This window comes from Peromyscus maniculatus, chromosome 9 (genome assembly GCF_049852395.1).
Source record: "Peromyscus maniculatus bairdii isolate BWxNUB_F1_BW_parent chromosome 9, HU_Pman_BW_mat_3.1, whole genome shotgun sequence".
Taxonomy (NCBI): Eukaryota; Metazoa; Chordata; class Mammalia; order Rodentia; family Cricetidae; genus Peromyscus; species Peromyscus maniculatus.
Genome location: NC_134860.1, coordinates 65,203,461 through 65,347,174, shown reverse-complemented (window position 1 = coordinate 65,347,174; position 143,714 = coordinate 65,203,461). Strand labels below are relative to the sequence as shown.

At 43.5% G+C, this 143,714-nt stretch overlaps 2 protein-coding genes across 4 annotated transcripts; both read left to right on the top strand.

Annotated features, from left to right (window-relative positions):
- The first annotated feature begins 47,197 nt into the window (after window positions 1-47,197).
- Window positions 47,198-111,321, top strand: Ppp2r2a (protein phosphatase 2 regulatory subunit Balpha). The gene is made up of 10 exons (XM_076545249.1): window positions 47,198-47,548; window positions 49,339-49,413; window positions 80,738-80,835; window positions 94,572-94,737; window positions 100,142-100,254; window positions 100,960-101,137; window positions 101,733-101,897; window positions 102,940-103,109; window positions 106,312-106,403; window positions 109,373-111,321. The coding sequence occupies exons 1-10, from the start codon at window positions 47,542-47,544 to the stop codon at window positions 109,650-109,652; spliced, it is 1,344 nt and encodes a 447-aa protein (XP_076401364.1). The 5' UTR covers window positions 47,198-47,541; the 3' UTR covers window positions 109,653-111,321.
- An 8,114-nt stretch (window positions 111,322-119,435) lies between these two features.
- Window positions 119,436-143,645, top strand: Bnip3l (BCL2 interacting protein 3 like). Of its 3 annotated transcripts, none has more exons than XM_006994156.4 (6): window positions 119,436-119,651; window positions 128,783-128,966; window positions 134,488-134,560; window positions 139,281-139,384; window positions 139,504-139,653; window positions 141,056-143,645. In XM_006994156.4, exons 1-6 carry the CDS (start codon window positions 119,555-119,557, stop codon window positions 141,102-141,104), a joined length of 657 nt encoding a protein of 218 aa, XP_006994218.1. In that variant the 5' UTR covers window positions 119,436-119,554; the 3' UTR covers window positions 141,105-143,645. The 3 variants fall into 3 exon arrangements, with proteins under 3 accessions (XP_006994218.1, XP_076401362.1, XP_076401363.1); XM_076545247.1 differs by lacking the exon at window positions 141,056-143,645 and adding an exon at window positions 139,880-140,019; XM_076545248.1 differs by lacking the exon at window positions 119,436-119,651 and adding an exon at window positions 127,954-128,082.
- The last annotated feature ends 69 nt before the right edge of the window (window positions 143,646-143,714 follow it).

Below are 143,714 nucleotides of genomic sequence, written 5' to 3'. Positions count from 1 at the left end.
TGTAAACGCACAAGCACATGAATGGGCATGCATGTGGAACCCACAGGTTGATGTTGAATATTGACTATTGAGATGTCTTCTTCCATCATTCTCCACCTCATACAATGAGACAGGGTCTTGAACTCACTTATCAATTTGGCTAGTCAGACTAGCCAGTTGGCACTGGGGATGATCCCCTGTCTTTGTCCCCATGCACTGGGATTACAGATGGGCCACCCATGGTGTTATATGGGTGCTGGAGATCTGAACCCATTTTCAAGATGGCACAGCAAGAGTTTACCTGCTGAGCCAGATTCCCTCAGCTTCTATACTGCTTTTCTAGTCATGCTGACGCCATACCTAACAGGAGCAGTGTAGGGGAGAAGGTGTGTTTCGGTTCATGGTTTCAGTACATTTAGGCAGAGAAGGCTTGGCAGCATGCATGTGAGGCAGCTGGCCTGTCTCAGTTTCTACTGCTATAATAAAATGTCAGGACTAGAAGCAATGTTGGGAGGTGAGGGTTTGTTTGGCTGACACTTCCATGTCACCAAAGAAATCAGGGCAAACGTTCAAGGCAAGACCAGGCAGCGGTGGTGCACGCCTTTAATCACAGCACTTGGGAGGCAGAGGCAGGCAGATCTTTGTGAGTTGGAGGCCAGCCCGGTCTGCAGAGTGAGTTCTAGGACAGTCATGGCTACTCGGAGAAACACGGTTCAGAAAAACCAAAAAAGAAAGAGGAAGAAAAAAAGAAGGAAAGGGAGGGAGGAAAAAACTCAAAGCAAGAACTGATGCAGGGGCTGTGGAGGAATGCTGCTTACTGGCTTGCTCTCCGTGGCTTGCTCAACCTGCTTTCTTATAGCACCCAGGACCACCTGCTGGAGTTGTGTGTGGAACAAAGCCCATTGAGCTGGGCTCTCCCATATCTATCACTAATCAAGAAAACGTCCCATCACAGCCCTGCCCATAAGCAATCTGATGGAGGCATTTTCTCAACTGAGGTCCCTCCAGATGACTTCAACTTGTGCTGACAGAAAAACAAAAAAACAGTGCAGGAGAGATGGCTCAGTGGTTAAAGAGCACTGTCTGCTCTTCCAGAAGTTCAGAAGAGCTGGGTTCGATTCTCAACACTCACAACAGGGACTTAACCAGTTCCAGGGGCCCCTCTACCCTCTTCTAGCTTCCACAGACACAGGGCATACATGTGGTGTGCAGATATTTATGCAGGTAAAACAGAAGTAAATAAGTAAAAAGGGGGCGTGGCCAACCACAGCAGCTAATCAGGAAGCAGAGAACAGGGTTTGGCAACAGTCTTTAAAGCTCAACGTTAGCGGCCCAGCTCCACCGGCTACCACCACAGTCTCCAAACACACCAGCCCCAGCTGGAAAAGCAGTGTCGTCAGGCCCTTCCAGATGTGACTGCAGCTGGCACTTTCATTTTCATCTTAAGTCTTATTCCAACTCAGACTAGGTACTGTAGTTTGGCCCAGCCTCTCTCCAAGGAATTTCTATTTGGCTTCTACATATGGTACACCCTTTTCCAGGCTGGAAATCTTCTTCCTCTACCATAATCTCCAGGCTACACCCCAGTGGTCCCCAGGACTTAGTTTCCCTAGTACATCTTCAAAAGGTCCCCAATAAGACAGAGTGACTCCTGCATGCTTGTGAAAATTTATTGTTGTGCTGGGTGGTGGTGGCGCACGCCTTTAATCCCAGCACTCGGGAAGCAGAGGCAGGCGGATCTCTGTGAGTTCGAGGCCAGCCTGGTCTACAGAGTGAGTTCCAGGACAGGCTCCAAAGCTACACAGAGAAACTCTGTCCCAACCCACCCCCCCGAAAAAAAAGAAAGAAAAAGAAAAGAAAATTTATTGTTATGATGTATTTGAGTAGCACCAAAGAAACACATTCTTAGCTGGGTGGTGTTGGCACATGCCTTTAATCCCAGCACTTGGGAGGCAGAGGCAGGTGGATCTCTGTGAGTTCGAGGCTAGCCTGGTCTACAGAGCGAATTTCAGGACAACCAGGGCTGTTATACAGAAAAAAAAGTAAGAAAGAAAGAAAGAGAGAGAGAGAGAAACACATTCTTTCATTTGGTGAGAAGGTCTTCACGATTTCTGCCTTGTTTCCAACACTTGCTACTGCTTTTGAGTGGGAAAGGATTGCCCAAGTTCACTTGATGCCACACTGCTCAGTCCTTCAGAGTGGTCCTGGAGAGGACGTATTCTTTCAGAGTCTGAGAGCTGACAGAGGTGATCTCCACAAGGGCGTAGTCCCCAGGCTGATCTCTGAGCTGGTTAGTGACATCCTTCACCTCTGTATCAGGGAGATCATGTCAAGATTCTCTCGTTCCAATCACACAGGGATCATTTAGAGATTGCTTTGGTCATGGTGTCTCTTCACAGCAGTAGAAAACCACAAGACAGATGGGTAAGGCCCTTGCACTGGGGTCTCCTGTTCAGTGAAAGCCACAGTGCAAGGGCCCCAACTCCAGCCATTCTCCACAGAAGTCATTCCCAAACTCCTTTTGAAATAAATGCACATTCTGGTTTTAAAAATAAAACGTTTGTGGTCCCTTCTTAATTCGGTCTCGTACAAGCTAATAATAAAATGAGTTGGCATTCCTTGGGTATATATCAACTGACGGCAGAGGGAGCCAAGCCAAGAATGGGTTCTGTGGCGGGGAGGAATCCGCATGCGATTAAAATAGGCCCTGTGTAGTAGTGAAGAACTGAATTTTACTAAAACGCTGGACCATTGGGAACTAGCTGAATAAACTGTGCAGGTGGGACAGGGAACAGCAACATTAAATTCACAAACATGCATCAAATAGGGTGGTGAGAGCCTGTAATTCTAGCCGGTGGGGGAAGCAGGAGGATCAAGAGTTCAGTCATTCTCTGCTACATAGTATCTTCCAGGCCCGCCTGCTCTAAATGAGACCTTGTTTCAAACAATCAAAAGAGCTAGCGAGCTAGAGAGATGGCTCCATCGTTAAGAGAGCTTGCTCTTCTTGCAGGGGACCAGAGTTCCCAGCACCCATGTTGGGTAGTTCACAACTGGCTGTGACTCCAAATCCATGGGACCTGAGGCCCTTTTCTATCCACTGAAGGTATTAGCACAGAGGTAATATACATACACCAACACATGTGCATACATGTGCAGAAAATGTTTTTAATTTTTTAAAAAGAAGAATAATTTGTATACTTTCTTTTAAAATCAGGGGGCTGAGCTGGGCAGTGGTGGCACACGCCTTTGATCCCAGCACTTGGGAGGCAGAGGCAGGCAGATCTCTGAGTTCAAGGGCAGCATGGTCTACAGAGACAGGTCAGCTAGGGCTACACAGAGAAACCCTGTCTTGAAAAAAACCAAACCAAACCAAACTAAAACAAGCAAAAACAAGGGGGCCGGAGAGATGGCTCAGTGCTAAAGAGTACCTGTTGCACGTTCAGAGGAACTGGGTTCAATTCCCAACACCCACGTGGTATCTCACAACAACCTGCAATTCTATTCATCCAGTGGATCTGACACAGTTGTCTTACTTCTGTAGGCACCAGGCACACATCTGGTACGTATACATACACATAACAAAGAAACAAATCTTAGGGAGATTTTTTTTCTTAAAATAAATATATAAGGCATAAAGACAGAACAAAACAAAAAAGTCTAAATATGGGAAGACATACTTGAAACAGTTCTAAAAATAAAGCTGTAACACAATTATAACAAGCATGTTATATAGAATATAATGCTGCACAATTTTGTTTTTTTTTCTTTTTCCGTATATGTATGCATGCTTGTATGTATGCATGCACATGTATTTGCTGTGTGCGGAGGCCAGAGGACAAAGCCAGGTATCACTTTTAAGAACACCATCCTAAGCCGGGCGGTGGTGGTGCACGCCTTTAATCCCAGCACTTGGGAGGCAGAGGTAGGCGGATCTCTGTGAGTTCAAGGCCAGCCTGGTCTCCAAAGCGAGTGCCAGGAAAGGCGCAAAGCTACATAGAGAAACCCTGTCTCGAAAAATAAAAAAAAAAAAGAACACCATCCTTTGAGACAGCATCGCTCAGTGGCCCAGAGCCCACCAACTGTGCTAGACTAACTGTCCAATGAGCCCTAGGGATCCTCTGTCTCCAGTTCTCCAGCACTGGGGTTACAAAACATGCCACCATGCCCGGAGTCTTCACGCAGGTTCTAGAAATTGAATTCAGATCCTCACACTATAAGGTAAAAATGTTACTGACTGAGTCATCTCAACAGCCCCTACACAATCCTAACCACCAGAAAAGGCCATGTCATAAGGTCATTTTAATGATTGGTGTCCATAGCAACACTTAAGATGTTTTCCTCAAATGTGTTTTCACTTCTGTTGTAAAAATCTACAACAAATAATTAGTCTATATTATTCGCCAAGCATGTATCATAAACTGAACAAGCTTAGCTCCTGTGGTTCCTGAAGAACTGATTTCTGTTTTGTTAGATAATAAGATACACTACATCTGTTAATTTAAAAAACACATATGTAGAGGCTGGCAAGATAACGCTGAGTAAGAATGCTTGATGCAGCTAGGCGGTGGTGGCGCACGCCTTTAGTACCAGCACTCGGGAGGCAGAGCCAGTCAAATCTCTGTGAGTTCAAGGACAGCCTGGCCTACAGAGTGAGATCCAGGACAGGCACCAAAACTACACACAGAAACCCTGTTTCGGAAAAAAAAAGAATGCTTGACACTAAGACTGATTACCCAAGTTCAAGCCCAGGACCCACACAGTAAAAAGAGAAGTTATTGGTGAAATTATTAAGGCAACTCCACGTAGTTAAAAGGGAGGTTTATTTTGTGGGGTAACTTACAAGTGAAGGGATAGGTTACAGAGTCTGGGAAAGGTGTAGCGCAGTCTAGCGGTGTTCTCTAGAGAACTCTGCTTGATCTGCCTCTAGCGTCCAGGGTCCAGGAACCAAGAGAGCCAGCACATGCTGATCTCGGGTCTTTAGGGGTCCTCTCTTGGCTCTACCTTGTAGGCGTGACAGTTACTGAAGCCTCAAAGGGGGTGGTACTTCCAGATCAAAGCTGGAACGGCTACCCACTACAAGAAGTGACTTCCACAAGTTGGCTTTACACCTCCACACACATGCACACAGAACCGTAAGCACACAGATAAATAAATAACACATATGTAGGTCCTGCCCCAAGTGAGGAGCTATGGACAATGGATGGCTTCTTGGGAAGAGTCAGTTTTCTTCCTTTTTTCCTCCTCCTCCTCTTCTCCTTCTTTTTGTTCGTTTCTTGAGACAGGGTTTCTCTGTGTAGCCCTGGCTGTCCTGAAACTCGTTTATTAGACCAGGCTGGCCTACAATTCACACAGATCCACCTGCCTCTGCTTCGACCTCCTGAGTGCTGGAATTAAAGGCCTTGTGCCACCATGCCTGGGTTTTTAAACTCTGTAATACAGCATCTGGGACTTTTTTGTTTTTGGTTTTTCGAGACAACGTTTCTTTCTGTAGGCCTTGCTGTCCTGGAATTCACTCTGTAGACCAGGCCGGCCTTGCCCAGAGAGTCAATTTAAGGATGTGGTCCTAGGGGTTGGGGATTTAGTTCAGTGGTAGAGCGCTTGCCTAGCAAGCACAAGGCCCTGGGTTCGGTCCTCAGCTCTGAAAAAAAAAAAAAAAGGATGTGGTCCTGATAGGTTGATAATTGAAGGGCTGTAAGAGAAATTTAAAAGAAGAAGGAGGAGGAGGAGGAGGAAGAGAAGGAGGAGGAGGAGGAGGAGGAGGAGGAGGAGGAGGAAAAGAAAACTTGTTGGGAAGAGATGGGAGATGGGGTGGATGGTGGAAGAGTCAGTAATGAATATAATCAAAATATTGTATGAAAGTGTTAAAGAATGAATAAAAATGTTATTAAAAACTATGTATACATCTCTAAGGCGAGATACGGTGGCACACGCCTCAGCTCAGGAGGCTGAGGTAGGAGAATTAGGAGTTTAAGGCTGTCCTAGCCACTTAACAAGTTACAGGTTAGCTTGCACTGTTTCCAAAAGAGAGAGAGAAAAGGAGAGAAAGAAAGGACAAAGACACAGATAAAAAAAAAAAAAAAATACACAGGTAAGCCGGGTAGTGGTGGCACACGCCTTTACTACCAGAACTTGGGAGACAGAGGCAGGAGGCGCCCCTTGAGTTCAAGGCCAGCCTGGTTTACATAGTGCATTCCATTCCAGCCATGGCCTGTCTCTTTGCAAAAGTGAAGGCCTAAGACAGTCTGTTTCCTCCGAGGAATGCATTTCTGCTAAGATGCATTCCAGTCTGCAGGGCCAGCTGCCATTTTCTTACCTCCGTTTAACCCTCACTAGAGGATGCCCTGGCGACCACCAGCTCTCCTGCACTGCTTAATCTACACTCCCACAGGGCTGGCTCGGCTTGGCTTGGCTTTAGCTATGTGTACGCGCACCGTGTTCAGATCCCCTTGACTGCTACGGGCAGCTGTCAAGTCCTAGACACGGGTGCTGAGAACCCAGCTCAGGTCCTCTCCCCTGTAACAGCTCCTAACCGCTGAGCTATCGCCCCAGCCCTAGGGCTTGTTTGATAATACCTCCCTTTGAGGAACAATATAGGCGGGATCATGAGCCCTGTTTCTCACAGCTCAGAGGGAAACAAAGGAGCAGAGAAAGAACCTTCTGAAGGTCACAGGATGAGCCAGCTGGAAGGAAACACTAGAACTGCGCCCGCTCCTTTCCAAGAAAGGCCTCGTGAGTAAACCAGCGCCTTCCCACCTGCCCCGTACCCTCTGCAGCGGGGGAGGGGGGAGAGCGGGGGAGGGGCACCATTTTTTGCCACCCGTGCCCTCTGCGGCTTGCTCCAGTCACACATCATTTCATTCGCTGAGCCCCACAGCAGATTCGCCAAAGTCCACGGGGTCTCCCAGGCAGCCAGCTTCCTTTCCAACAAGTCATCATCTGTGACCATCAAGACAGTAAATGACCAAAAAGTCATGTTCCAAAAGGCTCAGATTAGCAGTGAAGGTTGGTTGAAAGGGCTGAAGCAGGGTCCAGGTATTTAGAAATGTGTGTATTTTCTGTGATGTGGGTAAGATTGAAGGAGACCCTCCCCCAACAGTGGGGGCTTCTTCCTGGACCCCGGGTTAGGCACAAACCACATCCAAACACCTGTTTTCACCGAGAGATCCTTTATTAAGCAGGAAAGAAAAGTTAAAGTGGCTGCTTTCCGACTCAGGCAGAAAAACAGCAGCGAATGACCTTGCAGGTGTGATCTTTAAGAGGAGGAAAAGCGGAGGTCTGTGTGAGAACGGGCTAGGATGCGGTGGTGAAGGAGATAGGGGACAAGGGAGAAGAGGAAGGGGACAAGGGAAAGGGGGCAGGGGTATTTGTCCCAGAAGGACAAAGGACTGCCCTGGACATAGGGGAGACAGACATGGCACATAGGAAAACGGTGGTTTATAAAGGTAAAGGGGGAAATCCCATGTTAGGATGAGGTGTTTAATTTTAATTGGACATGTTAATTAGGTGAACCAAAGGGGGCTTTTGACAGCTGGACCTTGGTGGTCATCCTCAGGAGGAGGAAGTGGCCAAATAAGGGAATGGACTTGGTGGCTCGCTTTAGGAATGTAGTCTAACGGTTTCTAGCAAGGCCGAGGGAATGGGGGAGAGCAAGGCCTGCCAGAGCCACATGCTCGAGAGGACCAGTGTCCCTTCAGAGAGTGCAGGCACATGTGTGCCACAGCATGCGTATGAAAGTCAGACAATGACCTGCAGGAGTCAGTTCTCTCCCTCCACCATGTGGGTCCCTGGAATCGAACTCAGGTCATCAGGCTTGGAGACAAATGTCTTTAAGCCTAGCACTCAGGAGGATTCAAGTACATCCTTGGTTGCATAAGGAGTTGGAAGCCAGCCTAAATTAGAGACTTCTTGCTTAAAAACAAGCAAACAAACAAAAAAGCCATCTTCTCTGGTTTTTCGAGACAGGGTTTCTCTGTGTAGTTTTGGTGCCTGTCCTGGATCTCACTCTGTAGATCAGGCTGGCTTCGAACTCATGGAGATCCGCCTGGCTCTGCCTTCCTAGTGCTGGGATTAAAGGTGTGCGCCACTGCTGCCTGGCCAAAAGAGCCATCTTTACAGGAGGGTAAAACAAAATTCTTGTCTGAGAGTCATGGTGCACATCTTTAGTCGCAGCACTCAGGAGGCAGAGGCAGGTGGATTTCTATGTGCTTGAGGCCAGGCTGGTCCACATAAATAAAAATGTCTCAAAAAATAAAGTCCTCTCTCTGCTCTCTGTCTTCTCTCTGCTTTGCTCTGCTCTGCTTCCTCCCCACACCCCACCATCTTCCTCTCTCTCCAGGCCTGGCTCTTCTCTTTCCCCTCCTACCTTTCCCTCCTAATAAAGCTCTGAAAAAAAAATAAAAAAATAAAAAATAAATAAATAAAAGTCTTGATAGGTAGAATAGAGATAGCCATGCACAGACCTGGTTTTAACTCCTAACATTCTGTCATTCAAGAAGTCACTCACTCTCTCCAGGACTCAGTTTTCTCATCTGTAAACTGAGATAATAATTTTAAGAAGCCTAAACCAGAGCTGGGCATTGGCGGTGCATGCATTTAATGTCAGCACTCAGGAGGCAGAGGCAGGTGAATCTCTGTTGAGTTGAGGGCAGCCTGGTCTACAGAGTGAGTTCAGGACAGCCAGTGCTACACAGAGAAACCCTGTCTCAAAAACAACAACAACAACCAACAACAATTAGAGGAGGAGGAGAAGGAGGAGGGGGAAAGAAAGAAGCCTAAACCAGGCATACTGGTACATATCTTTAATCCCAGGACTCAGGATGCAGAGGCAGATGGACCTCAGTGAGATCCAGGCCAGCCAGAGCTACAAGATAAGACCTTGTCTCAAAAGAAAAATTCTTGATCACCCAGATTTGCCATGAGGATCAGGTGAGACACACATTTTCGGCTCTGTGTCTAGCACTGAACATTAATGAGGGCCACAGGAAGAGACAGCCACTATGTGCACCTGAAAGGACTCTGTCCGTGGTTTCTACAGGTAGATCAACCCCACTCTGGTCTACGGTTACACACAGGAGGGTCTACAGAAGTGACACTTTGGAACTGGTTTTAATCGTAGTCTGGAAGCACCCTCAGACCAGCTGAAGGGGTGCACCTCTGGAACATCTCCACCAAGACAGGCTTTTCGAGCCCACATACTTGTGGTCAGTGTTGGCTCGGGGCTCTCTCCTTCAATTCCCACACTGGTGTTTGCTCTCCTGCATCCTTTAGTAGCAGGTGTGTTTAGAGAGCCATAAACTCAGCCATGACAGATGGGGAACATGTTTGGTTTCCTCATCCTGATTAGAGGAACTTTCCCTGGAAGGATCTGCCAGCATGCTGTTAGGTACACCTCAGATACTTGAACGGGAAGCTCTGCGTGGGAATGATCTTAACTATTTAAGTCTGAACAGCTGACAATGCCCCTCTTCACCTCCCTGAGTCCATTTTTTGTGGGGCGCTTCGTTTTGTTCACATTCTGTTGTTGTTTCTAGGGTTCTTGTTTTGCTTCTGAGATGCCCGCACTGTGTAACTCTAGCAAACCTGGAACTCACTGTGCTGGTCACTCTGTAGAACCACCTGGCTTTGAACTCACAGAGATCCACCACCTGCTTTTGCTTCCGGGGTGCTGGGATTAAAGGAATGAGCTACCACAATCATTGTTTTGTCGGCTTTGTGAGACCAGGTCTTGCTTTGGTTAACTCTGGCCGGTCTGGTACTCACATATAACTAGACTGACGTCATACTTAACAGCTGTCCATCAGCCTCCTGAATACTGGGTCCCAAGCAACTTGGCCACACCAAGCACAGTTGTTTGGCGTTTGGGCTGTTTGTTTCTGCACCTGTGACATGGGCATCAGCCTTCCTCGTCTGTTGGCATCACACCAAGACCGGCTTCAGGTTTGGAGAAGACACACGCGGGCCAGGCTTTGTAAACTAAGACTAGGCAAGCATCTGGGGTGGGGTGAATGCACCAGAGACACCGGAATCCCAAACAGAGCCGTGAGACTGACGTGCTTTGTCTCAAGTCGACTTTGAACTCACTGTGTAGCGAGGATGACCTGGCCCTCCTGCCTCCACCTCTGGAGTGCTGGGATTACAAGCATGCATCACCACCCACAATTCTACAGCGCCGGGGATGGGCCAGGCTCTCGAGCATGTCAGGCCGTGCTGAGCTACATCTCCAGCACCACCAACACTCCCTTCTCCATTTGTCCAGTGCTCTGCTTGAGCCTCACACTGCACTAAGAGGTTAATAATCTTCACAGCTCACTATAAGGGAAGACAGTCTTGATCTTCAGATAAACTGAGAGTCTAAGAACTGTTGGTTATTTATTTATTTTTAATAATTTATTTTTTATTCTATGTGTGTTGGTGTTTTGCCTCCATGTACGTCTGTGTGAGGGTGTCAGATCTTGGAGTCACAGGCAGTTGTGAGCTGCCAGGTGGTTGCTGGGAATTGAACCCAGGTCCCCTGGAAGAGCAGCCAGTGCTCTTAACCTCTGAGCCATCTATCTCTCCAGCCCCTGAGAGTTTAAGAATTTAAGTTACTTGTTCAAGGCCACAGAGCTCACTAAGGACAGACTCGAGATTTAGACTTAGGGGCGCTGGACTAACGAACACTGCCACCCATTTTCCTGAAATGTATATATAGTTGAGCAAATCTGACCCCTTCCTTCTCCCCCCCCCCCCACTATCGCTCCCACTGTCCCAAACTTCAAGGCTTCGTGAGATCATCAGTCCTCCCTCAAGAAACCCTGACTAGAATCTCGGAATGTAGCTCGGTTGACAGAGTACTTGCCTGGCGTGCGCGAGGCCCTAGATTCCATTCCTGGCTCTCTGTAATTAGAGGTCTAGTGGTCCATACCTATAATTCCAGCCCTCGAGGTAGACACAGGAGGAGAGGACTTCAAGCTCATCCTTGGCTACACGTCCAAGTTCTCCAGCATGGACTACATAAGGAAGGAAGGAAAAGGAAAAAGAATCCCTAGCTTCCTGCTGCCCTTCAAGGCTGTTGAGAATGTGTGTGCGCTCAGAAAACATAGCTGGTGAGGCCAGCCGGGTGGCTCAGCAGGCGAAGGTGCTCTCTTCCAAGCCTGACGACGTGAGACCCACAGGATCTTCTCTCTCAAGTTGTCCCCTCGCCCCCCCCCACACACACTAAATAAGTAAATAGATGACAAATGTAATAAAAAGAGAGGCTTAGCTGGCATCCCAGACAGATGTCACAGCCCCCTTTTGCTTTTCATAACAAATTCCTTCCTGCAAACCATAGGGATGACTCTTTAAAGTGTAGTCTTTGGGGCCAGAGAGATGGCTCAGTGGTAAAGAGCACTTGTAGAGGCCCCAGGTTCAGTTCCCAGCCACACATGTTGGTTTGCAAGTATCCATCACTCCAGATGCCCTCTTCTGACTTCTGAGGGCACCACACATGCATTTAGTGCATGTGTACACATGCCAGCCCACCCTCATACGTGAAATGAATAAGTCTATTTTTGAAAAAAAAAAAAAAAAGCAAGTGTAGTCTTTATATTTTCCACTTTGGTGACTAACTGAAGGGTGGCATTCTGCCGTTTCCTGTGTATTCCTGGAGCCTAGTCCTGGAACAGAGCCAGCCCCCAGTGCTTGTCTGTTTCAAGAATGAACTGATTAATACATAATGAGTGAAAAGCAAAAAAAAAAAAAAAAAAAAAAAAAAAAAAAGCTACAAGACGTATCAGCCAACCAGGCTGGCTCCTCCCTTCTTATACCCACAAACATTGATGGGACCGGTCAAGCCAAGCAGCATTTCAGTATGGAGCTCTTGGGTAGACTCACAGAGTGCTGCTGGCCTTCTGTGTGGGAGTCTCTTTGGGACAAGAGCCTTGAGCAGAGATGTCTTGTCTCAAAATGATATAATAATCAGAATTTTATCACAGGATTGCCCTGGGAAAGGCAAACAGTGAAGGGATATGAAGGCTCATAAGAAACTGCAAACTGATACACAAATGCCAAGGGCTGTTGTCTTATTGTTGTTATTATGTGCAAGGCCCATAAGAAGGATTTAAAGACAAATAACCAGTCCATCAGCACAAGACAATGGCAGCCAAGTGACGTACTCAGGAACTTGTGGTCTGGGCTGGAGAGATGGCTCAGAGGTTAGGAGTGCTGGTTGCTCTTCCAGGGGTCCTAGGTTCAGTTCCCAGCACCCACACAGCAGCTCACAATCTGATGCCCTCTTCTGGTCTGCAGGTATATGTGCAGACAAAATGCCTGTGTACATTAAAAAAAAAAAAGAACAACAACCTGTGGTCACAGTGTTGGAGAACTAGGAGATAGAGGGAGAAAGATCAGAAGTTTAAGGTCATCCTCAGCTTTATATAAAGCTCAAGGTCAGCATGAGATGTGTGAGGCTAGACTGTCTTTTTAAAAAGTATTTGAGTTCTCTTAAGTTCTCTCTGCAAACTCTAATATGATGTGGTCCCTCTTGCCTGGGTTGGTCTGTCTAGAAAGGCCTTTCATACCACTCTAACCATGTCACAGTGAACACCTGGCTTTCCACTTCAAGGAGCATACATTTATCTTTTTAAGTCAAGCTCGTGGACCCTGGATTGACCTTGACTTCCCTAGGTAGTCAAGGATGACCTCTAACCCCTATCATCCTGCCTCCACCTCCCAAGTGCTAGGACTACAAGTGTGTGCCACCGCACCCAGGAAGGCGCTGACATTGTTGCCAGTAGATGTCTCTAATGGCCAGGTCACATTTAGCCCCTAGAACAGTGGCATTTCCTGGATGCACCTGCCACGAAGTCCCCATGGACTGTCACTTGGAGCACAGTAATCCCTTCTGTCTGGAGTTCCCAAAGTGTACCGGAGTACCTTTCTGCAAACATGGTACTGTTCTTCTAGACTTGTGCTGTGAGTCAGAATCAGCTCCAACAAGGGTTCTTGGAGGACAAAAGTCAACAGGAGAAACTTCACCCTAAACTCTTGTAGTTAGCCAGTTTCCTCTGTTCACTTGCAGATTCTGGCTGACTTTTATTCTATGCACATGTTTCCACCCACAGCTCTCTTCCCATACTTTATTAATGCGCTGACACCAGATTGCAGGGAGCCCCCCACCTCCACATTCTTTATTGCCTCTACCTCCTAATGCTCTATTGTTAGTTAACTGCTCATGAAGTCAATGTGATTGGTTCACTGTCTTGCAAAACCTTTGACCCCCACCCCCAAGCTAAGTGTTCAGGTTTCTTACTTATCATTACTGTTGTTTCCTTTTTAACTCTGTGTGTGTGTGTGTGTGTGTGTGTGTGTGTGTGTGTGTGTGTGTGTGTTTGGGGAGGTCACGTAGACAAAATTTAATTATATAATCCAGGCTGGTCTCAACATGTCTCTGCCCCCCAAATGTTAGAATTACAAATATGGATCACTGCCTGTCTGAGCTACTTTTCAATTGCTGCGATAAGACACCACGGCCAAGGCAACTCATAGATAAAAAGAGTTTATTTGAGCTTAACAGTTTCAGAGGGTGAGTCCATGCCCATCATGGTGGTGCAAGTGTGTGTTGATCATGGCAGAAGGCAGACATGGTGCTGGAGCAGTATCTGAGAGCTTACATCGTGAGATACAACCACAGGGTAGAGAGAGAAAAAAGAGTTAACTGTGATTGGCATGGGCCAATCAACCTCAAAGCCTGCTGCAGTGGCACACCTCTTCCAACAAGGTCTAATCCTTCCCAAAGAGTTCCACCAACAGGGGACCAAGTATTCAAATATAAGAGCCTATGGGGCCCATTCTCATTCAAACCGTCACACTACCCCTACCTTTAATTATTTAATTTTTCACATTATATATTCTGCGTGTGTATGTGTGGGGGTGTATGCTGCCCATAGCACAAATGTGGAAGTCAGAGGACAACTTGTGGGAGTCAATTCTTTTCTATCAAGTGGATTCTGGGGCTAGGACTCAGTTTTCAGGCTTGGCAGCAACCATCTCTACCCACTGGACTATCTCATCAAACATTTTGTTTATTTGTTTGAGTCAGGGGCTCATGTGTCCTAGGGAAGCTGCCTAGTCAGGGTAGATCGTGAGCCTTCGATCCACCTGCTTCCACCTCCAAAATTCTGGGATGACAGTTTCTGCAGTGCTGGGGATGTAACCCAGGGCTTGGAGCATGCTAGGCAGGCACGATACCCACTGAGCTACATATCCTCACCCTGATTTTATTTCTATTTTTTTTATTTATTTATTTTTGAGGCAGGGTTTCTCTGTGTTGACCTGGCTGTCCTGGAACTCCCTCTGAAGACCAGGCTGAGGTTTTTATCTTTGAAATCTTGAGAGTTTCCCTCACCTCTTACTGTGTCCCTTGGTCCTCTTGAAACTTCAGTTTGGGACCAAAAAGGTTTTTCAACTGTGCACTCAGGTGAACTTGAGATGAGGAACAGGGAACTGCTGCCTAGCTGGGAGGGAAAGGAAGTCCCCTCTCCTGGAGTCCACATCCACAAAGGATTTGATTGCATCATGAGCAAACCAGATAAAATCTCACCTCTAAAACATATACACTCAGTGTATTTACAAATACCTGTCTAGAACTGTTACGCTTTCCTGAGCTGCTGCTGTAGATGTTAAGATAAACAAGCGGCTATGTGAGAGAGAGGTCAAGGCATGAATAGTAAATGTAAGTATAAAAGGGTCCCTCAGAGTAAAGAGAGCTACCCGGCTTCACGTACTGGCCTCTAATCCCAACACTCCGGAAGCTGAGGCGTAAGGCCCAAGGATCCAGATTTGCAGGCCAGAACAGGCTGTGCAGCAAGACCTTGTCTCAAAACGTAAAGAAACAGAGGCCGGGATGAAGCTCAGTTGGCAGAGTGCTTGTATACCAGGTGTAAAGCCTTGGGTTCCATCTCCCTCCCCCAGGAAACCTGATACAGTGGTACTTGTCTGTAATCCCAGCACTCTGGAGACAGAAGGAGAAGGATGAAGCGTTTAAGGCCATCCTTAAGTACTGAATTTGAAGCCAGCCTGGGCTACATGAGACCCTATCTCAAAGAAGAAGAGGAGGAGGAAAAAGATAAAACAAGCCGGTGGTGGTGGTGGTGGCGGCGCACGCCGGTAGGATTTGCTGAAGGAGGCGGAGGCAGGAGGATCACGAGTTCGAGGCCATCCTGGGCTACACATTTTATTAAAATTAAAAAAAAATATAAAAAAAGATAAAACAAATGGGAAATGATGATCCCAGCACTCAGAAGACAGAGGTGGGCGGATCTCTGTGAGTTTGAGGCCAGCATGGTCTATAGAGCGAGTTCCAGGACAACCAGAGCTGTAACACAAAGAAAATCTGTCTTGAAAAACCAAATAAATAAATAGATAGATAGATAGATAGATAGATAGATAGATAGATAGATAGATAGATAGACAGATGAATAAATAAATAATAAATTAGTGAATGAATGAATAAAGCCAGCCAAATTTCTGTGCTACAGGTGCAATCCAGAGGCCTGAACATGCTAAGCAAGCACTCCATCACTTATCCATTCCCCTAGCCTCTGTAAATTGAGAGTTTCATTTTTGTTTTAGTTTTTTTTTTTATTTAGAGATAAGGTCCTACTATGTTGGCCTGGCTGGCCTGAAATTCTCCAGGTAAACTAGACTGCCCTTGAACTCATGGGCAATCTTCCTGCCTCTGCCTCTCAGGTGCTGGGAATTAGAGGGTGCCCCGTCATGCTCAGCTATTATTTATTTATTTATTTGTTTGCTTTTGTTTTTTCGAGACAGGGTTTCTCTGTGTAGCTTTGTGCCTTTCCTGGAATTCACTCTGTAGACCAGGCTGGCCTGGAACTCACAGAGATCCACCTGCCTCTGCCTCCCGAGTGCTGGGACTAAAGGCGTGCACCACCATTGCCCGGCCTCAGCTATAATTTTTAACTAGTAACATTACTATTATATAAATACTAAAGACAAAAATAACATTTAAAACTAGCATATACGCTTACAGAAATAGCCACTTCGGACATCTGAAAGTAAGATTAGACATCAAATACATAAACAAGTTTGTCCTAATCAAAACAGACTGATAACAGTGCTTCATAAGCTATCCAGCGTGCTTTCTTTTTCTGTATATTTTATCTTTACATTTACTTATTTAGTGTGTGTGTGTGCAAATACTTGTGTGTAAGTGTGGGCATGTGTGGAGCCCAGAGGACAACTTTTAGGACTCCATTCACATCTTGCACTATATGGCTTCCCAGATTGAACTGTATATTTTATTTTTACATTTACTTATTTAGTGTGCGTGTGTGCAAATACTTGTGTGTAAGTGTGGGCATGTATGGAGGCCAGAGGACAACTTTTAGGACTCCATTCACATCTTGCACTATATGGCTTCCCAGATTGAACTGTATATTTTATTTTTACATTTACTTATTTAGTGTGTGTGTGTGCAAATACTTGTGTGTAAGTGTGGGCATGTATGGAGGCCAGAGGACAACTTTTAGGACTCCATTCACATCTTGCACTATATGGCTTCCCAGATTGAACTCAGGTTGTCAGGCTTGGTAGCAAGCAGTTCTACCCACTGGGCCACCTTGTCAGCACAACACAATAACTTTTTCAGTTTTTATTTATTTACTTATTTATTTATTTATTTGAGACAAAGTCTCACTATGTAGATCTGGATGGCCTGGAACTCTCTATGCAGACCAGCCTGGCCTTGAACTCAACAGAGATTCTGCCTTCCAAGAGCTGGCATTAAAATTGTACACCATCACCACAAAAATACTTATTCAGGGGGCTGGAGAGATAGCTCAGTGGTTAAAGGCACTGACTGCTCTTCCAAAGGACCCAGGTTCAATTCCCAGCACCCATATGGCAGCTCACAACTGTCAGTAACTCCAGTTGCAGGGGATTGGACACCATCGTGTAGACATACATGCAAGCAAAACACCGATGTACACAAAATAAAAATAAATAAATCATTTAAAAATGTTATTATATATTCAGAAACATATAATAACTCTATAGTTATCTCCCCTTCATCAGTCTTTGTTCTCAGTGTAATGTCTGTGTACTTGTAAGTACCAAGTATCTTAAACTCTGCCCTACTTCTCTGTCAACGGGAAAGAAAATCTGCTCAAATTAGGACTCCATGGCATCTAAATTTTACTCCTGGCTCCTTGGATCTTTCTTCGAGTTTGTAAGAAGCACATACCCTTTCTGGGCATGAAAACAACAGCCCTATTCTGATGCTGTAATTTTCCCACCAAACCCACCCCTTGGGGAATACCCTCCTCCCATCAAACTTGACCACAGCAGGCTGTCTCTTGGAAGGCAGCTAGGGAAACAAGGAGTTCCGGGGACCCAGGCACTCCACGGGACAGTCACGCCTATCAGAGAAGGAAAAGCCTGTCGCAGGTTGCCTTTGGGGTTTAAGTTTTGCCCTTTAAGCAGAAAAGGATCAAAAGTCTGTGTGGACTCGTGCATGCCACAGCATGCATGTAGAGGTCAGAGGAAAGTTTGCGGGAGTCTTCTTGGGGATTGACCTGTGGTCATCCGGCTCTGCAGCAGGTGCCTTCACCTGCTGAACACTCCCCACCCCACCCCATCCCCCCACTCCCCAGCCTCAGCCCCGGGTTTTATCTTGGTTTGGTTTTTTTCCAGTGTGTTTTTTTTTTTTTTTGTCCTCCTCACCAAGATATTCTTAATGTCACAGGTACCTGACGCTGTGACAGGCAGTCATCTGTAGACTAATTCAAGGCGATGAGTAATCTCTGACTCCCTCCGATGTTTCCCTCCCCAGCCTCTGGCTCTTAAATGCTACCCTGAGAAAACAAAGCCTTATTTCTCTGGGAAAGAAAACTTCTTAGGGCTGTTCTCTTGGAATTTATCCCTATCCAGATCATGCTGACATAGAAGTGATAACGGTTAAATTTAGAAAGTTCCTTCTCAAACCAAAGAATACTCAAGCTGAGAGGAAAAACAGAGCTCATGCTGGCCTGCTCCTTCGTCTCACAGCAAAGGAAATAGAAGCCTGGCGAGGTCAACCGGGCTGTCCAAGGCCACATGGGAAAACACGCTGCTTTCTTCACAACTGGCTAGTGAGTGTCTACGATGTGTCCAGCACGTCCTGCACCAGGGTGTCAGCAAGAAAGGGCTCCAGCCAGAACGTGAGCCAGGCTTGAATTCAAGCCCTGGACTGTCCACTGTCCTTCCCACTCCATACAAGTGTGTAAGAGTCTCTCTCTCTCTCTCTCTCTCTCTCTCTCTGTTCAGGACCTCTGGCCTAGTCTCCTCAGAGAATTAACATTCAGACTGAGAAAAATGAGAGAATTCTCTGGAAAGAGCCTTATTTATCCTTGGTTCCCTCTGGAGGGAGTGGAAGGACATTTGGGGGAAAGCCAAGGACGTGACTGTGTCCTTACTCCCAGCGATGATGCCCCTGCCCTGTGCCTGTGGAACATGGATCTTTAACTATGCGGACGGTCCCCCTGTAATCATGTACCAACTGGAGAATCAAGAAGATGCCAGGGGCCTGGACACTGTGACCATAGAACAATACCACAAAATCCCAGAAAGACTTGGCCAGCCCACTCAAGGATCCTGCTAAGATTTTTTTGTTGTTGTTGCTGCAGGAGAGAGCCTAAGGAAAGAAGTCATTGCATTCATGCAGTCAGGCTTGGTGCCAAGTGCCTTTACCTCATGAGCAACCTCCCCAGCCTCTATTTGGGGGCTTTTAAAACATGGTCTCATGCAGCCAAGGCTGGCCTCAAACTCACTATGCCGCTAAAAACAGCCTTGAACTCCTGATCCTCCTGCGTCTGCCTCCTGACTGCTGTGATTAGCAGCATGCCCCACCATTCCCAGCTTCTGTGTTTATTTTAGCTTCATGAACTCACAGGAACACTGTGAAGTCAAATGACATGAGTCACAAAAACCTTCCTGAAGGAGAAAGACCAGAATGCCAGCCTTGACAGGGGAAACAAAAACCTCAAAAACATGTAGCTCTGCCAGCTGGGAGTGACTACACATGCCTGTCATCCCAACCAGCACTCGGGGTGTTGAGGCTCGAGGGTCAGAAGTTCAAGTCCAGCTTCTACTGAATCATGAGTTTGAGGCCAGCCTAAGTGACACAAACCCCCACCTTAAAAGGAGGTGTGTGGGGGGGAGACAAATGGTAAGGAGACGGAGTTTTTTTTTTTTTGTAATATTTTTCCAAAATTTCCAGTTAATATATATGGGAAATGAGCCTCTATGATCCCCACCAAGGGGCCTCAAATTACATACAGTATGTAGAGCTCTGCCTCCAGAGGCCGAAAGGAAAAGCACTGAAGATCTTGTGGGAGCAGCTTGTCTCAGAGTAGAGCAATAAGGCAGTGACTAAGAACAGTACCTTGCCTCAAAATCAGGATGTCACAGTGTCAAAGGTCAACCTGAGAGAACCTGTTCTTTCCTCCCACTATATGGTTCCTCGGGACTGAGCTCAGGTGGTGAGGCAAGGTGGCAAAGCGTGGTTACCTGCTGAGCCATCCCACCAGCCCCTGGGCTGGCATATTGCCACCGACGAGGGTTTTAAAGCACCCACGTTCATGTCCAGATCTTGGCTCCCGTGTAAATAAAATCCTCCTGGTTCCTTTACCCTGTGATAGCCCTCCATTCTGGTCTTGCAGTGGTGAGGCAAGAACCTCAAAGAAGGGCCGACCATCTCAAACCCAAGGGTGGTCCATCCACACTCGAACTCGTCAGCACCGAGTAGGTGAGACAGAAGGGTGGAGAATGAGACCAGCCTGCGCTGCACAGCGACAGCCAGTTCAAAGGCAGCCTGGGTCACACACCAACATCCAAATAAATGAAAAATAAAAACAAGACTTTCACAAAGATGGCTCGGTGGGTGGGTCAAGACACCTGTTGCCAAGGTGACAACCCGAGCCTGAGGCCTAGGACCCGCAAGCACCGAGGAAGGAGAGAACTGACTCCCGCGAGTAGTCCTCTGACCTCCACAGCCCTCCCACATCCCCATCTGCACAGGCACAAAGAAATAAATACAATGTAACAAAAGATTGAAATAACAGCCACAAAAACAAGGGCTGCTGCTGTGTGTCAGTGGTAAAACAAAACAAAACAAAACAAAACACCTTGCCTATTGTGTATGAAACCCTGAGTTCAATGCCTAGCATGAAAAGAAAAGAAAAGAAAAAGAAAAAACAAAAAAGAAAATTTAAAAGCCAACTAGAGCCTTGAACTAAATTTGTTGAAATCTTGTTTGGCGTGTAGTTTGACTTTTTGTTTTTGTTTTTGTTTTTCGAGACAGGGTTTCTCTGTGTAGCTTTGCGCCTTTTTCTGGAACTCACTTGGTAGCCCAGGCTGGCCTCGAACTCAAAGAGATCTGCCTGCCTCTGCCTCCCAAGTGCTGGGATTAAAGGCGTGCACCGCCACCTGGCCCCGCCCCTTTTTTTCTTTTCTTTTCTTTTTTTTTTTTTTTGAGACAAGGTTTCCCTGTGCAGCCTGGCTGTCCTGGAACACTGTGTAGAGCAGGCTGGCCTTGAACTCACAAAAGTCCTCCTGCCTCTACCTCCCAAGTGCTGGGATTAAGGGTGTGCACCACCCCCCACCCAGTTTCAAAATAATTTTATGCCCATATTATTAATCTTTACCATGACAAAGTAATCATGAGCTTTTTATAACTAATGTGTCAATAGGGCATTGGGATTTTTTTTTTTAAAATAAAAGACAAGTTTTTTTTTTAAACTTTTAAAATACTGTTGTGAAAAATTCCGGACATAGCAGAATATTATAATGGGCCTTCATTTCCCACCAAAACATTATTTTAACTAGTTTAAGCTAAAGCTGATATACACTGAAATGCACAAATTTTATTTTCTTTTTCTATCTCTGGTTTTTTGTTGTTATTGTTTTGTTTTGTTTCAGTACTTGGGACTCATTCAAGTTAGGTAAGCATTCTACAACTGAGCTACATACATCCCAATTGACCTTTTTTGGGAGAGGGCATGTCGAGACAGTGTTGCTCTGTGCAGCCCTGGTGGTCCTGGAACTTGCTCTGTAGACCAGATTGGCCTCAAACTCACTCACAGAGATCTGCCTGCTTCTGCTTCCTGGGTGTTTTTGTTGCCTTTTTTCTTTCTTCTTTAATGCTTCTAAATTTCTAAATTCCCATCTTTGCAGCAGAAGGTTATTGATTTCTTCTTCCCTGATCTGCATCATGCTCCCCTGGATTCACGGCTTGGCCAAGAGAACAGATGTGAGATCAATGTCTGAGTGCTGTGTTGCTGCTGGCCCACAAAGTACATCCTTGCATGCCACTGTCCAGGCCAGCTCTATTCCACTCCCAGACAGCCCTGAAGCCTCCACCCACATGTTCACTACCAGCTGGTTCATAGGGCCATCCTCCATGCCTTTAATATTACTTCATATAGTCCTACTAAGTGCCAGGAGCTGCCCACACTTGGCCTCTCCTCAGAGAGATCTGAATTTAAAAGACTCGTACTTCCCTTCTTAAGCTGGAAAAGAAAAATGTAAGCTTGCCTCCCATCTCGTGGCAGGAGATGAATCAGCACAAAAGGAAATTGTCCTTGCACAAGCTCTCCTGATCCCCTGGGCTGGGTGTGTTCGGTATCGGGTGAGCGATGGGAAGGGAGTTGGTATCTTTTCTGGAACTGCTCGGAGAGGTGAACAATGCCAATGCCGCGCATGCTGACTGGCCTGTGAGGTTAGAACTGTTGACACACACCTTGCCAATTAGAATTGTCACGACTTGTGGGGAAAGCTCGGCAGCTTCCAGATCAGGAACAGGGCAAATAAGGAAACGGCCCATGTCTAGGCGGTGTCAAATGCACAAGGTCAGAGGAGTGTCTAAGTACGACACTCAAAATGCACTTGAGGGACATACCGGCTCCCGGAAAAGCTGGAACAGAGATCTCACCAGAGGTGGCTTTCAGGGAAGACCTTTGACTATCCCAGAAGCCCTGGCAGTACCAGGGTGTACCTGGGGGCCCAGAGAACCAACCGTGGCAGGTCCCTGACAACCAGGCCAAGCCCACTGAAGTCATCTCAGCTCTAGCCTGGGTGCTGTTCTTAGATAGCAGGATCCTAATCTCTGCAGACCCTCTGTCTTCTCATCTCCGACAGGGAAGCACTGGACACCATGGGCTCTTCCCCTTCTAAGTCCAGCAGATGAATCACAGACCCCCGTTCTCCTTTTCTTCCATTACTTTCCTGAGACCACAGAGAAGAAAGCTGGTGGATAAATCAGTACTCTAAAATAGCCACCCCCTGGGAATTATGTAGGGGTGTGTGTGTGTGTGTGTGTGTGTGTGTGTGTGTGTGTGTGTGTGTGTTTGTGTGTGTGTGTGAGAGAGAGAGAGAGAGAGAGAGAGAGAGAGAGAGAGAGAGAGGTCTGTGTATTCGTGAACGTGCATGAGTGTGTTGCTGTTAGATGAGGCAAGAACTCTGTCTTTGGTGGGTAGAGAGAGGAAAACATTCAGCCTGCTCTTGATGTGTCTCAGCTTTGCAGGGAAAGGAAAAAAAAAAAAAAAAAAAAAAAACCCATCCAACCAAGAGAGAGGGGTGAGATTTTGGATAAGAAGGCAGTGGGGGAGGAGCGGAGGAGCCGAGCTCTCAGCACTGAATTAAAAAAGGATGAGGGTGCAGTTAAAAGGGAGGCTGAGAAGGAGCCAAGAAATAAAAATATGCTGGGGATTTTAAACTGGGTGTAGCCACAGCTGGGTAAATCCTACTCTTCCACTCAGACTGGCTTTTCACACTGGCCTGCCCTTCCCCTCCCCCCAGCCAGGCCCATTCTAAATTCTTTCCAGGCTCCCATCCTTTCCACCCCCTCTTCCTCTGAAGAGAAATTATATAGGAACCGGGGAGGAAGTGACACGTTCCTGCTTGAATGGAGCCAGCCAATGCAGCAGCCACTTGTCCCTTCCTCGGCAATCTTGCTGCAGGAGCTGGGATCCCTGTGTAAGATTCTCCCCTGCCTGAGCTCTGGTGTCCAGCATGCCTTGGCAAGCTCCACGTGAGGCTTAGGGCGTGCTGCATGGCTCCAGTTCCCCTCAAGTGCACCTTCCAGTCAGCAGTCAGTCATCCAATTCAGAGTATATATCATAGAGCTGGAGTCAGTCTGTTAGTCTGGCTTCTTTTGCTCTATGTGTGTGCACTTCGTGTGTGTGTGTGTGTGTGTGTGTGTGTGTGTGTGTGTGTGTGTGTTTAGTTTAAATTATCTGGGAGTGGGGTCTCAGAGGCCAAAAGAGGGTGTCAGATCTCCGGGAGCTGGAGTTTTGGAGTTACAGGCAGGTGTGAGCCATCTGATGTGGGTTCTGGGAGCGGAACTCTGGTCTTTGCAAAGCAACACACACTCATAACTGCTGAGCCATTGCTTCAGCCCCTTCGGTTTTTTAATAAAGACGCCAAGAGCCAGGAAATGCCAGGGTCGGCTAGAAAACAATGGGAACAACTTGATTAATTAATTTATTTATTATTGTCTTGTTTTTGTTTTTCGAGACAGGGTTTCTCTGTGTAACAGCCCTGGCTGTCCTGGAACTCACTTGGTAGACCAGGCTGACCTTGAACTCACAGAGATCCTCTTGCCTCTGCCTCCTGAGTGTTGGGATTAAAGGTGCGTGTCACCACCACTCCCCCCCAACACACTTGCTTTATTTATTTTTAATATTTATTATTTTTAATTTTACATGTGTGGGTGCTTTGCCTACATGTATGTTTGTGTTGCACATGCATGCCTGGTGTCTGCGGAGGTCAGAAGAGAGCAGTGGATCCCCTGGAACTGGAGTCGAGGGGGTCTTGGCTGCCATGTGGGTCCTGTGCAAGAACAACAAGTTCTCTCTCCCCACCCCCTTTACCTAATTTTAATGCTGTGTGTTGTATGTCCTTCCATGACATCAAATGCTGACATTTTTCCAGTCTGACTCTTCCTCCGTAGCCTTCAGAATCACTAGATGCAATGCTAACAAGATGATAAAACTTAGTGAAATAAAGATTAAGGTTCCGTGCACATGATCAGCACTGAGCAAGCCTTCAGTCCTCTGTTTTTCTATCCTCTAGCCTGCATATGGTGGTGTTTGGATTGTGATTATGTTTCTATCATTTTTTCACTAGAATAGAAACCTTTTTTTTTTTTTTTTTTTTAGGTTTATTGTGATTATTTTAGTTGTTTGTTTGTTTGCTTGTTTTTGAGACAGTGTCTCGCTCTGTAGCCCAGCCTTGCCTGGAACTCACTGTGTGGCCCAAGCTGGCCTCAAAGTTATGTCAATTCCTCTGCCTTAGCCTCCAGAGGGCTGGGGTTACAGATGGGAGACGGCATGTCTTACTAGAGGGTGGTAGGGGTGGTGGTGGTGGTGGTGGTGGTGCTGCTGCTGCTGCTGCTGCTGCTGCTTCTGTTTCATCCTTTTCCTCTTCTTTTGAGACAGGCTTTCACTGTGTAGCCCTGGCTGTCCTGGAACTCACTATGTAGATCAGGCTGGCCTCGAACTCACAGAGATCCTTCTGCCACAGCCTCCTGAGTGCTAAGATTAAAGGGTTGAGCCATCACACCTGGAACTAGAAGCTTCTTGAAGGTAGATCCAATGCCTCCTTTCTATTTATATCTCCAGAATGTAGCTTCCTGATGTCTATTGAATTACTTGGACCAGTTACTGAACTAGTAAATGTTGGTCTCTTTTGGCCAATGATGGACTTAGTCCCTACAGGCAAAATACTGGGGGCCCAGGAGGCAGCTCAGTAGGTAAAAGGCTAACTTTGCAAGCATGAGCATCTGAGTTCAGGTCCCAGCACCCAAGTGAAAGCTGGATATGACTCAGATATAGTCTCATGCTCTTTTAATCCCAACATTTAGGACACAGAGGTAGACAGAGGCAGGCAGATCTCTGTGAGTTTCAGGCCAGCCCGGTCAACCCATTGAGTTTCAGGCCAGTACTGGGCAGCTGAGACACAAGGATGCCCAGGGTTCATTGGCCAAACAATCTAAACCAATCAGTGAGCTCCAGGTTCAACAGCGTGGGAGCATCACTGAATGTATTAGTCTCCAGACAGAGCTGCACATCCTGTCTCAAAACCAAACAATAGAAACAAACAGAATAAGAAACAATGGAGCTACGGAAATAGCTCAGCTTATAAAGGCTCTTTCTACCAAGCCTAACAACCAGGGTTCCATTCCCAGAACCCACATGGTGGAAGGAAGGAACTGATTCCTGCAAGATGTCCTCTGACCTCCACAAGAGTGACAATACAACATACACACATGCTTATGTTGCACACACACAGACACACAAAAAAATAAATATAATTTTAAAGAATTAAAATATGCTGGACAGTAGAAGTGCAAGCCTTTGCTCCTAGCACTCAGGAGGCAGAGGCAGAGGCAGAGGCAAGCAGATCTCTGAGTTCAATGCCAGCCTGATCTACAGAGCAAGTTCTAGGACAGCCAGGGCTACACAGAGAAACCCTGTCTTGGAAAAGAGAAAGGGGGGGAGGAATTAAAACTTTAGAAATAATAAGCCCAATTATATACTTAGTAGAGTTAGTTAGTGGGGAGGACCGGGTAGTTTAATTTTCTTTCTTTCATTTTGTTTTTCTAAGACAAGATTTCACTGTGTAGCCCTGGCTATTCCAGAACTAGCTATGTAGACCAGGCTGGCTTTGAACTCACAGAGATCTTCTTGCCTCTGCCTCCGGAGTGCTGGGATTAAAGGCATGTGCCGCCACGCCCGGACTTGTTGGGTCTTTATACTAGCGTGTTCAGCTATCTTTTGTTCTCTCTCTCTCTCTCTCTCTCTCTCTCTCTCTCTCTCCCTCCCTCCCTCCCTCCCTCCCTCTCTCTCTCTTCTCTTTCTCTCTCCCCTCTTTTGGTCTTACATTTACTCATTTGCATATGTGTGAACGTCAGACAATAGCGACAGCTTTAAACAATCCGTCCTCTACTTCCATGATGTGAGTCCCAAGGATTGAACTCGCGTCCTCGTGTCTGGCAGCAAGTGCCCTAACCATTTAAGCCATCTTGCTGCTCTCTCTCTCTCTCTCTCTCTCTCTCTCTCTCTCTCTCACACACACACACACACACACACACACACACAAAGTGTAGCCCAGTCTGGCCTTGAACTTGCTGCAAAGCTCAAGATGCCCTTGAATGTCTGGTCCTTCTGCCTTTACCTCTCAGTGCTGGGATGTACAGACCCGAGCCACCACAGTTTGGGCTGTGCTAGGTCTCGTGTGTGCTAAGCAAGCATTCTACCAACTGAGCTAGATCCAGACTGTTTCAGCCTGTGGTGTTTCACAGCACGGCTATGTAAATAGACTGATAGCCTCGGCGTGCATGTGTCTGAGGCCTTCAGAAACAGGTCCAAGCCCTCTGAGACAGTGAGGTGCTCCATGTCTGTCATCCCTTGTGCTTTATTCACGTCACCATGTGACTTCTGGTGCCAGTGCAGCCAGACGAAATCAATAACGTGACTGAAAGGTCTCCCAGGATATTGTGCTGGGTGGCTGTAAAGGGTGCATGTAGTGGGTAGAGCTATTCCTTAATAACTTCACCAATAGGTGCATCCTTCCACACTACTCCAACAGGGTCCCGGAGAGAGGACTCTAGTGAGTCACTGGCAAAGCAAATGGGGCCCTTCAGCTGGAGAAGGTTCTGGATTTAACCACCAAGTGTTGAAATGCAAAGCTACAGCGGACCCATTTATCTGTTTTTAGGAACTTGCGTAACTGATGGCAGTAAGAGTTATTGTGAATTTGGTCAGAGATTCTATTTCTCTGGAAAGGCCAGATATTTACCACAAAGGACAAAGTCCTTAGAGATCCAGAGCTTCGCAACAAGCTGGGCACAGTAGTTCACACAGACCCAACACTCCCAAGGCAGAAGCAGGAAGAGTATTACCAGTTTGAGGCCCTGCCTGATCTACACAGAGAGTTCCAGTGTATCCAGTGATGCACGCGTGGAGACTCTTATTTCAAACCCTCCGGAAACAAAGACCAGCCAAAGGAGTGAGGCTCATGCTTAGCATGGCGTTTACTGATGCGCTAATGAGGGCAAGAAGAACATACTGTCCCGCAGCCTTTTCAGACTTCTACAGAGAGACTCAGTAGGGTCACAAAGGCATGGACGAATCTTCTAGGTAAGCCAGGGTTTGAAGGGTTTGAAGTGATAATAGTGATACAAATTATTTGATAGTCAGTGATCCTTTCTCTCATCTTGGTGAACTTAACCAGGGAGCTGGAATGATAACCAGGGAGTGACTAATGGCCACCAAGAGAGGCGACTTCTGGTTACTCATCCAGTCAGAGTGGTAACGTGTGACGTGTTTATGACTAGTTCATGATCCACCATGGGTCTTGCCCTTACTTCCTCCAAGGAGCCAGCTCCTGTCCCAGTCCTGCTTTTCTTCAGAAGTATGTCTAGGGGGATGAGAAGACGGCTCAGTGGGTAAAGGCACTTGCAGACAAGCCTCACGACCTGCCTGAGTTCAATCCCCGGGACACACATGATGGAAGGAGAAAAAAATTGTTGTCCTTGGACCTCCACATGCTCACAGTGACATGCGTGCAGCTACACTAACACACAATTAATTAATTAATTAAATGTAATAAAAAAAACCCCACACCATTTCTAGAGATGTGGGAATGAGGGGTTCCAGGAGGAGTTTTTTGGTGGGGAGTAAGAGTGGATACAACTGAAATACATTGTATACATGTGTGATGTCCTCAGAAGATAAAGAAAAATTAAATATTATATTTAAGAGTTTCTTCCATGGGTGTTTTAAGAGAGAATGTGTGTTCTCAGCAGCAATTTTTAGTGAGCTGAACCCTTCTGTGAGCGAAAGAACCAAAGCTTGTGGCACTGCCTGACTCCAGTCCCCTCTACCATGTAACGGCCATGCTGTCACATTCAGTTATTTTTGTCCTGAATTTCCCACCCGCGGATAATTGGAAGGAAGATGAAAACTGATACTCAATGCCGTCGTCTTCGAGACATTCACTATTCCTTGGCCAGCCTGCCCCCTCTTTTCAGAGTGCTTAGTAGAAGATGAACCCTGGCATCAGAATGTCTGGGTTTGGATCTTACTCTGATGCTCATTAGAGGAGAGAATTTGCTTGTAACATAAAGGTAACAGGCTGGGTGGCGGCGGCACACACCTTTAATCCCAGCACTCAGGTGGCAGAGCCAGGTGGATCTCTGTGAGTTCGAGGCCAGACTGGTCTACAGAGTGAGATCCAGAACAGGCACCAAAACTACAAGGAGAAACCCTGTCTCGAAAAACAAAAACAAACAAAAAAAACAAAAAAACCCATAGAGGTAACAGTGCATCTACCCAAGGGTTATTGAGAGAGAGGCATGAATGAGTTAATTCAGACGTGGACCACATGACGATTAAAACAGCTGCTAAGTTTCTATCACCTAGTGACAGTGGGGCCTTGACAATATTTGGGCACAACTCCTTACTCATCCAGGAGTTGTGCACTCTTATAATCCCAGCACTCAGGAGGCTGAGGCAGGAGGATCACCAGCAGTATGAAACCAGACTAGGCTACATAGTGAGTTCTATGCGAGCCTGCACTACAGAGTGAGACCCCGTCCCAAACAATGAACACAATACCTTCCTCTCTTGTTTGTAGTGATGCTGGTGCAAGACTACTTCCTTGTGCCAATTGTACAGCTCGGGCCAGCAATATGGCTCAGAGTTTAAAAAAAAAAAAATTGCTGTACATGCCTGATGACCTGAGTTTGATTCCTGGAACCTCCGTACATGTGTTGTGACACGGATGTGTCTGTATTCACACACACACACACACACACACACACACACACACACACTAATAAATAAAAATAAACTTTATGCATCATAGCACATAGTTACACATAGTATGTAATATTTGATAAGGTTTATAAAGGACTATGTAACTGGTCTATTCCTTTGTTATATTTTATCTCCGTTTTAAAATGTACTCCTATTGTTAAACAAATAAAGACAGGGCCTGGAGAGGTGGCTCAGAGGTTAAGAGCACTTGTTGCTCTTGCAGAAGACCGGAGTTCAATTCCCAGCACCCACATGGCACTCACAACCAGCTGTAACCACAGTTCTAGAGGATCAAACAGGCACACACATGGGGCACACACATATATGCAGGCAAAACAGCCACACACATAAAGTAGAATAAGTATTTTTAAAGTGAATTATTTTTTAATTTAAATGACAGTAAAACAGTATGGCCTTATCCACCTTTCATGTTTACTACATCACTGTGCATGCACGTGTGTGTGTGTGTGTGTGTGTGTGTGTGTGTGTGTGTGTGTGTGTTACTGGGGATGGAAACTAGATCTTCACACATGCTAATTTCTACCACTGAGCTATATTATCAGTCCCTTTTCATATTTTTCACTTTAAGATCAGGTCTCGCTCACTTGCCAAGGTCAGCCTTGAACCTACTCTATTAGCCTTAGGCTTTGAACATAAGATCCTCCTTGTCAGCACCCAGGTGGCTGGGATTACAGGCCTACACCGCCATACCTTGAGGCTGAATCTCTTGATTGCACCCAATCAATTGGTTGATCAGTATCATCGAGGCTTGTCTAAGTGCATTCTGCTATATTGATTGGAGCACAGAAGCACCTCACACTGCCCTTCTCAGAAAGCTCCCCATTATTAATTCACACTCAACTGTGCCTGTCCAGGGTTCAGCTCAGTGCCTGGCACTATTAGTGAGTGCAAGGTGGGCGTTCATAGATGTTAGTGTCACTGCTGTCATCGTGCCCTCCGAAAACCCTGACTCATTTAGCCTCAGAATAGAAACTGGCAAAGCTGGCAGATGCAAAACATCTATGGACAGAATGGCCCCATGTCTTACAAAACCACGACAGCTCATTGCCAATGGCACTTGTGATGACTCACTTTGCCACTTCCATGACAAATCCCTGACAGACATCATCTATGGGAGGAAAGTCTTACTTTGGTTCACAGTTTCAAAGGGATTTCAGTCCATCACGATGGGATAGATATGACATGGTGATGATGCTCACGTCAGCAACAGAAGTTTATGTGGGACTAGAAAAAGTGGTTACTTCCTCCACTTTGGCAAGGACCAAATTCCTAAAGTTTCCAAAAACTCCAAAATAGCACACAGTTGGGTGAGGTGGTACATGCCTTTCATCCCTGCAAGAGAAGCTTTGTGAGTTTCAGGCCACCAGGGCTACACAGTAAAACTTTGTCTCAGAAGCAAAACAAAACAAGACCCAAGAGCACCACAAACTAGAGACTGATCATTCAAAATGTGAGCCTATAGGGCACATTTCCGGTTCAAATGACAAGAGACCTTGCAGCTATGAGAACTGATCTCTCAAGGGATCTTACAAGGTCAGTACTATAAGTATATCAAATAAATCATCTCATATTATACCTTTCTTGCCTAAGATTTTGGGTTATGGACACGGGCCCCCTTCAAAACTCAGGTGCATACCTTTTGCAGCCAGAAGTTTTCCTGTGTCTTGCAGCTGCTTGGTTCCAAATAAACACACAGAGGATTATTATTAATTACAAACTGTTCGGTCTTCAACTTGGAATAGATGACAGACTACATTTACACACACACACACACACACACACACACACACACACACACACACACTCGTTGTATGTAATATATTTCACTGACCTCAATTTAAGATTCCCCTGCTTGTAGACATGAGAAAATTAAAAAAAGAAAGTTCTGGAACAGAAGCTTCTTTCCAAAATTCTTTGAGGCTTGTCTCCATGGTGACAGTTTCAAATGCCAAGTTCCAGGGCCACGTCTTCGTATGATGAACTTCGGGATCCAATTATTCTCATTATTATTTTTAACTTCTCCTCCTGCAGTATTTCCCTGTCTTGGCCCATATACTAGAATCACATGGAGGTTTTTCAAAACTCTCCGGGCCCCAACCACACCCTGATTGACTCTATGAGAATCTCTAGAGGGTGGGTGAGAGCAAGCCATCCTCATTTCAAACTATCCTTGGCATTTTGAGCTCCCTAAATGACTTGGACCCCTCTGCAGTTATTATTTTCTCATTGCTGAGACCAAGCACCTGAAAAATAAGCAACTTCAGGGAGGGGGACGTTATTTTGGCTCATGGTTTGAAAGGGTACAGTCAGTGAGGAAAATTTGTAGGTGTTCACGTGAGATTGGGTGAGACTCCTCATGTCTTGGATGACCAGGAAACAGAGAACCCTGGCAGAAACCAGGCGGGGTTATTAACCTCTAATCCTTTCTCTGTGACTCTTTATGTACCAGCCAGATCTCTGTATTCATTACTTGTAAATTGACAAAAGCAATTTAAGGGAGGGAGGGGCTGGGGCTGGAGACATGGCTCAGTGGTTAAGAGCACTTAGTGCTTTTGCGAAGGACCTGGGTTCGGTTCCCAGCACCCACACAGTGGCCCACAGCTACTTGTAACATTAGTTCTAGGAAATCTGATGAATCTTCTGTCCTCCACAGGTTCCTGCATGTATGTGGTGGACATACACTCATGGTGAACATACACTTAGGCGCGCGCGCGCGCGCGCGCACACACTCTCTCTCTCTCTCTCTCTCTCTCTCTCTCTCTCTCTTTCTCTGTCTCTCCCTCTCCCTCTCTCTCTCTCTCTCTCTTTCCAGACAGGGTTTCTCTGTGTAGCCCTGGCTGTCCTGGAACTCACTTTGCAGACCAGGCTGGTCTCGAACTCACAGAGATCAGCCTGACTGCCTCCCAAGTGCTGGGATTAAAGTGTGTGCCATCAACTGGTCGGTGGTGTCGCACACCTTTAATCCTAGCACTCTGGGGGCAGAGCCAGGCAGATATCTGTGAGTTCAAGGCCAGCCTGGTCTACAGAGTAGATCCAGGATAGGCACCAAAACTACACAGAGGAAACCCTGTCTGGGGGGGGGGGGAGTATGTGTCATCAAGCTCAGCATTTTTCAAAGATGATAATGAAGCCTCTACCTGGGCAATCCAGCCATTTACAATCCCCCCATATTCCCTTTCTGACACTTTCCTGTGTGGGTATACCCTAGTCTTCTTTCAGTTAATAATTGGCTTTCACCTCCTGCTATTTACTATGTCATGAAGAGTGTATTGCTCAACCAGCCCTTCAGAAAACCTTTAGCTCAGAAGTTATGATGGAGAGGGACAGAAGCAGAAGCAGGGCAGAAGTTATCTTCAGTTATTAAAACCTGTCCAACTGCATGGCTGTGCGATACCAGAAGAGAAAACAGGAGGAGGAAGAGACAGGAAGAAGAGGAGGAGGGGGAGGAGGCAGGAGGAGGAGGCAGGAGGAGAAGGAGGAGGGGGAGGAGGAGGCAGGAGGAGGAGGCAGGGGGAGGAGGAGACAGGAGGAGGTAGGGGGAGGAGGAGGCAGGAGGAGGAGGTAGGAGGAGGAGGAGGCAGGAGGAGGCAGGAGGAGGAGGCAGGAGGAGGCAGGAGGAGGCAGGGGGAGGCAGGGGGAGGCAGGAGGAGGCAGGGGGAGGCAGGGGGAGGCAGGAGGAGGAGGCAGGAGGAGGCAGGGAGAGGAGGAGGCAGGAGGAGGTAGGAGGAGGCAGGGAGAGGAGGAGGCAGGAGGAGGCAGGAGGAGGCAGGGGGAGGCAGGAGGAGGCAGGAGGAGGCAGGAGGAGGCAGGGGGAGGCAGGAGGAGGCAGGGGGAGTCAGGGGGAGGCAGGAGGAGGCAGGGGGAGGAGGAAGAGAGGGAAAAGAGGGAGAAGGAGAGAGGGAAGGGAAGGAGCAGCAGCAGCAGCTGCATGTTGACATGGAGTAGTAGAGGACTCAATGAAATCTGCCTCAGGAAAGAAGCCCAGAAGAGATCAGGCTGAACATCTAAGGGCAGATGCTCCCTTCTTGACTGGAGGAAGAAAATGAGAATAAAATTAAGACGTTTTCTCCTGTGGCGACAGCTTCCCAGCTAGAGTAGACCACTGACTTGTCTCTGGTGACTTGTCATTCATTTTACAGGTGAGAAAGCCAGTTTGGTGAGGTCCCTGCTTGGGATCTTGGACCAGGCTTGGCTTAGTGTCTTTTTTTTTTTTTTTTTCTTTTTCTTTCTTTTTCCGGAGCTGAGGACCGAACCCAGGGCCTTGCACTTGCTAGGCAAGTGCTCTACCACTGAGCTAAATCCTCAACCCCAGCTTTGTGTCTTGAGTGTCCTCTCCCATCCATGTCATCTAAAGGCTTGTCTTTACCTTACTATTGCCAAGACTGGCCTTAAACGCCTTAATTTGTTTCTGGTTCAACCACCTAGATGTTGGGATTACAGGCATAAGCCACTGTGGCTGGCTTTTCTAGCATCTATAGGTGTTGTTCTTGTGTTTTCATGTTCAGAAATTTACTTCCGGGATCTTCTGAGGACAGAATGTCTCTTTCCGGGCTCTGAGATAGGGGCAATCCTATTTGAGTCTCTCCACATTGAATTCTTACTATAAATGTTTAGCTGGGAAACTCCACCTTAGCCCCCTCCTCCCTTTCCAAACTCTGCCCCTAAGAAAGCCTGCCAAGCAGCGGCTCCTCCCCCAGAGCTCCCCAAGACTGTGCGGACAGGTATTTAAGCTCCGGTCTGTAGAACTGCCACATGATTTCTCCTCCCTACCCCCCACCCCCAAGGTCACCCGGGGGATGCTTTGCTCATTAAACCTGGACTTTTAATTCAACTTGATTTGGCCGAATCAAATACCCACTAACTGGGGATTTCAAAATACTTGTCAATAAACAGGGTCTCAATGCAGTCCAGGCTGACCTTGGACTCACTGTGTAGCCTAAGATGGCCTTAGCCTTCTGATCCTCCCAATTCCAACTCCCAAGTGCAAGGATTAGAATCGTGTGCTGTCATGCCCCCAGTTTATGTGGTCCTGGGAAGTGAACTCAAGGCTTCACACAAACACCACCAACTAAGCTACAGCCCTAGCCCTAACTCCATTTCTACTCACAATCAGGACAAACTGAGAACAAGATACAAAGTTGGGAGACTGGGAGGCAGAGACAGGAGGACTGTAAATTGAAGGCCAGCTTGGGTTGCAGAGATAGATGTATGTAGAGAGACAGAGACAGCAAGAGAACAGGAGACAGTCAGGGTTACCCAAGCACTACTAAATGCATACACAGGATCAGGACTGATGGTTCACACCTTTAATCCCAGCATTCAGGAGGCAGAGGCAGGTGGATCTCTGTAAATTCAATGTCAGCCTGGTCTACATGGAGAGTTCTAGGACAGCCAGAGTTACATAGAGAGACCCTGCATCAAAAGAAACAAATAAATAAGTAAAATTTATAGATAGTTATCAGTATCCCACTGTCCACTCAGCTGCTTCTGCCTTGTTTCAGACTTTCTGACAGGCCAGTTGGTAATCCGATTATCTGAATTCCCAGAGGCTCACCAACGTGGGCACTTCTCTGTTGGTTGGCCGTTCTCTAAGGCTCTTGCTTATATCCTTTTATTCATACACGAGTCAGGACCTTGGACACAGTCCTCTCTCAAGCCTGTTGTCTTGATTTCTATGACTCTCCCAGGGGCAAAGCCCGGGTCCCCCTGTGCGCTTGCTTGAGACCGTGAAGCCTGCAGTGACCAGGGAAGACGCGCCGTGGGGGTGGGCACTTGTGCCTGAGCCAAATCCTAGGTTTGGAAAGAGCTCTGCCGGGGACTTCCGAGTGGAACTTCACAGCGTCCTCGTGTGACCCTTCAAAGAAGTCACACATTATACTTAGTAGGGGCTTCGACCTTTGATATGGTGGAGGAGGTTAAATGGTGGAGGCGGTACTTCAAATAGCGTCTGCAGGTTGTGCCTTGTCTCATTCTCCTTGCTGAAAGCAATCTGAAGTTTCACTTTTGTTGCAGGTTTATTGTCTTCCAAATTAGAAGTTAGTAATTTAATTTGTTATTGCAGCGCTACCAACGTAAGCTGCCACGGCAGAGGTTTTTACTTTTTGCTGGTCTATTAAACGTAAGTCGGATTTGACTCATTAAGCTTCTAACTTTCTCTACAGTCATTTTGAAATGTTTGTAGATACATTTATCACCTTTCCCCCATGTGACTGGGGAATCTGTTCTAAAGACGAGGCATGAGCCTGGTGGTGGTGGTGGTGGTGGTGGTGGCGGCGGCGGCGGCGGCGGCGGCGGCACATGTTTTTAGTCCCAGCACTCGGGAGGCAGAGCCAGGTGGATCTCTGTGAGTTCAAAGCCAGCCTGGGCTACAAAGTGAGTTCCAGGAAAGGCACAAAGTGACACACAGAAACCTTGTCTCAAAAAACTAAAAAAAAAAAAAAAGAGGCATATGGTAAAGCCATACCAGGACATGTTTGTGGCTCATAAGTCAGTTTACATGTTTTATTCTCAAGGATTTTTTTTTTTTTATCCTGGCAGTTATTGATGGATTGTTTTCTTCTTGGTAGTGCTGGAGATTGAATTTAGGGCCTTGTGTGTTGCTAGGTAAGGGTGGTACCACAGAGCTCTCTCTATCCACAGCTCCTTTATTTATTTACTCATGTACCTATTTATTGTTTGTTTGGAGATGGGGTTTCCAGGAACCCAGGTTAGCCTTGAACTCCCAGTTTAGTTAAGGCTGAGGATGACCTGGAGCTTCTCATCCTCCTGCCTCCACCTCTGGAGTCCTGGGACACAGGTGAGTACCTCCACGTACAGTTTATCTGGTGCTGGAATGGGATGCAGGGCTTCATGAATGCTGGGCAAGAACCAGTCCTTGTTTTTCTATCTTGAGACAGGGTCTTGCTAAATTGCCCAATAGTTTTTTTTTTTTTAATAAATAAAGTAGTTATTTATTTGTTGTAGGTGTGTATATGTATGTGCACAAAAATGCAGATGCACATATATGGGGTCAGTGGACAAGTTGAGGGTGTTGGTTCTCTCTTTTTACTCTGTTCTGGGGAGCATTGAACTCAAGTTGCCAGCCTTGGTAGCAAGCACCTCAACCATGGAGCCATTTTGCTGGCTCCCACTAGTATTTTCAAAATAAGTTTAAGCATGTGTCTCCTTGAAGTGCTCTGGATCAGAGGGGAATACAATGACGAATGCCACAGAAATACACAGCTTGGTAGAATAATAAAGGAAGCTATTGTTGTTGGGGGCTTTTTGCTCTTCTGGGGGGGGGCACCACTCAGCTCCCAAATAAATTACACACAGAGGCTTATTCTTAATTATGAATGACCAGCCTTAGCTTGGCTTGGTTTATAGACAGCTTTCCTTAGCTTCAATTATCCCAACTACCTTCTACCTCTGGGCTTTTCCTTTCCTCTTTTTTTTTTTTTTTTTTTGTTTGTTTGTTTGGTTTTTTGAGACAGGGTTTCTCTGTCCTGGAACTCGCTCTGTAGCCCAGGCTGGCCTCGAACTCACAGAAATCTGCCTGCCTCTGCCTCCCGAGTGCTGGGATTAAAGGCATGCGCCAACACCGCCCCGCCCTTTTCTCTAACTTCTGTAAATATTAATCTTACTCCATGCTGTGTAACTGGGTGGTTGGCCCCTGGAGCCGTCCTTTCTCTGGCTGTTAGATCTTAGATTTCTCCTCCCAGTTTTCTCCTTCTATATATACTTTCCGCCTGCCAGCCCCGCCTATCTTTTCTCCTGCCTTGCTATTGGCCAGTACTTTATTAAACCATCAGGCACAGTAACACAGCTTCACAGAGTTAAACAAATGCAATATAAACAAAAGTAACACATCCTAAAATATTCTACTACAGGATGTAGAGCGCTTGCCTAGCAAGCGCAAGGCCCTGGGTTCGGTTCTCAGTTCTGGAAAAAAAAATTCTACTACAGGAAGCACTTGCCTGAGTGGATGGAGGGTCCCAAACAGGTCCTTGCTTGAAGCTTCTCCTCTAACTAGCTGGGTGACCTCCAGCAAGCTATCCTCACCATGCAACAAATGCCTTAATCTCCTCAAACCCTAGTTTGCTCCTTTCCTTTAGGAAGATTTTTAAGATAACATCCCTGACAAAGTTAATGAGCTATCCAAATGCAGAATATGCTAGCTGGTTTTGTTGTCTGAAATAATCTGATGATCCTTGAACCACGGATTGTGGTAAAAAATGGAAAGCAGCAGGCTTTGGTTCCCTTGAAATCTCAGAGAGTAGAGAAAGACTGTCTCCTGTACCCTGTGTTCTCTGAGCCAGTGCTAGGGCTCAGTATTGGACCCGGGTTTGTCTTCAGAAGTCCTATTGCTGAGAAATGCTTTGTGATGTTGTAACCTGCCACCACAAGGCTAAGGAGCAGTGAGACAGGAACTGAATCTTTAAAGCTGTGTGGTTCTGAGAGCCAGTGATCTCAGAAGGCAGCCAATCAGTATCCTACTAAACCCCCCAAACATGACCTTCCATTTCATCTCTAGTCAGCAAGCTTTGTAGGGAGTGTGGGTGAGGTGGGGACAGAGAGAGAGACAGTCATTCTGGAGCTCAGTCTTGCCCCTCTGGGCAGGTGGTGATGGTCAGCCACATTTCTGAGACTCAGCGATCAATGTCTTGTGTCTTTCTGGTTCTCATCCCTTGAGTTCTACTCTTATTCTGTGGATGTCTGGACTCAGGTGCTTCTTAAACTGCTGGGTCAAATTTGTTTCTGCCGGTATCTGTATAAACTGATGACAAGACCACCTCATGGTATGTTTAAGGGGATGCTTTTTATTGTAGATATAACAGAAGGAACAGCCAGAGGCATCTATCTGGAAGAGTCCAGAGCAGAGAGAGGAAGTAGTTGACTGAACATAGCCAGCAGACTAGACCTGACCATGAGAGAAACAGGGACAGAGTCAAGAGATGGGGGCAGAAAGAGAGAAAGTGTGATCAAGCATATCCAAAATAGCAGTGTTATAAGGAGAAGGGGGGGTGCGCTGGAGGGAGTTTTAAGGGAGGGGAGGAGGTGAGAAGAGCTGGGACTCTGAAGTATGTAGCAGGCACTTGTGATACTAAGAGAGCCTGGAGACCAGCATGCACTTGTTGTGGTAATGGGCACCTCAGATAGTCATTTGTCCCTTCTGTTGTTTGGAATTTGTGGAAATGGAGTTTCCTTTGGACCTGGCTATCAATCTTGTAATACTGAAAAGCCACAGGCCACACTGGCTGGAAGGGTGTTCCACTGAAACCTCCAGCTCCCTCCTGCTTGATCTGGAAAGCCCCATATCTCTCTCTCACCAAACCCTGCCCTCCCAGAGAATCTTCAAAAAAGAAAAGGTGCCCAAGAGCCCAGTTCCACATTCTTGGCAGCTCTGGGAGCTTCTCCCCTGAAGATGCCAGTAACCCAAGATCCCGCCTAAAGTGGTCAGCTTTGGCCCATACTTGGGCACAAACCCAGCTGTGGAGGATACTGCATCATCCCCTCACCTACAGCATATATGAGCTCCCTGCTTTAGTTCGGCTGCATAGGCAGATGGAACATAGGGGCGGGCTGGAGGGTTCACCCGGGAGTTGACTTGCTCAAATATACCTATTCTTTCACTTTTTCAAGTCGACTTGATCTGGCTTACTGCCTTGGCAGAGAAACCTATTATCGAGTTACAGAAACCTATTAAAGGGGTTAACTCAGGACAAATAAACCATGAATAACATGTACACAGTTAGCTAGTATAAGATATACATGCAAATTCCGCCAAATAATATGAAGTACAATTCTGTTTTTCTAATACAGAGTACAAAGTGTCCCCATGTACCCCTCCTGTCTCCCACAAAAATGTGAGTCAATACCAGTGGCTATTTTCTATTTGAATAAATGAAAAGCAAACTGTTTATCACTCTAAACTTTAGAGTGTAAAGGGACTAGAAGTCTCAAGGATATGGTAGACCAGGATGTAGTCATCAATGTTCAAAGGCTCTTGTCTGTTTGTTTTTTATATTTTGAAGATTTGGGTTTTTATTTGTGTGTATCTATGTGTGCCTGCATGTGTGTATGAGTGTATGTATACCACATGTGTATTGGCACACTCAGAGACTTCAAAGGTCCGTGGATCCCGGGAACTGGAGTTCCAGAAGGCGTGCGCCACCACTGCCTGGGCAGCTTCTTGTTTTGTTTTGCATTTTTGAGAATGAGTCTCATGTACCCCAGGTTGGTCTCAAACTTGCTAGGTAGCCAAGGATGACTTTGAACTCCTGATTCTCCTTCCTTCACCTCCCAAGTCCTGCCTGGGATTCTGGTATGCACCAGTATACATGGTTTATACAATGCTGGGGCTAGAACCCGGGGCTTTGTACATGCTAGGCAAGCACTCTACCAACTGTGCCACATCCCCAGCCAGATTTCTGAATTCTTGAGTCCAGAAGACCCAAGAGCTATTGTAAAACAGTTGTAAAGAAAGTCTAGGAAAAAAAGCATATCAAGGATCCAGTATTTAGGCTAAATGCCCCATGGCTATGAATGTGGAGAGATAATATCTTAGGACTCACAGATATATTTTGCTTTGTGAGTGCTTGTCAATCAACCTAATGGGACTGTGAAGAATAAGGGAGGCACTCCAGGCACGGGGAGTTGTTTGCATGGATAGAAGCTACAGAATGCCCCAAGCGAGATCTGAATGAAAATAGGCCCAATGCAGTGAATGTCCAAAAATAGGTCAAACACACAAACAATAGTTAAGTAAGTCCTGCGATGCATTATCAAACACTGGAGCTGAACTGTAGACTGCCTTCTGGGGAAGATGTGGCAGCGAGGGCTGTCTCGCAGTCTACATGGAAATAACAGGCAGCAGCCTTCAGCGCATTTAAATTTCTCCTATCACACTCAGAGATAACCTTTGTCAGGGAGCACAACTTTGTTTTCATGCTGGTTGGTAAATATTTCCTATCTACTTGTATTCTAGCTTGACATCACAATAAAAACGCCTCCTATCTAATGTAGAGGTCTATTTTAATACATATTCTAAAAGAGGACTTTTGAATTCATTATGTAGAAAGTGGACACCATAATTGGAAGGTCAACAGAAATATTAGGACTATAAGAATAGGCTCCCTCTCTCTTTGAAGATCTATTTTTTTATTTTAAAGTGTGTGTGTGTGTGTGTGTGTGTGTGTGTGTGTGTGTGTGTGAGAGAGAGAGAGAGAGAGAGAGAGAGAGAGAGATGTGTGTGATGTGTGTGTTGTGTGCATGATGTGTGTGCTGTGTGTGAGTGTATGTGTGTGCGGGTGTGTGTGCTCATGGTATGATACATGTATGGAGATCAGTGGTTAACTCACAGGACTTACCTTCTTTCCACCATGTGTGTCTGAGGGGTAGAAGTTAGGTCATCAGGCTAGGTGGCAAGGACCTTTACTACAGGAACCATCTTGCTGTCCTAGAATGAACTTTAAAAATTAAGATCCTTTTTTTCTCATTGATATATGTTAAATACGCATTATTTAGAGAAACCCAACTGGCTAAGGAGGAAATGACCACCCACCATGTCCATGTCTAGAAACATTGTTGTGAACACCGTGGTGAATTTACTTCCTGTATGGAATCTACAGATTTTGGGTTGGTTATACATACTGGGGAGTCATGTTGTAGACGAATTCTGTATTCTGAGTCTCAGCAACTTCTTTTTTTAATTTTTTTTTTTTGTTTTGGTATTTTTTTTTTTTTAAACAAGTATTTGACTACATAATAATCCACCTGATAGATTCACTATTGTTTTTGTTAAACACTTTTCTGTGTAGAATACCTGTGGATTTAAAAGAGTGAATTCTATGTTTGGAATCCCTTGGCATGAATCACTGTTACAGCGGAGACTCCTAGCTTTGGGAGCTCACCTTCCAGGCCCAGTTTGTAGCAAAGACGTGAAAAGTTGATACTGTTTCCTGTAAAGACCTAGCAATTGTTTCAGGCCTTGAAAGCCTAAGTTTGGCTTGGCCAGCATTCTAAGCTTTGTTAATTTGTGTGCCTGTGGAGGGGAGAAGGAGGGAGAGAGGGAAGGAAAGAGGAAGGAGGGAAGGAGGGAGGGAACGAGGGAGGGAGACACAATGGAGGCAGGTCAGCACTGAGGATCTTTCTCAGTTGTCCTGCTTTATTTATTTTTTTCCCCCAGAGCTGAGGACCGAACCTAGGGCTTTGCGCTGAGCTAAATCCCCAACCCAACTCTGCTTTATTTTTTGAAGCAGGCTCTCTCACTGAACCTAGACTCCCCAGTACAGCTAGACTGCTGGCCCGTAAGCTGCCGTTTGTATCTAACCTCCCAGTGCCACAGTTAGAGATGCCTGCCAGCTGTTGCCATGCCTGGCCTTTGCAAAGGTAGATGCTGGGGATGCTGACTCCGTCTCCTGTTTGCTTGGCAAACACTTTATCCCCTGCGCCGTCTCCCTGGTCCTGGTAATTTCTTCACTCCCCATCTTTCCCCTTTTCTTTCTTTTCTTTTTATTTTTCGAGACAGGGTTTCACTGTGTAGCTTTGGAACCTGTCCTGGAACTTACTCTGTAGACCAGGCTGGACTCGAACTCACAAAGATTCACCAGGCTCTGCCTCCCATCCCCTTTTCTTTCTTATCCTTCCCTCCCTACCTCTTCCCTATTCTTCTCTTCTTTCCTTTTCTCCCCTACCCTCTCTTTACATTTATTTTTCCACTAGACAGGATCTCATGTAGTCCAGCCTGTAGTCAAAGATGACTCGGAACTTCTGATCTTCCTGCCTCCACCTACCAAGCATTAGGATTACAAGTATGCCCTGCTAGGTTTGGTTTAAAACAGATTAATGTCTTTATTTCCTATCAAAAGATGGAGGTCTTCACTTGTTGCTTAGGCTGGTCTGGAGCTCAAGACTGTTCTAGTAGTTGTCTGGGATGTCTGCTCTTATCCTTACATTAATGGTCTTACTTGAACACTTTATGTAACCTCTGAAGGACAGAGGATGCCAAAGGATACCATTTCTTCTTTGTTTTTTGATATTTCATTTATGTGCATTGGTGTTTTGCCTGCATGTATGTCTGTGTGATAGAGAGTTATGAGCTGCCATGTGGGTGCTGGGAATTGAACCCGGGTCTTCTGGAAGAGCAGCCAGTGCTCTAAATTCCAGAGCCCCACCCCCACTTTTTTTTTTTTTAAAGAGGAAGGATTTGTATTAATCCCAATCCAAATCTGTTTCATCAGGTAAAGGAATAACTCTTAAATGATTCTCCTCTTGTCATGTGTGCTGGATAGTTTTATGTGAACTTGACACAAGCTAGAGTCATCAGTGAGAAGGGAACCTCGACTGAGAAAATGTTGCAGGGCATTTTCTTAATTAGTGCTGATGGGGTGGGTCCAGCCCATTGTGGGCAGCGCCATCCCTGAGCTGGTAGTCCTGAGTCCTATAAGAAAGCAGGCTGAACAAGCCATATGGAGCAAGCTAGTAAGCAGCACCCCTCCATGCCCTCTTTATTAGCCCCTGCCTTCAGGATCCTGCCCTGCTTGGTGTCCTGCCTTCCTTTGGTGATGAGCTGTGATGTGGGAAGCTTAAGCCAAATAAACTCTTTTCTCTCCAACTTGCTTTTGAGTCATGGTGCTTTATCACAGCAATTAAAACCCCAACTGAAACAAACTGGTACCAGCAGAGTGGGATATTACAGACCTGACAGTGTTTTGGGGAGGATTGTGGGAGGACTTTGGAACCTGGGGCTAAAAAGGCCATTGTATGTTGAGAGAGGAGCTTGGAAAATAAGAATGTTGAGAGATGTGCAAGATGATGGAGGTCTGACATCAAATTTCACAGGGAAGCAAAGACTCTATTGGGCTATTTGTGTGAAGAATCTGTGGTTCTGGTTTTTTTTTGGGCTGAACAATCAGCTGTGCTTAGCAAGATACAAGAGTGCTTAGCAAGATACAAGAACTACTAAAGCCGGGCAGTGGTGGCACATGCCTTTAATCCCAGCACTCGGGAGGCAGAGTCAGGCAGATCTCTGTGAGATCGAGGCCAGCCTGGGCTACCAAGTGAGTTCCAGGAAAGGCGCAAAGCTACACAGAGAAACCCCGTCTCAGAAAACAAACAAACAAACAAACAAAAACTACTAAAGTGAAATCTTTGTTTTGTTGGGATACTCTGCTTGTCAGCTGTAGCTGAGAAAGTAGCCATGATTAAGTAGAGGCCACAGTCTCTTAAAGGTAGGCATGGTGGCGCATGCCTTTAATTCTAGTACTCTGGAGGCATAGGCAGGTGGATCTTTGTGAGTTCCAGGCCAGCCTGGTTTACAAAGTGAGTGAGTTCCAGGCTAGCCAGGGCTGTTACACAGAGAAGCCCTGTCTCAAAAAAAAAAAAAAAAGTGGAAAAAAAAGAAGAAGAAAGAAAGAAAGAAAAGAAAAGACCAGACCAGACCAGCATCGTTGAGGTGAAGTCTTCTGGAAAGTGTCTCCTGAGAGTGAGCACACAGGAGCTTTGTTCCAGATGTGGCCAAGATTGTACCTTGTGCTGGCAGCTGAATTTAGTAATGTAAGAGTTACCCAGGTGATGCTGTTTTTAAAGGTGTGAAGGGGTCACAGAGAGTGACTGAGTGTGGCACTGTGTGGCAGGGCTGGAGTCCCCGTAGAGAGCCCAGGAGAGGCTGTTGGTGAAAGTGCAGCCCAGTTGCAGCAGAAGACTCCAGTGTTTTGGACATGCCAGTGCCATGGGAAGACCACCAGGAAGAGCAGCAGCAGTGGAGTGGAGCCTGCCCAAACTCAGAAGACAAGCTGTGTGTGCTGCAGAAGGCAGAGCTGGAGAGGTGACCCAAGCCCTTTGGAGGAACCCAGAAGATTGTGGGTAAATTCTAGTCAGCCATAGAAACCCTAAGACATTATGTAATATATTTTTAAAAGCCACCTAACAGTCACCTAGGGTGAGACTTATTCAGTCAGCCCTAATATGCTCACAATTCTATAACTCTTGTAGTGTTTCTTGACTCAGACTTGAAGCAGAAAAATCCTAAGTTTTCTAGAATTTCACCAGAAAAACTGAGAGAGAGTTTTCCTCTTCTTTTACCCAAATGAGCTCAATTCTGCAAGGCCCTGTCACCATGTGTGTGACCATGTGATCAAGAGTTACATTTAGGCCAAAGGCTCACATGATAAAAGCTTGTAGCCAAGTGTGATCTGCTTGTAATCCTAGAATTTGGGAGGCAAAGGCAGATAGATCACCGAGTTCAAGGACAGCCTTATCTACAGAGCTCTAGGTCAAGGCTACAGAGTGAGACACCTCACCCCATCTCAAAACAAAACAAAACTCAAAACCAAAACAAACAAAAATTCCAAGTTCATGTATAGATAAGGGAACATTATCTTATTGCGCTATCTCTTGAGTGGTATGTAATCAGGTTTGAAGGTATGTGGGAAGTAGTTAGAGCAAATGCCCAGGCAATTTACCTATTTACCAAACTGTTGTTTAGTAAATGTAGGTGAGCCGGGCGGCGGTGGCGCACACCTTTGATCCCAGCACTCTGGGGGCAGAGCCAGGCAAATCTCTGTGAGTTCCAGGCCAGCCTGGTCTACAGAGCGAGATCCAGGACAAGCACCAAAACTACACGGAAAGCCTAAATCAATCAATCAATCAATCATTGTAGGTGAGATCACAAATGCCTCTTCCTTCCAGAGTTAAGAGTGAGAGATAGGCAGCTGAGGAGCACTTGCTTAGCATTCATTAGACCCTGGGTTTGATTTGCTTCACCATGACAATCAATCAATCAATCATAAATAAATAAGCAAATAAATAAATAAAAAGAGTGAGAGTTAGCTCAGCAGTTAAGAGTATTTGTTGCTTTTGCAGAGGAACAGGGTTCGATTCCCAGCATTCTCATGATAGTTCACAACTGTCTGTAACTCCAGTTGCAGGGGGTCTGACACTCTTCTGACTTCTGAGGGCGCCAGGCATGCCCATGGTGCACAGGCACACATGCAGGCAGAACACGCACACACATAGGATAAAATTAAAACTTAAAAAATTTAAAAAAAACTGAGTGAGTGAAAACACTTAAATATAAGTGACCTTAAGGGGCCAACATTGAAATGGTTTTTCTTCCCAAGTCAGAAAGACTTATTTATTCATCCATTAATCCCATGAATTATGTGGCTGGTGATAGGGAGGTGAGTAACATACTTCCTAGCCTCAAAGAATGCAGTGTAATAGCAGACAGAGACTGAGATCATTTTAATGTGGTTTAAAAAACAGAAAAGTGCCTTATACTTTATGAGACTATTTGTATAAACTGACAACATGACCACTTCATAGTACGGTGAAGGGGAGGGTTTTATTACAGAGGAGAGAGAGCAGCCAGAGGCATCTGGAGGAGTCCAGGGAAGAAAAAGAAAGAAGTCGACCAGAAGCCGGGCGGTGGTGGCGCACGCCTTTAATCCCAGCACTCGGGAGGCAGAGCCAGGCGGATCTCTGTGAGTTCGAGGCCAGCCTGGGCTACCAAGTGAGTTCCAGGAAAGGCGCAAAGCTACACAGAGAAACCCTGTCTCGAAAAACCAAAAAAAAAAAAAAAAAAAAAAAAAAAAAAAAAAAAAAAAAAGAAGTCGACCGGACATGGCCAGAGAAGGAAGATTGGCAGAGGATAGAGATTAGAGAAGACACAGTGAGAACAGCAGGGTTGTGAGGAGAATGTGTAGCTGGGTGAGGAAAGCCTGAGAGCTGGAGGGGGTGGAGGGGAGGGGAGGGGAGAAGAGCTGGGATGCCAGCATGGACTTTGAAATGTGTAACAGGTACTAGGGATACATACCAGCATGTGCTTTAATACGCTGATTGGCACCACAGGTCGCCATGTGTCCTTTCCACCACAGGTGAGGGAAATGACTTTTTTTTTTTATTTTTTTATTTTTTATTTTTGGTAAAGGGGAACTGACTTCACAAGTTCCTAAGGAATGGTGGGTTTTTTGTTTTTGTTTTTTAAATCTAACTGCTAGAAATCCTCCTATTGTCCAGGTTGAGCTCATTTCTGGATCTCTGGACTGCCCTTTGGAGTTTGGGGAATTGGAGTTTCCTTTGGAGCTGACAGTATTTCTGTGTGCCTTCCCCGCCCCCTGCACCCCCTCCCCAGTTCCCCTCTCGCCCCCCCCCCCCCGAACTAGCTCAGTAGCCCAGGCTGGCCTCATACATACTCACAGAGATCTGCCTGCCTCTGCCTCCTGAGTTCTGTGATTAAAGGAGTGTGCCACCGCTATTAAACAAGGGCATTCAACCTACTTAAAGGAGACAAGCAAATGGGGGAAACTGGCAGGGAAGTCTGACTGCAAGAGGCTACATTTAAATAGATTTGGTTTAATTTTTGTGTGTGATGTGTGTATGTGAGGTAGGGTCTCATATAGATAGCCTCAAACTCAATATATATAGTTCAGCTATTCTTGAAATTTGGAGCCTCTTACATTACCTCACAAAGTGCTGTTGAGATTATAGGCGGGTGTCACCACAGCCAGCAGAACATAGCTTCTTATACTTTTGGTTGTGAGCCTAAGCCTTTCACGGCTGAGCCATCTCTCCAGCCCAGAACATAGCTTCTTAATCATTGATTTTACCACTTTTATTTGAACAGACTTTGGCCACTTTTTGTGCCATTCACAACACATTCAACTTTCTGTCGGGAGCCATTCTTTTTTCTTTTTCTTTCTTTCTTTCTTTCTTTCTTTCTTTCTTTCTTTTTTTTTTTTTTTTTTTTTTGAGACAGGGTTTCTCTGTGTAGTTTTGATGCTTGTCCTGGATCTCGCTCTGTAGACGAGGCTGGCCTCGAACTCACAGAGATCAGCCTGGCTCTGCCTCCCGAGTGCTGGGATTAAAGGCGTGTGCCACCGCCGCCGGGCTATTCTTAAAACTGCTTGCAGTTAAGTAGCCAAGAACTCTCATCCATGGGAAGGTAATCTAATTCACCCAGATGGAAGCAGCCCAGTTGTGTCCCTTTGGGCTCCGTGAACTCTCACCTTGGCTAGGCAGCGAGTATGCATCACTGTGCCTTTATTTTGGTGTCCCTGGTTGCTCACCCACAGTGTCTTTGGAGCATCAAAAGGGGTGCTCTCCAGTAGACAGATGAGACCATCCCAGAGCCCCGGCCCTGGTGCAAGGGCTTGGGACCGTGTGCGGCGCAGAGAGGCCAGGCCGCGGCCCACTTGGGCACCGTGGGCCAACTTGGCACAGCCCACAGCCAGAGCAGCTAACCACCGCCCCAGCGCAGCGCAGGGCACTCCGCAGGGTCGCAGCGGGCGGGGGCGGAGCCAGAGCGCGGCAGGAAGGAGGCGTGACCAGCACGGCGCAGCCCACCCCAGGGGCGCTCCGCCCCCTAGAGTGACGTCACCGGCCAGCCAGCGGGCGCCATTTTGAAAGTGGAGTCGCCTGCCCCTGCCGCCGCGGCCGCCGTCGCTGTCGTAGCCGCCGCCGCCGCCGCCGCCACCGCCGCCGCTGCTGCCGCCGCCGCCGCCGCAGGAGAAGGAGCACGAGAGGGGACGCCCCCGAGTGAAAGCCACCATCCTGCCGGCCGCTTTGCCCGGGCCGCTTCCCTTCCGCCCCGGTCCCCGTCCCCTCCCCCCTCAGGTGCCATCCGCCTCCATCCGCGCCCTCGATCCCCTCATCCCCAGGTGAGGGGGCTGAGCCCCGGCCGCGGAGACCCCGAGGAGCCCGGCAGGGCCATCATTTGCAGCGCGACATGGCAGGTAAAGGAGAAACGGCCCTGGGCCGGCTGACAGGGTGCCGCTTCCTCTAGGCGCTCTCCGTCACCCCCTAGCGACCGTGGCGGCGGGGCCTTGGCCTGGGGCGCTGGCCGAGTGCGGGGCGGGCGGGCGGGCCTGGCACTTGGGCTGGCTGGGATGGTGGGGCCTGGAGGCTGGGCCCCGGGCCTGGCACCGCACGAACACGGGCACGGGTGGGGTGGGGGGTGGGGGCGGGGGACTGCGTGGGTGGGGCGGGTGCCGGAGTGCAGATGGATCTCCCCCTCTGCACCCTGCTCCCTCTGCACATACTCATTCCGCTCTTCCCGGTCTGCCGCCCGCCTTCCTGTAGAGAGACACTCTGCCCTGATGGAAGGAAGAGCGCTTTGCAAGTTAAAATACAATGGAGGCATATGCCTCTCCTTCCCTCCCCCTCGCCCCCCCAGCACTGCACGCACATGATGGGTAGGTCAGGTTTTGAGGGTGTAACCCTGAATTTCGTGACGATGGTGCTCCCTTCCGTGACTTCATACTCGTTGTCACGCACGGGTGCTAGGCCTTTAATAGAAGTTGTTAAAGATTGGGGTGTGTGTGTGTGTGTGTGTGTGTGTGTGTGTGTTGGAGGGGGGAGGAACAGGTAATATAAACTTTGCATTTTGCACAGGATCATTTGTGCAGATGTCCTTTTCCCAGAAGGGTTTCTCGGAGTTAAAATAGTTGTGGAGTTCAGTGATATAAATAGCCAGAGAGAGAGAGAGATTTCATAAAAGCTTGCGGGGGTGAAAAAGCACGGAGAAAACCCGATTGGGAATAATTTGGCAAGGAATAGGTAAAGGAAAAGCGAGGGTTAATGGCCTTTGAGGGTCAGTTATCTCTGTCCATTTTGGTCTTGAAGCCCTTCATCTAGTAGAGTAATTCTAGATTGAGATTCGGTTTCTTTTCCAGAAATCCAGGAGTCGTCCTCCCTCCACCCCCATTTCCTCCTCAGTTCTGGGCAGTGTCTGAGATTAAACCAATTTTCCTTGTCCTTTTCAATGTTTGCATAGATAACAGGACTTTTAAGAAGTTACGTTGGGCTGATTTACAGTTTGCTATACAAACAAGCAGCCCTTTGACCTTGCTGTGAAATGATGATTGGAACTGTCTTGTAGGAGATGAGAAATTAGCAGAGTTGCTCATTCCGGGCCCTCTGGGTTCTCTGGTTAGGTGAAGGGAGGCAGAAGCAGCCTTGGACCATCTTGTCCCAAGCATTCATCGCCACCCCTTTTCCTGTGTCTGCAGCCAGTGATTTGCTCCTAATGAATGCAGCTGGGTGTTGTGTTTGCTGTGTCCATGCTTCGGTGGTAGAGTTCACATGAATCATTCCTCCTCTCGGGCAGTAATGTTCCCGAAGTTTTCTCTTCGTTCTATATTTCATGGTAGTTTAGCCTTATAACTCTTCTGTAGGCCTCTTGTACATTTAAAGGAAACTAACTTTTGCTATTTACTTTTTTTTCCTGGTAGGTCTTACTTGAAAGGCTCTTAATGTCTTCAAGGGGAAGGGGAAGTGGAAATGAGGCTTTGAATATCTGTACGATGATAATGATTGATAGACTGTATGCCTTTGAATATTTCATACCTGCAGTCTTGTTTTGAATGCTCTACCAAGTATTGGAGCCTCATTTGGTTCCAAATCCATGGACTTAGTGATGGCTGTGTATGTGGGGAGTATCATGCTAGTCTCAGATACCATCTCCATGTTTATGAGAGTCAACAGAACAGAACTCGGTTTTAATTGCTGTGTTTTCTTCTTCTAGGAGCTGGAGGAGGGAATGATATTCAGTGGTGTTTTTCTCAGGTGAAAGGAGCAGTCGATGATGATGTAGCAGAAGGTAAGAAAGTTTAACAGTGACAACCCATAGTGTCGTGGAAGTCTTGGGTACTGAAGAAACATGAACTAAACTGAGCCTATTACACTTGGCGAGTGTTTTGTGTATGTTGTCCAAAAGGTGTAACAATAGGTTTAAAAATCACCTTTCTGAAAAAGTCTTTATCTTTTTATGTCTTGTTTATTTTTTTCATTGAGTTAATGAAGTAAATGGTGAGCAGTAAGTGCTCCGGGAGGTTTGTGTAATAAGGTTTCCTTGTTATATAAATTCTACATGCAAATAACTGGACTTTGATGTTTGTGTTTTGTCGTTAGATAATTAAGTAGCAATAGATGCCAGCAACACTTAGCTCAGAAATGTTCCTACAGCATCCTTTACTCTATGGGGAGACTGAGATTCTTTTGAACTTAACTACTTTGGAATTATAGTGTTGGTTAACATGTTTGTTGAAAAAAATGCTGGCTCAAATTCACTTTATCTTGCAGGGATTCATGTGTGGTTAAGATAGATAAGATATAAATCACTTTTCTAGGGGACTTTTCGAGATAGAAGCTTGCTGATTTATTTCAGAACTTCTCTGAAGTTTTGGAATGTGAAGGTCTTGCACTCATTTTGAGATGATCTTTTGTGGTAGAGACAGATAAACTCTAAAAGGATGGTTACCATTATTTCTTTGCTCAGAAATTTTTTTTTTTTAGCTGAGGATCGAACTCAGAGCCTTGGGCTTGCTAGGCAAGCACTCTACCACTGAGCTAAATCCCCAACCCGCTCAGAAAAATTTAAAGTTTGTGGGATTGGGGTGTGTGTGTGTGTGGCTGGCCTTGACGTCAGAGATCTTCCTGCCTCTGTTTCCCCAGTAAAGTTGTGGAATTTTTCTAAACAGAAGTCAGAGAAGTTAAAAGAGCATGGACTTGGTTTTCAGAAGGTTGTCTGAAAATGTATGACCCTTTCTCTAGATTGTACCTTTCCCTGAGAGGTTGTGGTCGAGTGTCGTGGTGTCGTCGTGTTCCCCCCCCCCCCCCCCCACTGTCCTTGGAGTGCTGTTGTGAGGATTTTTTTTTTTTTCAGGTGGTAGGGCAAAGGCTGTTGACTGGCCAGATGTTTGTGTGGTGACATTTGTCACCGATGTGTACTAAGTGTGGTGAGTCCTATAGAAAGTCACTGGTGTAATTATCATATTTTACAGACACTCCCACCATTGTTTTTTGGTGGGTTCTCATCCCTTTTTCAGATGAGAAACCAGAAACTTGGAAGAATTAAAGAATTTGAGAGGGTGACTCAGTGATGGTCACAAAATCAGTGTGTGCTGGTTTTCTCTTGAACTCATTTAAAGAAATAAATACTGTGTTCAAGGGAGGAGTCGAGTATTACTGATTTTGTAACTCTATTACCTGTTGAGTAGCAGGCACTCAGATATTGGATCTTTAGTTCTGTGTTGTGTAATACTCACCACATTATGAAAGTACTCTGTACTTGGAAAACATTCCTTGGTTGCTTTCTGTTTATTCCCCTTATCAAAGGTCTCCTGAATACTGAGAACTGGGGTGTGTGGTGTCCAGAACATAAGCTGTCTACCCTTAAGAAACTCAGTTTGCTTGTTAATCATGGGGCAGAAGATTTCACTCAATCAGAAATTGATTTTCTAAGCTGAACATCAATCACTTACCTGAAACAAGTGATAGCTTGTGATTGCACACACAAAATATATATGATGGATCAGTTTTAGTTCTTGTTTGTTAGTGAAAATAGCTTCACTTTGCTCTTGATTCATTAAATTGCTTTCTAGATTACATACTATAGTGACAACACATTCTTTTTTTTTTTTTTTTTTCTTCCGTTTTTCGAGACAGGGTTTCTCTGTGTAGCTTTGCACCTTTCCTGGAACTCACTTGGTAGCCCAGGCTGGCCTCGAACTCACAGAGATCCGCCTGCCTCTGCCTCCCGAGAGCTGGGATTAAAGGTGTGCGCCTCCGCCGCCGGCTGACAACACATTCTTAACATCTTCAAGTGTCAAGACTTGGAGTGTGTGCTTCAGGAAGAACAGGACTTGTTCTAGTATCATGTCTTCACAAGTACATAGATAGCATTGTTTTCAAGTTATTCTGCTTTGGTTGGCAGATTCTTGGAAACTGTAGTTTGTATATCTTTGTCTATTATGTTCATCAAAGGGAAGTTTTGCTTTTTTTTCTAATGTAGAATATGATTATTATGCATGGCCTATAGATATAGATTACAGTCTTTAAATGGTTGCCTCTAGCTCCACCTTTAGATCTCCTGCTTTCTTTTAAGGATCCTTTGTAATTTCTTTGCTGTCAGTGGCTTGTGACGTGTGACTGTCTCCTTGCAGCCGGCCAGCCGGCCGCTGCCAGGGCATGCTGATGTACTTGTGTAATGCTTTCAGCTTCTGTGCCCGCCTTCCTATTTGTCCACTTTTGATCAATTCTGCTGTCTGCATTGTAGGTTTTTTGTTTTGGCTTGGTTTTTGGTTTTTCAAGACAGGGTTTCTCTTTAGACCAGGTTGTCCTGAAGCTATCTCCATAGACCAGGATGGCCTTGAACTCAAAGAGCTCCACCTGCTTCCTCACCAGTGCTGAGATTAAAGGTGTGGCTGCCACGCCCTGCTGTAGTTAACTTCTTGAATAAGTCCCATTTTCTTTCTGTGTTTTACTTCTGAGTTAATTTTAAACAATCCTGATTTGTCATTATTCTCGGGAATCTTTTTTTGGGTTTTTTTTTTTTTTTTTGACAGGGTTTCTCTGTGTAGTTTTGGTGCCTGTCCTAGATCTTGCTCTATAGACCAGGCTGGCCTCGAACTCACAGATCATAGATATCCACCTGGCTTTGCCTCCCTGGAGTGCTGGGATTAAAGGCATGTGCCACTACTGCCCAGCTTTCTTGGAAATCTTTAGTGGATCATTGGATCTATTGGATTAAAAAGCTAAATTTCAGCTGGCCAAGTTTGACGTTTATTCAATATGGTTCCTCTTAAGCTAATGAGGCCACTGAACTGTACAATCAAACCCTATGCACTGTACTTGTGATTTTTGAGGGGGGGTGTTTGAACCCAGAGCCTTGTGCATGCTAGGCAATTGCTGTACACTCAGGTACATCTCCAGCTTGCTGATCCCATACTGGCATGTCTGATATCCTCCTATAATTGTTCTCTTATCAGAATCCTCCTCATCCTCAGTTACACCTATAACCTTTTAATTACCTCTTGTGGAAATCATTTTTAAAATCTCTTTTACAGCACTTTATTAAATAGATACTATATTTAGTGCCTTGAACCTCTACTGTTACACTGTAAGCCTAGTGCCAGACTAATCTTTGTTTCTCTGCAAACGTTCTATGTAAACTGCTCTGCCTAGAACAAAGCCTGGCACACAGTAGGCATCGAATATCTTGAGTAAAAGTCAGTGTTAACTGTTGCTAGGTTTTTGAAAGGGGAAGAAAAGAGGTGGAAGGTAGGATAGTTGGGGTGAACTTCTGGCACTCACATTTGATTTACTCGGCAGCCTTTTTATTCTGGTTTGCAGCTTTTTAACAGGGAAGGCAGGAGCCCTTGCTCCAACATAAATGAGAGGTTAAAGCCCTCTGGGTTCCTGTACTTAGACATAAAAATGACAAGAACTAGATGAAGTGATTTCTGCTGTTTCTTATTTTCTGTTCTTGTTAGTTCCCAAAGATGTTAGAAGGAGGTAGCCCCATATTATTACTACGGATATGTTTTAAGATGCTGACTCAGTAGGGGCCTTAATTAATAATAAGTTGTAACTGGACTCACTTCTCAAGGCTCAGGAGTTTTAAGTACAGAAACAAGCTTGACACTTGGCCACAGGCTCTTGCTGTGTTTGGCCCTAAATGGGGCCGAGGTAGAAGAATATCTATGCTGTGATACTGTTCTGTCTACACGGGTCTGCAGGCATGCAGCTTTTGTGCTTTACCTTTGGAACAGCTTCTTGTTTGAGAGGAAGTTGAAGCACTGAAATCTGTCCTTCTGATTTTCTTCTAGCATGGAGTTCTCAGAGACTCTAAGGTCACTGTAACACTATTGCACTTGAAGTCTTGTATTTTCCTGGACTGGTAACACCACTGTGGTGTGGGGTCCATCAGTTCACCCATGCTTTTTCTCCGTTGCAGAAGACTTGTTGTAAACCCTGACTTAGTGTTAGTTTGATGTCTAAATGAACTTATACCTACAAAACAGAAAGAACACTGTCTTGCTTATGAGAATAGGCAGAGTTGTTTTGTTGTTGAGACATGGTCTCACATGTAGCTCTGGCTGACCTGGAACTTGCTTGCTGGCCTTGAACTCACAGAGATCCACCTCTACCTACCTCTGTCATACCTGGCCTGTTTTTTCAGACTAGGTCTCTTGTGGCCTGGTACTCTTATGTGGTGTAATCTATGCAGGCATGGAGCTCAAGATCTCCCTGCCTCAGTGCTGGTATTGCTGGTATTACAGGTGTACATGAGTGTGCCCTTCTTGAGAGCCTTGTAAAGATTTATTGTCACTTCAGTGCTTAGAGCAATAATTAGAGTGTGAGGAAACTGAGATTGTCTTACTATTTTATTTTATGTGTGTATGTTTTGCCTGCACATACATCTTTGTACTATGTGTGTGCCTTTAACTAAACTATGGAGGTCAGATGATCTAGACTTGCATTTGCAGACACTTGTGAGCTGCTATGTTAGTGCTGGTATTCGGACTGAGGTTCTCTGGAAGAGTAGCCAGTGTTCTTTTCTCCTGAGACATCTCTATAGCCCAGAGAGTATGTATGGTCTTTAAAATAGCTACTAAAGCTTTGTTGGCCAAAGTGAAGGCATGGTAAATGTTATGTAAGGAACCTCAAACTCTGTACAGCTGTGGATGGCCTTAAACTTCTGATCCTCTTGCTTCCACCTCCCAAGTACTGGGGTTATCGGCCAGTGCCACTGTGCTTGGGCTTTTAAAGAATTCTGTAGTTAGTGTAATGACTTTATGACATCTTCCTGTGTATGTAACATTGTACTTTGCTCTTATTTGCTCCCTTCACTATACACATTCTTTACTTGTCCTAGCAAAGTCTAAACAAATAGATTATAGAGAAAAATATGAAGCTAGTAAGATCACAAAAAGAAGCTATTAATTAGCATAAAAGCAGCCTCTCTAAGCAGATGGGAGGGAGTTCTCATGAGTCAGGGTGCCTTAAGCAGGTAGGTATATAGATAGGTGTCTGTCATTTTTTTTATTGACTTGGACTTTTTTTTTTGTTTGTTTGTTTCTCTGTGTAGTTTTTGTGCCTGTCCTGGATCTCACTCTGTAGACCAGGCTGGCCTCAAACTCACAGAGATCCGCCTGGCTCTGCCTCCTGAGAGCTGGAATTAAAGGTGTGCGCCACCACCACCACCACCACCACCCACCCCCACCCCCCAGCTGACATTTATTTTCTTTCTTTCTTTCTTTCTTTCTTTCTTTCTTTCTTTCTTTCTTTCTTTCTTTCTTTCTTTCTTTCTTTCTTTCTTCTCTCTCTCTCTCTCTCTCTCTCTCTCTCTCTCTCTCTTTCTTTCTTTCTTCCTCCCTCCCCTCCCTCCCTCCCTCCCTCCCTCCCTCCCTCTTCGAGACAGGGTTTCTCTGTGTAGCTTTGCACCTTTCCTGGAACTCACTTTGTAGACCAGGCTTTAGGTGAAATGTAGTACTGGCCTCATTCCCTGGTCTGTGATCCTGAAATCAAGTGTTAACTCTTCTTGTAAAATAATAGATACCCATAGTAAAATGATATATCTGTATTAATTTTGTATGCTTCCAACTCAGTTTGTTCTTGTAGATGAAGACTAAGCTGTTTCCATTATGAGCCCCATCTCTTTGCCCTCAGTGCCATGTGAGTGCCATGATGCTGTGTAGCACATGTGTGGTTCATTTGGGAGTCTGCTTGCATAGTTAGCACCATGTTCGTGTTTACTATTGAACCATGGGGCTCCATGCTATCACTTGCTTCATTTTCCCTAATTATTGACTGTCCGTTTTTTGTGTATCTGTCTGCATCTTTTTGCCACTTAAAATGTGATTACACAGGTTCTGAGCTTTACAGAAAGTGTGTGGAGTAGTATGATGAGCTTGTACCACCCATTGCATCAACAGAGGGCCACAAGCTGTCCCTTTTTTTTAGGGTATCTCTGTTGTCCTGACTGTTCTGGAACTCACTCCATAGACCACACTGGCCTTGAACTCAGAGATCCTCCTGTCTCTTCAGAGTGCACCCTACTGCCCGACTCGCTGTCCCATTTTTATGCTCCCACTATTTCATCTTTTCCCATCTGTTGTTTTTAAAGTATGAATTTAACAAAATAGAAAACAGTAAAACAACAGGGATTCTCCCTCCTTCCATTCACTCTTTGAGACAGGATCTCATGTAGCTCAGGCTGGCCTCAAAACTCCTTATATAGCACTCCTAAACTCAAACTCCCAAACTCACTGAGTATCAGAGAATCCTTTAGAATTTTGATCCTCTGGCTTCAACCTCACAAATGGTAGGACGTCAGGAGTGCACTACTACACCCTGTTTATTTAATATTTTTTTAATATGATTTTTCACTTTAAGTATATTTTTGCTGATTTGCGTATTTGACAGTCTTAAGTTTTGTGTTATAAGAAATTATTTTAGGATAGGATTTTGGTACATAAAACTTGATTTTATGAAACCTGAATTAAAATGAATTGTATCTTTTCAGTTCTTTGCTTCCTGTTTTGGTAGGGTTTAGACTTGTGAACTGGTTCTTGGAAAATACTTCTTAAATGGAAATGGTAGAGTCTAAATATATACCAAATAAGGACATAAAACTCTGGAGAAATAACCAGTCTTTAGGGTATACCAAATCATGTTTTAAAAATCTATTCTGTATGGTTAATAATAGACTTTAATACAGTCTCTGTTCCTTATAGTAGTATATGTGTTTAAGTTTAGGCATGAAGGTAAGTTAGAAAAAAATGGTAGAAACCTGTTTTGCAGGTTTTAAAGCATTGATTGACCCATGGGCCATATTCTAAAACTAATAGCAATGGTCTTATTTAGCATTCTTTCTTTGACATGAGATACCTTTCAGCACTAGCTTTGCTACTGACTGATCGAGTCACATTCATGGCAAGGGCTGTCACTCAATGTATGTAAATTTGCCCAGTAAATAACCTCAATGGCAGTCTGTAGTATCAGCCAATTTCTTGGTTGTATTTTAAGGTAGTAAGTTTTTTTTAAAAATACGTTTAGTGATAAAAAAAAACCTGTAAGAAATAATGATTATTAAAAGTGAGTTATCTTGCATTTGTCTCAAGGTTTGAAAATAAATTGGAAATTAAACATCATTTAATACTCTAATAGTAATTTTATAATCAATTTAAAATCAGTGAAGTCCTTGGGAATTGTGGAATAAGTTAAATTGTGACAGATGAAAGATTGCTTGAATGAGTAGACAGGTTGCCTTATTTGCTGATGTGTGCTTGCCTGGTTCATCTTCAGGGTTAGTTGTAAGAAGAAAGATGACTGTAAGTTAGCTCTTGATGGGGAAATTGGAATATTGAAGATAGGTATTTGGCTAGTATGTTCAGTTGTGTTGCTTCCCTTGTCTTACCTGAGGTGAAGATAGAGAGATTATAATTAAGTCATTAAGGAGTTCCAAGTTGCTTCCTTAATAGAAGGAAAGAAATAAAAACCTGGACACAGATTAGAGTTTTCTGTCTGGGCCCAGTGTGTAGAAGAGTTGTCTGGCTGTTACGTAATGACAGCTGCTAGCATTATTGAGCGTTTATAGAATACACACTTTCATGTGTTGTGCTTTTTGTTTCATCTTATTGTTTATTTATTTATTGTTAAGATTGCATTTATGTATATATTGTGTGATGATGGCCCACATGGTGGGAGATCAGAGAACTTGGAATCAGTCAGTGTTCTGCTAATGTAAGTCCCTGGGGATTCAACACACATTAGTCAGAAGAGTCTTAACCACTGAGACATCTCACTGGTCTATCTTACTTTTTTGTATGTGGAGATGCTTTCTTATTCTATTGCCCAGGCTGGCCCAGAACTCACAGCAGTCTGCCTCCTGCCTCAACCTCCCAAAGTGCTGAGATGACTGGCTTGAATCGCTATTCCTAGACCATTGCTTTGTGTGTATTTGTTCACTAATCTCCATAAACCCTGTGAAGTAAGCAGACCTTGTTGAGAAGGTTAATGTATTAACTGTAATCTTGTGCAAGTGGAGCCACTAAGATGCTTATCTTGCCTTCATTTTCCTAATGCAATTTGATTTCAAATTCTGATCTCCAACCTGAGCTCTGTGGCTCTACCTGTAATCACAGCTTTCTGGAGGCTGAGGCAAGAGGACCAGTGTGGGATATAGAGCAAGATACTGTTTCTCTTATTTTAATTCAGATAAAGGTATTTTGCAGTGTTTTTGTTTGTTTTGTTTGATTTTTGTTTAGCCAAGGAAGAGGTGGACTTTGAAGTCCATTCTTGGGCATCTACCTCCCAAGTACTAGGATTACATGCCACCATGACAACTGGTCTTTTTGCTTTATGTTTACAATATGCTTTATTTTAGGGGAGCTAGTTCCGGTAATGGAACCTAGAACTGAGGACCTTGCATGTACGAGGCAAGCATTCTACTGCCCGTATTTTTTTTTTTTTTTCCTATGGGTTGTGGTCTGATTGTTCTTTATTTTATATCTAGAATCCACTTATGAGTGAGTAGGTATTTTGTTTTAATATTATTTCTTTTTGGAGATTTACTGATTTTCTGCCAATGCCATTTTGAAACTGAGATATGAACTATATATAGATGGGTTAGAATGCTTTGTGATGCTTTTAATGTTTTGCAACTTTGCATTGTGTGTGTTTATACAAAGGCATTTTGCTTGTCAGAGTTTATAACCACTGTGAAAATAATTGTCACTTAGTCCCTTTGTTCTCAGTATATGATCTGGCAACCTCTGAACTCACTGAAATGTTTATGAATTCAAAGTTTTTTCATAATGATAGATACTACAATGAATTTGCCTTTTACACTGTGTTGCCATTTATAGCAATGGTGAGAAAGCCACATGGGTCAGCCCACAGGCATATTAATTGGTGCAATGGCACCGCATTGCTAATGGTCACAGTAATCCTCGGCAACACACACTAGCCGTTGAGAACAGTCCTCCTCCTCCTCCTTTTATTATTATTGAGACAGGGTCTCTTTATGTAGTCTTGGCTGTACTTGAAGTCTTGGCTGTACTTGAACTCACAGACCACAGAAGTCCACCTACCTCTGCCTCCCAGGTGCTAGGAGTAAAGGTGTGCACCACTATGCTAAGATAGAACTGACCAGTTCTACTTGAATACTCGTGACAGAGTAGTAACTACTGATACTTTGGCTTGAATACCTTTACCTCTCCCTTTCCCCTCCCCTCTCCCTCTCCTCTCCTTTTCTTTCTTTATGAGACTGGTCATGAACTCGATCCTCTTGCCTCAAACTACCAAATATTGATATTACAGATGTGTGCCACCACACCTTGTTTATGACATGCAGGGGATTGAACCCAGGGCTTCAAGCATGCTAGGCAGGCACTCTGCCAGCAGAGCCACATCCTCAGCCCTGTAGTCTCTCCATAACATCTTTGATACTATGTAGAGCTTATTACCACGAGAAAATACTTTAAAAATGTAAAGCTTTTTTGGTCTCAGATACTGTCCTGTCCATAGAATATGCCTAGCATTTGCTTAGTCTCTGAAGGTGGAATATGTATAGTGTCTGAGTATATGCAGGAGCCTGCGCCTGTATGCCTAGAGGCCAGATGTTTTTTTTCCCTTTCTCATTCACTCTACACCTTGTTTTTTATCACTTACTTATTTTCTTATTTAGAGACAGGTCTTAACAATGTAATCCTGGCTGGCCTGGAACTCTAATTCAGATCAGGTTGGCCTGGTAAGCAAGAGATCTGCCGGCCTCTTGTTGTCTTCCAAAAGATGGGCTTAAAGGTGTTCAAAACCAAGCCAGTCTCCACCTTACCTTTGGGACAGGGTCTCTCACTGAATTTGGAGCTTACTGTTTGACTACACATTTAAAACTGTCATGGGGCTAGGCTTAAACTCAGTACAAGTGCCTAGCAAACCTTAAGACCTAGCTTCACTCTCCAATACTGAACTTCTATAGATCAGGTTGGCCTCCAGTTCTTGATCCTCCTGTTTTTATACCTCTAAATTCTGGGATTACAGGCATGGACTTCCATTCTCAGATCATCATGACATCTTCATTCATATGTGTATCATTAAACTTGATTGTCATTCTAAATTAAGACTTTAAAAATATTTGCTGTTATATTTATGAGTGTTTTGCATGCACAGCAAGACTATGTGTTGGTGCCTATGGAGGTGAGAATAGGTTATCAGATGCCCTGAAATTGGAGTTAGGGACAGTTGTGAGCTGCCATGTGGGTGCTGGGAACCTCTGCAAGAAGAGTTGAGTACTCTTAATAGTTGGACTATCATTCTAGCCCCTACTTGGTCAGTTTCTAAAGCATTGTTGAAAATGCTAAAATGTGTATACTTCTTGGGTGGCTGAGAATAAAGCTACATAAGTTCATGCCACACAGTAATATGATAGTCCTAAGTTTTTTGTATTTTGTTTTGTTTTCTTCTGGCTGAGGGAGGCTAGAGAGATAGCTCAGGAGTTAAGAGCATTTGTTCTTGCAGAGGACCAGAGTTCAGTTCTCAGTACCCATGTGACTCACAACCATCTATAACTCAAATTTCAGGGGATCCAATGCCCTTATTTGACCTCCTTGTGCAACAGCACACATGTGGTGCACATGTACAAAACAATAATACATGAAAGAAAATAAATCTTTTTAAAAGCAATTTTTTTCTTTTGTGATTTTATTTATTTTTTGGTTTTTCGAGACAGGGTTTCTCTGCATAGCTTTGCACCTTTCCTGGAGCTCACTTGGTAGCCCAGGCTGGCCTCGAACTCAGAGATCCGCCTGCCTCCGCCTTCCGAGTGCTGGGATTAAAGGCGTGCGCCACCACCGCCCGGCCATGATTTATTTAATTTTGAGGCAGCATGTTGAGAAGTAGAAACAGAGGCAGGAGGATCTCATTAGGTTTGAGGTCAGCTTTCATAATGAGACCCTGACACAAAAAAATGAAAAAAGGAAAACAATCCCCTTTCTTCCATGTCATTTTGAGCACAGGATCCTCTTCCCTTATCATGGAGAGTGCTGGAAATATAGGCATGTGTCACTTTGCCTAAGAAGAAAAATAATTTCCTAATTTATTTTTAATTTATTCTTCCCTCGTATATATTACATCCTGATTGAACTTTCCCCTCCCTTCACTTCTCCCAGCCCTCCAACCCCCCCTCCCCCATCTACTTCTGGTTCCCTTCAGAAAAGAGCAGGCCTCCTAGGGATATCAACCCAACATGGCATACAAGTTACAATACTAGACACATACCTTCATATCAAGGCTGGACAAGGCAACCTAGCAGGAGAAAAAGGGTTCCAAGAGCTGGCAAAAGAGTGTGAGACACCCCCACTCCCACTCTTAGGAGTCCCACAAGAACACTAAGCTGCACAACCATAACATACATACAGAAGACCTAGCTCAGACCCATACAGGGTCTGTGATTGTCACTTCAGTCTCTGTGAGCCATGTTCTCCTATAAGAATAAAATAGAACTAACAAAGTGGGTTGATTAGTAAAGACTCTTATCACCAAGCCTGAAGACCTGAGTTCAATCCCTGGGACCCGGTAGAGGGAGAGAGTAGATTCTTGAAGGTTGTCGTTTTACTGCCATTCATCTGTGGCACAAGTGCGTGCGTGCGTGCGTGCGTGCGTGCGTGCGTGCGTGCGTGCGTGCGTGCGTGCGTGCGTGTAGTTTTTGGATAGGCAGGAAGGAAGGCAGTGATAGGGAACAAACACTTGCCTTACTAGTCCAAGGAATGCCTAGTGTAGGCACGTGCTGAGCATTCAGGAAGTTCAGTTGCAGTTCCATCAGCAACATTGACAGATTACCATCAAACAGAACAATCTTCTAGTGGTTTGTTGTTTGTTAAGATTTTGTTTTTCATTTTATGAGTACTTTGTTTGCATGTTTGTCTTCTACCATGTGCCAGAAGAGGATGTCTGGTCTCTTGGAAGTGGAGTTACAGATAACTGTGCACCACTATGTGGGTGCTAGGATTTGAACCCTGCTCATCTGGAAGAGTCTACTGGGTCTTCTTTTTAGCTTCATAATAGGAGAATCTTAAGTCTTTCTAGTCTTCAAATCAAGGTCACTTGGTTTTTTGACAATTTGGAGCTCATGGGTGGTCAGGAAATGCTCTGATGAAATGAACATTGCTTGCTTTGGGTGGGTTAGGAGATTGGGAAAACCAGGCCAAGAATGTTGGTTTATCACAGTTGAGGTTAGGCAGTGGAGTGGTCCTTTGGCGTTTGAGTAATTTAAAATTGTTTAGTAATGAAAGTTCAAGTGTGGTCATCTTTTTTCTTCTTTTTCTTCTTTTCTCAGTCTCCTCTAGTGTTTGTTCTTTCCTGTCATGTATTCTCCATACCTCTGGCAGGAGTAATGGAATCGGGTAATGAAAGTTCAAGTGTGGTCATCTTTTTTCTTCTTTTTCTTCTTTTCTCAGTCTCCTCTAGTGTTGTTCTTTCCTGTCATGTATTCTCCATACCTCTGGCAGGAGTAATGGAATCGGGTGAGGATGGCGCCCACTTAGAACAGGCTAGGGTCAGTTGCTCACAGCAGCAGTTGGATGTGGGGAGTTGGGAGCACCTGAAGGCATGGTATTGACCCTACTTGTTTCAGCTTTAAAAAGCCTTGCCTGTAACTTCCCTTGCTACTCAAGAGAATAGTGTAAATGGCAAATGTTCTCTTTTCTTTCAGATGTTTCATGCATATCTCAGGTCTTTTCCAGAACTTGCCTAGACAGGTGAATGTAGTCAATTTCCTTAGGAAATTCTATAGGTGTTTGAAGAGAGTGGAAAACAAATTATATTGCCAGTGAGTTAGCCTTCTTGCTTGCACGCTCCCTCCCTCCCTCCCTCCCTCCCTCCCTATTTAGAGCATGTTGATTTTTCTAGAGTCTTTAGCTTTATGTGGGTGTGCTGGGTAGGATCTTGGTAAGATTCGGCCTTTGATTCCTCATCTGGGTCAAGGATTGTGCAATTCTAACATTGCAGGGAGACTGCATTGTGATAGACAAGATGGCTCAGGGTGTTTTTTGTTTTTGTTTTTTTTTTTTTAAGGGAAGGGGGCTCAAGTACGGAAATAACTCTTTACTTTGTTCCTGAGTGGATTCATTATGCCAAAAATTGTTCCATAAATAAATATTGCCAGGGAGCTCTGTGCTAGATGTTAAACACAAAATAAAAACATAAACAGTCTTGGGGTGGGAGCTTTGTACTGGTCTTAGAAGAGCAGTGAGCATTAGATTGTGTATCCATTTCTAGATTAAACTCAAGTTTAGTTGAGGCTGGATCTTGCTGTTTTAGTCAAGTTTGCTTATGCTAGATTCTAGATTGTCTCCCAATGTTGTGAGAATGAACTTAAGAAATAAAGTCTTCTCTTCAGCCCTTTAATCTTACTTATCCTTTCACAATTTCATGAAGATAGATGAAGTATTTTTGTAATTTATTTCTCCCATTATCTTCTCATCCCATTCTGTTCAACCCTTCCTTCCCAGGGAGTCCAGTTTTTTATTTTCATGTCTTTTTGTTTGTTTTTGTGACTCATTGAGTTTATAATTGGGGTTGCTTTTATGATCAGACATTGTTTGTTTAGTTAAGACTAAAGTGGTGGCATCTCATGCCTTAAGTCCCAGTACTTGGGAGGCAGAGTCAGACCGATCTCTGAGTTCGAGGCCAGCCTGGTCTCCAAAGAGAGTTCCAGGACAACCAGATCTACACAGAGAAAACCCTGTCTGGAAAAACCAAAAAAGAAAAAAGGAAAGACAGAATATCCCTATAGCACAGTATAGCCCAGAACTCACTAGCCCAGGTTGTCCTGGACCTTTTGACAGTCTTCCTTTCTCAGCCTCTTAGGTCCTAGAATTACAAGTGTAAGCCACAATGCCTGGCCTACATGCCTCTTCTTTTATTTACATCTTGATGATTTTCTGTTACTTAGTTCATTGGGAACCTTTTCTATCTCTGGTTTCTTTCTCAGATCATCTAAATTTAGATTTCGTTTATTTGGTTTTCTTGGTGTACATAGTCTAGATGAACAATTTGGTTTTGACCTATCCTTACCTGGAATGTCCTTCTCAGACTTTTAAAGTCTTTGCTTCTGTTGTTTTCATATTTGTAAAGTATGTGTCATAATAGCTCTTTTTCACAATCGATCATCATATTTTATCAAATAAAATAAGTACTTTTGACATTTTAAATTCATAGCAATCTTCCCTCGCTTACAGGCTATAATATTATTTCATGCATACTCAGACATTGGATTATTCTACCCACAAATACTTCATTCAGCAGGGACTACTGCTAATGGACTCTCATCCTATTAGCAGATTTAAGTTCAAAGTCAAATTCCTGATTGTTTCACATAACAAAAATATTCTTTTAAATTAGGATTTAATAACATTTACACAACTATCCGAATCAGGAAGCAAACACCAAAGGAATTAGTAGTCCTTACTAAAAGTTGTAAGAATTCTCCCAAAATGTAGAACAGAAAAAGGGGAAGTGGGGGGAGGGGCAGATCAGTACAGAGTCCCAACAGCCATGTCCAAGGGTCTCCAGAAAGAACAAATGGGCGAGAAAGGAGAAAAGAGATTACTTGACAGGATGAGAAGGTCCAGTGTGTACCACCATCTCAATAAATTACACAGAATAACATCCCCTCAGAAAGGAAGACATGAGCTATAGGATAGCACCGAGACCCTCTGCTCCTCAACTGCATAGCAGCAGCACGCAGACAGAAGCAGTATCCTCCAGAAGCTGAGCCTGGCTGCGTACCATGCTGACCGCTAGCCAGGCGTGTCCAATCTGTAGCCCTCGGGGTGCAGTGGTTGTGAACGGGGGCTCCACCACAGACTGAGGTTTCTGTTGTGTGTTGTTGTAAGTGGACTTTGTAGATGGCAACAGTTCTATTCCCTTTTCCCAGATCTCTAGATTTGTGTCAAGTTGACAAAACTCAACCAGCACAGCTACATAGGAATTCATTATTCTCTGCTCTTCTTCCTACTTTTCCAAATAGTTGAAGTGCTCTTGAACACCAAAGTTAATAAAAGGGCAGTTTATACTGTTTCAGTTAGATCCAGCTCTACGTGGTTCTTCCTTTACCTTCCTGTCTGTATTTATATCTTTCTCTCCTAGAAATGCCTAGTCAGCTCTGTGCTGTCTTGTTAGAATGTAAACAGAATCTGAATCTTTAATAACGTGAAGCCAATGAAGTAGCCTGTATTTCCTTTTTTTTTTATGTGACGTAACAGTCTTGGAGTAAAATGCATATAAGGTTTTGTTGTTGTTTTTGTTTTTTGGACAGGTTTTACTGTGTAGCTCTGGCTGTCCTAGAACTTGCTTATGTAGACCAGGCTGGCCTCATAGACACCCATCTGCCTCCGCCTTCCAAGTGCTGGGATTGAAGACATGAGATCCTATGCCTGGCTGTCTTCCTTTTCTTTTTAACAGTGTTGAAGTAGTCTGCTTCCTTGCACAAGCTCTTTCCCAAGTACTTAGTTTCTTTTTGTGCTGTTGTGAATGGAGTTGTTTTAATTTCCTTTTCCGGTTGTTCATTGTCAGACTGTAGTAACTAACATGCCAGATTTTTGTGTATTGATTTTGTATTCTTTAACTTCCTGGAGCAGCACTGCTACTGCTTAAGTGGGGTGTTAAAATACTTGAGGATCCTCTTTTAAACCTGGGGTTCTGGAGAGATGAAGCTAAGTTCTTGGGCACTATACTGTACAGGATAGCTGCTTGTGGAGTAGATCCCATGCAGCCATGTGATAGCTCTGTCCTTGTATTAGCATCCTCCTTAATGCTGTTTCCTAAATACCCACCGTCAGAAGACAAAGAACCGAAACTGCTTACCCAGTAGGCCATACGTTTTGTGCATGTTGCCACTTGACTGACTAACTTTCATACCCCCTCCCCCCACCTTCCTTTTGTTTGAAAAAGGGTCTCACTGTGGCTCTGGCTGTCCTGGAACTTACTCTGTAGACCAGGTTGGCCTTGAACTTACAGGAATCCACCTGCCTTTGCCTATGGAGTGCCAGGATCAAAGGTGTGCACTACCATACTTTGCCTCACCTTCCCTTCTTAATCTCCACTCTCAGAAGGTAGAATGTATATCTAAATTAGCTTTAGGATATTGAGGCCTGAGGTAGAGGCCTCAGTACTACAGGGAAGCTTTTCATTTATTAAACCCTAATTATTTTGTTTTGTGAACTAGAATACTATTGGAATGTAAGTTTGTCTCTGATTAAGTATTTGCACATTGTATAGCACTAGGAATCCCCATCACTGAGCATATTATTGCAAGGACTTATGTTCAGCAGTGGATGATTTATGCATCCTGCTGAGCAGTTATGTCTCTAGTTCCTTTTATGACTGTGGGTACATTGTTGAAATGTGACTGAACTTACTGAGTTTTGTAACTCACAATTTTAGAATTCACTTTATGGGGACTAGAATGATGGCTCAGTGGTTACCTTGGACCGGCATTGGATCCCCACCCAGTATCAGTAGTTCAGCATTCAACAGTCTGTAACTCCAGTCCCAGGGATCTGATGCCCTCTTCTGGCCTCTGAGGGAACTGTGTGCATGAGGTATACAGACATACATGCAGGCAAAACACTCATACTCACTATCATCATCATCATTATCATCATCATCATCATTTTTTTTTATCGGTACAAGGTTTTACTGTGTAGTCCTGGCTCACAATTATTTTTTTAATTAAAAAGAAACAATAAAACTCAGCACTCAAGAGGCCTAGACAGGATTGCTGCAAAGTTCAAGGCTACTGTTGGTTGGTTATATGGAAAGATAATGAGTACTAGGCCAGCCAGGGATACATTGTAAAACTCTGTCTTAGGAAAAAAATAAATAAATAAACCAAGTTTAAATTGCTTTGCGGCTTTTTTTTTTTGGTAGTTTTGTAGGCTACATAGTTTCTTTATGTACCTAGGCTTCCTGTGATTTGTAATTCTTCTGCCTTAGACTATTGGGTACTAGAGTTATACCTGTGTGCTACCACATCTGGCCTAAATTAATGTTTTTAATTGAGTTTGGTGATGCTGAAGTTTTTTTTTCCCCCCCAGAATTCAGCAGTAGTTGTTCAAATTACCATAGAAGAAAATTTCCTGGAAATTACTGATGTAGGTGAAAATATCATTGTTTAGTTCAACAGTAGAATTAGACTATCCAGGTAGGAAAACCAATACACGTTTTCTTTCACTTTTGAAAGAATGTGCAAAGTACCTTATTTAAGCAAATAGCTCTGTTGACTTGAGTGGTGAATGGTGATCTAAACTCCTGTGTTAAAACAAACACTCTGAAATGTCCCAACAAGCATAATGGGGAGAGTTCAGTGTCCTTGGAAACCCTGGAAGAGTGCCCTAACTAAGCTGTGAGAAGGAAGCCCTTGTCAGGAACCGGTACAGACCTGCAGGTACACACCAGCAGCCCAGAGGAGTGACATTGCTGACTGCCTTAGTGTTTGTTCACAGGATTGAGAGCTGGAGAGTAGAAGAAGGGCCGGTGTGAGTGGCTGGAGTAGAAATGACCGGTGGCCTCTAGGGCAGGTGGTTAGGTTAATTGGGTATTTTATTTTGTCTTTTGAAGCAGGGATTAAAAACCAAATAGCTTGATAACTGGGGCTATAACTAAAGGGTAAAGTGCCTGTCTCACAGGTCCTGTGAGGTCCTGCAAGGCCCTGTGTTAGGTCTTCAGTACTGCAAACAACAGCAGTGCATACACAAACCTGCCTCCTCCCCTACAGGCATGCCTGTACACACACACACACACACACACACACACACACACACACACACACACACACACACACACACACACACACAGTGGGGGCTGCAGCGAGACAGCTAGGGCTTAGTTGAAATTATCCCAGGCTTCTCTCTCTGGCGTGCAGCATTGCCGCCTGGTTAGACAGTTCTTACTGCTTTTCTGTGCTGACCAAGGAACTGGAGTGGGCAGCCCCCAAGATGGCTCCAGTGGAGACTGCCTGATGTTCTGGTCCTTGTGTAAGCCTCTTCCCTTGATATGATAGATTATTACCAAAAAGGTTTGGGCTGCTCTCTTTTGTTTTCTTGGCGGGGAAACCAGCTACCATTATTGTGAACTTTTCTGGAATCCATGTGGCAAAAACTGGTTGGTATCTCAGGCCAGCATCCAGGAAAACTGATGCCTGACAACAGTCATGGGAATGAGTCTGTGGCTGACACTTACCTAGTTTTACCTTGGGAACATCCTCTCTCCTGACAACCAAAAGATAAAGCCACGAGAAAACGGTTTGTATTTTTAAGACACCACCAAACCTAAAGTTAATTCACAGCCCTCACTGCTCATATCTTTTAAGTTCTTTTAAATGCAATCCATCACTGCCTTTCCAAAACCCTGTCTGCCTGGCTTCTGGAGAAACATCCCACCTTACCAGCAACCCCAGTCCCGTCATCTCCTTCTTCCGTGGTTCCTGCTCAGCTGCCAGGGATAGGAGATCCTCAAGGCTCTAAGCCCACAACCCTGGTTTTCTTTGCCTCCCCACAAAGAAGTTACCTTGAAAGGTTACATGACTTGAAATGCATTCTGAAAACTCTTACTGCCAAATCATTCCAGTTGACTATATGACATTCTGCTCAAATGTCCAGTCAAAGATGTGCAATGGACTACAGCTCTTTTCTGTTTTTCTCTTGCTGGGTGTGTTTTCACAACCTCGGTACTGTCCTTTGGTCCATCCATCCATCCTGTTTCTGACAGTGCTTCCTGCCTTCAGAATGCATTCTTCTCTGGCTGCCAGCCTGCTCTGATTCTTCTTATTACTTGCTTAGTAAGAACACATTCACACAGTTTTCATCCCTTGAAAACATAACTTCCTTTTAGAAGTGTAATGAAGACAGGAATTGAATTTTAAATACAGCTTCAGACCAGGTCAGAAAATAGCTACCTGATGTTTTATCTACCAAAATTGAGAAGAAAGGGAGTTTTTTTTTTATTTATTTTTATTTATTTTATTTTATTTTACAATACCATTCAGTTCTACATATCAGCCACGGGTTCCCCTATTCTCCCCCCTCCCACCCCCTCCCCTTACCCCCAGCCTACCCCTCATTCCCACCTCCTTCAGGGCAAATCCTCCCCCGAGGACTGCGATCAACCTGGTAGACTCAGTCCAGGCAGGTCCAGTCCCTTCCTCCCAGACTGAGCCAAGTGTTCCTGCATAAGCTCCAGGTTTCAAACAGCCAACTCATGCAATGAGCACAGGACTTGGTCCCACTGCCTAGTTGCCTCCCAAACTGATCAAGCCAATCAACTGTCTCACCTATTCAGAGGGCCTGATCCAGCTGGGGGCCCCTCAGCCTTTGGTTCATAGTTCATGTGTTTCCATTCATTTGGCTTTTTTTTTTTTTTTTCAATAATTGAATAAAACCGAAATTTATTATAAGCCACAGTCTCCTAGGGACCTCCATGCTATATATATATAGCCTCCATGGTTCTATGGGTTGTGGTCTGATTGTTCTTGATTTTATATCTAGAATCCACTTATAAGTGAGTACATACCATGACTGTCTTTCTGGGTTTGGGTTACCTCACTCAGGATGATTTTTTTTCTAATTCCATCCATTTGCCTGCAAATTTCATGCTTTCATTGTTTTTCTCTGCTGAGTAGTACTCCATTGTGTATATGTACCACATTTTTTTCATCCATTCTTCCGTTGATGGGCATCTAGGTTGTTTCCAGGTTCTGGCTATTACAAATAGTGGTGCTATGAACATAGCTGAGCATGTATCTTTATGGTATGAATCAGCATTCCTTGGGTATATGCCCAAGAGTGGGATGGCTGGGTCTTGAGGTAGTTCAATTCCTAATTTTCTGAGAAACCGCCATACTGATTTCCACAGTGGTTGTACAAGTTTACATTCCCACCAACAGTGGAGGAGTGTTCCCTTTGCTTCACATCCTCTCCAACATTGACTGTCATTGGTGTTTTTGATCGTAGCCATTCTGACAGGTGTAAGGTGGTATCTCAGAGTCGTTTTGATTTGCATTTCTCTGATGATTAAGGATGTTGAGCATTTCTTTAAATGTCTTTCAGCCATTTGTGATTCTTGTTTTGTGAATTCTCTGTTTAGCTCTTTAGCCCATTTTTTAATTGGACTCTTCAGTATTTTGATGTCTAGTTTCTTGAGTTCTTTATATACTGTGGAGATCAATCCTCTGTCAGATGTGGAGTTGGTGAAGATCTTTTCCCATTCTGTTGGCTGTCTTTTTGTCTTATTGACTGTGTCTTTTGCCCTGCAAAAGCTTCTCAATTTCGAGAGGTCCCATTTATTAATTGTTGTGCTCAGGGTCTGTGCTGTTGGTGTTTTATTTAGGAAATGGTCTCCGGTGCCAATGCGTTCAAGAGTGCTTCCTACTTTCTTTTCTATTAAGTTTAGTGTAACTGGATTTATGTTCAGGTCTTTGATCCACTGGGACTTGAGTTTTGTGCATGGTGACAGATATGGATCTATTTGTAATCTTTTACATATTGACATCCAGTTATGCCAGCACCATTTGTTGAAGATACTTTCTTTTTTCCATTGTATAGTTTTGGCTCCTTTGTCAAAAACCAGGTGTTCATATGTGCATGGATTAATGTCAGGGTCTTCAATTCTATTCCCTTGGTCCGTATGTTGGTTTTTATACCAGTACCAAGCTGTTTTTATTACTATAGCTCTATAGTAGAGTTTGAGGGCAGGAGGGAGTTTTTAAAAAGATATAAGCAGAAAGAATTCACTTGAATGAAATTGCTTTTTTTTTTCCCTTTTGTTTGGCTCTTGGGTGTGTCAAACTGGCCTAGAACATTCTTTACGGGAAATTGAACTCCTGATTCCCTGCCTCCACCTCTCTAAGTATTGGAATTGTAGGTTGCCACCATGTTACTCTTAAATTGCTCTTCCTATAAAAGTATGTATGGTGTTCCTTTTAGTTAAGGGTTTTTGAGGAAATCAGTGGTGTAATCTTTTGGATTAGTTATCCAGTTGCTTTTTTTTTTTTCCTTAAAAGTTTTCTCTGCCCTTTAGATGCTGTTAAATGAAGCTTGTGAGGTACATACTTGCCTATTAGTGATGAGGTCCATTGAGCCTGCAGGAAGACCTTGACATTTTTCTTGATGTTTATTTTTATTTTTTATATACGTTTGATTGAAGATTTGTTCATATCTGCCCTCTTGGCTTTAGTTTTTTCATTTGTTGAGCCTGTGTATTAATGTAAACAAGTTTACATGTTTGTGGTAAGGATTAAATGCTAGTTCATTGCATGTGGCTTACAGCAGCACCAGTACTGCACTGCACTGGCCCTGAGTCCAGGGTTGCTTACTAGGATTTCTGAAGCATCTCTGCTTTGGTCTCCAGTTTTCCTATCTGCTCACCTTCCTGTTCAATCCCAATCTTCTGTGATGCAGCTTGAGTAATCCAGGGTGCACAGCTGACTGGGTTGTTTTTAGTTAACACTAAATGTGCTGTCTTGGGGCATCTGAATAAGGTCTGTAATATACCTAAAAATCTCCTTAGTTTTTTCATCTAAATATTTTGTCTGTTTGTAACCTATGAGAAAGCAGATTTGAATTACAAATGACCGTTGCAACAAATGGACAGTATAGTATGTTCTGATTAGTTTGTAAAGCTTCTCTATAGACATCAATAGAAATCACTTCTGATTAAAAAAGAACTTACTTTGAAAACAATGTTGTGGTGCCCCCCACCCCGTTTTCTCTGTGTAGCCCTCTATGTTCTGGAACTCACTCTGTAGACCAGGCTGGCCATAAGCTCAGAGATCTGCCTGCCTCTTCGTCCAGAGTGCTGGGATTAAAGGCGTGTGCCACCACTACACCACCACCCATTGAAAAAATTTTTATGTGTGTATGCTTGAGTGTATGTATGTGTGTGCACCACATGCTTTCAGGTGCCCTTGGAAATCAGGAGTGTTGGATCCCTTGGAACTGGAATTATGCATGTTTGTGGGTCCTCAGAACCATCTCCAGCCTTAAAAGAACTTTTTTTTTTTAATTTCAAATTTTAAACCTATGAGATAGGAGATATGGTGGCACATGGCTTTAATCCTGGCAGAGGCAGGAAGATTTCTTGTGTTCAATGCCAGTCTGATCTGTTTAGTGTGTTCCAGGACAGCCAGTACTATACAATGAGATCCTGTCTCAAAAGTGGCTGGTGGCTAAGATATCCATAGAGGTAGAGTGTGGTTTGTTTGCATAGACACCAGAATATCGACATCATCGATATTACTGATGATTTGAGACTGGGTCTCACTCAGTAGTCCTGGCAGGCCTGGAATTTGCTATGTAGACCAGGCTGGCTACAAATTTGCAGCACCCATTTTTGGTGCTGAGATTAAGGTATGAGCCATCACTCATGGTTTGCATTAGGCAACTGGAATAATTTAATGTGTGGAGCTAATTATGAACCAGTTCAAAGTTACTGGATATCTAGTAAAGATAGTATCTAACTTTAGGTTTAGAATGGTCATTTTATAGCTCTTGTAACTTACACAGCAATTTCACACTGAAGCTTACCTGTTAAAATCATACCTGGAGGCTAATGTATTAACAACTGTTTATTTCTCTTTGTTTCAGGAGGGTATGTAGTTGCATTCTGTTGTTTGCTTTTTATTCTTCTGTTCTTTGGGGGCCTGCCACTCAGCTCCCAAATAAATCACATACGGAGGATTATTCTTACTTATAAATGCCTGGCCTTAGGTTGGCTTGTTTCTTGCCAGTGTTCCTTAACGTTAAATTATCCTGTCTATCTTTTGCCTCTGGGCTTTTCCCATTCTCTTACTTCTGTAAATCTTATTCTTACTCTGATTTGCTGTGTAGCTGAGTGGCTGGCCCCTGGAGTCTTTTTCCTTCTATATATTCTCTTCTCTCTTCCAGCCCTGCCTATTCTTTCTCCTGACTTGCTATTGGCTGTTCAGTTCTTTATTAGACCGTCAGGTGTTTTAGACAGGCAACGTATCACCGCTTCACAGAGTTAAATAACAACATAAACAAAAGTAACACACCTTAAAATAATATTCCCCAACAGCATTTTGTTCAACCAAACATGATGCCAGATTTTATCCAGGAACAAGTTATAAAGGGAGACTGGTTCCAGATTGCATCTCTGGAAAACACATTCTGGACCCTAGTTTTCATGGGAACATTACAGTGTAGGTTTTCTGTGAGCATGGACAGCCAGTGGTTTTTGTTGAGCTTATAACAAAACAATCCTTTTTACTAAGTTGGATTGAGGAAAGTTCTGGACACTTTGTTCCATGCAGATTTCTCCATTACCTAGTTGGAAATCACAGAGAACTTGGGGTGATATTTTAGCCAAAAGGCATTTGGAAACATGACCATGATCAGCTTGGTATAACCCCAGGCTTCTGTATGTGTACAAAGAGGCAGCAGAGCAAGGCAGTTGAAATTCTGTTACTTGCTTGGGCTTTAGACTCAGACTTCAGTCACCTAAAGTAGACCATTTGGAAAACATAGGTCACACTGTGTTGACCTTAACACCCAGGAACAGCTAATGTTTTGTTTTATTTTACTATTTTATAAAACGTTTCACTATGTAACCTTGGCTGGGCTAGAATTCTAGGTAGAACAAGCTGGCCTAGAACTCATGTCTTCCTGCCTGCCTTTGTCTTCTGCGTGCTGGGGTTAAAGAGTCTCTAAGAGGCTGTTACCACCTGTACGTCATACAGCTAATGGCAAAGTAGGAATTAGACAGTCTTAACTTTTGGGGCATTTCTTATGCCTGTTCCATACGAATGTGGCCCTGAAAAGGTGTCATAGATGAGGGTATCTCAACCCTTGAGTGGTTTTCTGAGTAGGACCTAGGAAGACACAAGCAGCTTTATCTTACACCAGCCATCTCATCCTGCTCATGCCCTGACATGAAGGCAATGGGAATACACTGGTTTGTACACCCCTGGATTCAGCAGGGGGTCAGCAGTGGGGGAGGCATTGACCTCCAGATGCCTCTTCCCCCAGTTTTCCCTCAGCTTCTTGGGTACAAGAGGGATGTTCTAGTTAGTACCAAGTGGGGAAAAGAAAGAAAGAAATGCTGTTTCCTGGGGGTCTGTGAGTAGGCCAAGCCTTTTTATTTTTGAGAGAAGAGTTTTTCAAAGGACAGTATTGCGTTTAGTTTGCTCTGCAAGGCGTAGGAGACATTGCTCCAACAAACCAGATATGTGGTAGGTTTAAAGGCCTACCTTGGGAAAAATATTGAGGACTTGGAGCTCCCTCTAGAGGACAAGAGTCAAAAAGGAGCCTCCTAAAGTTCTTTAGGGAAAGAACCTGAAGTTAGCCTTCCTTTTTAAGCAAGAAGTTACTGCTTTATGAATACATTATCCTTCTCTTCTGGTGTTAGGGATCACACAGGACAAAAAGTCTCACATATGCTAACTTAACTTCATTCTAGTCTGAGTGTTTGTTTATATAAGGGAAAAAGGAGTCTTGCTGAAAAAATTTGGGTTAGTCATGACTAAAGAGCTATGTGGAGCCAATGAAAAAACAGATGGTGAAAACGGATCATGCTTTTTAATTGGGATATAAGTATATAACAAGCAGATCAAGAATCGGACTTCTGTTTTAAATAGACCTAGTAAAACGAACAGAGAAACAGATAATCTGTTTGCCTGATGTACTCACCCCACCTCTCCAACATCTGGAAAGAACAAGTACTGGAAGATTAACAGGATGATGAGCAAGGTATAGGCTTATGTCTAATTAAACACGTGAATGAGCTGACACTTACCTGCCTAAGCTTTAGAGCCTAGCTGACTGCTGAGCTGTTTGCTCAAAGGACAATAGTGTTAGCAATGGTCAGGTGTTCTGAGGTGCATAGCTTTATAGCCTTTATTATAGTCCGCCTTTTATTCTTTGTCTACTCCTCTCTGCAGAACTGGTGTGGATTCATTTCTTTAAAAATACAGCTATAAAATGAAACGTTAATTTTGTACTGATGGGCTGAATAAAAGTTTTTCTTTGTGTGTGTGTATGTGTGCTTAGGAAGGCCAATGATTGGGGTCAAGTGTGGTCTTCTGTTGCTTCCCACCTTAGTTTTTGAGGTAGTTTTCCACTGAACTTGAGTTTGCCAATTTGACTGGACTGGCTGGCCAGTGAGTCCCAGAACCTTCCTGTCTCTACCTCCTAGTGCTGGATTGCAGGTGTCTGCCATCATGTTCACTTTATGTGGTGCTGATGTCAAACCCAGGACGTCATACAGTATGGGCTGTCATCAGTAAACCATGCTAATAGGATTGGGTTAGTTCCATTTCTGTTGCTGTGATAAATGTCTGTGATAAGTGTCAAAGGGCTGGGGCAGGAAGCTGAGAGATCATCATATCCTCAACTTTAGATACTACCCCAGGTAGAGAGAATGAAGTGATTGGGAGACTGAACTGTCAAATCCCACCCACAGTGACATACTTTGTCCAGCAAACAGTGCCACCAATTGGGGACCATATGTTCAAATACTTAAGCCTGTTAGGGATGTTTTCCACTCCGACCACAAGGAGGATATACCATAGTAACACTGTGACATAAATGGTCACTAATATCTGTGATCTTCCTGCCAGAAACCCACAATTGTAGCATCGCCATGAAAAAATAAAATGCATTTCAATTTCGGATTGAGAGGTATCCTGCTGTATACTGCTAGGATGCTCAGAATTGTTAAGTTCATCAAAGACAAGGTAGTTTGGGAAACTCATAGGTCAGGGAAGCTAGGGAGACATGACACTGTAATGGTAACCTGGGGAGGTTTGGGAACTGAAGAGGCACAAGGGGGCAATTCTGAATAACAGCACTGTCAAGTTCATTTCAAATATGCCAAGCTGCTTCCTTATCTGTGACAAATGTACCCTAGCAGTGCAAGGTGTAAACAATGGTGGAAACTAGGTAAGTTATGTATAGGAACTCCCTGTATCACCTTTGTGACCTTCTGTAAATTTAAAACTAGAAACAAGTTTCTGAAAGAGGCTTGGTCTTTGTCAACTTTATGCAGTTAGTATTTGTTAAATGTTTGAGAAGTGAATCACTTGTTAGAAGTCAGTATATTACTACTTACAGTTGAGCAACAGCAGGCTCTTCTGTAGCAAAGCCAGGGAAAGCCTGTGGTAGTTTGAATGTAGTTTGTCTTTCCGGGGTTCATGTTCTGGCTCCATGGTCCCCAAGTATAACCATGTGGAAAGTGAACCGTGGGATCTGGGTCCTTGTTGTCAACTCTTACAAGAGGCTAACGAAGGTTGTGTGAGACCCTAGATCAGTGTAGTTGGACTCCAGATTCTCCAGCAGAAGGCCATGGGTCTAGGGAAAACTAGGCAGTTGTGCAGATTTGTGGTTCTTTCGGGCCTTCAATTTTCTGCATTAAAAGCTGTCTGATGGCCAGGTGGTGGTGGCTTACCCCTTAATCCCAGCACTTGGGAAGCAGAGAGAGGCAGGTGGATCTCAGTGATTTTGAGGCCAGTTTGGTCTACAAAGTGAGTTCCAGGACTGTTACACAGGGGGCCATTGAGATTGGCGAAAGGAAGGAGGAAGCTTTCAGGACAGTGAGAAAGCCTAGTAGCCAAGGTTCGGACAGCTAGCTAGCTCTGGTTGTTATAGCCCTTTAGGGAGGCAGATGATAATGAGCATTTGTATGTATTACTGAAAACATGAGTGATGTAAAGTTTTGAATGCCATGTAGTACTTGGGGAATGCTGTAATCCGTTAATGTACCCTTGAAGGCTTTAAATCCAGAAAGCTTGGTAACAATTAAGTAAGTGAAAGGCCTGGTTAGGATTATAGAATGCCTGGGAAAAGATTCTAGTGTTTGGATTTTGCTACTTTCCTGTGACAAACTTGTTTTCACATGGTGAACTTAACCTTTTAGTTACACAGTACTTCAAGCTTTGAGAAAATCAGTCACAGTCACCATACACCATGTAGTTGAGTCACTCCAAAAGCTCCAGGCCCTGTAGTGTGTCTCCCATCCCTGACCCTAGCACTCAACTGTTCCTCTGTTGTTAGTTCAGCCTCTGCTGTGCCATTAGCATCTAGCTTTGTTCACTAGCCCAGTGCATTCTGAGATGTGTCCATGCTGTTACTTCTATCAGTAGTGCTTTCTTGCTGATTAGTGACATTTTATGTCTGGGTGTAAACCTACCCTGGCTAAGGTCATTGTGTTGTGTCCAGTTTTCAGTGATCACAAAGCCTCTGAGCACGGATGTCCCGGGGTTTTTTTTAGTTTTCATTTTGCTTGGATAAGTACCCAGTGCATGATAACAATTTTAACCTTAGGCATTTGTATTAGTTTTCTCATAGCTGACAAGCAATTTAGGGGTGATAAAGAGTTTGATTTGGCTCATGGTTTGAGGAGATATAGTCTCATGCTGGGGAAGGCAATGGTGGCTGTCCACGCTCCACATTGCCCTTCCCCTGGTTTTATTCAGTGTGGGACCACAGTCTCTGAGATGATTGCCACCTGTGGGTTTTGCTTCCTCAGCTATACTAATCTGAAAACACAGACATTGGGAGGTATGTTTCCTAGAGGTTTCCAAATTTGGTCAGGTTGACACTACAGACTCACCATCACAGTGCTGAAGAGATGCACCCCTGTGGGTTTGCAGTGTTGCGTTCCTGTGCAGTATGTAAGTGCTGACCGTTTGGTCATGGGAATAGTGTGTAGAGGTATTCTGGCCTTTCTATGGGAAAGGATACAGTAATAGTCTTCATATCTGTTACCTGCCTCCCTGTCTAAGCTCTGGTCATTGGTTTCCGGTTTCCTGATCGATCGTCTTTATTTTGTCCAAACAGCATCACACCTACTTTGTAACGTTTAGGAAATTGGTATTATAAGCAGCTTTAGGATACATACTTGCCTTTTGGTACTGAGCTCGTGCAGTCACACAATATTCTTTGCTGAGATACTAAAATAATAGTAGTTCTCTGAAGTAGGATTAAAATTTATCTTCCCTTGAATTTTATGACATTTGAACATACATGCATAGCATTTGAAAACATGGCTCAGCATGAGCTTGGCCTTTATTTTGTATTTTGAAGTGCAGCTTGCCAGACCCTACAACCCAGATGGTTAGACACACTTCAGCAATTTATCCAAGATGAGTCGTCTTCCCCTTATTTGTCCTCCCTCCCTCCCTCCCTCCCTCCCTCCCTCCCTCCCTCCCTCCCTCCCTCTTCGAGACAGGGTTTCTCTGTATAGCTTTGGCGCCTTTCCTGGAACTCACTCTGTAGCCCAGGCTGGCCTCGAACTCACAGAGATCCACCTACTTCTGCCTCCCGAGTGCTGGGGTGGCGCACGCCACCACCACCTGGCTATTTATTTATTTATTTATTTTTTAATTTTTTTCAAGACAGGGTTTTTTTCTCTGTAGCCCTGGCTGTTCTGGAACTTACTCTGTAGACCAGGCTGGCCTCAAACTCAGATCCACCTGCCTCTGCCTCCTGAGTGCTGGGATTAAGGCGTGTGCCATCACTGCCTGGCTTTCTGTACTTTTTACCTGTTGTTTCTGGGAGTGAAACAGGCTCCTGTGTGCTAAGAATATTCTCTACCTCTGAGCTACACTCAGTCCTGTATAAGGTTAAAATGAAGAGGCATCTCTACATATTTATTTGATCTTTATGTGCTAGGATTAATTTTGTCTTTTATCTTTCTCCGTTGGCTTTCTTTATTACTTTTAATAGGGTAGCTGTGTAACTTTTGCTAGCCTAGAGCTCCCTATGGTAGACCAAGCTGATTTTAAACAGGACAGTCCTCCTGCTTTTTACCTTCTGAGCCCTGGGTTATAAACTGTTCTACTATGCGTGGCTGTGTGTGTGTGGCTGTGTGTGTGTGTGTGTGTGTTTGTACACATGTACGTGTACATGTATGTGGTGTGTGGCATGTATGTGGCATGTGCATGTGTAAGCCAGAGGTCAATGTTGATAGCCTTGTCACTCTGCCTTATTTTTGAGATGGGATTTTCTCACTGAACCTAGAGCTCATTTAGACAGGCATTTGACCCACTGAGTCATCCTTCTAATTCTTTGGTGTGGGGGTGTGTAGCTGGAGTTTTCTCGAGTCCTGCCCAGTCCCACGGATCCTACAACTGCTTATAAAATAATCATTCAGAAGCTCATATTAATTAAACTGCTCGGCCATTAGCCTACCACTGTCTAGCTCTTACACTTAAACTCAGCCCGTTTCTGTTAATCTATGTGTCACCGTGTGTTCCGTGGCTTTACCTGCTGCCTTTACATGCTGCTCTCTGGACGGCAGGCTGGCGTTTCCTCCTCTCAGCCTTTTACTTCCCAGACTTTTCTTCTCTCTTTGTCCCGCCTATACTTCCTGCCTGGCTACTGGCCAATCAGCGTTTTATTTATCAATCAATCATCCCCAGCAGGGGTGGGTGCCTGCCTGCCTGCCTGCCTGCCTGCCTGCCTGTGTTTTCTTCCTTATGAATACATTCTTGTGTTCTCCTTTCTTGCAGAGGTGGAATTTAGAACGTGTAATCACTCAGTATCCTCAGTACCTTGACTGTAGCAGGTCCTGAATTAAGTGCTTAGTTATCACTTAGTCATTACTAAGGTCTTGAAGTTGGTTTGTTTGGTTCTAGGTGCTTTGGTGAATACAGGAGCTTTGGGGGTGGGGGCAACAAACTATAAATACTTAGACAGTATTCCTTTACATTTATTCCATGATTTACAGAATCCTGAACTGCTACTGTAACCATATGGCTGCTGAATTTGAATCCTGGCTTTGACACTTGATACTTATATGTAGCACCACTCCCTAACATACCTGATCTCTAGAGTTTCCCTTTGTTCTTCTAGACATGGAAAATGAGAAACGATACAGTAATGCTATGAATAGGAAATGAACATCATTCAATGCTCACTTGGCACATTGCAGTTTCATGTATCTGTGTCTGTTAATACGTTTTGGTGTTATTTTGTATAAATAAGTTGTGCTTGTTTTGTTAATGTTAATAAGTATCCAGTTCTTACACAAGAACTAGAGTTGTCAGACATTCTCTGAAAATGGCTTGATGCTAAACAGCTTTAGATTTTAGTATTTAGTACTGGGCTCCGGTCATTAAATGTGCTTATAAAGACATTGGTGGGCCATAGTTTCCACTCTGGGACTAGAAGTGCCTTTGAATCTCTTATTTATTGGGTATTTAAAATATGTGCAGCCTTCTTCCGTTTCAGAAATCTTATGTCTGCAGTGGTTGATTTCCTTCCAATTACTTCTTTGCAGAGTCTAGCAGCAGAGAAGGGCACTTGCTTAGAGTACTTGAGTCTTGAGAGTTGATCCATAGTAAACCCCTCCAACATAACAGAAGAAAAAATGTCATCGTGCTCCTCAGCAGTCTGAATAAAGCCACGTGTGGTGGCATTTGTCTGTAGTAACTCCAGTGCTCAGGAAGCTCAGAGTAGGATAGCAAGTGTGAGGCCAGCTGGAGCTACTCAGCTAATCTTGAAAAACCAAACCAACAAACAGTATTTAAGTTAGAAAATTCACAAAATGATCACTGTTCAATGGTGTTATCACCAAATACTTCAAGAAGTGCAGGAAGGAAAATAAGTTATCAGGCTGCAAGTGACTCTTTCCAAAAAACCCTCCCTGGGCTTTCAAGATGGCTCAGTGGGAAAGTGCTCCTAGAGCAAGCCTGGACACCTAAATCCAGTTCCTGGAACCTGTGTGCAGATGGAAGGAAGCCTGTGCCACAGAGTTGTCCTCTGATCTCCACATGCATGCGTTGGCATGTTCATTCCCCTGCAAGTCACACATACTCGTGGTGATAATAAACCTGACAAACAAAACAAGATCCCACAGATATGTGGTGCATTTCTCTGCATTCACAAATAAAGAGAAATATTTACAAGTCTGGCATTTATTATTATGTTCCTGATTGGTAGAATGGTTTGGTTTTGGTTTATTTGGGGGAATCCCCCCCCCCCCAATGAAAGTGTTCACAAAAGGACCTCGAATCTCTTTGTTTCTGATGCCAGAGTGATGCCTAGATCTAGAGTGTTGTTAGGAACACCCTAAGTGAATTGGGGGACAAAAACTGATGTCTTTTTGTTTCTGTTTCAATTATACAGCAGATATAATTTCTACAGTAGAGTTTAATCATTCTGGAGAATTACTAGCAACAGGAGATAAAGGTGGGAGAGTTGTCATCTTTCAACAAGAGCAGGAGGTAAGTGGTGAAAGTTGTGTCTCTTTTTCAGTTTGATATTGAAACTGGAATTTGTGCTGTAGAAATCCCTCAGGGTGGTGAAGCTTTAAAACCCTGAGTAAATATTCTGTATGCAGATAACTCATGGTTTCCTTAGCTTTTTGTGTGTGAATGTATGCCTTTGTTGTTTTTATTTGAAAACCCATTTTAATTGTACAAACCTTTGGTTAGAGAAGAGGGTAGCAATTAGTTGATTAATCCAAGATTTAACCAGATTTGAAGCCTTTACCCTCAGTGATAAGTTGACTTTCTCTCAAGGCTTAGCTGCTGTAATTGAGGGTGAGGTTGACTGGAAGAAAATCAGCACGTTTTTTTACTGTCAGTTTATACAAAAGCTGTTGCTAGGCCGTAGATGTCTGTGTTGCACTTGCACACGTGTGCATGGAATTAATGTATGACACAGTGCTAGCTTTTAAAATAAGTTGGATGCTGTTTCCTTTCCTCTTTTATGAATTACATTTTTAATACAGAGTCTGTGGTTAAGTATATTTCAGTTTTGTTTTTCTTACAACTTAAACACACTTGTAAATCTGATTTGACAGGATTTCTCATAAAAATTTTGTATGGATGCAGTTTGCCATCCTGGCTATTTCCAAGCTTGCTGCAGTCATTTTAGGTCAAGGTGTAACTTCTAAGACAGTTAGTTGGCTTTGAGACATCTATCCCTGCCTGTCTGTCTATAACATACTCAAAAGAAGTTAATATTGATAAATGTCTAAATCAAAACACAGGGTAAGGTTTGAAAGGATTGTGAAATTCCTTAAATAAGCAAAGACTCTAGTAATAATACTACTACTTTGCACTTCTATAGCGCCTTTGACCTGAGGATCTCAAAGTGCTTTAGAAACACTAATGAATTAATCCTCACAACACCCCCGTGAGGTAGGTAATTTAATTTTAAAAGAAATGATTAATAGTGTCTGAATAGAAGATGCACAAACACTAAATGTCTCCTTTTATTTCTTTTTAAATTTAATCTCTTTTTTTTCCTTGGTTGGAAGAAAGTAAGAAAAGACTCTAGAACCTTTGCCTGACAGAGAGTGATCTTGGTGGGAAGGGAGGCTGAATCAGTTTTCTGTTTCTGGTTTTGTTTTGAGGCAGGGTGTCAGGTAGCTCAGACTGGCCTTAAATTTATCCAAGGACGGCTTTGAACTTCTGATAACCTTGCCTCCTCTTCGGGGGTGCTGGGATTATGGGCCTATACCACCATGCCCAGTTTTAGTTTTGCTGGGGATTGAACCTAGGACTTTATAATGCTAGGCAAGCAGTGTGCCAACTGAACCACATCCGCAGCCCATTGTTCTAATTTCAAACAGCTAAAAACTTGACCATAATTATCTTTAAATACTTAGAGGTGAAATGGACTTGCTTCCTTTTTTTTTACAAACAAAACTATCAAGTTAGAAACAGAATGACCATAGTACTTCTGGCGTATCTTTTCAATTTCCCCCTTGCCTTTTTGTGTTAGATCATCCAAAATGTGTTACTTTTATTACTTAAGACATTAGACATTCTCTGCTCTTAAAGCTTTTTTTTGTTTGTTTGTTTATTTGTTTAAGATAGTGTGTCATACAGCCTAGGCCAACAATGAATTTGGCAGAGAATTTGACCTTGGGTCTTCTGGCTCTACTTTCTAAGTCCTGGAATTATGGCTGTGTGCCACTATATTGGTTTAAAGAGAAACTTCAAAATCAGTTCCAATTACTGTGTTTAATCTAGAAAGCAAAGGGTAATGCATATAGGCTTTTCAGTCTGGGGTTCAGGTTCCTCACTGAAGTCACCCTGTCATTGCTATTTTAAAGTGGAAGTTGTCAGCAAAAAGCTAACTTGGAAATATTTTGCATGAGAATGAAATCATTTCCACCTTCTGTAAGTGTTAAATTGCTATTAAATCAGATGCAAAAAAGGGGTGGGAATATAGGGCTAAATGGGGTAAATGATTGCTTTTATGTGAGTTCGTTAGTTTTCAAAGTATTCTGAAATCTTTCTAAAAGACCCAGCAATAGTGATTGGTAATGAAAACCTGACATACTTAAGAGAAATTGTTTAAATAATGTAAGTTTGTTAGAAATAGCCCAGTAATCCGTATTAGAGAGTAGTTTCAGCCTTGTGAGACAGGTTAGTGGGTAGAGGTTCTTCAGCCAAGCCTGATGACTGATAGTTTGAACCTTAGGACTCGCGTGACAGGAGAAGACACCTACAGGTTCCTCTAGCTTTTTTATGTGGCATACTCCCCAGTAGAAAGAAATGAATAATGTTCTTTTGTTTTGTTTTTCGAGACAGGGTTTCTCTGTGTAGCTTTGTACCTTTCCTGGAACCCGTCTTTGTAAACCAGGCTGGACTCGAACTCGCAGAGATTTGCCTGGTTCTGCCTCCCGAGTGCTGGGATTAAAGGCGTGCGCCACCACTGCTCAGCTAATGTTCTTTTAAAAAAGAATAGTTTCTTATTTTGTGAAATTTCTCCGAAGATTCTAAAGTGCTGTTTGAAATAAGTACTGTCCTACGAAGAAATAAGCAGAATGGCTAACTTTTGATGACCCCTGATAAGAAAAGAATTTATTTGTTCATATGCATTATTTTTAGAATTACTTAGTATAAAATGTGTTTTTAAGTTATAGGTTAAGTAACAGTGATGATTTCCCCTCTGAAACTTTATCTTGTTGGAATTAATCAAGGTACTCCTGCCGATTAATTTTGCATGCTTTTAGCTGTGTCTTAAGGGGTAACTTTGGGTCTGTGTGAGTGTTTATGAATGTGTGTGCAAGAGCTGAGGGATTCACATTTATATTGGTGAAAGTAAGATGATTTTTTTTCTAATTTTTAGGTTAAATTCCCAAAAGTTCCATAACAAGGCTATATTGCTTATTTTAGTAGGGAAATGGAGGCACACAGTAAAGAGATTTCCCTGAGGATCACAGCCATGGTGTGTGTGTAAATAAATTCTTGGGTGTATCCTGAAATAGATGACCCATCTTGCTGTTTTGTTTTGACAACAAAGGAAATACCTGAAAAGTTTCCCTTTGTGATGATCACAGTACAGGTCTTCCAAGGTTGTACAGCTGCCATTTGCTTTGTAATGAGTTTTGTTGTTTCCGTGGATGCTCAGGTGAGGTGGTGAATATTGAAATACCTGGTTTCATGCTTTTCTTTTGAGACAGGGTCTTAACTGTCACCCTAACTGACCTAGCTGTAGACCAGGCTGTCCTTGAACTCACAAAGATCCTTCTGCCTCTGCATCCCAAGTGCTGGGATTAAATGTGTGCACCACCACACCTTGCTGGTTCCTTTCTTTTTAACCAGTATTTTGTTTATTCCTTGAGAATTTCATTTTTGCATACATGTTTTTGAACATTGCTATCTTGCACTCCTCCCTGAAGCTCCCTTTAACCCTTCCCGTCTCTTTCTCGTCCTTTCTCCTCCTTCCCTTCTTTGACATAGTCCAGCTAGTGTGTCCATATGTACACAAGGGTGTAGGGCCATCCACCAGACTCTGGGCAACCTACCACCGGCTGCATTCTGAAAGAAAAAGGACTCCTCCCTCCCCCAGTATTCACCAGTTGCCAGTAGATCTTCAGCTAAGGATGGAGCATAAGTCCCCTCTCCCATCTCTGCTGAAATGCTGGCTGACTTGTTTAAATCTTGTGCTGGTAACCACTCTGCTGTGAATTTACTGGTACAACGGCCGGATCTTGTCCACAAAACAAACATTTTCTGGCATTCTTCCCCAACTTCTGGCTCTTAAATTCTTTGCATCATTTCTGGGATGTTGACTGAGGCAAGGATAGGAGTGGGGAGTTAATATATTTAGGGCTGAAGCTTACAGTCGCTTTGATGATCAGTTACTAGTTGTAGTTGTAGTTGTTTGTTTTTGTTTTTTTACTCTTTTCTCACCCCCCCCCCCCACATGGAGTCACTCTTACTTAGGAATGCCTGGCCTTAGCTTGGTTTGTTTCTTGCCAGCTTTTCTTAACTTAAATTATCCCATCTACCTTTTGCCTCTGGGCTTTTATCTTACACTATTTCTGTATACTTATCTTCTTACTCCTTGGCTGGCTGTGTAGCTGGGTGGCTGACCTCTTGAATCCTCCTTCTCTCACTCCTTCCTCTTTTTCAGATTTCTTCTCCCATTTATTCTCTGCCTGCCAGCCCCGCCTATCCTTTCTCCTGCCAAGCTATTGGCTATCCAGCTCTTTATTAGACCAATCAGGTGTTATTACAGGTAGAGTAACACAGCTTCACAGAGTTAAACAAATGCAACAGAAAAGAATGCAACATGTCTTTGCATTATTAAACAAATGTAACACTAATATTCCACAACAGCTAGTCTCTGTATTATTAACTTCTGCCCACTGCAGAAAGAAGCTTCTCAGACCAAAGTTGAGAGTGTAACAAATCTATGGACCTAAACATAAACATTTAGAAGGCAGTTTGACAGCATGAGCATTTAGCAAAGTCGCATAGTAGAACTACCCCTTGACCTCCCACTCCTACCTTTAATCTGTGACCTTCTCTGACCAAGTTGACAGAACCAGACATGAATTACCTCCTGTGGCACAGACCTTTAAATTCAACTACAAAGTAGTTACTTACTTCTGTAACAGCCATGTCATTGTGGTAAGTGGGCACATCTTGCTTGTTCAGGTTGGTGTTGTAGCATGCAAGGCCCATACTGGATATGAACACTGATGTCTTTTATTCCCCAGCTGCCTGTGTAGCACCTCTCCTGGATGAAAGCTAGCCAGCAAGGAAGTTTCTCTATCAGTTCCAGATCGTTTCTCTATCCTGTAATTAGTCTGTGGTGTTTTGGCAATAGAATCTTTTCATCTAGTTATGGTGAATAGCCAAGAGCAATGACAATAGCCTGTGTTGTTTTTGCCTACCTGACCAATGACATAGGGAGATAACCCAGTCCGTGAACTGAGATTTTCATTTCATAACCTGTATCTTCTGAGAGCAGCATTGTCCATTTATGCATGGTAATGTCCTTCAAACTCATTCTTGATTAAAAATATTTTTAAATTAGCTTATAGAATAGTTCTGGAAGGCTTTTTCATATGTCCTTGGTGTTAGTGATTGAGGGGGATTGCTTCCTTGATTTCTTCTTTCTCAGTATGTTTGTCATTGATGTATAGTAAGGCTACTGATTAGTATATATGTTAATTTAGTATCCTGTCACTTTGCACAGAGTATCAGATCAGAGAGTTCTGGGGCAGTATTTTTGCATTCTTAGTTAGATACAGAATCATATCAGATGCAAATAGAGATACTTTGACTTCTTCCTGTCTTTTTATATTCCTTTTATTTCATTCTCTTCCCTTTTAACGCTTTTTTTTTCTACATTTCTTTGAAGTTTATTCATTTATTTATGAGTTCTCTGTCTGCATGTATACCTGCACACCAGAAGAGGGCATCAGATCCCATTATGGATGGTTCTGAGCCACCATGTGGGTGCTGGGAAATTGAACTCAGGACCTGTGGAAGAACAGCTAGTGCTCTTAACTACTCTCCAGCCCCTCTCTTGTCTTTTCTTAAAGTTTATGTTTATGGGTAGTTTGCCTGAATGTTTGTGCATCATGTGTATATCTGGTTCCTGTGGAGCTCAGAAGAAGGCATTAGATTTCCTGGATCTGGAGTTACAGAGCTGAGGGTTCGATGTGGGTCCTTTAGGAGAGCAGCCAGTGTTAACCACTGAGTCCCTGGTTCTGTTGTGTCTTATATCCTAGCTAAGAATTCATTCCATCACTGTATTGAATAGGAGTTTCTTATTCCTGATTTTATTATAAATGCTTTGAGGTTTTTCCCATTTAGTGTTGGTTATAGGTGTGTATTATATAGCCTGTATTATGTTGAGATATATTCTTTCTATCCAGGACTTTTAGCATGAAGGGATGTTGAAGTTAGTCAAATGCCTTTTCTGTATCTATTTTGATGGCCACATGATTTCTGTCCTTTAGTCCATTTGTCCAATTTATAATATTTACTGATTTACGTATGTTGAACCATCCACCTCTGCGTCTCTGGAGTGAAACCAGTTTGATGTGTGATCTGTTTGTGTTCCTGAGTTCAGGCAGCAAGATGTAGTTTTTCTTTGTTTGTTTTAGAATTTTGCTTCTAAGTTCCTCAGGGTAGTTGGTCTGGGTTACAATTTTGTTGCATCTTTGTCTGGTCTTGGTGTCAAGGTGATACTAGCATAATAAAAAGACTAGGGTAACCTGCCTTCCTTCTCTATTTTATGGAATAGCTGGAGAAGCATTGGTGTGCTTTGAATGTCTAGTAACGTTCTCCAACAAATCAGTCCATCTGGCCCTGGACTTAGGTTGGTCGGGAGACTCTTTTTTTTTAAATACCTTAACAAAAAATAGGTATCACTATGTAGCCTGTCCATCTCTGACTACTTAAAGGTATGTGCCAAAATTATAGTCTGTTTATATATGTTTCTGGGTGTGTATGTATACATGCCATGTGCACTTATGGAGGTCAGGGGACAACTTGAGGGAGTTTTCTCCTAGTCCCTGGTTGGGGCCTTTTTTTTTTTTCTCGTGTGAGTGTGTGTGTGTGTGTGTGTGTGTGTGTGTGTGTGTGTGTGTGTGTGTGTGTGTAGTTTTGGTGCTTGTCCTGGAGCTCGCTCTGTAGACCAGGCTAGCCTCAGACTCACAGAGATCCTTTTGGCTCTGTTTCCCGAGTGCTGGGATTAAAGACGTGCGCCACTACTGCCCAGCAGGTTGGGGGATTTTTAATTACTGCTTCAATCTCACTGCTCCTTGTAGATGTGCTTAAATTTATCTCATCTTGATTTGGTAGAACAGTTGTCTAAAAATTCATCCATTTCTTTGCAACTTTCCTAAGTTATTGACTATGTATTTTCTTAGGTAAGACTTAATAGGTTTCTGAATTTCATTGGTATCCACTGTAATGGATTCCTTTTCATTTCTAATTTTATTGATTTGGATCTTCTCTCAGTTTTGGTGAGTTTGGCTAGGAGGTTTGTCTATCTTGTTTTCCTTCTCAAAGAACTAGCTCTGTGGTTGATTGTTGTTTGGTTTCCGATTTGCTAATTTATACTCTGTTCTTTACCTTCTCTTCCCACCTGCTGATTTGTTTGTTGTTTGTTTTTTTCTCCCCAGTGTGTTATTGAGTGATTTCTCTAACTTGTTACTGCAGGTGCCTAGAGCTCTAAACTGCCTCCCCCAGACTGCCTTCATCATAACACATAGGATTGGATATGTTAATACTTTCATTTTTATTTGACCCTAGAAATGTTTTTCTTTCCTTCTTGATTTTAGTGTGTTGCTTAATCTCCATGAGGTTGTATATGCTCATGAGTTTATCTTGCTGTTAACTTTGTGTCTTACTCTATTGTGATCAAATAGAATGCAATGAATTGTTTTTGTTTTCCTTGGTTTAAGACATGCTTTCTGTCTGAAACAGATGTGATCAGTTTTCGGAAAAAGTTCCATGAGCTCCTAAGAAAGTGTATTCTATAGTGTTTGGATGGAAGGAATGCTTTGTAGGTGTCTATTAAGTTCATTTGACCTGTGATGTCATTTGATTTTTAAATCTTTCTCTATTTTCTTATCTGGGTGACCTAAAGTGGGGTATTGAAGTCACCCACTACTGTTGTACTGTGGCTAGTCTGTGACTTTATATCTAGTAGGGTTTTTTTGTTTTTGTTTTTGTTTTGTTTTGTTTTGTTTTTTTTGTTTTTTGAGACAGGGTTTCTCTTGTGTAGCCCTGGCTGTCCTGGAACTCACTTTGTAGCCCAAGCTGGCCTCGAACTCACAGAGATCCACCTGCCTGTGCCTCCCGAGTGCTGGGATTAAAGACGTGTGCCCCCACCCCTGCCCGGCTTATCTAGTAGTTTTTTTATGAAATTGGGTGTGCAATTGTGTTTGGGACATACGATTTTAGAATCCCACTGTCCATTGATAGATTGTCTCCCCAGTCACTGTGACATGGCCTTTTCTCTTTTCTCAGTAGCTGTGGTTTGAAGCCTGTTTTTTATCGGCTGTTCGTGGCACCTGCTTGCTTCTTATGTTAAGTGATTGGAATACCTTTTTCCATCCTTTCACCTTAAGGGAGTTCTTTTTTGTGGTGAGTTGCATTTCTTGCGGTCAACAAATAGATGACACTTGTTTTTTGATCCAGTTGTAATCTGTGGCTTTTGATTGGAGAATTGAGATAATTAATATTCAGAGTTGTTGTGGAAAGGTATGTATTTTGTTGATTTTTGTAGTGTTTGGTGTTTTCTTCATCTCTTTTTTTTTTCTTTCTTTTTTTCTCGAGACAGGGTTTCTCTGTGTAGCGTTGTGCCTTTCCTGGAACTCACTCTGTAGACCAGGCTGGACTCAAACTTACAGAGATCCACCTGGCTCTGCCTCCTGAGTGCTGGGATTAAAGGTGTGCGCCACCACGGCCTGGCTTCTTCATCTCATTTTAACTATTACTCTAGTATTGTTTAGTCCTCTTGTGGCCTTGTAGATGGCTTTGCTTTTCTCTCCCTTTAGATATCTTCTGTAAAGCTGACCTCGTGGTCATAAGTTGCTTTAGTCTTTTTCTGTTTTTAGAAAAGATTTATCTATTATGTATTTATTATGCAGTGTTCTATCTGCAGGTATGCCTGCATACAGAAGAGAGTACCATATCTCATTATAGATGGTTGTGAGCCACTATGTGGTTGCTGGGAATTAAATGCAGGACCTCTAGAAGTGCTCTTAACCTCTGAGCCACCTCTCCAGCCCAACTTTTATTTTCATTGTGGGAAATTTTTGTTTTTCCTTCTGTTATGACAGATAGCTTGCTGGATGGCATTTGGTACTTTCAGAGCTGAGACCTTCTGGTTTTGCAAGTTTCAGTTGCTGTTCTGCTCTTGCTGCTTTGAGATTACTTTCTTTGTTTTGTGTATTTGGTGTTTGAATGATGGCTTGATGAGGGATGTTCTTTGATTGTCTGTGTCCTGAATGCCTCCTGTGTCACTTCTTTCTGAGAATTTTTCTGATCTTTTAAAAATATTTTCTGTGCCTTTAGAACAAGGTTCTTCTCTAAGTATGGCCTTAGACTTGGCTCTTTTCAGAGTGCCATGTGTGTCTTGTAATTCTCACTGGTACTTCATTATTTTATCCTTTTCATAGTTGGGATGTTCTGATTCTTCCACCCTGTATTCAAGAAACTCAGATACCCTGTCTTCTTTGATCTGTTCTATTGCTGAGACTTCATGGGACTTTTTATTTCCCGCATTTGAGATTAGTTTTTCATCAGTGTTTCTCTTTGAATTCTTGGCTCCTATCCATTGCCTTCCTTATTTCATTCAACTGTTTGATTGTGCCTTTGAACACTATTTTGAATTCTTTGTCTGGGATTACATCTGATTTATTCTCATTAGGTGCCATTACAATGACTAAGTTTTGGAGCAGTTCTGCAAATGGGACTTGAATGTGGTAGAGTTGAGTGTGTTCACTCTAGGAGTTCAGGGTGCCTGGTTTAAGAGCTGGGCTATTCCCCAAGCAGGACTAACTGGGAGTTGAGCCACAGCTGTATGGTGATAGTAATAATGGCCTCTTTTACTTTCATAGCTTTTGGAAGGTGAGTAACCAGGAATAGTGTGATTAATTACACTTAAATTTTTACTTAATAAGATTAGGAGTAATAGGGTGAGCAAGCATAAGAAATAAATATTAGATTGACTTTGAAGAAAAAATGAAAGTTGAGGAAGGAAAGTTGGGATAATGTTAGGGTCTACAGATTTTAAAGATTATTAAATCTGTGGAAAGTTGCAATTAAGTAAAAAGAGGGGATAAGGATGAAAGAAAGAAGTGATACAGGGATAAGAGAGGGAGTATATGAGAGGTGGCTGATATCGCTGTGTGTGTAATATATATTACTGCAGCACTGTTGCTGGTGCATTGAGGTTGAGAGACAAGCATGGTGTCACGTACCTATCTCAGCACCTGGGAGACTTAACATATTTAGTGAATTTTGGATATCATCTTGAGTAAACGGTTTTAAAAACTCCAGTAAGCTTTTGGGGCTGTCTTTTTTTTTTTTTTTTAAATGATTTATGGGCTTTGTATACTTTATACAAGAACTCATCGTAAAGTACATTAGTTGACAGTGTGTCCCATGGTTTGGCTTGCCTTTTCTTTTACTGGACAGTATATTTCTTTTTTTTTTTTTTTTTTTTTTTTGGTTTTTCGAGACAGGGTTTCTCTGTGTAGCTTTGCGCCTTTCCTGGAACTCGCTTTGGAGACCAGGCTGGCCTCGAACTCACAGAGATCCGCCTGTCTCTGCCTCCCGAGTGCTGGGATTAAAGGCGTGAGCCACCACCGCCCGGCACTGGACAGTATATTTCTATAAACAGGTTATTAATATGAATTCAGTTGGAAATACTTTTCTGCCACAAGATCCTGGATGATACTCCCTTGGTGACTTAGAGCTATATTGTTTAGTGTGTAGCCACTGGTCATGTGGCCATTTGCAGTTCAGTTTATTAAAGAATAGATAAGCCAGCCGGGCGGTCGTGGCGCATGCCTTTAATCCCAGCACTCGGGAGGCAGAGGCAGGTGGATATTTGTGAGTTTGAGGCCAGCCTGGTCTACAAAGGGAGATCCAGGAAAGGCACAGAGCTACACAGAGAAACCTTGTCTTGTAAAACCAAAAAAAAGAGAGAGAGAGAATAGATAAGCCAGCTCCCTGTAGTCGTGGTAGGGAAGTGAAGAGAAAATACCATACAATAGTTAGAGCTGTGGTAATGAGGCTGCTGATATTCCCAAGGCCTCTACCTGAGACTCTTGGCACTATGCTCTCCTGCTACAATGGGATGCCATCTTAGAAATGCTGAAGTATGGAAGATGCAAAAATGGATGGGGGTTGGACTTTTCAGTGGTGAGTTGTTCACGCAAGTAACTGATAAACCCATCTTAAAAGCTGGAAAATGAATGAACTAGCAAGACAGTAATCCCATCAAAGAATTGTGGTGCATACCTGTAATCCAGCACAGGGGAGGCTGATAGGGGAGAATCACAGGTCTGAGGCAATCCTGGTTTATGTAGCAAAACTGGAGTGAATGAAGGAGTGAGTGAATTTCCCTTTGATTATAGTCGCCATATTTTGGGTGTTCAGTGTGTGGCCAGTGCTTCACATGTGGCAGGTAGAAAACAGAGTGTCTTCAAATTATGGTTGCTCACTCACCTTTGTGTCTGTAATGTGTTTTTTGGCTTGAGATAGGGACCTGGTTGCCAGTGGATGCTGCACAGCAAGGCTCTCATGGTCAGAATCCAAGCCTGGCCCCCCTCTTGGCGTGTGTGCCTTGTTTGTGTCTCTCCTTGTCTCTGTTGAGTGTGGCTCTGCCTTCCTCACTGTACTCTGAGTCTTGTTAGAACAGGTGCTTCTTCTCTTGTCTTGTCTCTTTTCTGTTTTCACTCTTGGGAATGTGCTGTGTGGAGTGAATCTAAGTAGGTCTTGGCGCTTCCCTCGGAAGCTCTTTCTCTGTCTCTCGTTGTGGCTTGTTGTGCACTTCTGAGCCCCCTTTTCTGCCCCAAGCATTCCCTTTTATTCATTCTTCTGGCTGCTACTGTTGAGGATAAACCACCTGTACATTTGTTAAAGAAGATTTCACACAAATAGAGCATCTGATGAAGAATAGATTTCTTGTGATCAAAAGCAAACTAAGAAAAAGGGGATGTGAAAAGAAAGGCAATGGAAGAAATCCCAAGCATAATACATTTTAGAATGCATCATAATTCTCTGATATAGGGGAGCTGATTTTTTGTTGTTGTTGCTGTTTTAGTGAAACCCAGAAAGCCTTTTTCTGACTTTGATCTATGTTGAAGATGTAAGACTTTGTTATTTTTCGTACTTGTTCACTGTCATTAGAGAACACTGCTGCTGCCATGGTCACTTAATCTAAGCACAGGTTCTTGTGTTGGAGGAAAGGTCAGGACTGGCTGCAAGCTCATTTCTGTAGCCGGAGATATCTTTTTGTTAGTAGTGCTAGGCCATTTTGCCTGTTAACCATGTTCTTCACTGTTCTTCTGTAGTGTCGTGGTGTGTGGCTTCTTTTAACTTTTAGATACAGTTTTCTCTGTGGGAAACCTTTTCCCTTGGAAAAGGTACTTATAGTCTGTAGCTACCAGACTCCTCCTTGATTTTGTTTTGGGAGCTTGTAATAGGTCATGTGTGAACCTTGAGTGATTCTTGAGGAGTCTATATAGGATGGTATTTTGGTTCTGTTTCTGAGAATTTTGATTTCATGGGTTTGCATTTTTTATTAATAAATACAGTGTGTAGTTTCTCTTTATTCTATACACTGTACTTGAAGTGTGTATACTTGTGACACAGGATTCTGTTAACTATCCCTGTTAAGCCTTAGATAGTCATAGTACTATATACAATTGTTCCTTGTTTAAATAGGATATAAAAAAGGCTAAAACAGTATTCACTATAGTAATTATAGTTCCATTTATTATTTCATGTGAGGCTGGTTGGATAAAATTAGGTGGAAGTTTGACAGCATTCATTCTAACATGATACTTGAGTATACAGAGTCCATGGTTTACCTTATGGAATTTGGCATATGAGTGTGGCAGTGGGACAAAGACTAAAATTGGCTTTCACATCAGCATACCCCCAAAATTGGGTATGTTATTGGTACGCTCTTCATTCTTAACATTGGCGGACCCGCTCACTGATAATTGGTGTGTCCAAGAATAACTGACAGTTACAACAGTCCTGGGGGCCCTGTTAGAAAAACAAACCAAAGTGTATGTTTCCAAGATAGTTGAACAGTTTTCTTCTGATATGAATGGGGAACAGGTTACAGCTGTAAACGTTTGAATTGATAACTCAGTTTTCATTAAAAACGATTAGGTCTATCTGTAAAATTACATTTTTATTTAAACTATTTTCCCAAGTTTCCAATAATTCTGTTTTGAATAAGATTTTTCAACAGTATTTTTCATGAAAGTGTTTCTGATTGTTTGATTATAGTTTGTACTTGCTGGGGTACTGGTGTTAACTGAAACCCTTCACAAGTACTGTTCATATTAATCCCTTCAGCTGAACCAGTATATTTCAACAGACTGACGCTAAGTGAACTATGTAAGCATCAGTGTGCAAGGTTCCTGTGATCAGAACTCGGTAGAGTAAGCTGTGTAGCAGAGGTTCAGGCAGGCATCGCCAGGGTGCTGATACATACTTGATTGGTAGCAGAGTTCTCTCTAACAGTGTTCTCAGGATGGGTGGTAAGAGTCACATGGTGTTGTTGGATTTATGAGAGCACCTTTCTTAAGGGGTTTTCAACAGTAAAATATAGGAAGGAGGCCTCAGAACAATACCAATCACGTTAGATAACAAGGCAGACAAAACGTGCTCCAGCCAGCTGTTTCTGAGCATTGTCTCCTTAACTTTTACATTTTAGATGTATCCATTTTGTGGGTGTTCAGATTTCTTAACGGTATAACCATGGTATTTAGTATGCAAGTTAATCAAATTAGTCTGTATTTGGTCCACTCTTTGAAGTGTTTCTTGTTTATTCTTTGTAAAGCTTTCTTGCTCCTTGAAGGACTTTAAATACAGGAAATGGTATAATAACATGTAAGATAGAGCTGCCTGATGGGCTCACCGACAATTCCAAAGTCTGTTGGAGTTGATTATGGTTAGATACATATTTCAACATAGTCCAAATATTTTCTTTTCTGTTGTAGAACAAAATCCAGTCTCATAGCAGAGGAGAATACAATGTTTACAGCACCTTCCAGAGCCATGAGCCAGAATTTGACTACTTGAAAAGCTTAGAAATAGAAGAGAAGATCAACAAAATTAGGTGGTTACCCCAGAAAAATGCTGCCCAGTTTTTATTGTCTACCAATGGTAAGTGTGCATCTTCTGTTTTTAGGCACCCACATGGGCACGTGTCCTGTAGAGGATACAGCCCCTTCCTTGTACAGAATGTAAAGTCTACTACTTTTGCTTCTTTTATTGTTGACTTGCAAGTTTCAGATTCTAGGGTACCAATTTCTATTTAGGCTGGTTTTATTCCTGCCTCCTTTCAGCCTTGTGGCCTTGGGCTGATCCAGAATACGGAGTTGACTGTTTCTTTCCAGCAGACATGGAGACAGCAGTGTCTGTATTGCAGTACTGTTATGAATACATAGTAATGCAGTACGTTGGCATGCATGCAGAACCAGTGTTCAGAAAATGTTCATTTCCCTTCCTTTTCATTTCTAAACTGGGCAGAGGATGGTTTCTGTGCCAGGATGATCTCTAGGAGAGTATTTTTCTTTGACTTCCATTAGCATATCACTTTCTTCTCAATAAAGCCTCATGCTGGAAGAAGATTCTTCTTATACTGACTGTACTTGTATGCATGGAAAGTTGTTATTGAGGCTTGAAGCTGTGTGAGATGGAGGTCAAAATTTGAAGTCCTGTATGACAAATTAGAGTTGAGTGATATCCATCCCCGCCTCCCCAAGTCACTGGGACTTTGAGATTAAAGAGATGAGCGTGGTACTTAGAGATCTGGGTGGCATGGTCTAGAAAAGTTTAGATGAAAACTTTTTTGAGGCTGATACATGGTAGCAGAAATCTCATGTTTTCTCATCTAACTATTAATAGAAGCAGATCTTAGCACTTACACCTTTCTGTTTGCAGAGTGTAGACTCATGACTTCTTAGGGTGACAAACACAGTTGCAGATAACTAGAGCCCTCCTCATCCACTCTAGACCCTGTAGTCTGTTGTATTGAATTTTGGGGTCTATATGCGGTCCATAAAATATTGCCACTCCTGATTCCACGAATTTGCCTCCTCAGGGCCCTATTTTTCTCCCAATTACATTTTTTTTTAACTCCCCGTCTTCCTCTTTTTTCATACAAATAGTACTTTGTAAATGTGAGGCAAGGGAGATAATGAGACAGTCTTACATTTTAGCCCAGGCTAGCCTTAGATTACCCAGGCAGGCTGGGATTGCAAGCTTGGGCCATAAGACCTCATGGCAGTTCATATTTTTACTTTTTCTAAAGGGAGAGTACAGGTCTTCAAGAGTTTAAGTAGAGACAGTAGTGTAATGAGGGCCAATGGGTGCTCAAGTCTCCCTTCCCTTCCTCATTGCAAATCATTAGTTATCATTCACTTATGTATGTCCAGACGCAGCTTCTGTAGACTGCCTTGTCTTGCTCTTCTAGCAAAAGTGTCACCAAATAAGTGTTGCCTTTGTTTGGCTTTGGGATGGGTTTTATAGGTATAAGTCACTGCCCAACTGTGATGAGCCTTAATTTAGGCACTGAGCACTTGGGGGCTGTTTGCGAGTGAGGCTACTAGGAATTCCCATGACTAGGCCAGGGGTCTATAAGTCTGTAGTCTTTATCTGTAGACAGTAGATAATCTCAACACTGGGTGCCTACATTTGAAAATATTGACTACTTTTACATATTATTTAAGGGCCTTGTCTTAGTCACTGTTCTGCTATAGTGAAGAGATGCCAAGACCAAGGCAACTTTTACAAAAGAAAGCATTTAATTGGGGTTTGCTTACAGTTTCAGAGGGTTAGCCTGTTATGGTGGGAACCATGACAGCAGGTATGGTATGGTGCCAGAAAAGTATTTGAGAACTACATCCCGATCTGCAAGCTGGGAGTTGGGGTGGGGGTGGAAGAGAAACTGAGAATGAGCATGGGATTTTGAAACCTCAAAGCCTACCCCCAGTGACACACCTCTTCCAATGAGGCCTCACCTCCTAATCCTTTCAAACACTACCATTCCCTGGTGACTAAGCATTCAAATAAATGAGCCTATAAGGGCCATGATTATTCAAACCACTATAGGCCTGATAGAACAGATTGCAATTTTTTTGTTGTTATTGCTGATTTCTAAATAAGATAGAACTAAGTGATACCTCAAAGTTATGTGTATGTATTTGAAAATAGGGTTCAATATGACAGTATTAAAAAAAGGTCAGCATTTTATGGGCTGGAGAGATGGCTCTGTGGTTAAGAGCACTGACTGCTCTTCCAGAGGGCCTGGGTTCAACTCCCAGCACCCACATGGCAGCTCACAACTATCTGCAACTCCAGTTCCAGGGGATCTGGTACCATCACACAGACATGCAGAAAAAAAAAATGCACATAAAATAACAATAAAGTTAAAAAAAAAAAAAGGTCAGCATAAACTGTTGTGTCTGAGTATGAAGTGGGGATAGAGGTGGTATAGGAAGAGTACGACTTGAGCTATACACCCAACACTTTGAGGGAGAGAAAACATTTGGGAAATGTCAGCATCTATAGTATGGTCCTTGTTAACTGTGAGATACAGCATCATACCCCTCCCCCAACATTGGTCTTTATACCAATAAAAAGATATTACTTGGGATAACTGCATCAAGTCTATGTTCTTGAGTGTTCTTTAAAAATAAACAAAATCCTTGGGTTGGAAAGATGGTTTACTGGTTAAGAGCCTCCAAGTTTGGTTTCTAGCACTCATACCGTATCTTACTCCAGTCCCAGGGGATCTAACACCCTCTTCTGGAGTCTGGGTACCAGGAATATACATGGTTCACATAATATGCATGTAGACAGAATCCATACACATAAAATTAAATGCAAATTTAAAAACAAAAAACCTGAGTCCTGGTAATTCTTCTACACCCAGGACACTTGATTACCATGTTGAACATGAGCCCCTAGTAAATAGGTTGTTCTCACAGCTTTTGGCAAGAAGTTTTAAAACACACATAAAGCTGCATTTCCATAAAACAAACTTTGCCATATGGTTTTCCTTATTCCGACCCTCTGCTTGTAGCAGGAGAATTACAGAGACCTTTGGATTGGTGGAACACTTGAGTTATTTGTTGGCAGTTTAGGGAAATAGCAGAGTAGACATTTCAGAAAGAAGAGAGCTTGAGAAATGAATGGTCATTTCCAGCGAGGTATAAAATCACGCTCCATTGTGTGGTTCTGTGGAGTTGGTCATTCTCACGTAATACCTGCTATGGAGCAGAAACAATAGGTAAAATGAATTTTCCTGTGATGATGTATTTCCTGTCTGACTGCTCCCCAAAGCACTACACTGAGATCATGTAGCTATCCTAGTACTTCAGTATTATGTATTTTATCACTGAAACAAAAAAATTTTGTTTTAATTCTTGAGCCACAAACTTCACAGTTAAGAAAATATGCCTAAAAAGAATATCCAAGTTTTTCAGAAGGGTTTGTTTGCTTTAGAGGGCTTTTTCTTGTTTCATTTTCTCTTGTAAATGTTAAAAAAAAAAAAACATTAACTAATTCATCCCATCTGAAACTTTGGTTAAGTATGTTGTGGTTTCCTGTCTGGACTTTTTATATAGTTGATGAATTTCAGTAGGCTGAAGACAGCTGAGGTGGTGAGGCACCTATCATCCTCATCAACCTCGGAGGGAGATTTCTAAGCAGATGTTTACATCTTCTGAAGGAAAAAAAAATAGGCATATAGCTCGTATCTGAGCATGTATTTCTTAATCATCTGTTTATAAACTAAGTAGTGCACAGGAAGCACATAACTCAGCTACAAGAGAATTACAAACAAGATCTACACTAGAGCTTAGAAGTGGATCATAAGTCACCAGCAAAGCTAGCAGTTTTTATGTTTCCATTTCATCTTGTATCGAGTGTTGTAAGCAGACAGTAGAAATGGTTACACTGTCACTGATGTCTCCCTGGAGCAGTTGTTTTGTTCCACTTGTAAAATGGCTTCCGAGCTATTTAAAACTAGGATATTCAATTTTGCGTGTGTAAGAACATTAGAGATGTCTTGCTTTTGGAAAAAAAAATACCATTTTAGAACTATAACTAAATACATATATGAATCCATAGTAAATAATTACAAATAACACATGGGTAGATTTTATTTTCAAAGAATCATGTGAGCATGTGTACAACTGTGCTGTGGAGAAGCCTGGCAGCATCAGCCGCCAACCATAAGTTATGCTGACAGAGTCTGTACTCTTGTAGAATAAGCTTAGAGATCACTTCACCATTGTGTCCTTCCAAACTCCAAAGAGGAACATTCAGAAACCACTGCTCACAGCTGTCTAGATAAAAACAAATGATCAAAGTCTGAGAGACAGATTCAAAGACTGAAGAGGCTTGATGGCTAAATGCTGTGGTATTTGGATCCTGGGACAGAAAAGGGGCGTTAATAGGAAACTTACTCAAATCTCAGGGATACCTTAGTTTCACTAGTATTATACATGGTTTTGACAAGTATGTCATTGTTGCTTAAGATGTTGACATTAGAGAGACTGGGTAAAATGTATATGAGAATACACCTATCTTTGAATCTTTCTATAAGTCTAAATTTATTCCAAGGTTATATATATATTTAAGTGGGCTATTGTATAATCCCTTATAGGGATTATTGTCTTGAAGGGGTTAAGGATTTACACACACACAAGGCAGAGTTTCTCTGTGTAGCAGCTCTGGCTGTCCTGGAACTTTGATTTGTAGACCAGACTGGCCTTGAACTCACAAAGATAGGCCTTCCTCTGCCTCCTAAATGCTTGGATTACAGGCATGTGCCACCATCGCCCAGTCAGGATTTACTTTTAATCACCGTTTTTCGGGTCCCTGTTTTGTATTTAGGGAATACTGATCCAAGAGGAGAATGGGCAAATTCAAAGAAATTATCCTATGCTATCAAGGATTCTGTTCTTCCATAAGATATATTGGGATGGGATCCAAGGAGCTGGGCCTTGCCAGTTGAACTCAGTAATAGGAAGTGCTGAATCCATTGCGTATTTTCTACCTTTAACATTGAATGCTGGGCAAGTATGCATACACATGCTTGTGCACATAGACATGTGTTTATACATATACATTTACTTTTGAAAGTTGGAAACTGTAGTTAGACTTGATGATGAAAAGGCACATGAATTCTTTTTGTTGTTGTTAAGCGTAGGGGGCGGGGGCTCTTAATCCCAGCAAAAGGGAAGCCTGGTTTACAGAGTGAAACCCTGTCTACAAACAAACAAAACAAAAAGCCTGCTATGATTGCTTGTGCCTTTAATCCCAGCATTTGGAAGACAAAAGATAGGAAGATCTTTGTGAGTTTGAAGCTGGCCTGGTCTGTATAGCAAGTTCTAGGATCGTCAAGGCTATCCACTGAAACCTTGTCGAAAGAGAGGGTGGGGGAGTAAAGATTCTTTACATGAATTATTATATGGCATACCTAAAGGATTTTAAAATAGCTTTTCTATCAGTTATTTTTTCCTGCCATCTTTTAAGACTTTCTTCATTCTTTCCCCAGATAAAACAATAAAATTATGGAAAATCAGTGAAAGAGACAAAAGACCAGAAGGTTATAACTTGAAAGAGGAAGATGGAAGGTATAGAGATCCTACTACAGTCACTACCTTACGGGTAAGCACTTAATAAAAACGACTCAGTTCTAGCACAGCAGGGCAAAGGCCAGTCTGCTCTTCATAGTGTGTGTTCCAGGACAGTCAGGCCTAGAAAGACCCCGACTTCAAAGAAAGAAAACTGCCTCGGATTGGATTTTTGTCAGTATTTGTGTAGCCTGGCTACCAAGCAGATACCATTGGGGCTCTGTTCCCAGCCCCACGGGTGGACAGTTCTTTATGGGATACTGTCTCTTTCTCATTGAAACAGAAAACATCTATGGAGAAGTCTCAACTGCTGCTGGGGACAGAGCTGGGCGGCACATAGACTGTTTTGTACTATTCTATCTCTGTTTTGACTTTCAGAGTTGGAATCTTAGTCGTTACAGTGGAAGCTTCTTTGGAGCTCAGAAAGTGGAAATGGACAGAATCTTACAGTTTATGCCAAAGATGCTAAGAATAAGAAACTGGGTTTCTTTTTAGCCTTGTTAATTCAAACCATAAACATGTACTAGTTTTATACCAGGACTATGATTTGTAAGCTAGTATTGTTTCTTCCTGTTCAGATTATTTTTCTTTCTCCCATTTTGGTGCTTAAACAGAACCAACATCAGTGGCTTTAAAACAAACAAACAAAAAAACACCCCATTCTTAATTCTCCTGTGTTTTGTATTCTCAGAAGTAGAGTAATGGTCTTGTGAATCTGCATTTTCATTTTTGTTGACAGGTGCCAGTGTTTAGGCCCATGGATCTAATGGTGGAGGCCAGTCCACGGAGAATATTTGCCAATGCTCATACCTACCACATCAACTCAATTTCTATCAATAGTGATTACGAAACCTACTTATCAGCGGATGATTTGCGGATTAATCTCTGGCATCTGGAAATTACAGACAGGAGTTTTAGTATCCATTTGATTTGTTTAATTTGGTGTTTGGTAAAGAAATATTGTGTCCATATTAGATTTATCTTCTCTCTCCATGTATCTGAGTCCTTTGCTTTGTAATGACTTTCTATCTTTGTGGCACCTCCCCACTAAGTAATTAAAACCGAGAAAAAGTTAGCATAATGAGAAAATAAAAATAAGTATCATATGAGGTAATCCCAAAATAGAATCTATGGAGTTCTAGGGAATTTCTTTAGTGCCTAAGAAAATTGAAATCAAGTGTTTTCCTGCATTTTTAATATATTTAAGATTGTAATTACAAAAATATTCTCATTAACATTGGAACATGAAACTTGTTTAAAGATTTATTACTGCATGTGTGTAATAGTGCTGTCTTAACAATCCTAGCATTGAGTGGGCTGAGGCTGGATGAACAAGAGTTCCAGGCCAGCATAGGCTATATATATGGTAAGACTCTCAATAAAAAAAGAACAAAAAACAAACACCTTTTAACATTTCTGGGGTTTGCTCATAAAAGGGGGTAGAGTGTCATTAAGAAGAAATAGTTATTTGCCCTTTTCTGAGTGGAGATTCCTTAATGAAATGCTGTCTAGATATTGTGGATATCAAGCCTGCCAATATGGAAGAGCTCACAGAGGTGATTACAGCAGCAGAATTCCATCCCAACAGCTGTAACACATTCGTGTACAGCAGCAGTAAAGGAACTATTCGATTATGTGACATGAGGGCATCTGCGCTCTGTGACAGGCATTCTAAATGTAAGTCTGTTTCTGCCCTGTCTTTAAAGTGGTCTACTCAGACTCAGCCTGGCCTGTGTGCCTGTGGGTAACTGCCCAACACCATCTGAGTCTTTGCTTATTCCACAGGAAGCACTTGGGGTGGGAGTGTCTGGTGGGGATGGAGGTGTGGTTGAGTTTTCCCTTCCTTTCTTATCCTTCCTTTCTTAACCTTTTGAACTTACTAAAAGCCCCTATCCCCCCCCCCCCGACGAAAGATTCTCTTATCCTTATAAAATATTGGGGAAACATTGGCATTAAAGTGAGTGAGGCTGGAGAAAAGGCTCATCAGTTTAAGAACATGGCAACTCAAAACTATGAATGTGTGGCTCTAGTTCCAGGGAGTTGAACACCTTTTTCTGGCCTCCTTAGACGCTGCACACACATAGTACACTTACATACGTAATTATATATATATATACACACACATCATACATCTAAAATAAAAGAATGAAGTTGTAAAATTATTTTCTTGCCTTTGGTTACATTCAAAAATTCAGATACATGCCAGTTAACAAAATCCTTATATGGGGGTGGGGGTGGGGGAGGCGGATGGAGATTTGGATGGGTGGGACGGGGGAGTTTCCAGAGTACCAATAAGAGGCAGATTGTGCACTAATGTAAAAAGTCCCATGTGAATCCTGTGCAAATCAGACCCTACATTAGCAGGGCTCTGTACTTCATAGTCATCATTTTTCTAAAAAGATTTTGTGAGGAAACATGTTTCCAAGGCTGGCAAAATGTTTAATTTTTTGTGGATCAGTCTGATTTTTTTTTTAAATAAGGATTTTTTAAACTTTATTTTATGTGCATTGGTGTGAAGGTGTCAGATCCCCTGGAACTGGAATTACAGACAGCTGTGAGCTGCCATGTAGGCACTGGGAATTGAAACCCAGGTCCTCTGGAAGAGCAGTCATTGCTCTAAACTACTGAGCCATCTCCCCAGCCCCAGTTTGTGATTTTTTTCCCCCCTCACTTAAGTGATTATTTTAGGAAATATTAAACTTTTCTCCTTTGTTTTCAGTGTTTGAAGAGCCCGAAGATCCCAGCAACAGGTCATTTTTTTCTGAAATCATCTCCTCTATTTCTGATGTAAAATTCAGCCATAGTGGTCGCTATATGATGACTAGAGACTATTTGTCAGTCAAAATTTGGGACTTGAATATGGAAAACAGGCCTGTGGAGACATACCAGGTATTTGCAGTGTGTTTCTATTGAAGGGTGTATACTTGTGGACAGTGTATAGAGGTGCTTCCTCCAGGGTGTTGGGAATGATCCATTTCTCTCAGAGAGCCATGAATGTATTTACTGTTGTCTGTAAAGTGTATGTTGTCTGTTCAGGATTGCAGGTAAACTTAATTTTGTTAACTCATGGGTTTAATATTGGCTACTTGGTATGCTGCTTTGTACATGGAAATGAGAAGTGTGGGCAACACTCAGCAGATAGACAGCGTGGAATATAGTGAACCAGGGCTTAAATTTGACCCGCCAATTGTATGACTCATCTACCTTTTGGCTAATCGTTTCTAGTTTAAAATGGCCCGAATTCTCAGCCGATGGCTTTAGGAGTTACCTCTTCAGTGCAGAATGTAAGTTCAGTATTCTCTCCATGTCAGATAGCTACTATCCTTGACCCAAGTGAGACTGAGGTTCGCAGTGCAGCACAAGCCAGCCCAGCAGAGCCTGTGGACCCGGGTGTGGAAAGCAGTGTTGTGGAGCAGACTTAGGAAATGCACGGTACTTACAAAATTAGGACAAACACACAGCCCTCAAGAATCTAGCTTTTCAGCTGGGTGGTGGCAGTGCACACCTTTAATCCCAGCCCTCAGGAGGCAGTGATCTCTGTGAATTCTAACTTTTCAAATTTCAAAATAAATGTTATATTGAAACAAAATCAAAGAGTGAAATAGTGTTTTGTTTTCAAAGTGTTGGCAGTATCCGGGAGAGCTACATCTTCTAGCTGTCTTCCCTATGCATGACACTGAGACCCTAGCTTCATAGTCTGCTCTTGTTTGGGGAGAGGTCCTGCACCAATGTAAATGCTGGATTTGGTGCCTACCTTACATGTTACTTGACTTGCTGTTCTGCCTGTAGAATTGGATTATCTATTGAGGAAGATGCCACATTATGGCAGAGCGTCTTGCTGGCCCCTGTGAGACTGGGAGGCTATTTCTGATGTCTGCTTTTCTTTCTACCAATCCTGTCCTAATTCTGTATCAGTTGCAATTTCTGAGTGTTAGAAAGTTTTACTTAATGTCGTAGACATGGCTGGAATCTATTGGTACTTACATCAAGTAAAGTGAACATTTACAATGAGCTTGCTAATGCACACATAAATCCCAAAACCCTGGAACGTGAGGCAGGGGGATTGTTATAGAGTCCCCAAGTTTGAGACCAACCTGGGCAGCATAAATAGACAAGTAGAAGGTGTGTACTGGGCTGTCACTTTTTAAGGTTCTTATTCAGCAAAAAGGAAATGGCTGACGACTGACACTTCTTTTTTCTCCGATCTCAGCAAACACTGGGTGTAGCTAGAGTTTTTCTCTCCAGGTCCTGCCAAGCCCCGGCAGTCCCGTAGCCCAATTATAAAATAAACATACAGATGCTTATATTATGTACAAACTGTATGGCCGCAGCAGGCTTCTTGTTATCTAGTTCTTATATCTTAAATTAACCCGTATCTATTAGTCTATAAGTGGCCGCGTGGCTTGTGGCTAACCAGTACCTTATATCTAGCTTTTCATAGTGGCGGATGGCAGTGTCTCCCTGCCTCAGCCTTCCACTTCCCAGCCTCTCCTCTCTGTTTGTCCCGCTTATCCTATACTTCCTGCTGGCTACTGGCCAATTAGCGTTTTATTTATTCACAACATACAGAAAGACATCCCACAGGAACTGGGAAATGCCTATAAGCACTGTCTGTGTGGAAATATCCCATGCTTCTTTTAAAGAGTAGATTTGCTTATTTTCTAGTTTATCCAACTTAATTTCCAAAATTACCCCTTTTTTTTAAATATTAGTAAATGTAGAATTACAACTCAAACAGATACATCTTTGTTGGCTTTTTATATTGAATAAATAATAGGAAGCAACACTCAAATATTTTATTGTACTTTGTGAGTGTGGTGTGTGCATGTGTAGCACACATTTGGGAGAAGAACTTTCAGGATTCAGTTCTCTCTAATGTGCTTATCTTGGGAATCAAACTCAGGCTTGGTGGCAAGTATATTTACCCACCAAGCCATTTCATAGCCCATTACTGAATTTTCAAATGATGTGGGTAAATGAGTGAGGAGATGAGGACAGACAGCCGAGAGAAATCAGTTTGTCACTAAGCCAAAGCCTTGCCATACTGTATATTTAATTTAAAATAATAGACCAAAGTTAAATTTGTGTTCAGAAAATGGTACTTAAAGGAAAGGAAGCAACATTCTTTTTTTGTTTGTTTGTTTTTTTTTTTGAGACAGGTTTTCTCTGTGTAGTTTTGGAGCCTGTCCTGGAACTTGGCTCTGTAGACCAGGCTGGCCTCGAACTCACAAGAGATCCACCTGCTTCTGAGTGCTGCTTCCTGAGTGCTGGGATTAAAGGCATGCGCTACCACCACCCGGCTGCAACATTCTTATCAGCAGTAATGGACTGAGTGTGAAGTGAAATTTAAATTCTGTTGCAACTTTCTTTTGTTAGTCTGTTACCTGCCATCTTCAATTACCTTCTGGCTTATATGTCTCAGTTCCTGTTTTATTTATGTGAAGAGACACCATGACCAAGGCATTTATAAAAGAAAACATGAAAGATGGGTAGTGGTGGTACAGGCCTTTAACTTGGGAGGCAGAGGCAGATGGATCTCTGAGTTTGAGGCAGCCAGTGCTACACAGAGAAACCCTGTCTCTGGGAGGGAAGGTGGGGAGCATTTAAAGGGAGGCTTTCTTAGGAGTTTCATCATGGTGGGGAATGTGGGCAGCAAGCAGGCAGGAGGACATAGTGGTGGAAAAGTAGCCGAGAGCTTATATCTGATTCACAGGCAGGAGGCAGAGGTAGACTGGGCTGCCCTGGGCTTTTTAAACCTCAAAGCCCACCCCTAGTGACCACCTCTTCCAAAATGCACACTACCCAATCTTTCCTAAATAGACCACCAACTGTGGACCAAACATTCAGCTATATGAACCTATGGAGGGGTGTGCATTCTTATTTGAATAATCAGATGTTTTAGTTAGGCTTGTCAGGGTACATCGAAATGCCCAGAAAGGTGGTTTTCCTCAGTTGTACCTAAAGGACTAGGAGAAGTAAGATTAGAGGGTGTGTGATTCTGGATACACACTCTTTAAATGGATTTTTGGTTATTTTCCTGTTTTGAGAGGAAAATAAGCTGAAATAAACTGAGTATGTGTTTTCTCCTCAGGTACATGAATACCTCAGAAGTAAACTTTGTTCTCTGTATGAAAATGACTGCATATTTGACAAATTTGAATGTTGTTGGAATGGGTCTGACAGGTAAGGAAAGAAACTTGCTGTTTCATCCCTCTTGTCACACTAGGTAAAAATATGACTGATTTTTTTTTTTTTTTTTTGACCGAAGTTAGGCGTCCTTCGTTTTTCTTCCAGGTACTTGTGAAATAAACCTAGTCATCACAGAGCTATAGTGACAAAACCAAAGCATTGACTTTCGAAGTAAAAGCAAAGCCTAAGAGATCTGTAACAAGAAGTTAGAGGTATTTAAATTACCATTTTAAAATCTTGCCCCCTCTTTTTATGAGTCACATTAATAACATGGCTAGCCAAGTGCAGTATGTTCGCAGTTCCACCTACTTGGGCAGCTGAAGCAGGAGGAGTGTTTGAGCTCAGAGTCTGATGACAGCCTGAGTCGCACAGACCAGGTTTCCAGAAACATTGAGACACCAGTCACACCTCTGATGCGCCAGCAGTTAGTTAAAGTGGCGGGTTTGTCTGACTGTCTCTGCTGTTTGGAGAACTGTTTCTGGAGCGGGGACTGGTGCAGTGCTGTACTTGAGTGCCTGTTAGTACTCCACTCATGCAGGCTGCAGGTCAGAGCACTGGCTGCTCTTCCAGAGCACCCAAATGGCAGCTCACAACTGTCTGTAACTCACATTCCAGGGCATCTTCACATGCACATCAAATAAAATAAATCAATCACTTCACAGAAGCAATCATTTGTATGTTATTGTAAGCACTTACTGCTTACTATATTCTGATTAAAGCAAAGCATAGTTTTGAAGTTACTTCAGGCTATATCTAAAGCAGTTACAGGTACTTTAGGTAGTAGTCGAATTTTAAAAGCTTGATATGATTCAGATTTCTTGGTGTTAGCCATTACAGAGAGCCCTGGAACTTGGGATGCTTGTCTTTTAATCTGGCTTTTAAGTTATAATTACCTGAGTTTCACATGAGGCCCAATAATGGGCTGATTACCTCCTCAGATAGCTGCTGTAGGGTAAGTGCCTATGATGTCATTACTAAATGTGAGGCAGGGAGGACAGATGTCAAGAGAACATACTGGTGTATAGGTGTGGCATCTGTACAGCCAGTTCCCCATGGCTGGGAGCTGTGTGGTTAGCAGGTCTCAGTTCCCTTCCATCATCAAGGGAGTGATTTTCAAATTCAGAATACTTTCTGAGGGCAGGCAGGGTGAGGGACACAGCAAAAAGGCTTCCAAGCCCAACAACCTGAGTTGGATTCCTCAAACCCACAGTAGAAGGAAGAACCAATCCCTGAAGGTTGTCTTCTGACCTCCACTTGTCTCTCTCACACACACAATCACAAAAAAGATGTCTGGAATAATTCCTTTTAAATTATATGTTGAAAAATTATTTTTCAAACTTTGATTGTTTATCTTAATTTTATGTGTATAAATGTTTGCCTGCATATATGTGTAGCATGTTTGTGCCTGGGGCCTGTAGAGGCCAAAAAAGAGGAGTGGATCTTCTGGAACTGGAGTAACAGATGGTCATGAGCCACCGTGGGCTGCTGGGAACAGAAACCTGGGTCTTTGTAAAAAACAGAAAGTGTTGTTAACCACTAAACCCTCTCAGCCCCCACACCACTTCCTAAAGGACAGAGACCCCATCTGCCCAGCTCCAGCTTCAAAGCCGGCTTTGGTCAGTGCTGTCCAGAACTCAGTGAGCCACCAGGTGGTCTCAGTCCTTTCATGGCAGGAAGAACCCTGCTCTTGTCCTAAAGTGACATGGTGTCATGATTTGTTTATTTTAAAAGAGTTCTTCAGTCCTTTCTTGTCTTTCATAACCTGAGAATTTTCTGTTACAAAATAAGTTGTTTTATAGATGGTTTCTCAGTGTGAGCATTGCATTTCCTCATTGAATATAGGTTCTATACATACAAACTTTACAAAGCTGGATGGGGGGGCACCACCAGCTTAATTCATGACATCATTTTTAAAGAAACAGAGTTTTGTTGTCAGATATGCACCGTCCTGAATTGGATTGATATTTAGTCAGTTGTTCTTTGAGGGACTGACATGCTGAATGCTCCGAATCCTTTGTGACACACCATATATTAGCTGACCAGTCCCTAGTTTGCCTTATGCACAACCATTATAGAGACTCGGTGACTCAAGTAGAAAGGTGAGTAAACTCGAAAGGTTTCAGATGTCAAAATTGGCTTTCGAAGATATTTAGTGAAAGTTGAGCAAGTGACTAGTTAAGGTGTGTTTGGAAAATAGGTCTCCTGGCACACAACTCGAAACCACAGCATTTAGGACAAAAGGTCATCTTATACTACATAGTGAGTTTTGAGACCATTTGGGCTGCTTGAGAATCCAAAAAAAAAAAAAATGTATTGTGTTACAGGTACAATAATTTTTTTTTGTTAATGAAGATATTATGTTATTTCCTTGAGTAAGGTCTATTGTAAGCTAATGTCATAATTGTCGTATTGTAAGATAATGTCATAAAACATTTGAACTAGAGTTGGTAAATACATGCCTATAATCCCTGTACTAGGAATATTGACACAGGGGGGTTATTCTGAGGGCAATCTGGGCTGTATAATGAGAAAAAAAAAAAAGATGATCTGGGCAAGTAAAATAAGTCATAATTTACATCATGAAACATAGCAACAACCTTTTTTTTTTCCTCCCCATTTTAGAGGAGGTTAGAATGAACTCCATAGGTTGCTACTTCTAGAAGCTCCCTAGTTTGGTTGGTTACATGGCCTACAGTTGCAAAAATTACCCAAATGAAGGTAATTCATACCAAGAAGAGAAATGTACTTGGGTGTTATCAGCTTTGTTCAGTTTTGTAAATTTGGTTTTTTTTTGGGGGTGGGGGGGATTCGAGTGTTTGTTTCAGTATCAATAGCCTCTATGTCTTAATTCACATAAGCTTAAAAAAGTTACTTCCTGCAGAGTGCTAGGCCAGGTTGGTCACTGACTTGTTACAGTAAACAGTCTCTCGTTAACAGTTTGATTGGGTGTTCTACCTTTACAGTGTTGTCATGACTGGATCCTACAATAATTTCTTCAGAATGTTCGACAGGAACACAAAGCGGGATATAACTCTAGAGGCATCACGGGAAAACAATAAGCCCCGCACGGTTTTGAAGCCACGTAAAGTCTGTGCAAGCGGCAAGCGAAAGAAAGATGAAATAAGTGTTGACAGCCTAGACTTCAACAAGAAAATCCTTCATACAGCCTGGCACCCCAAGGAGAACATCATTGCTGTAGCGACTACAAACAATCTGTACATATTTCAAGACAAAGTGAATTAGGCTGGCAATCCTAGCAGAGGAGCCACTTCCTGCTTAGTGAGATAGTTGAATCTAGCATTCATACCTATAAGAGAGCGGTCCATTGTGGCACCCCTTTCCAGTGTTTGACAGTGTGCCATTCGACAACACATTTGATAGCCACATGGAGAAAGCTGTGTGGATGCATCCCGGGCTGTTCTCCATGTCTGCTAGCCATTAGGGAAGGGCAGGGCACTTTTAATTTAATGACTTCTTGCACCATCTTGCCTGATGGACTGGACTGGACTGTGTCAGCATTGATGTACTCCACTTTTTATGCCTTCCATTGTGATGACGTCAAACACAGTGAACGCCTTCAGTCATGCTATGGGATTTGTGTATCCTCATTACTGTATCATTTGTGGGGTACACCCCTCTCTTTTTTAAATTAAATACAGCTCATTCTTACTGTGGCTTGTAGCATTCCTCCTCTCTGACCTCCTGGACTCTTCCCCTCCATCTCTTACCCTTGCCCTTTCCACCTGGTCTCGGTGGTGGCATATTAAAAAATGGAAGAACGAAAGCACACAAAATGAGTCAGTTTGGGGTCAGTGGTAATGGGGGTATATGTTGCGAACAAATGTTTTAATAACAGTTGGCTGTAATCACTCCTTGCCATGTCTGGCACTGAAAATAAGGAAAAAAAACCTACTACTGAATAAAAGTGACAAAGAATGGAGAATCTGGTTTTCTTTTTCTTTTTCATCTACCTCTTTAAACCAATATTTTGTGTCATATTCTTGGGTGCAATGAAATGAAATGGGTTCAATTGTCTCCTTGGTATTTTTATGAACTATTTTAAACAAGTGTTCTTTTCCATGGAGCCTCAGAGAGGCGTGGTTCTGTGCGCCCATGCGTTAAACATATGTTATTGTTAAGGGTTCACGGTCTAGAGATGCTAGAGGGCTCTGTGTTTTGTGTCTGTACTTAATTCATCTGTTAATGAATTTGCTGTAAACGAGAACCACGGTTGTAGAGCTTCACTCTGGAGTCTTCTTCCAGTGCTTAATTTCATTTTTGCCTTAGGAAATACCAAGTAGACGAGCTGACTTCTTGTTGTTCGAGCACAGCAGAGTGGAATTCCATCTGGAAGTAACTTGGTAGATGAAACCCCAGCTGCACTAAAGAGCTGTCTTGTTCTGATTGCTCTGGAATCAGGATGAATTGTACTTTGCCATAGATACATCTTTTCTTTTGGCTTTCTAAAGGTACATTCTGGACAAGCTTTTAAAGGTACAGTGCTGCACGGACTGCAACAGCTGCATAAGCACCAGATGTGTGTTGACCCACATTGTCCCAGTGCTGAGGCCCTAGCCAAAGATGGAGAGTGCCCCAGTTAGCGTGGGACTGACCTTGGTCAGTCCTGCAGGAAGCTTTATGGAGAGAGAACGGACTTTATTTTTAAAAGATGAATGAGCAGGCATTTATATGAGAATGGTAGTATATTTTGGTTGAACAGGAATATAACAATGTTGAATTTAGAGGACTCTGCGTGCTTATATATTTCCACTGCCTATTGTTCTTCAGCAATGAAAAATGATTAAACAACACCACCACAATTCCCTCTACACTTACACAAATATGTCTTGTACGTTAACATTTTTAGCACACAGGGGAAATTTTATGTAATAAAGTTACTGTATCTTTTGGACTTGAATTTGTATTTAAACAATGATGATATGTCTGATTCTTAATGGCACTTTTACTAATTTATTTGGGGATCTTGGGTGCATTCCTAGTCTGTTATTCCTTTGGCTTGCATAGTTGTCCATCCAGAAGGATCAGCTATTTTTGATTGGGTAACTTTCCAGATGGTGGTTTCTCTACAGTTTGGCTTTGAAACCACCAACCAGATCTTAGAAATCATTTTTTTTTAAAATTCAAATGGTAGTTTTAATGATTCACATTCGTAACTATAAGGGTTAGTTTTATATAGTCAAAGGAAACCTACCTGCCAAGCTTAAGATGCTTCTATCAGGATTTCTGTCATAAGCTATTGTAACATCTTAAGTGGTTTTTACATTTCTTTGGTGTAGCAAACTATAAGCCCAGCCACTCATTTTATATCGTCAACTTTTATTAATAAAAATTATAGAATAAACTTAGTCTTGTCAACTTGATTGTATTTTCCTAATCTCTTAAAATCAGTACATACAGTTTATCCTTTTTCAATGTTTTTGATGCTAGGATGGGAGAGCTCTCATTCTGTTAAATGTCAGTCTTCACTTGGTGGCTGGGCAGTAAGAAGATACAATTTATAAAGCGATAGTACGTTTATATAACAACTAATTTCCAGGTATTAAGTGGTATAACCCTCAGAATTGAAGTATCCATGAACTTTTTTTCCTGTTAAAGGTTTTTTTAAACACTAGATCTTTCTTATACATGAGACTTAGTCATGGCTAGAGTTTTTTTGTTTTTAATTAGATGTAGGTATGGTGTGTGGGTGTCAATTTGGCACAGCATACATGTGGAGGTCAGAGAACAGCTTGCAGGAATTGCCTCTCTTCCACTATGGATTCGTGGGATCAAACTACAGGTCATCAGGCTTGAACAGACCGTCCCACAAAGCCTAGAGAAATGCAAACAGTCGCATGTAACTTTTATGATATTAATGTGTATTTTTAGACAATTGTGTGCATGTAGAGTTAAGTACTAGCAAAAGCATTTTAGTGAAATTTAAAACATTTGTTATTTAGAAATAACCACCTTTTCTACCTGACATGATTTCAAGTTATAATATGCACTATCTCCCCAGTCCTACTGGGCCAGTGTCAGGATAGCTCAGTGGGTAAAGGCATTCAGAACCAAACCTGATTTGAGCTCAACCCCATCCGAGAACCTACATAACAGGAGTGACTCAGTTGTTCTGTGACCTTCACAGCTGCATGTTCATTCTTTGACCCACATTAAATGTAAAAAATACATATTTGGGGGTCTGGTGTGGTGGTGCACACTTTAAGTTCCACTAGATGAGAGGCAGGCTAATCTCTTGAGTTCAAGGCCAGCCTAGTCTACATAGGTTCCAGAACTACATGTAGAGACCCTGGTTTTTTGTTTTTTGTTTGTTTGTTTTTATTGCTTTTTAAAAGAAGATTGTGTCCTAATTAATGAAGAATCTTATCAGTTTTCTTCACTATTTGAGAATCTATTTGAGGTGTCAAGATGGTGAGTTGAAGCCAGGTAACAAAGTTTCTTACATCACACTCTTATTTTTTAAATTACACTCATGATATTAATCACATTTGTGGTATTCATAGATTACATTCTCAATATTCATCAATTATATATATATATGCCAAATGTCATTTCTTGAAGGGGGGAGGAGGTCTTAAATACAGGCTTACAGCACAATGGGAGGACCCCAAGAGCAGAAGTTCGCTACTGATGTTTTACAATCTTGAATCTAAGCTGTTAATGCCCATTATTCAGGATACACAGACAAGGAACTTCCCTTAAGCATTCAGGAGGGTGGAACCTGACAGGGAATTAGCATAGGGAGGAAGGATATCAAGGTCAAGGTCCGCAAGCAAAGCAACAGTTACCCAATCTGGGGGACAGGGCCCTACAGGTCCCCCTTTTATTAAAAAATGAGCTTCTGATTTGGGTTGCGTGGGATGAGGGACACCTGCCCAGGCCACACAGGTGCTCTGTCTTAGGTTGGTGAGTGCTCCCCAGGCATTACCCGTCTCTGAATACTCACCATGCAGGCTCAATCGCTTACATTGCACCCTTAATCAACTCTTGGCAACTGCTCTACTTCATTTGTATCTGTGTATGTGACTAGAAATGTTGCATCGAGCTGTTAGGTAAAGTGTCTAGTGACTCCGTAGAGCCTGTCAGTGTTCTCACATGCTTAAGATACTGGGTAATTTGAGTTGCAGTGTTTCTTATGGTGGTATTAGGCTGTGTGAGCCACTAACCCCGTGTTTGAATTAGACACTTTACAGACTTGAAGTTAACATAAAATGTCCCTCCATAAACCTTGCTTCTCACATAGAAAACCACAAAGAATTATCCAAACAGGAAGTTAATTAAACTGGTATAAAGACTTAAATGGGAGCCAGGCAGTGGTGGTGCACACCTTTAATCCCAGCACTTGGGAGGCACAGCCAGGCCCATCTCTGAGTTTGAGGCCAGCCTGGTCTACAGAGTGAGTTCGAGGAAAGGCACAAAGCTACACAGAAAAACCCTGTCTGGAAAAAAACAAAACCAAAAAAAAAAAAAAAAAAAAAAAAAAAGACTTAAATGGGGCCAGCAGCAGGTTATTTGGGTAATTTCCCACTAGGGGGCAGTAGTTAGATCTTGACCAGTCTTTGTGGTATTTTTTTTTTTTTTGAAACTACATAAACAGGAGAGTTAGGTTTCTGATCTGGGAGAGCCCCCTTAAAATGCAAATCAGGCCACACACTGGTGGCACATGCCTTTAATCCCAGAGGCAGGCGGATTTCTGTGTGTTCGAGGCGCACCTGGGCTACAGAGTGAGTTCTAGGAAGAAAGGCGCAAAGCTACACAGAAACCTTGTCTGGAGAAACCAAAAAGACAAAACAAAACAAAAAACCCAAATCAGATCAAATGAAGGGCAATTTTAAAACATGATTGTGTCCAGGTTAGTCCCCTATTCAATGCCATCCTGCAGTGAGTGAAGACCAGTGATACTCTTGAGAGACAACCTAAAACCATCTCATGTTTGGAATGTATCAGCCTCACTAGGAAAGAGCTTACTTTGTCTCTTGCAAAGGCAGATCCTATGCACCCTGTTCCAAGGCCAGAACCTTCATGCACCTTTGTGCTGAGTTAATGGCAATGTGTGTAAATTTGACTCTTTGGACAATTAAAAAACACTTAAGCAGAGAGGGCCTTCACTCATGTTCTTCAGCTTTCTTTTTTTTTATAGGGACTGAAATCATCCAGTATAATCATAATGTCTTCCTATTTCTCCACCTGACCTCTTGAGCAGATTTGCATATTGAGGGTTTTGTTTTGAGACAGGGTGGTCTTGAGCTCATGATCTTGCTGCTTTGTCTTCTAAGTGCTGGGATTACAAGTGTGTGCCATCATGCCTGACTTTCAAGTATTTTCTATAAACAGAATTTTCTTGTCTGCATAGCCTCACTTGTATGCATTGCTCTATGGCCAGTTCCTTTTGATTGATTTCTGTTTTTATTTTGCAGGTAGAAAATACTGGAATAAGCATGCCAGTTTCAGTGTTTAAACTATTAGGATACTGTACTAGAGACAGAATTAGTACCTTATAGGAAACAGCCATTTAAGATCTGGGACATGTTGGCAAAAATAATTTCCAAAATATCAAAGACTTGGGTCATAATTATTATATCACTATGTTTTCATATCCATTAACTGCACAAACACCTGTGTTTTCATTTTTATCAATTTGAAAAAATAAAATAGTGACCTAAATTGGGTGTAGTGGTGCACACTTGTAATCACAGCAGCCTTGGAAAGAGGAAGGATGATCAGGAGTTCAAAGTCATCCTCATCTTATATAGGTTCCAGGCCAGCCTGGACTACAGGAGACACTATCAGAAAAGGGGTGGGGTGAGGGCTGGAGAGATGGCTCAGCTGTTAAGAGTTATTTGTTGCTCTTCCAGAGGACTTGGTTCAGCTTCTGGCACCTACATAGTGTATCATAACCATCTGTGATCCCAGTTCCAGAGGAATCCAATGCCCTCTTCTTGCCTTGGAGGGAGCAAAGCATACACATGCTATATATACATACATATAAGCAAAACACTCATTCACACAAAATCTTTCAAAAAAAAAAAAAAGAAAGAAAGAAAGAAAAGGAAGAAAACAATGTAACTCTCTTTCTGTATTCCCAGTGTTTGTTTGCAGTCTAGACGTAAGACCTTTATAGGGTGTGCTTCCTAAAGTACATTCTCTCAGTATGAGGCTTTTTTTTTTTTAAGAATTTATTTTTACTTTATGTGTTGGTGTTTTGTCCACATGTATGTCTGTGTGACAGCGTCAGATCTCCTGGAACTGGAGTTACAGACAGTTGTGAGCTGCCATGTGGGTGCTGGGAATTGAACCCGGGTCCTCTGGAAGAACAGCCAGTGCTCTTAACCGCTGGGCCATCTCTCCACCCAAGGCTTGTTTGTTTTTATTCCTAATGGGGTCTTTTGAAGAGTGGGCCAGCACTTGGGAGGCAGAGGCAGGTGGATCTTTGTGAGTTCGAAGCCAGCCTGGTCTACAAAGTGAGTTCCATGACAGCCAGGACTGTTACACAGAAAAACCCTATCTCGAAAAACCAAAACCAAAAAAAAAAAAAAAAAAAAAAAGTAGGCCTTTATGCTAATTTATTACATTTATTTATTTGAGGGAAGCACATGCCTATGGAGGTCAGAAAACAAGGTGAGGGTGGCTGTTCTGAAATATATGTTAAGTAAGTCTCAGATGCATAAAAATTTTAAACAAGCCGGGCGGTGGTGGCGCACGCCTTTAATCCCAGCACTCGGGAGGCAGAGGCAGGCGGATCTCTGCGAGTTCGAGGCCAGCCTGGGCTACCAAGTGAGTTCCAGGAAAGGCGCAAAGCTACGCAGAGAAACCCTGTCTCGAAAAAAAAAAAAAAGAAAAAAAAAAAAACCAAAAAAAAAAAAAAAAAAAAAATTTTAAACAAAATGAAATTATTCCACAACGAGAAAACCCAAAGGAATGTTTTTATACCGGAATAGTTCTTTTATAAATATAACACTATCTAGAAAAGAGACCTTGAAGTTGATTTTTATTACATTTTATTTGTTTGTGTATGTGGACATCACAGTGAACATGTGGACATGTGGAGGACTAAGGATGCTGTGGGAGTGGGTTCTCTCCATTTACTATGTGGACCCTGGGGATTGCACTTGGGTAATAAGTCTAGGTAGCAAGCATCTTTACCCTCTGAGCAGGGTTTGGTTTTGTTTTTAAATGCATATAAGTGTTTGCAAGTATGTCTGTGCACCATGTGTGTGTCTCATGCCCTCAGAAGCCAGAAGCCAGCATTGAATCCCCTCTGAGCCATCCTGTGGGTGTTTTAAAACAAATTGAGTCCTCTGCAAGGGCATCCGTTGTGCTTAAACTCCTGAGCCATCCCTCCAGGCCCTGAAAGTAGTTCTTAAATCTCATGGTTTATGTGCATTTTTTCTTATGGACTGTATTTTTTGCTGTCTTAGTTTAAAAATTTGCAGAATTCAAAGGGGTAAAGACTAATTTTTAGTACTTTTTAGGTTTACATTTAGGTCTAGGACTCATTTGAGGTTTTTTTTTTTTTTTTTTTTTTTTGAGATGTTGTATAAAACAAAAAGTTTGAGGAAAGTTGTAGAGAATAATTTTCTTCACAATGTTCTTGAAATTCAATTGACTATCTGCCTGTGAGTCTATTTCTGAACTATTCCATTAATATACAGGTCTATGTTTCCCCCAACATTATATTGTCTTGATTACTATAGTAAATAAATCTGGAAATAAAGTAGTATCTGTGAATAATTTTTTAAAGTTGTTTTGCTAGCTTAGGCTCCCTTTTTTTCTTTGCAGAGTTGGGGGTTATTCATAGATTTTTTTTTTTTCTCATGGAGGCTGGAGAGATGGTTCAGGAGTTAAGCACACCGGTTGCTCTTGTAGAGGATCCACATTCAGTTCTCAGCACCCAGGAGGGATGGCTTGCAACTGCCTGTAATTCCAGATCCAAAGGTGCCTGATGCCTTCTGGCTTCCATGGGTACTGCCCTCACATGCACAAACCCATACTCAGACATGTATATATATTCATAATTTTTAAAAATAGTTTTCAGTAGATTTAGACACCAAAGAGAGGCACTCAGAAAAGTATATATCCAACTGTGTAAGTTTCTTTATATACCTTTATATAGTTTTTGAAAATGTATATTAGCATTATTTTGAGGTCTTTTCCACAATGCTGAGGAACAAGCCTGGGGTTGTATGTTTGCCTTCATGCAAACATTTTTGTTTGCTTGTTTTGAGACAGGGTGTCACTATGTAGCTCTGGCTTTCCTGGAACTCACTATATTGATCAGGATGGCTTCAAACTCACAGACATCTACCTGCCTCTGCCTCCTGAGTTAGGGGTTTAAAGGCATGTGCCACCACACCTGGTGATATTTTGCTTTCTTATCTAGATTGAATTGTAATGGAGTTATCTCAAATAGCGAAGAACTGAGTGGTTAGGGTAAGCTAGAGTGTCATATTCAGTCTTTTGTATCTAAGAGAGAGAAAAAGCTCACACAAAGGAGGCTGAGGGAAAGTTGCCCAGGCTGGAGATCAGACTGGACTTTGTAGTGCGTTCCAGACCAGAGTGGGTTACAAAGTGAGACTGTCTCAAAAAGGCCAGTAAATGAAACAGATCGGTAGATATATATCATTGGGTTGGTACAAAGTTGGAAAGAATCAAAGGCAATTTACAACATGAAAGTTAATTTCAGGAGAATTAAGGGAGCATCTAATGTGAAACTAAGCCTGAGAATTAGAGTTTTACAATAAATTAATAATCTTTAAAAAGTTTATTATTAGTGGGCAGGAGAGATGGTTGAGCAGTTTAGAGCATGTGGCTGCTCTTGCCAAGGACCTGAATTCGATTTTCAGCACCCATTTTGGGTGGCTCACAACTTCCAAAGAGGAGCACTAGCGCGATCTGATACCTCTGGCCTGTAAAGGCACCTTGGCCCTAACACACACACAGACACAGACACACACACAGACACACACCACACGTGTTTAATTAAAAATACATCTTAAATTGTGTGGTGTGTGTGTGTGTGTGTGTGATCTATAGGGGGAGGGCACATGCCACAGTGCATATGTGGAGGTCAGAGGACAACTTTGTGGTGTTAACTTTCCATCTAGCCTGAGTTCTGGGAACGAACTCAGTCACGAGGTCTGCACAGCAAGCACTTTAACCAGCTGAGCCATCTCACTGGCTGGTCCTAGAATAATGGCTCGGTGTGTGGACACTCCCAGACCATATGAAAAAAAAAAAAAAAAAAAAAAAAAGGACAAGTACACCAACATCTTCAGCTTCTGCAGACTGAAACAAAAGACAAGTACCGGATCGAGAGAGACTTTCCCTATACAAAATCAGGTCAAGGAAACTTGGCAAAGATACGATGTAGGCGTATTTAGGAACATTAAGTAACAGAGTCAGAAGCACACAAGAGGTAGGTCATTTCAAGAGATAGATAAGTGTCAAGGTTTGGGTAAATCGTTTTTTGCTTTGTTTTGAAATTTGTCTTTGAAGGCAAAGGCTTGCGCTATAGCCTAGGATTCAGGGAACTCGTTATCCTCCTGCGGGAGAGCTGGGGTGACAGGTGTGCGCCACGCCCAGCCATTACTGATTCTTCTTCACTGGGTTTGCATGTCACCTTTGCAATCAAAATTTCAGAAATTCCGACAAGGTGATTAGCTCCCAGGTACCTCGCACGGTGTCCTCACACGGATGGATGTTTCACCAAGGGGAGGAACTGGGGTTTTCTGCTTCTTTAAAGTCAGGGTTGAGTTCTTACGTGTACGATGCAGGCGTGGGAGGGGCTCCGTTCACGCCCCGCGCTTCCGGGCTGCACTCTGGCTAGTGCGATTGACTCTCAGGAATTCGTTCCTGGCTCCCGAGTCAGAGCGCTGCTCTGACACCCGCACGTCCGGACCAGCCCTCGAATGCCACGCCCCAGCTCAGCCTGGGCACGCCCCCTCCGCGCTCAGACCCCACCCCCTGCCGCCTGTGTTGTCATCACGTGGTTCGGGAGGGTCCTGATGTCACGCGGGGAGGGACTGCGCAGGCGCAGAAAAGGGGGCGGGGGGACTCGACTTGTTGTGTTGCTGCCCGAGAGCCGGATACTGTCGTGCCGCGGCCGCGCCGCTCCCAGTCTCCCGACCATGTCTCACTTAGTTGAGCCGCCGCCACCCCTGCACAACAACAACAACAACTGCGAGGAAGGGGAGCAGTCCCTGCCGCCGCCCGCCGGCCTCAACAGTGAGCGCGGGGCCGCCGGGCTCGGCGGAGGGATGGGGGAGGAGGAGCCGTTCGGCCGCCGCCGCCGCCACTGTGCGGGCGGGGGGGCGGGAGCAGACGGCAGCCCATTGGTCTGGGCCGAGGCTGCGCGTGTGACTGACAGCGGCGCGCTCCGGTTAGGAGCGGGCGCTCGGCGCTGGCTCGCGGCCTGCGCTCTGGGCGCCGAGGCTTAGGGTCGCGGCGGGCGTCGGAGGCCGGCGGCGCGCGCAGCTGGGGGCGGCGGGCCGGAGCTGGCGGGCGGAGCGGGGGCAGGGGAACGTGCGGCGGGGACGCCGGGAGATGGACGCGGCCGTCCGGGCGTGGCGGGTGGACGTGCGGCAGCGCAGGTGTGCGGGGCTCGCCTGCTACCACATGCCAGTCCAGGATCACTGGAGTTTTGTGCTGGGGTGCTTGTTCCGCTCCTGGCATTTACCTACCTTTTTGTTTTTTTTTTTCTGAAAAATTTCCAAGTTCCTTAAGTGAGTTTTTCATTGCTGGTGTTAACCTTGAATTATTTTATTGTACTACTTTTTCTTTTTTGAGACAGTCTCGTGTAGCCCACGCTGGCCTCGAACTTAGCTGATGATGCTCTGATCTTCCTGCCTTCCACCTCCCAAGTTCTGGGATGACAGGCGTAGGCCACCATTCCCGGGGCTTTTCAAGTGCTGTTTCTTGTGTTAAATGGATCGAGTGCCCAGCACATCCCCTCACATCAAACCCATCATCCAGTCTAGGCAGTAAACAACACAACAGATCCGGGGCACAGGCACTGGAAGTTGGAAGTTGATGGTCAGGTTAGAGTTGTAATCAAATGTAGTGCACTCCTAACAGACATCATGTCCCCACAGTGTCTGTCCCCTGTTGTGAGATCGACCGACCTTCTTGCCCAACCTTTCTCTATGTACTTCGTGTCTTATGAAAGAGGTAGTGGGGGCAGTTGGCATATGGCGAGTCGAAGTTCTTTAAAGGCCATTTGGATGCCTTAAGGTCAGGCGGTGTCTTTCAGAAGGGGGGGTGGTGGTGCTTCAAGCGTGGCCAGAACAGTTTGGTGAAGAGCTGTAGCTGAGCCTCCAGGATGGGAAGGGCATTTGGGTGTTTTAGCCCGTTGTGGTGGCACATACCTGTCATTCCCCAGCACTGTCGAAGTAGAGGCCAGCCTGGGCCCCAGAGTAAGACTCTCTCAGAAAACAACAAAACCAAAAAATAAGTAAATAAAAAGAATTCAGATATTTTAAGGTGCTCTGCCTCTGCCCTATCTTTTGATAAGCCACGTTTCTAGACGCTGGTTTTTAAAAAGATTTAGTCAATATGTCCTTAAATGTTACTCACATCACATAATACGGAATTAAAATTTTTTTTTTGTCCATCTTTAGCATACACTTTTAGAAATGATTAGACTAAAGAGACACCTGTTCTGTGTTATTTCTAGACACGGTGGTTCTGCTTTGAGTTCCCATGGTGCTTTCAGGAGCCTTCTCTTGTGGTGGGCATGCTTATTTATGTGTGTACTTTCTGCCTGGTCCCTTCTGAGTCAATTGTGTTCAGAGTCTTCTTATACTTAAATGTCTGGTCAGTGTGGTGTGGGTATGTGGTTTCACAGAATACAAAGGGATTTTCACATTCCTTGGACTCTTTATCCCAAAGTCTGACAGATCTTTGAGGTGTTTGTAATGGGCCAGTCAACTTCTGCTTCGTTTTTTAGTGGCTCTTCCAGAAGCAGACAAACCTTCGGCCTACATGTGATACCAGATGTTGCTTTGGGACGTCTGCTAGATAGAAAGCATTGTACTTGGGCTAGGCTGCACTTGGAAAAGTCACCGAAAAGCTGTTAGATGATGCCAGGTTTAACTACTGGCCTTGCCTCTTACTTTGTTTGCTTTCTAAAGCTCTTCACACAGCCCTGAGTTGAACAAAACAAGCCTTATTGATTCCTCCAAGTGATTTTTTTTTTTCCACTGAGCAAAACAACTTATTCAGGCATCTAATACTATCTGAATTCCTGATAAGTCCAAGTACTTTGCTGGCTGCAGTTACACTGACTGGAAAACAGGAGCCGAAATGAATGCGGATTATCTCGGCATTATCATGGCAGAGAGGTTTGTGTATGTGTGTGCCTGCATGTATGTATGTACACTGTGTTCTTGCCTAGTGCCCACTGGGGCCAGAAGAGGGCATTAGATCCCCTGGAACTGGAGTTACAGATGATTGTGAGCATCTGTGTCATGCTGGAATCAAACCCAGGTCCTCTGGAAGTTAAGACTCTGTGCTTAACTGTTGAGCCATCTCTCCAGCCCCACACCAGAGTTTTAATAGCAAAATTCTTAAAGATTATTAAATTATATATCTATGTATCTATCAGAATATGTCCACTTGAGTGCAGATACCCATAGAGGCCAGAAGAGGGCATTAGGTCCTTGAGACCTGGAATACAACCAGATAAGGGGGCTGGGAATCGAACTCTCGTCCTCTGTAAGAGCAGTGCATGCTCTTAATAGCTGAACCATCTTTCCAGCCCAAATTATTGATACATTGGAAACAGTGAAACCTTTCTCTGATTCCGTTGTTTACCACTTAGAGGGACTGTTCAGTTCTATTACAAACTGGAGGACAAATACTCAAACTTCTCCCCAAGTTAAAAGGATGTTTCCAGTTGTTACTTTTATAATTAAGGAAACTGTCAAGTTTCTCAGGAGATGAATAAGAAGCATAGGAGACTGCAGAAATGGCATAAGGAAGATCAGAGTATCGTAACTCTTGTGTAATTGGAGTTACTGCCTTTCCTTTTGACAACTCTTCACAGACTGTGTGTGCCCTTGCTGTCCCCACTGGTAAGTGGTTCTGGCTGTGGAACACGAAATACCACTGCCTCGGAGTCACTAGTGTGTTGTGACCACTGTGCAGAGGGTTCGAGGGACTGTTGCAGGGTGATCTGGGGTCCCAGCATCGCCCACAACTATATCCAGTACCTGTACATAAGCAGACAGAAAGGCTCTGAGGATGGGAAGCCCTGAAAAGTTGGGAGGAAATAAGAAATGTTTCCTGTGACCTGTAAGAGGATTTCATTGTTGGTGGAAGCTTAGGGTCTGCAAGCTGCAGAAGTGTGATCAGTTACGGGCCGGAACTTGGATGCCCACTCCTGCCATTCCAGAAGATAAGTCACCGTGGCTTTGTACAAACTAGCACAAAGGAACAACTCCCACATGTAAACAGTCCTGACAGTAACAGCTTCAGCTCTTTCTTGAAAGCTTGCTTGTTAGGAAGAGAACGGACTTGGAGGTGGTTCTCCATGTGTTTCTGGTATGACATGAAATCTTTGCCGAGTTTCCTTTCCAAGTAAGAGGGGACTTTGTGAGGATTGACAGAGTTAGCACATTAAGAGGACCCGAGACTGCAAATGAGTGATTTAGGTGGGGCGTTTGTCTGTTAAGACATAATTCTAGCACTGGGAAGGCTGAGGCAAGATGGTGGCCTAAGGTAACCTAGGTGGCATAATGAGTGAGGTCCAGGGCAGCCTAGGCTTGTAGTCATACTCAGGAGATAAAGTTCGTGTTTTAAAAGTTTCTATTTCTCTTATCGACACCAGATTATTTAGTTTGGCTGTAAGACTTGGTCTCATTGTATGGCGCAGGATGACTGTGGGTTTGTAGCAGCCCTCCTGCCTCAGATTCCCACGGCCAAGATTACAGGTGTGAGCTACCACACCTGTCTGATGGGTTTCCTTGTAAGGCTTGTTGCCTAGCTTTCCCTGTGGCACTGTATGCTTCCAAAGAGAGTATTTCTGGGGTCGGGGAGATGGCGCCGTCATTAAAATGCCTACAAAATGAGGATTTGAGTTTCCTGGAGTCTAGGAAGAGCCAGGCCCCATGGTCTACATTGGAATCCTGGCACTGGGGAAGCAGAGATGGTCGATCCCCAGGGCTCTCTGGCTAGCCACCAGCATCTAATTACCAACTTCCAGGCCAATGAGACATCCTGTCTCAGAAAATGAGGATGGCTCTTGAGGAACTACCTGAGGGTGACCTCTGACCTCCATACACACATGCAGTTACACAGATACACATGTACACATACTTAGATTATCTCGAAAAGACAGTTGCTGAGTTAAGGATATTTTTTTTTCCTCCGAGACAGGGTTTCACCTTGTAGTTTTGGTGCCTGTCCTGGATCTCACTCTGTAGACCAGGCTGGCCTTGAACTCACAGAGATCCACCTGGCTCTGCCTCCTGAGTGCTGGGATTAAAGGCGTGCGCCACCACTTCCCAGCAATAATCTAACTTTTAAAGGCTCTTGTTACATATTGCCAGATAACCTTTCAGGGTGTTTACTGAAGCCCTCAGTGTAATAAAATATGGGGAATATAGTCTTCTGGGTAATTGCTAACCATTGTCATTGGATAATGGTTAAAGTGTGCTGTGTGCTTATAAAAAGTGAGGTTCCAGGTAGCTGCAGAGAGTATTCATTGGTTAAGAGCATTGACTGCTCTTAAAAGGTCTCAGGTTTTATTCCTAGCACCCACATGGCGGCTCATAACTGATAACTCCAGTTCCAGGCCTTCTGACCCTCTCTTCTGGCCTTCACAGGCATTGGGCATCCATGTGGTGCACAGACATCATGCAGGCCAAACACCCATATGCATGAAGTTGTAAAATACATTTTAAAAGTGAGATTCAGGGTATTCAAAAGAAAGCACATACTAGCACTGAAAGGCATATCAGAGTTTTAGTTGAAAATCAGTACTTAGACTAGTGGTTCTCAACCTTCCTAATGCTGTGACCCTTTAACACAGTTCCTCATGTTGTGGTGACCCAGCCATAAAATTACTTCCTTGCTACTTCATAATTGTAATTTTGCTACTATTATGAATCATAATGCAAATATCTGATATGCAGGATATCTGATATGTGACCCCAGTGGGGTATGACCACAGGTTGAGAATTGTGACTTAAAGAAATATATATATATAATACAGTTCCATTTCTTTATTTAAAAACTTGTCTTTCAGCTGGGCAACAGTGGCACATTCATTTAATCCCAGCACTTAGGAGGCGGAGGCAGAGGCAGATGTAACACAAATTCTAAAAGATCTTTTGATAAAAAACCCGGGGCCAGATATTGGGGTAAATGCTGAAAGATCAGAGAGACAAAGGAACAAGCCACAGCCACCTCTTACCTCTAGGACTCCTCAGCCTGAAAAAGCTTCTAGTTCCTGTCTCCTCATGCCTTATATACCTTTCTTGGTGGGATTAAAGGTGTGATTCCCAAATACTGGGGTTAAAGTTATCTGCCACCACTGCCTCACTCTGTTTCTCTTCTAGACTGAATCAATCTCATGTAGTCCAGAGTTGCTTTGAACTCACAGAGATCCAGATGGATCTCTGCTTCCCAAGTGCTAGGATTAAAGGCATGTGCCACCACTGCCTGGCTTCTATGTTTAATCTGGTGGCTTGTTCTGTCTTCTGACCTTCAGGAAAATTTTACTAGGGTACACAATATGTCACCACAGGCAGGTGATTCTCTATGAGTTTCAGGCCAGCCTGATGTACAAATCGAGTTTCAGGATAGCCAGTACTGTTACACAGAGAAATCCTGTCTCAATTTTTTTTTCTTTTGAGGCCAGTCTGGTCTATAGAGTAAGTTCTAAGACAGCCAGGGGTACACAGAGAAGACCTGTCTAAAAAAAAAGATAAGGAAAATAAATAATTTTTCTTTATTTTTTTATTTTATGTACATTGGTGTTCTGCCTACATGTATGTATGTGTGAGGGTGTTGGATCTCCTGGAACTGGGGTTACAGACACTATGAGCTGCCAGGTGGGTGCTGGGAATTGAACCCAGATCCTCTGAAAGAGCAGCCAGTGCTCTTAACCACTTGCTGAGCCATCTCTCCAGCTCTGAAAAAAATATTTCATAAGAAAAACAATAAACTTGCAGAAATTTCCATGTGAAACCATTTAAAGTGATTTCCTCTGGAAGTAGGAATGGGTGCCAGGTGTAGTGGTGTGCATTCCTATAATCCCAGGTGTAGTGGTGTGCATTCCTATAATCCCAGGTGTAGTGGTGTGCATTCCTATAATCCCAGGTGTAGTGGTGTGCATTCCTATAATCCTAGGTGTAGTGGTGTGCATTCCTATAATCCCAGGTGTAGTGGTGTGCATTCCTATAATCCTAGCACATAAAATGTTAAGATTCCGAGATACACCTGGGCTATAATGAAACAGTTTCCAGAAACTAAAAATCAAAGCTTTGGTTATACAGAGGTAGAGCACCTGCATCCTAGGCCTGTTGTACCTGTGTTCAGTCCTCAGTCCCACAAAAACAAACAACAAAACTAAGCACTAGGATGGGAGGAGAGAAGAATTATTAGGACTTTGTTTTTAAGATTTTAAAAAAAAAATTAAATGTGTGAGTGTTTTGCTTGCATGTGCCTAGTGTCCAAGGATTCCAGAAAGGAAGTAGGGGATCCTTTGGAACTGAAGTAATAGATGGCTGTGAACCACCATGTGGGTGCTGGGAATTAAACCCTTGTCTTCTGCAAGAGCAGCCAGTGCTTTTAACTGCTGAGCCATTTCTCTAGTCCTGATTCTTAGTTTTGTGTACTGACATTTCTCTATTCAAGGAACATACTTTTGCAATCCAATGATTTTGAAGACATATAGAATATACTTATCATAGTGATTGACCTGTATGTGGCATTTCTCTGTAATTTTCTGTGTGCTTTATTTTTGCCCTCCTAATAATTCTGAAATAGATATGGCTATTATCCCTTTTTACAGATAAGGAAACTGAGACACAGAGGTTAAGGCACCTGTCCTGGTATAAGCTGTAAGTGTTAGCACAGGGTATGGTTTCAGTCTGTGCTGTTAACTGTGGTGCTGGTATATGCCACGTGAATACCTTCTACCTTAAGATGGGAATGGGGGCAGTGTGCTCCAGTCTGTTGAGGCCACAGCAGGGGTCATTTTTAAGCTTTTCTAGGTGTGTCTTCTCAAGTTCCTAATGTTAGGGTAGTGGCCATGTGTGTTTAATGCAGAAAATAGAGTTGACTGGTGGCTTAGAAGTCCTTCAGTAAAGTGAAGAACAGAAACCCAGTTCTGTGGGCATTCTTTGATTAAATTCTCTGAGCACATGGTGATTGTCTCAAGACCTGTCTGGAGCCCTGGGTCCCTAGTACTCCTGCCAGAGCAGCCCTGGGCTTTGTTTAAAGCTTTTGTTTATTTTGCACATTGGGCTGTCTACAAGAACCAATCCCATTGGTTTTTACAGACATTTGAAAACCCTACAAGCAGTGGGAATAGGGGAAAGATTGTTCTCTTCGTCCTCCCTCTAGAATAGTCTACAGAGATCTAAATTTAGACGTGCTCTGGCACGTTTGTCCCCACTCCACGGCACTCTGAATAGTTAATTAAACTAGATCTCTCTTAGCGATACTGGCTTTATTTGCTCCTCTTCCTGGGGTCTCATCCATGCCCATCTTCACATAGATGTAGAATGAGGCCAGGTGCTGTTGTGTTCCTGTCTTGTTTGGGATTCATTGGTGATTTCAGGACTGCTGGGGGATAGGCTGCCTTTGATTGAGAGGACAGGCTAACTCTTTAGTAACAGATGCAAACTCCTTAGTGTGGAAGCTGTTTGCTGGTGTTGATGTCGCTGGTTAGTTCTGGCAGCTCTGGGAAGTAGGTCCCCTCTGCCACCAGCTCTGTTGACTGGTGAGATGGAGGACAGAAGGGGTTAAGTGCTGGAGTCCCATTCCTAGGCAGATGAGCTTCTCCCTTAGGGGAGCTCACCCTTATGCTGGATCTGGTGTCATTGCCTCATTTGGAGTGCATTTTAGGGTTTGAGGCATTCTTTGGGTGATTTGGTTTGATCTGCTAAAAATTTAGAGATTTGGCTCTGCTGACCTGATTGGTTACATTTTGGAGGTTGTAGGGTTTTAGTTTTGGGGAATTTTGTTTGTTTTTTCATTTTCTTTTGAGATAGGGCTTTACTCTGTAGTCCAAGCCAGGCTCAGACTCACTCTTGATCATCACTCATCCTGCCTCAGGCTCCCGAGTGCAGATGTGAGCACTCTATCTGGCTGTTGGTCACATTTCCTAAAGCAAAGTACTGTGCAGAAGGGAATGTAGATCATTTCTTTTTTGTGAAGTTGAATGATTGGCCACTGTTACTGATTCCTATTAAAATTTAAGCGCCTTAGTCATTCAGCTTATTGGGCCAATAAGAATTTTCAAGAACATGCAGATTACAAAGGCCAATCCCCTTTTCCTGTGGCCCCACCTCCTTTAACTATTTATCCAAACTTCTCTGCCTGTAGCCCATCTGCAGTGGCTTCTCCCTCCTGCATACAATCAGGACTTAATGAAAACCCTAGAAAGTAGAGGTCTTGGGAGAGAAAAGGGAAGGAACCACCTGATAAGGTACGTTCAGTGTGGAAGAGAAAGACTTGAAAGTGTGGCAGGAAGGAAAGGAGACACACACCGGTGGAACGGAGCCGATGCTCCCCACATCCCTGTTTTTAATTTCATTTTGTTTATTAAGGACCAGCTGCTTTAATGCATGCTCTGGGTTTGGGAACAAATTGAGAGCTTTGTGATTACATTCAGATTTCTACTCCAGGAGCTTTTCAGTTTGTGTTAGTTAGGAGACAGCTGATACCCTGTTGAGATGAGCTGTGTGATGTCTCTAAGTCATGTGTTGGTTTATTTGGTGCAGATCCCGTGGCACCGATGGCAGTATGTTTGTGTGTAACTGAAATGTTGAAGGTAATGGCCTGTGTAGTAAAGGAAGAGGCCTACAGTGTTTGAAGAACAGCCTGAGTTTTCACTGAAGCATTGAGTGGACATAAATGAAGATATAACCAGACAGGAAAGTGGCCGGAAAGCACGTCTTCTTTAGTTTTAGATTTCCACCTTCCGAGTGGATTTAATGAATGAGTTCCTTTGGAAGCAGAACAACATGGATTCGGATTTTCTGTGTGTTTATTTTCTTCAGAATACTTTGGCTTCAGTTTGAGTCAAGTCAGAATTCTTATCTGAACTCAGCATATGGCCATCTGTGTGCACAGGAGGGATTTCAGCCCCACTGTGGTTCTGACTTGTTATCTGACCCGTCCAACAGGTTCCTGGGTGGAGCTCCCCATGAACAGCAGCAATGGCAATGAGAATGGCAACGGGAAGAATGGGGGGCTGGAGCACGTCCCTTCCTCATCCTCAATCCACAATGGAGACATGGAGAAGATCCTTCTGGATGCACAGCATGAGTCAGGACAGAGCAGTTCAAGAGGCAGTTCTCACTGTGACAGGTATGTGAAGGCCCTGTGTGGTGTAAGTCAGGAGTTGAATAGTTATGAAGGTAATTCTCATTAGGAGAGGGCTCGTTTGCTTAAATAGTCATTAAGAGAATAGGCCTCCAGATTTATTGTAACATACATGTTTAAACTAGACAGCTAAGCCAGGCATGGTGGTGCACACCTTTAATCTCAGCACTTGGGAGGCAGAGGCAGCCTGTGAGTTTGAGGCCAGCATGGTCTACATACATCTCGAGTTCCAGGCTAGTCGTGGCTTTATGGTGAGATGGTGTCTCAAGAAAAATTAAAAACTGAAAAGCTAATGGATTGGCACCAGAGTGCTCGCTGTTGTCCCCTCCCCGCATTATTTTTATTCTCAGACTGAATTATTTTCAGGTGTTTCAAATCGAGTAGCAGGCCAGCAAGCGGGTCAAGCTGATGAAGGCACTTGTGCTAAGCTGTGTTGACCTGCAGTTCATCTTGGGTCCCACGTGGTAGAAGGAAAGAACTGATTTCCTCAAGTTGTCCTCTGGCCTCCACATGCACAGCCACACATGTACAGGTGTCTACACACACAAACTAAATGCAATTTTAAAATGAAAATAAAATTTAGCACCATTAATGTAAACTTACAGAGTTAATGTGAGTTTTCTATTTTCCTTTTTTTTTTTTTTTTTTTTGCCTGTTATGAGTCACAGTAACATTCTATCTCTCTGGGCAGCCAGAGGCAGGGACCATGTGGCCTTTTTGCATCCTTCACAGTAACAGGCTGGCACACATGAGGCATTCAGTAAATGCTCTGCTCACAGCACCTGCAAGTTGATAGAGGTTCCAGCCATGTCTGTGTGGCACTCAATAAACAGTGTGCTGAAGGCCATAGATTCTCTCAGAGGAACGGCTACTTCCATCTCACTGCATGACTGTTTCCTTCTGGAGAGCTGATTCCAGTCATTGTGGACTGTTATGATGAGGAGTAAATATACAGAAAGATGTAGGAAGGAGAGGAAAACAAGCGGTTACTTCATTTGCATCTGAGCCTTTTTTCCTTCCCTTCCTGAGAGACTAGGTATTAAATAACATTAACAGTTGTAAGCTGGATATAGGTAAGACATATGTATGGCTTCGTCACTCAAGAGGCTGAGCAGGAGGATTGCCACAAGTTGAAGGTCTGCCCTGGGCTACATAACAGTACATAGTGATAACCCATCTCCAAAAGTGGGGAAAAGTTCCCAGCAGGATAGACTGCTGGATGCCTCGATGATCTGGTTCATTTGCAGCTAGTTGATGATTCACCACGTTGAAGATGCATGTGTGCAGGAAGGAGATTGAGGGGTATTTAAAAATGGAAGCAGCAGGGTAGTTATGTCTGGAGGAGGAAATTTATCTAAAGCACATGGTTAATATTTGAGAAAAAGAGAAAGTTAAACTGCAGCTGACCTTCCTGCATGTCTTATGACCCAGTTCTGTCTCCAAGGCAGCTGGAGGACAGGTTTGTTGGCTGTTTGGCACAGTGAGCACCCTGCCACCTTCGTGTTGTCTCTGTCTCCTGTCACAAGCAGAAGTGAACACGTGGTTCTTTCTCAACACTTGCCATCAGTTCTGGAGGCTGCAGAACTGTCTTTCAGTGTTTTTGTTTGTTTTTGTGACAGGGTCTCTACATAGCCCTGGCTGTCCTAGAACTCTATGTAGACCAGGCTGCCCTTGAACTTACAGAGTTCTTGGGTGCTGGGATTAAAGGTGTGTGCCACCGTGCCTGGCCAGAATAAAGTTTTAGATCCAGGGACCTGCTGAAGGATTTCTAGAGCTTTCTGTTTGGGTTTCTGATGGTTTTCGTCCTCTGTAGCCTATTTTTGTACATGTGCATGCATGAGCCTGATTGTTGGTACCATGTGTCCACGAGCCCATTGTTCACAAGGTGCAAAGAAGTCACTAGCTTGTTGGGCATCCTGTTTAGCTTATGATGGCAGTGATATGTGTGATGGACTGTGAACTCATTTTCCTGGGGTCCGCTTAGTTCAGGTTCCTGAGTGAAGAAGAAGAAGGGCAAAGGGGCTCCCTGGCCATCTGGTCTCACTGAGACAGTGGGTTCCAGGTCCCATTAGACACTGCCTCACAGTAAGATAGAGAACAACAGAGGGCAGGAGCGAGAGTCCCTTTCAGCTTCCACAGGACACACACTTGGACCTGCACACACATGTGTACAGCAAACATGCACAGCACTGCACTGCAACAGAAAAGGTGCCTTCAAGATGCCTGTCATTTGACTTGAAGTTATCAGGAAGTGTTTTCTTGGAGGTGGAGGGGTTCTTAGGATTGTTGCATAGTAATCTCAGCTGATGTACATTTCCTCCTCTTCTCTTCCCTTTCTTGTCTTGGTACTGAGGACTGAACCTAGTGCCTCTGGCATGCTGGGCAAGAGCTGCTCTGCATCCGTAGCCCTCTTGTGACTCTGGTTTTGGAACTGTCCTGCTGAGTGGCACAGGCTGGGATTAAACTTGCTCTGTAGCCTGGGCAAGCATTGAACTTGAAAATTCCCTTCCCCAGAGTCTAGAATAGCTGTGATTTCAGGCCTACACCACCAGGCCTAGCCTGTTTTACAAATGTTTAGTTTAAAAGTTATCCCATGCCGGTGTGGAGGTACAAATCTTTAATCCCAGCATTCCAGAGACAGAGGCAGGTGGATCTTTGAGTCCGAGGACAGACACTGCAGTGGTGGTTAGATGTCCCAGCATGCCTTGCCTTGTGCTCTGTTCTGCCATCCCAGGCAGTTTCTAAAAGCCAGTGTGGACCTATCCCAGGAGCTCCTCCCTCGGCTATCAGTGCAGGACAAGTGCATCACAGTGTTTACAGGCTCCCAGTTGAGCCTGAGAGGAGCTGGGCTCCCAGCTTGATGGCATTCTGAATCGCCAGATGTGAACAGCTGATCAGTGAAGAAGGGAGCATTTCTCTAACAATATTAGTGTCAACAGCACAGAGTGCGGAGGGAAGCAGCACTTCCGTGGGCTTATCGACCTGTCTCTTTGACTCCCGGGCCTGTTACAGGTATCTGGGGCTGGCCCTTGATGCCATAGTGTTAGCAGCACAAAGACAGTAAACTGAAGACAGGAATTCCTTGTCCTGTGTGTTTTCTGTGCTACAGCTTCTGAAGCCGGACATGCTTGTTCAAGATAAAAATTTTCTAAATTTACATAATGCTTGTTTGATGTGAACCTTTTCTATTCCCATTTAAGACTCCTTTTGAAAAAAGCTGATTTTATATATATGCATATGGTTTTTTTCGAGCATGCATTCTACAGTCTATTGTGTGTAGGTCAGAGGGCAACTTCTTGAATTTGGTTCTCTCCCTATACCTTTACATAAGTTCTAGGAACCAAGCTCAGGTTGCCGGGCAAGAAGTACCTTTCCCCACAGGAGCCATTTCAGCGATCCATACATAATTCTTTCTCCCATACATAATTCTTTCATGATGAAAAACAACTGTTTCCTATAACAAAATTTTGATTTGTTTTGTTTTTGGCGTTTTTGTTTGCTTGTTTGTTTGAGATGGGGTTTTCATAATATTGGCTATCCTGGAACATTGATGTAGGCCAGGCTGGGCTCAAACACACAGAGATCTACCTGCCTCTGCCTCCCAGGTGCTGGGATTAAAGGTGTGTGTCACCATGCTCAGCTCCATCACCAAAAATGTTATGAATAATAGCAATTGTTTTACAATTTTGCAGACCTCTTTAATTTCTGGCTCAACAAGACATCTATATTCTCATCTACTTTTTCGTTCAGTCTGGCAATATCACATACTGTCTTAAGGTTTCTGTGCTATGATGAACACCATGACCCAGAACAATTTGAGGAAAGGGTTTGTTTCATCTTACAGCTTATAGTCCATCATCTAGGGAAGTCAGGGCAAGGACTCTAGGCATGGACCGAAGCTGAGGCCAGGAGGTGCTGCTTACTGGCTTGCTCCTCCAGCCTTGTTCAGCCTATTTTCTTAGGCATCCAGGACCAGCAGCCCAGGGATGGCACTGCTCACAGTAAGCTGGGCCCTCCCAAATTGATCATTAATCAGGAAAATTCACTATAGGCTTGTCCACAGGCCCCTCTTCAAAAATGACTCTTGCTGTGTCAAGTGACATGAAACTAGCCAACACGTGTGTCTTGTAGTCTTTAAAAGCTGTAGTATAGCTCTTTCTCTCTGTATTCCCTCTGTCCTCCGTGTGGTCCCCCCCCCCCCCCCCCCCCCGTAATAAAAAGCTGTAGTGTATACTCACAAGAGGGTGGCAATGAAAAAGACAAATCCTGATAGGACCATGAAAGCAGGTCATGCCTTACAGAATTCTCTAAAGCAGTGGTTTTCAGCTTTCCTAAGGCTGCAACCCTTTAACACATTTCTTTGTGTTATGGTGACCCCCAACCTTAAAATGGTTTTTATTCCACTTCATAACTGTAATTTTGCTATGTTATGATTTTTAATATAAATATCTGATATGTAGGATATTTGATATGTGACCCCTGTGAAGGGGGCTGCAACCCACCAGATGTGAAACGCTGCTCTAAGGAGACTGAGAAATGTTGAAGAGTTGTGTATGCACAACAGTGTTGAGAGACAGTGCTGCGAGGTAGTTCATCAGACAGCACATGCAGACACTCACTCTTAAAGCCGAATAGGAAGCTCGCAGTGCCCGCCAGCGGCTGCACAGGGAGCCAGCCTAAATCATGCATCCCCAAGCTTCACCATTTGTCTGTTATGCACAAAACCCACATCCTGGTTGGCACACTTCAGTTAGCAAGAAGTGAAACTACAGGAGCCAAAAAGCAAGGTTAGTACATTTAGGGCTTTCTTGGTTCCTGGAATTATGGTTTAGGTTTTTGATGGATTAGGTCTTTGCTCCTGCTTTGGCAGGTGTTGGGGCCTGTGTGCTGGATTTTAAGGTCAGAATGGTGCCTCCTGCATGAAGTCAGTTGTGCGAAGGTCTGGGGGCGTGTTACAAAAGAACTCAGGCTGTTTGGATTTCGAAGGTGATTTCACCATTATTGGACAGTGGCACAACAAGAAAGCATGGTGCTTCTACATCTTCAGGCCATGTACTGTGGCTTGTCACTATGAAGACATTCATTACCCCGACAAAGTCTGAGCTCTCTACAAGATCACCCCATTACATTTGCCACTTACTCTCAACATATGATTTGCTTCTTTGGTGTTAGATAGACTCTAAATTTGTTCCTGTTTCCAAGCTATCTTGCTGTGACTTTCATTTTCTGTTTTTCAGTAAAGTCTTAAGATATGACAGAACAAGAATTAAAACTACTGAATGAGGCTAGCCAGATGGCTCAGTTGATAAAGGTGATTGTTGCCAAGCCCAGTGACCTGAGTTCTAGTTCCAGGAGCCCACATGTGGGAGGGGAGAATAGACTCCCAATTGTTGTCCACTGACTTTCACATGTGCACCAGGACATATTTGCAGCCACACATGTCCAGAAAAATAAGCAAAGTGTAAAAAACAAATACAAACTAATGACTGAGTGCTCTCTCTCCTAGCCCTTCACCACAAGAAGATGGACAGATCATGTTTGATGTTGAGATGCACACCAGCAGGGACCATAGCTCTCAGGTGGGTGTGTGTTCTACTTGGATTTGGAAAGCACACAAGACTCTCTAAAGTTTGTTGACTGAAATATGGAGCTGGGCTCCAAGCCTGATTGCATTCTGAAGCCTCTGGAGTGTTTCTCTACCAGGATTGGTGCTTATAGCCAGAGTACAGAGGGAAACAGCACCTCTGAGCTCATGGACCTGTCCCTTTGACTGTTGGGCCTGGTCCCAGTTGTATAAAGCTGACCCTTGATGCTACAGCAGGCATAAAGACAGTAAACTGAGGGCAGGGATTCCTTGTTTCTTGAACTTTCTGTTGTGCTCAACTGAAAGTTACTGGTGGAACCTGAGGGAGGCCTGCAGATGTCTTGTTTGTGGTGTTCTCTCACTGCACAAGCCCAGGCCCCTGTGCTAGAGCTGTGTGCCTAGTGCCATGGTTCTAGTCTTCTGCCAGAAGACTGCACAGCTTTCCACACCTCACTGCTCTACCTTTGGCTATTTTCTGAGGCTGGAAAATCCATGCACTCAGCAGTGGCTTACTTAAGCTCACTTTAGCTGCTCACATGCTGAAACTTGCAACACCAGTTTACTCTGTGATGTACTTTGTTGTATAAAGAAGCTTGGTAGTAATTGGCCGAAATAGTTAACTCTCTTTTGGCCATCTGCAGGATGTTGTAACTGGTGTGGAAAGAGCACATGAAGTGCATGGCAAAAAGAGACCCCTGGGCAGAAAGAAGAGAGGAGGGAGTGGTACTCTGCTACAGTGTTCTTCAGTCTGATAGCTTTTGCTTAGACATTTTCCAAAAAGTGTCTTCAAGAGTAGTCCTCTGTGGGGAAGCTCCATAAACTCACTTGGAAGTCAAATAAGTGGCAGTCTTGCGTCCTTGCCCCATGAGTTGTCTTGTGAGGCTATGCGGAGCCCAAAGAAAGAAAGACACCAGCTGAAGCCAAGTCTTTCCCAAGCTCATTTGCCTTCAGAGCTCTGTCCTCCCGCCCCCAACCCCCACCCTCCCTGGGCACTTCTGCTAGTTCAGTGAAACACTGATGTGTACAGCCCTGACTCACATGTGGCCACTGAGTTTAACTTCGATTTTAGGGCTGAATGCAGCCATCATAAAACTGGAAAGAAATCTGTGTGTTTTTGTGTGCGTGTGCGAGTGCGTGTGCGTGTGTGTATGTGAGAGAGACAGAGAGAGAGAGCGCGAGAGCGCGAGCGAGCTTGTAAGATTCTGATAGGTTGTCAGTGAGATTGACCTTAAACAGGATAAGCCAAGCCATGGACTGGCCAGCGAGGACAAGCATGGGTTTTGGCAAGGTAGTGTAATGCTATAAAGACAGTGTTGGGTCTGTGGAGTAAGAATTTTAAAATAGGGGAGCGATATTAGTAGATGATGCTTTATATTGCATATAAAGCATTTATAGTTTTAAGATTAAAGAAATAATTGAAAAATTAGTCACCAGGGATTAGGCAAATGATATTTCATGAATGAGAAAGTTTTTTTTTTAGAAAGTTAAGAACAGTTGACTAAGGCTGTTCATTTTCTTATGTGTGCCTGCGAGGACTAAATAAGATGTCATGTTCCAGCTTTACCCAGAGAACGAGGAAAGACACCAGTGATTACCGATGTGTTGTTCTGGTTGCTAAAATTCTTAGTCCAGTTGGGGGGCTTGGGGGGTAATGTTATTCTACTGGGGAAATGGGGAGAGAGACACTTTGTCTTCATGTGGTTATCACCTAAGATGACAAAGCAAGTCAGTGTTAGAACCAGGACTGAAAGCAAATCTAAGCCTGTGTTCCAGTCCTTCCACTGAAACTAACCTCTGAAGGGAGTCAGTCCCAGGAGACTAGGCATGCACATGAGCTGAGAGGTCTGCAGAACCCTGTGTGGGGATTCCTAAGCAGGCACAGCCAGGGCAAAGTGTTCCTCCTCTTACTGAAAGGATGATGGTATCGATGAGGCTCCATTGTGTAGCAAGAAATCTACTCAGTCTCATGCAGACTCACAGTCTCATGAAGGCATTGTGTTATTTTTTTAGGATGGTCCAGCATGGGGTTGTCGTCTTTGGAAATAGCCTCCTTTTTGGTCTTGTGAGACTGCTTTATCTATACGTGGATACAGGCATGAAATTTAATATCCTTGTTTAGAGACCTTAAGAGAGCTGGAGGTGGGGCAGAGAATGCAGAATTAAATGAGTATGAAATAAGGACCAACCCTCCCACCAGGACGGTTTGAGGGGATGAGCGAAGAGCAAGTCCTGTGTGGTTAGATGAGGTGCCCTTGTGCCATATTCTTTAATTACAGGGAGATGATTCAAAACCTCAAAACATCATGGACCAAACATGATGTTAAGATCTGTATCGTAGTTTCTGAATTCAGAGCTGAGAATCATGAGGTCTGAAGGCTAGCCAAGGCTGTAAGGAAGTTTGAGGCTAGCCTGGAGTGTTGGGTGAGGCTGTCTCACCCACCCTCTCCCTAAATCTGGGACTGGCAAGTTTAAGATTAATAAAGGAAATGCAGAGCTCTAGTAAACATTAAAGTAAGTTTAATGAGAGAAATATGTCTATGGATTAAAACAACTGTATGAGTCCAAAAGTAACTTTGTTTCATTCCCCTGGAGAAAATCCCATTATCTTGAAAAATTCAGAGCACAAATTTCACTTTGTTTTTTCTGAAAATGATAAAATACTAATTTGTTCAAAAACTCCTAAACCAAACCAGCAAGCAGTTAGAATCCTGGGATGCCCGAGGAGGAACTGAGCAGAACTAACTGCTGTAAGGCTGGAGAGTAATTACTGAGGTAAAGCCCTTGTTAGCATGCTGGAGGTCCTAGGCTGAAGTCTCCAGCATTGCTGAAATCAAACCAAAGTAAGAAGAGGGCCAGCGAGGTGGCCTGACCACCTCAGTCCCACCCCACATTGGAGCCCCAGCCCCCACGTGGTGGAAGGAGGAAAGCAGCTTCTACACGTGTGTGCTCTAACACAGGCACCACCCTCCTAACTAAACAGCACCACACAAGTCAAATCAGAACAGGCCGGAGACTCACAAATGATGAGCCCAGACTGCTCAGTGCTTGCATTGTGACTGCTGACTTGTTTCTGCCTGGGATGACTTCAGGGTTACTCCAGAGAGCCAGCTCATGATGCTGAGGAATCTCAGTGCCTACTGGACAAAGCTCCGTCCATCTGTCCATCCATCCTAAATGCTGCATTGTGTTGTTATTCAGTGGAATCTGCCAGCTTCAGCAGAACTAGAGAAGGACAGAGCTGACAAAGGGGTGCAAACATCCCCTGCACTTTGGCCTGGATTTGGTGGTCAACTGGCGTTATGTGTAGAGCCAGGCTCCTTTCCCAGACTGCTGAGTCACTAGGAGCTGGAGCTGTGGACAGTGTCTGTGAGTGGACCAGGGGGAGCTGTGGACAGTGTCTGTGAGTGGACCGGGTGGAGCTGTGGACAGTGTCTGTGAGTAGACCAGGGGGAGCTGTGGACAGTGTCTGTGAGTGGACCAGGGGGAGCTGTGGACAGTGTTTGTGAGTGGACCAGGGGGAGCTGTGGACAGTGTCTGTGAGTGGACCAGGGGGAGCTGTGGACAGTGTCTGTGAGTGGACCAGGGGGAGCTGTGGACAGTGTCTGTGAGTGGACCAGGGGGAGCTGTGGACAGTGTCTGTGAGTGGACCAGGGGGAGCTGTGGACAGTGTCTGTGAGTGGACCAGGGGGAGCTGTGGACAGTGTCTGTGAGTGGACCAGGGGGAGCTGTGGACAGTGTCTGTGAGTGGACCAGGGGGAGCTGTGGACAGTGTTTGTGAGTGGACCAGGGGGAGCTGTGGACAGTGTCTGTGAGTGGACCAGGGGGAGCTGTGGACAGTGTCTGTGAGTGGACCAGTGGTTTCACCTGTTAGTCAAAATCAGAGTGTTCAGTAGTTTTAAGACTGCACTTTGCAGTCACAGCCTCACATTCCTTAAAACTGAGTAAATACAACTAATGTATCATTTTTAGTTTCTCATCCCCTTGGTTTCTGTTAAAGGAGAGCTTTCCAGGCATAGTAGCTCAAGTCGATAATCCCAGCACTTGGGAGGTGAAAGGCCATCCTGGGCTACATAATGAATTACAGGTCAGCCTAGGCTACAGAACAAGATACTTTCTCAAAGAAATGAAAACAAGAAAAAGCTTGTGGAAATGTAAACATTTTTTTTTTCCACACAAGCCCTGCCCTCCTCAGTAGAATGGAGTGCACAGTTTCTGTTTGGGGGTTGTCCAAGGTCAAGATTAGTGCATGTGAGCAGCTTAAGTAGATGTTGCCCTCTCTCAGGTGTTTGGCAGCATCGTGATTTACCACATCTCTGCCAACTTTCTCATCGATTTATTTTGTTTTCACATCTTTTTTTGGTGTGTTCTCTTTATTTTTTTCTAGTTCTGAAAAATTTAAATGCAATTGAAAATAAGATAGTGTGAACTCGACGTGTGCACCGTTGGGTTCAGCAGCACCAGCTGCAGGGCGCCGTCAGCTCCCTATGAGGGCTCGTGCAGATCACAGTCTGTCCTTCAGTGCAGCCTCTGTCAGGCTCACTTGCTCTTCTGCTATGCTCTTAGGTCAGTTTGGAGCCCTTTCAGAAAACAGGTTGTATCCTACATAAAAATGACTAATGCATAACTTTTTAGTTTGTTTTTGTATTTAAAGGGATTGGTCTTCCTTTTCTGTTTTTCTCTTGTTCCTCTCCTCTCACTATTTGAATTCCTTTTAGTCAGAAGAAGAAGTTGTTGAAGGAGAGAAAGAAGTTGAGGCTTTGAAGAAAAGTGCAGACTGGGTATCAGACTGGTCCAGTAGACCTGAAAACATCCCACCCAAGTAAGTCCTGATGTGTCTTGGTGGTGTGTTTTATGTGCTTGTCTTCGGGGCTGGTAGTCCCCAGGATATCTACAGCACTTGCATTCTGAACCCAGTCTCTGTCTCACCTTCTTCCCCAGAGAGTTCCATTTCAGACACCCTAAGCGTGCTGTGTCTCTAAGCATGAGGAAGAGTGGAGCCATGAAGAAGGGGGGCATTTTCTCTGCCGAGTTCCTAAAGGTCTTCATCCCGTCTCTCTTCCTCTCTCACGTGTTGGCTTTGGGGCTGGGGTAAGTACCCTGATGCCAGCGCAGCACTTACTGGTAATGGGCAGTAAGGTGCTCAGATCAAAAGAGTCATCTGCGCTCCTTCCTTCCCTCCCTGGGTAGTACTGCCCCAGGGGGTTCTTCCATGATTACTTGTCTTGTTTGAGTTATTTAAAATTTAGCTAATTGTGAGTAATTTATGTTATTCAATATAAATGTAGGAGTAAATGCAAAATGGTTTTCCCCCCAGATGGTAAAACACACCATTGTGGAGGATGATTCTTGAATACACTGGTAGACTGCTGTAGGTACTGTCTTTTTCTTTTAACTTTGTGGCATTTATTCAAAAGTCAGCCTCATGTTTACCTTAATTCATTAACTTGTGGCATGTTTTTTCAATTAATGGCTTTTTCTCTTGATTTGAATATTTAAGAAAATATACTTCTGAAGGATTTCAATTTGTAAGCATTAGCTTAATTAATTTTCCAAGACCTACCTGCCGCACTGTGAGCATGCGCAGTGAGTCATTTTCTGTGTCTAATGCATGGAAAGTGGATCATCCCTGATCTTGCTCTGAGTGGCTCAGCATAGCAGAGGGAAGTGCCCGCTCTGGAGCCTGGGCACATGTGCATCTTTTACTGTCTCCTCGGTAGAGGATCTGCTGGTAAAGACAGGACCAGTATATACAGGCAGTGCCGTAGGAGGCACTTGTGGAGGAAGCAGGGTGGGAGCACTGTGGAGCTTGGGAGGACTCTTACTAATACCTGCTTAATACCAACTGTTCAGTTCATTTACCTTAAAAAGCTTGGTTTTGAAGCCTGGCAGTATTTCTTGCTTTCATGTATCTTTAAGCTGTTTTTGTTACTTTAATTAAGTTTAGCTCTTGCTACAGGTGAATGTTTTTAAGGGTCTTAAAAATTGCTGTTACTACGTTGAGGATTATGCCACTTGTTTCCTTGGCACTCTGCTTTTGCTGTGGAAGGGGTCGTTTTCTTGCTTGGTGTTGGGAACTCACACGTTAGGTCCCATCTTAAAAGCACTGTCTCTATGACCATCTCTCTAGATCTGAAATAGCAGTAGAACAGTCATCCAAACAGAAACATCTGAGGGCTGGGGAAGACTGCTTTGGGTTTTGAAGGGGACTCTCTTTTTCCTAGCTTGACCTGGTCCTAACATCACTGCCCTTGTGATTTCCAGTCCTGACTTAATGAGTAGACGGAACCCTATAAAACCATCTGGGATGAGCTAGTCAGTGGGCTGTAACTCAGTGGGAGCATGCTTGGTTAACAGATAGAAGGAAGAAGAGGCGTGGAGGCCCAGGGAGTCTGGGAAGTGTTGGCTGAGGTTTTCAATAGAGATGACCTATGGGCCAGGCTGGTGGAACTGTGGGAATGGACGGGCCATGATACGCTCTGCTTCCTTTCAGCATCTATATTGGAAAACGACTGAGCACACCTTCTGCCAGCACCTACTGAGGGAAACGAAAAGCCTCTGGAAATGCGCGTGGCCTGTGAAGTGCTGTATTGTAGTTTGAATTTGAGACCTATTGTAAGCATGATCCCCAACCTACAACCCCATTTTTACATACCCAATTCCAGTAACTCTCAAATCCAGTATTTTCCTCAGGCTCTGTGAGGCATTTTACTAACCTTGTTCCCTTTTTGGCCTGTCAGACACTTTAGAGATTCCTAACAGAGTTTACTGTCATTTAGAAATTTGCAAGGGCTTTTTTCAGCAATGCCACCAGCAGATGATAATCTTATCAACAATGCCATCGTCTCCTCTAGTACCACCAGAGTCACACCTGCGTCATCCATGCTAGAAACTGGATTCTAGCCATGCAGCTACATCTCTTTCTAAATGAGGTCAGGTTTGCAAACAATACTATAAAAGCTTTGTTTAGTTTTTGTTTTCCAGGACAAAAACAAGCTTCCCTAAGCTTGAATTTATAGTTATTAAAAACAAAAGAAAACAAAACCAAAAAAAAAAAATAATAAAAGCAAGACACAAGGAAAAAAATATCCTGGGCAATAAAAATGACTTCCAACCAGCTTTGGGCCACTGTTTTCCTAGCCTCCTGGTCCGCCTGTAGGGGTGACAGATAGGAAAAGCAGGCTAGAACATACTGGCCGGTTCTAACATTAGTAGGTCGCAGTGCTATCTTTTCTATGATAGAGAGTCTTTATTTTTAAGGAATGCCTCAGGCCTAGACATACATGAAATTGCTTTTGAGATTTTTGTGCGTTTGGTATTTTCATGTGTTATCTGCATGTGAATTTCTCATGACTTTCTTTACTTGTTTTTCTAGTTTCTTTTCTCTCTCTCTCTTTTTTTTCTAAGAAGAGACTTGGAACGAGTCTGATTCGTGGTGTTACTAGAGGCTTCTTGTCTTAGGAAGCTTTGCTTACACCCTGAAGCCTTTGCACTCTGAAGAATAACTTCAGAGGTACTCCAAGCACTTGTGTAACTTCAGAAAGCAGACCTGGATTTTGGCAACAGTTGACAAAGTTCTGGAAAGATGCCATTCGTTCTCTGTGACCCCTTACTTCCTGTCGTTGGCTGCGGTCTTCTCAATGCGTCCCTAGGATCTCCCAGGCCCTGGTGACTTTCTCACAGAGTTGTCTTTTCAGTTCTGTCAAGCTCTAATGTTCTGCAGTACTCAGAAAATCCTTTGAATGGCAGACTTTCTTCTGTCTGTTTCTAAAATGTGAAGCTTTAGGACCAAATTGTTAGACAGCATCAGGATCGCAGATGATCTCAAGTAGATGTTGTTGGATTTCAGAACATAGCACGACTCTAAAGGAGTCTGTTCTCTGTATACTTAATTACTGTCTATGATGGAGACTTGCTATAGTTGCAGAACCTTGGAGAATTTCAAAGCTAGCAACCTACATGGTGCACCAGGTTGACTTGAATCAATATGGCAACCAGGTTTGCTGGCATGTAGAAACTAACTCCCCTCTCACATAAAGGGTTATAAGATTGGTGTGGTATATGGAAATGGAGAGGAACACAGCTAGGAAGACATTTCTGTCGTTTTTCAAGAACATAGCTGTTATCTTTAAGAAAGATAATATATCCAAAATAGTTTTTGTGAGTTCTTTTCTTTCTGGCATTTAATGTCTAAAGGATTGTGGGCATCTTCTGCCCTTTTCCTGTCTTGCTCTTAAACCTGGTGACGCTTGATTTGCCTTCTCGCCTATTTATTTCAAGTGTTTGTATTTGAATTTCTTTAGGAAGAAAGTGGCCTGTTTGTCTGTTTGTTTGTGTGTCTTTGAAAAGCCTGAATCAGATTGGCAGGGCTGCTGAAGCTAAACTGCAGCAGGTTGGCAGTGCTTGTGTGTGAGCAAGCGGCACAGTCGCTCAGGAGGTGATCTCACAGCAGACGTCACCTTCTTCATGAGTGCAGTAGCAGTTTCTCAGCAGTGGCATCGGACTGCGGGGACACTGAGGATTTTGTTTCAACATCACAGCTGAGTTTAGTTTTACCATGTGTGAAAGTACCATTAAGATCATGGAACACATCACAGTACAATTGTCCACCAGTGAGCTTGTGTGGTGTTGGTTTGCAGCCCTGACATACAGGATGTTTATGTTCCTACACAGATTCTCATTGAGTGAAAACAGATTGTCCTATTGCAAAGCAGAATTCAACCAGGAGTTGAAATTTAAGATAATGTTTGAAAAGCTTTATTCCTGTTTACAATTTGGAATGAAAAGCAGGCTTCATTTTAAGTTTGATGAAAACTGGCTCAGATGTTTGTAAGTCAAGAGGAAAGCGGCACAGAGAACGGCGCAACAGAGTCCCTCGATTACAGTCAAGAGTGAGATGGAGACTCAGCCGTGAGACGAATCTCACGTGAACCAGTTGTTGGAACTCCTGGCGTTAACTGAGCCAGAGTGATGAGCATCCTTCGTCTGTCTCGTCAGCACTTGCGTCATTCCTTACAGTTTACAGAACACGTGTAACTTGTAGCTATAAACATTTTGTGCCATTAAAGCTCTCACAAAACCTGCCTGTTGGTAGATCATTTTGACGTTACTCTCATTGCCTGAAATGCCTTTCTATGTGGAATTTCTGCGTG

Bases quoted from the DNA above. Each gene is read 5' to 3' on its own strand.
- Ppp2r2a (XM_076545249.1), top strand. The intron at 94,738-100,141 runs GTAAGTGTGCAT...TTCTTTCCCCAG, and splicing joins GTTTTTATTGTCTACCAATG to ATAAAACAATAAAATTATGG. The intron at 100,255-100,959 runs GTAAGCACTTAA...TTTTGTTGACAG, and splicing joins CTACAGTCACTACCTTACGG to GTGCCAGTGTTTAGGCCCAT.
- Bnip3l (XM_006994156.4), top strand. From the start codon at position 119,555: ATGTCTCACTTAGTTGAGCCGCCGCCACCCCTGCACAACAACAACAAC. The intron at 128,967-134,487 runs GTATGTGAAGGC...TCTCTCTCCTAG, and splicing joins GGCAGTTCTCACTGTGACAG to CCCTTCACCACAAGAAGATG. The intron at 139,654-141,055 runs GTAAGTACCCTG...GCTTCCTTTCAG, and splicing joins GTGTTGGCTTTGGGGCTGGG to CATCTATATTGGAAAACGAC.